Source organism: Mauremys reevesii, linkage group 7, assembly GCF_016161935.1.
Source record: "Mauremys reevesii isolate NIE-2019 linkage group 7, ASM1616193v1, whole genome shotgun sequence".
Taxonomy (NCBI): domain Eukaryota; kingdom Metazoa; phylum Chordata; order Testudines; family Geoemydidae; genus Mauremys; species Mauremys reevesii.
In genome coordinates, this window is record NC_052629.1 from 55,863,103 (window position 1) to 55,984,998 (window position 121,896).

Here is a 121,896-nt window from a genome sequence, read left to right on the forward strand (position 1 = left end):
TTTACCTAGGAAAGCTTCTGTTCTTTTTAATTTTTGTCTACTATGATGTCCTTTTGTTTTCTTTGAATTTTATCTTCAGTTAAGTTGCACTATATTTTATTTCCAATATTTCTGGTTATATATTGTAAAGTTTTACTCTGCAGTTCTCTATGAGTTGGCTAGATGTTCTTCATTATTTCTGTGGGGCTCTGGAAAAAAAGCAATTTCTTTATTTGAGAATCCTGACATTTATTAACATCATAAAACTCTCAAGATAAAATTGCGGTTTTCCAGACAGTAATTTCATTTGCAGGAGAACTTACAAGGAATTTATTTTAAAGCCAGGTAAAACCTAAAATATGAGACATGCATGGAATGCAGACCCAAAAAAGTAGGAAATATATCATGAATTGAAAACTGTGTGGTTGTCTCATACATGTTAATTAGGACAGAACAGGTAAGCTAAAGATCCAAACTTTCAAGTTTTCTTGTCCTGTATCCAAAAATGTAGTTCCTGGGAAATGTATCATTTAGAAAGGAATAATTATGTTATTGCCAACGTCTTATGAATATGAATTCTTTATACAGAACAAGGCTGCTTCAACTTTATGTACACAACCATTCCCATAATTGTAGATGCTGAATACTACAGGGAGGTAAACCTCAAAAGAATTGGAAAACAATGTGTCCTACTTTAAGCATACATAATAACCTTTTATCTGAGGATCTGAAAACAGTTTACAAAAGTGGGGGCATCCATATTATTATTCCCTTTTTCCAAGATGGTAAATCGAAGCTCAAAGACTGAGTGACTTGCAAGAGTTCCACTGTTGAGCCAATGGCCAAGTTCTGAAGACAACACAGATCTCTCGACTCCCAGTCACCCACTCAAACTACTAGGTCACATTGCTTCCCAAGATATCAGCCGCAGAAAAGACTATCCTAATTTTCCAAACATATTTGGTGAAGAAATCTTAGCTGCATTCACATCAGAGTACCCTATGATGAGAATGGCTAATCCAGAAAGTGAACAATACACTAGTGAGCCCTGATTACAATTTAGACTGAACCCTAACTTCTTAGACAACCTTTTGTTATGAGGCTTTACAGAAACCTGGGCCAATGTGGCCAATGCGTACCACACAGAAATTGTCCAACTAAATTTCCCTCTGTGGAAAGGTAATTGAAATTCTCCCTCACAGGTCACAAACACAGATGGATTTAATCTCACAAAAAGCTAACGTTAACAAAAGAAAAATATCCTATGTGATATTGCAAGACATGTCTGAATTTTCTGATTTCAACAAGGACTGGAAGAGGCAATAATGAGGAAAGCCACTGTCATTATGAAGAGCATTTATTATGTGTGTAACACCATAAGTGTACATGATGCTTAACAAACATGTAAGGACAAGGTCCCTTCCCCTGAAGATCAGCTTACAGTCTAATTCTGACAGATACAATACACAGGATACCCATTCAAGGGCACAAGCAAATGGAGTCACCCTCTGAGGAGGAAGGGGTTCAACAATAAGAAAAAGGTTTTAAGGAGATGTGGGAGAGTGGCACATATGAATTGTGAGACTGTTCCAAGCATGGGAATATCATGAAGTAAGGCACAAAGCTGAAAGTGAGAGAGAGGCACAAAGGTTGGAGTTGAGAGTACTGGGAAGAATTTCAAGGAGCAGGCAGAGGAAATGAGATGTGAGATGTAGCTGTGGGCAAAGTCTCTCATTATTCAAAATGGGTCTTAAGTATCTGAAAAGGATGGAGAAACTACCCACTTAAGGAGTCACATGCCCATTTCAGTTATGTCCCTCCACTGAGAATGACTCAGATCAAATACATTGTGCTACATATTGTAAACAAACCTTCAACGTGGCCAGACAATTCTGAAATGATGCCCTCCTGGGGAAGGGAGGAATAGGATCTGAGGAACTAAAAGGGGAAACAACTGTATACCCCAGCTGAATCCAACTGCCATCTCCTTGCAAAGGGACCTGGGAGCAAACCAGAAGGCTAGTGAGACTTCTTTAAAAATCTTCTAAATACTTCATAACTTGTCTAATGGAATGATCTCCAACTTATCAGCCAAGTAAGTCTAAGCAGCTAGCCTATGTTACTCACTTTGGTATACCTGTTTCTTTAGATATGTTCTGATGTTTAGTATGTGGCTGTAACAAATGCTTTAAGAACTCTCTGCCTCATATGTAAAGGTGAACAGGCACGATATCTAATAAATACGTCATGCCTTATACATGGATCTGTCTAACTCCTTTGCAAGCAGAACTGGTAAGGGAAAGTCTGGAACTATAAAAACGTGAAGCCAGGAAACTGCAAGATGTGGCTTGGGCATCATTGAAAGTAGAGAAATGTCAGGGATTGGCTAGAGTTTTGGGTGAGGATTCAGGTCACTTCATATTTTATCCAGAGTGATTTCCCCATCCTTAATTAATTCACTACTTCAAGTTTCAAAATTACATTCCCAACATAAAGTGATTTGTGACTTTTAAATCTTGTAGTTTTTTTTTCCTGTTGGAAACAGTGATTAGCTACATGGTGCAGAATAATTGACCATCTTCTACAGAACAGTTGAAAATCTTTCCAATGCTGCTGTACCCATAAAGTCTTTAATAGTGCACAGGGTCTTATGGGGACTGTCTACTCTGAGGGAAACTTCTCTTTATAGGCCTGAATTTGACAGTAAACAATAAGATATCACAAATTACACAAGTTTTTAAAGTCCATTTGCAAAACTGCAAGATTGACTGATGAGCTTGTCATTGGAAACTAGCAAATCTGATGTCAGAGGAAAGAACTTGATTCAACATACACCTCTACCCCGATATAACGCTGTCCTTGGGAGCCAAAAAATCTTACCGCATTATAGGTGAAACTGCACTATACTGAACTTGCTTTGACCCACCGGAGCGCACAGCCCTGCCCCCCCGGAGCGCTGCTTTTACCACGTTATATCCAAATTCATGTTATATTCGATCACATTATATCGGGGTAGAGGTGTATTAATATTTCATACAATGCCTTATGAATGTATACAGTAGTTCGCCTTCCTTCTTAAAGTCATGTCAGTTAGCATTTTCAACCCTGGACATCAGCTGAAAAATTAAAATGACCTTGAGTGCCAGTGCCAGTTGACCACATCTCTTAGAAGCACTACTGGGAATTGTCTTCATCTGTAGTCAGTCAGTATTCTCCCATCTTTAAACTCTTGGTGATATAAATAATTACCACAAATCAGGTATCAAATCAGGTATCAAATCAGGTTTCTAGGACCTGTTAGTGGTGGCAGTTTGTTGGCCAAACAGCTAGTGACTGAAGATTTGATAATTAACATACTATTTTAGGGTTTTCATTCTAGTCCTAAAGACAGAAAATAGTCATTCAAATAAGGAACTGTAGTCAGGTGGATTCTTCCTCTGTCCACATGGTTCCAGTAGTAACTCCCCACCTGAGGATGTGATAATTTCTTCCTGAAAAGATAAAAGGACATACACAGTATCATTCAAAGGTGCTTCCGCCTTCTCCTGTCCCCTCAAGAAACAAAACCATGGCAAAAAAGAAGATCCTCACTCAATTCCAGTAAGGATCAACCCTTTGGTGAGATGAGAAACTGGCTGCTATTGCCCAACTACACATCTTAAAAAATGATTATCTGCAATTCTAATAAGACACACAAATGTGCATCTGATAAAATGTACACTGGGATACCAGCAGCTCCTATTCTCTCTTCCAGAGGTGGAGCTGCCCATACAAAAACCAGCTCGTTCTTCACCTCTGCTTTGTACAGGGACTGATATTCCGTCTTCCACACAGTCAGTGGAAAGGATCATGCTAGTTCCACATCCTTCTTAGTGCTCTGCATAACCTATGCCACCCTCTGCACATGTACAGTTGATAACCGTATGCCAATATAAAAAGAATGGAATAAAAGACTAAACCATTTTCCATAGTTAGCATAGAAACTGTTATTCATTATTTAAACTGGCACTTTAGAATACAATAAAAATTGAGTGGGAAAATAAGAGTTACATAAATCAAGGGAATTCTGTTTTGTTATTCATTAAAAATGACTGAAACAATTTTAATGAGTCCATTAAAAATGACTTGGGGGTTAGATATGGGGCAAAACCATAGATCAGAACATCCCAAAGTTAGGAATGCAGCTGAATCCAAATTTAGATCTGAGTTATTGGATTTGGATTTTCAAAGGTGTTCATTTCTCAGTGAAACTCAATGGGAATTTGAGTGCCTAACTCCTTTAAGCCCCATTGAAAATCCCAGTCTTGGTCCATGCCCAATCACTATGTTGGGTTGAAAATAAGTCTGGAAATTTCCTATCCAAACAGAAACATTGTGGGAAAGTTATGAGCAAGCAGAGACAGGGGTTTAGTAGGGAAAGCCACTCTCAACTTAATTATAATGTTTGTTGCTTTCAACACTATATTTATATGCAAAAATAAACCCTAGTGGTTGTAAAAACTCATATAAACATTAGACTGGCTAGTGCCACATGGTCTTTTGTGGCTGTAAAGCTGGGTAGTAGTTACCTAACCTGACAATCTCCCAGCACCCACATTAACTGGTATCTCCAAATGAAGACCAGAATGAGGCAAAGAAGAGGAAAGAGGTTCAAGCTCTGTATTATTGTTATTTCCTAGCCCCTTTAGTTTTGGTGGCTGGGTCTGAATTCTTACAGCTTTTGCTGTGGTCTTTGGGACCCACAGTAAACTTTGGGCTATGAAGATAAATGGAATCCACCTACAGTTCATCTTAACCATGACAAAAGACCAGGAACCTTCCTGAAAGAGTTTCATCTAAAACAGAACTTGGGCAGGATCTGGAAGAGAGTATGTTAATTTCCATTGTGCTGCTTTCACATCCTCTGGCATTGTGTACCTGGCCATTAAAAGGCTGTGGAGGGCTTGAGAGCACACTTCAGAGGTAAGGAAAGACAGAAAAGTTTCAGAAACAATGATACGGAAGACAGGAACTGACACTCAGGAGCAAACTGACCAGTTTTACATATGTCCAGTAAGCCAGACAATTAAAAAAGAACTGGGTGGTCACTTTAGAAGAAGAGCAGCTTCTCTAATGACACTGTCATAACCACACCTGTCAATTTTACCATCCGTGAAGCTCTCTCCCCACACAGAAATAGTTTTTTCCTTTTTGTCTGGTCTTAATAGACACTTTGCTTCTGACAGGTACCCTTGTTCTCTTTGCAGATGGATGGGGTGTCTTGTGTGGTTATTGCCTATGATGGGCAAGGAGAAAACAAGGGAAATACAGGAAATTTTGTCAGACTTGATTGCCCCCCAAAAGAGGAGGAGACACATGGCTGCCAGAACACCTGCCTCAGGGACTGAGTTCCACCACAGTTTCAGCCTGCAGTGTTTAAGTGCCAGCTGTGCAACTGTAGATGCACTCTTCTGTTCCCGGCCAGGAGGATCCTGAGAGTCCCTCTTCCAATATACCGATCTAGGTGATGCTTGTTTCTGTAGGAGGCAGTACAAAGAGATGCACTGACTTTGAAAAAGACAGCCAAAATGAAGGCTGCTTCAAATATATAAAATAAAATGGAGGTGTCTAGGTTCAGCTTTCCCCCTGCTTATCATGTGGGGTTTGTGTTCTATGTATAACGGGATAGATCCATAGCATAGGCAGTACAGTGCCACCTTTATAATACCCCCTCCATCCCGTCCCCGTTTCCCCCTCCCCCGTGACACAAATTGAAGTTAGAGCCAGCTTAGGGCTGCTCTACCTTGTGCCAGGGGATAATGGTCTTGAGGAGTTGTTCCTCTAGCCAGGATCACTGTACCACATTGCACTCTGGCCCCACCCCTCCTTGGAGTGGGCAAATAGAGATTGTGTGCCAGGCTCACATCTCTCCTGTGCTAGTTAGATTCTCAGCTTCTGCATTAAGGTAGTTTTACGACCTCTTCTTGTGCCATTTCTTGAGAGAGGCCAGGAATCTGTCCCAACCTATTTATGTAGAATATTACACTCTGCTCTGACTGCATGGTCTGTTTCTTCTTGCAATGTAAATTCCTTGAGGCAGGGACTGTCATGTTTTGCGGTGACCTCACTCGTGAGCGCAACTTCTCGTCTCCATTAAACTGATATAAATCTAGTGAATAATTCCAGATTTACCACAGTGTCACAGAGCAGATTTTCCCTCTGTTGCTCAGTATTATAAGTACTAACAAGAGGTTCACTGGGGGAAGGAATAGAATGTGTGTAGATGTAGAGAAAGCATGCAGAGATGCTTCAAACTGAAGTTCATGGCACCTTAAGGAAGGCTTAGAGGAGAGGGAAGGGAAATTGGGAGCAGGAGAAGGGAAATTAGGGGAAGAAAAGGAAAGCTCCTTACATGTTGTCTAAGGAGAAATGGGATATGGAAATAGTCGTAGAGGAGAAAAAATCCACTGGAATGAGAGTGAAACAAAGAAAAGAAAAGAGGAGAAGGAGAAGGAACAATACAGGTGAGGAGAAAGAGAAAAACAGAAGAAAAATTGATGGAGAGACACACATGAGAAGAACAGGAGTACTTGTGTCACCTTAGAGACTAACAAATTTATTTCAGCATAAGCTTTCGTGGGCTTCAGCTCACTTCTTTGGATGCATAGAATGGAACACACAGACAGGAGATATTTATACATACAGAGAACATGAAAAGGTGGAAGGACGCATACCAACTGGAAGAGGCCAATCAATTGAGATGAAACATGTGAGAAGGTAAAAATAACCTGTTCCACCAGAAATCATGCTGCTTTTTAGTCACAGACTGGACCATAAGAAGCACAACTTCCCGGAGAGCCAATTCCTGGCGATGTAGAGTTATCAAAGGCTCATGGTAAACTATTCTGGGAAGAGGGATTTGGATAACATAAGAAATTAGCCTTAGTCCATTCCTAAAACTGAACCCAGACTATTCTTCAATTTGTTTGACTCACACTCTCCTAATTGTGTGTGCTTTTGCATTTTGTGGCTCCAGGATAGAGGCTACAGTGCTGAAATACCATCAAAAGCCCTTTTCTTGTAATATTTCCAATCCAATTTTGCAGACCAAAGAAGCTCAGAAAGTGTTAGCTCTGTCAGTCCCTATTAGTGAGTGCAATTTTTGGTCCTTCAAAGCAGGCACTGCATACAAAGCTGGTTAGAAAGGGACACGAATGAATACTGAAGTTTTGAAAGTGGAAAAAAAATCACTGGTTCACTTCAGCAGAGAAACAAAACTTCAGGTGTATGAAGTTTAATTTGTATATTCTGACTAGAGCCACTGTACAGTAGTTTAGCTTTTCACGATGGTTATTTCCATGGTCTAGGTTGGTTTCAAATTACATGGTTCCTCTTTAATTTATTAATCTGCTGAGTTCAGTGATTGATCTTTCCACAATAAGTGATACCTTGTGAAAATCAATAAGATCCGTGAGTGTCGCATGCCGGTTGGGATCCACGCCCAAGAAGCTGTAGAAATCCCCCGAAGCATCCACCAAAAAGTGTTTGAACCCACTCTGTTGGCGATAAGACAAGGCATAGCCCCAGATTTTCTCACTGACCCGCACCAGGAATGCTCCTTCAGACTTGTTCATTAGCAGCTCTTCTGCCTCCTGGCGGCTAATAATACCTGCCAAGAAGAAAGAGGCCACAGTCATCACATAATGGGCCCTGAAGAACGTAGTAATTAAAATGAAATAGACATGTATTAAAGGGTGGAGGTGAAGCTGAAATGTTCAAGGCCTCTCAAGTGTTCAAGCACTTACAGTGGAATGTGATTGTGGTAGGAGGTTACAGCTCTGGGGACTCAGTAATTATTACTTGTCTTTGATGGAATTCTGCACGCTTAATTTGTTACTTATGTGATTATTAATAATTATTTCCACTTGTTTTACCACATCCCCACTGTCTTCACAGTTCTCCTAAAGATGTGCACAAAATACAACTCAGAGAGAAATAAATTAAATAGAAAAGGTCATTTAGTCTCTGGATTCAGTATCTACACTCTAAGCCACTGAAAGAAAGGAGATATCAGAATAGATAGAGCACTGGAACGTCCAGGGGTTGCAGTTTCTGTATCATGGGTACTCAGGGGCTATTGGCAATTATAATTATACTTTTCATCAGGTAATATAGTACCTCAGATCTCATCATCTCAAAATGTTTTGCAGTTAATAATTAAGGCAATCTTCAATCTAGCAGAGAAAGGTATAATGCGATCCAGTGGCTGGAAGTTGAAGCTAGACTAATTCAGTCTGGAAATAAGGCATAAATTTTTAACAGTGAGAGTAATTAACCATTGGAACAATTTACCTAGGGTCATGGTGGATTGTCCACCACTGCCCATTTTTAAATCAAGGTGGGAGGTTCTTCTAAAAAATCTGCTTTAGAAATTATTTGGGGGAAGTTCCATGACCTGTGTTATATAGGAGGTCAGATTGGCTGATCACAATGGCCCCTTCTTGTCCTGGAATCTCTGACTGTACAAAACACCACTTCCAGACTCCTGAAGGGTTGCAGTGCCCTTCAGAAGACAGGGGAAAAGATTGTGTCCCAGGATATGCAATCTCCCTGGAGCTGCTTGGTATGCAGGAGGGTTACATGCTGCACCATTCAGTAGCATTATGCAGACTGCTCTCCTCTGTGGGCTGGCTCATTCCAAAGGCCAATATGCAGGGGAATGAGGTTATATCTTTGTCTTCTCCCCCTCCCTTATTGAGTAATTGGCTCACAGCTAGTAGAAGTCTCTTTGCTAGCTAATGACTGCTAACTTATTCAGAAGATTTAAGAAAGATCAAGGCCTAGATTTTCAAAGCCACTTGGGGGATCAGCTCTAAGTTAATGGAAAATAAGTGTCCAAATCTCCCTGGTAGCTTTCAAAATCTCACCCCCAACGGGGAAGTTCTGGAAATATTTAGTTTCTTTTAGTTTAGAAAGATCTTAAGTTTCTTTAGAGGACAAGGGCCATATGTTATCTCAATCAGGGACTCAAAACTGACATTGTTGAGAGTTCTGAATGTAGACAGAGAGTAATATAGGACCCTAACATACCCAATGACAGGTACAGTCAGAAATGTCCACATAACTGGGCTATGTCCTGTCGTAATAACTGGGCCTACAAATTTACTCTAATTGTGAGCTCAACTATGAAAAGTTGAATGAAGGCTCATAAAGTATCATAATAACCTATAATAAATGTTGATGGGAAAAGGTGCAAAAAGGAGACAGAAAGACTGAGTTAGTCCAATCAAAAGGAACTGCTGTTATAACTCAAGGACTGTGTTAAGATCATGCCTGGTAAACAAAACAAGTGTGGGATCAGAAATCAATGAACCAAAATTGATGTGTTGGCAATCAGGCCTACCTGGTGCACAAAATAATGAGGGGATGGGCTATTCCACCCATCACTCCCTTTGAGGTACCTCAAAGAGAGACTTTTTTTGGGAAAATCTAATGGAGTGTGATAATGACTAACTGAAAAGTGAGAGAAGGGGAAAAAGCAAGCTTCACCATCATGATTTCCAACCCTACCGCCTCCTGGGACTCTAGACCTTCTTCATCCTAATCCTGAAAGATTTTCTGACTAGAGAGAGAGGCAGACAAATGACATTGATGCCTCCACCAGCTTTGGCTAGATCCCAAATGCCACCTGGGATGTGAGACTTCGTACCCACACTTCACCCCAGGCATCCTTTTCCTTCCCTGCCTTATTTCTTGTCTTTCCTATCTCTCTTCTTTTTCCTTCTGTCTTACAAGTCTGTCTTAGCAGGTCAAGGCTGCATATTTTGCAACACTGCTTGAGCTTGGGATCAGAGAGAGCAACTAAATGAAATGCCCTAAACTGCCTGATGGTGGCATGAATTTGCCAGGTCTCAGAGTGGCTAATAAGACCAAGTGCCATGCCTGTGTGTTTTCCAGCAGTGAGGTTGCAAGTAAGAGTCAACACCAGAGAGAGAAGCTGCTTTTTTTATCTTTGCTGTTCTTTTCTTTCCTCTTTTGTGTACATATGTCTGTTTTTGTCTTCTAGGAAACAGAATAGGATTTTAACAACAGCTCCAGCCCATTTCTACTAACTTCTTCTCTTTTTTTTTTTACATCAATTCTGGATAAGCACATGACAAAATTAGTAAATTAATGTACGTGGATCATGCAACTCTCTTCTTTGCGTATAATATTCTAAACTTGCTCTAATCAATGTATGATAAGTCTATCAAATTATAGTCTATAGCTATGGCTACATTATGAGCTATGGGCATGATGCCCGCTCATGTAGACATACTTGTGCTAGTTTTCATCAACCTACTAATGTACTTGGGGTAGAACAGAGAATAGTAGCATAGGCCAGCCATGCCGAATACATGCCCATCGGATTCAGCCACGTGTTTACCTGGCAGAGCTAATCCATACTATCCCTTTTGGCACACTATTGTAAGGCAGTTAAGTCTAGTGGTCTAAGCCTGAGTCGGGATTCCAGCCAAGAGTTGAAGCCCAAGTCAGGAATCAAGTTTGAGTCAGGGGTAGGGTGGAGGAGCACAAGTGTCTCATGGTAGATTCCCTATATACACAGGCCCAGATTCGGCACTTAAAGAGAGGCAGTGCATATAGGACCCTGAACTAAAAAAAGGAGGTAAGAGGCAAAAAGGCATCCTTTAAAAATTGGAAGACAAATCCTACTGAGGAAAATAGAAAGGAGCATAAACTCTGGCAAGTTAAGTGTAAAAGTATAATTAGGCAGGCCAAAACAGAATGTGATGAGCAACTAGCAAGATACACAAAAACTAACAGCAAAAAAAATGTACGTACCTCAGAAGCAGGAAGTCTGCCAGACAGTTACTGGATGACTGAGGTGCTAAAGGAGCACTCGAGGAGGATAAGGCTTTTGCAGAGAAGCTAAATGAATTATTTGCATCCATCTTCACAGCAGAGGATCTGATGGAGATTCCCAAACCTGAGCCATTCTTTTTTGGTGAGAAATGTGAGGAACTGTCTCAGATTGAGATGTCATTAGAGAAGGTTTTGGAACAAATTGATAAACTAAACAGTAATACGTCACCAGGACCAGATGGTATTCACCCAAGAGTTCTGAAGGAACTCATATGTGAAATTGCAGAACTACTAACTATGCTAAGTAACCTATTTCTTAAATCAGCCTCTGTACCAAATGACTGGAGAATAATTAATGTAACACTGATTTTTAAAAAAGGCTCCAGAGGCAACCCTGGTAAATACAGGCTGGTAAGCCTAACTTCAGTACCAGGCAAACTGGTTGAAACTATAGTAAAGAACAGAATTATCAGACACCTTGATGAATACAATTTGTTTGGGAAGAGTCATTATAGCTTATGTAAAGGGAAAATCATGCCTCACCAATCATTTAAAATTCTTTGAGAAGGGGGTCCACAAAAATGTAGACAAGGGTGATCCAGTGGATATAGTGAACTTGGACTTTCAGGAAACCTTTGACAAGGTCCCTCACCAAAGGCTCTTAAGCAAAGTAAACAGTGATGTGATAAGAGGGCCTCTTCTCATGGATCAGTAACTGGTTAAAAGACAGGAAACAAAGGGTAGGAATAAATGGGCAGTTTTCACAGTGAAGAGTGGTGAATAGCAGCATCCCCTAAGGATCTGTATGGGCACCAGTGTGTTCAACATATTCAAAAATGATCTGGAAAAAGAGGTAAATAGTGAGGTGTCAAAGTTTGCAGATGTCCAAAGCAGACTGTGAAGAGTTACAAAGAGATCTCACTAAACTGGGTGACTGGGCAACAAAATGGCAGATGAAATTCAATGGTGATAAATGCGAAGTAATGCAAATTGGAAAACACAATACAAACTCTACATACAAAATGATGAGGTCTAAATTAGCTGTTACCACTCAAAAGATTTTGGTGTCATTCTGGACAGTTCTCTGAAAACATCCACTCAAAGTGCAGTGTCAGTCAAAAAAGCTAACAGAATGTTAGGAACCATTAGGAAGGGATAGATAATAAGACAGAAAATATCAAAATGCTACTATATAAATCCATGGTATGCCCATACCTTACATTCTGCATGTAGTTCTGGTTGCTCAATCTCAAAAAGATATATTAGAATTGGAAAATGTATAGAAAAAGGTATGGACCAGATGCTATATGAGAAAATATTTAAAAGATTGAGATTGTTCAGCTGGCAAAGCGACGACTAAGGGGGGACATGATAAAGGTGTATAAAATCATGAAGGGTGTGAAGAAAGTGAATAAGGAAGTGTCATTTATGCCTTTACATGACACAAGAACCAGGGGTCACCCAATTAAATTAATATGCATCAGGTTTAAAACAAATAAAAGGGAGTACTTCTTCACACAATGCACAGTCAACCTGTGGAACTCATCCAGGGGATGCTGTAAAGGCCAAAAGTATAACTGGGTTCAAAAAGGAATTAGATGAATTCATGGAGCATAGATCTATCAAGGGCTATTAGCCAAGATGGTCAGGGATGCAACCCCACACTCTGGGTGTCCCTAATGCTCTGACTGCCAGATGCTGGGACTGGATGACAAGGGGTGAATCACTTGGTAATTGTCCTTTTCGTTCATTCCCTCTGAAGCACCTGGCATCAACCACTGTCGGAAGACAAGATATGGGGCTAGACAGACCATTGGTCTGACCAGCATGGCCATTTTTATGTTCTTATGACTAAGACTCAGAAAACCTGGGCTCTATTCCCAGCTCTGCCACTGACCTGCTGTGTGACCTTAGACAAGCCATTTTAACCCCTTTTTTTCCTTCATCTTTTGCCTATTCAGATCGCATGCTCTTTGGGGCAGGGATAATCTCTTATTGTGTTGGTACTTTGCCTAACCCAATGGGGCCCCATTCTAAGTGGGCCTGGTAGATTTTACTCTAGTGTGTCGTAAAAGTAAGAACATGCTTAAGTGCTTGGCTAAATGAGGGCTAAAGTATGAGAGCACTGGCCTCCTTTCTGGAGAGCACTGTATTCTCTTATCACTAAACATGCAAACCAGGTAGACATATGCATCTGTTTAGAAATGACATGCAAATGATCAGCCTAACAAGTCAATTAATCCATTTCACAAAATCAAAAGAATGTTGTCCGGGAGGAAAAGAGACGTGTTCAGATCTGAATTGTTAATTATTACTCTTGTTGAACAGTTCAAAGAAAGAATAGTGCCACTGTGGAGCTATGTGACATATATTACGTGAAGCTACATCACTGGATCTTAATATAAGATGCTATGTGCCAAGAATGACACAAAAATTAGTTCTGAAATCAAACTATTTGTTGAGGCAAAGATCCAATCCTCGGTCATATTGCCCTAATTTGAATATAGAAACAAAAGGATTTAAAGGTGATTAGAGATTGTTTCTTATAAAGAACAGTTACCTCTACTAGAAAATACACAGATAAGGTACTCTTGTAACAATCTCATATTGTGTATGTTGCATCTCTTTCCAAAGGCTGGCCTACTGATGGACAAAAGCCTACTTCTGCTACCAGTTAATGGAGTTCCTCCATTAATTCAGGTGGTCAAGGTCTGTGCTGTGATGCTGCAATTGCCAGGTTTAAATCTTTCTGATGACACAAGTGTGTGGCAGGGCACATTGTGATTACACTCTTTCTTCTTACAGTAACAGAACTGTCCTGGGGCCTTGCTTGGGAGTGACAGGAAGTGTGCAATCCAACAGCTTTACAGCAGGGGAATAACAGAAGAGAGGGACATACATAATTTGGAGAACACTGAGCTGAGGATATTTCAGGGTTTGAATGACCATCACTATCAGGCATACACCACCAAACATGTTTAATCTCAGTTCATTTAATTCAAAATAATCTGTTCACCTGCTCCCAACTCCCACAGTTAAAACACTGCAGGCTTTCACACAACACTATCTTCCTTGCCAGAGATTGCTTTTGTTCTCAGGCATCAGTGCTGGTTGGTAGGTGAGAAATGCTACATTGCTTACAGACAAGTTTTTTTTGTTTTAATTCTCTTTTTTCCTAAAGACGGTGTAATAAATTATCAGCCAGCTACATTCTTCGCTTTCCCTCTCCTGATACTGTTAATGGCTCCTGGGAACATCATCTCTTTTTTTCCCTCTCCCCAATTTTATTTTATTTTTCTACAGTTCAGTTCTTCAGCGGGTGGTAATTAAAGCAATGAAAATTTCCCTCCACCCTTTCAAAATGTTATACTATTCTCATGGCAACAAGAAAAAGAGTGGCACCACTTGCTCTTGAGACGGCTGTTGAGAAATAAACAACATCTGTGAAAACCCTATATGAACATTTAAAATTCTTGCAACTAAAGTCAAGAAACTTTGGTTTCCCAAGGCTCTGGTAAGAGGTGTAGAATCACCAATGCTTTTATTTGTGCTGATTACAATATTAATTTGAAATATTATCTGGAAAAGAAAGCTCTAATGCTTTGAAAATTATTTTCTCTCTCCCTCTCTCTCTCTAATTACTGTTAATCTCTTTAAAAAAATAGGACCAGATCCTCAACAGCACAGCTCCATTGACAGCAAACTACTGCAAAGCTATGCTGATTTTGTGCCAGGGGTGGATGTAGCCTCTACTATCAAAATCAGTAATAATTTCAAATAAGATCAGCTTTTCCAATTAGATCATTTAAAATAACGACATTACTATTAAACTCAGGACTCGTTCATTCATTTTAACTGTTCAGGATATCGGCTCCTCACCAAACTGAGTCTAGAGCAAACTCACTTAGTCACCTCCATACATCTGCCACCTGCTATGTCAATTATGACAATAAGTGCCAGTGAATATATACTGCTGCTGTCTGATGTGGTTCAGGCTGCATCAGAACCATTGGCCATGACCTTCAATCCTCACTCCATCAGGAGTCCTACTAAAGGTTATTAATGTGTGTGTTGCTGAGAAAGGACTGCATGATTTTATGTAATAGTTCCGGAATATGTAAAAACCCTCTGAAGTGCAATATAGACAAATGGCTTGATTTTCACCCCCCAAGGTCAACTTGTTCATATACAATTTTACACACATATACATGCACCCATAATTTATAGGTGCAAATATCTGCATGGGCACTTTATACATTCTAGCACCTGAGTGCACAGAAGAGTTAAATATTTCTGTGTACCTGTCTATGGATGTAGGCTGAAAATTTGGATTGAAAACTCTAGTTATTTCTAATGGTAGAAAAGCTAGTGATACATCATCATTTGATCCATTACTGATTAAGGATTGGCTTTTATAATGCAGTGGTTTATGTTGATGTGATACTTCCAGTAATTTACAGATGACAGAAGTATCTTAAAGATTTTCATTGTAATTTTGTCATTTTGAATGTTGCACGTCATTTGAAAAGAGAATTGTAATAGTTAGCGTACAATGGAATCCTGTAACAACAGAAGGGCCCATTACATATTTAGTGGGTACGGCTCAAAATCTTGACACAGCCACTGAGTTTATAATGGCTCCCACTTGATGGTAATGAGAGGAATTCTTTGAAATACTATGGAGTAGGATTCCAATTGCATGCTGGGGGTTTTCCTTCCTTTTTTGGACAATTGTTTAAAATAGAGCATATGTAATACATAAAGACATGTTAATATAATAGTATAAAAGGTATTAATTTAAACTAGAAAAGCCTAGAAATTTAAGCGGTAAAGCAAGAGGATAAAGCAGTAAAGCAAGACTGGATGGTCTAAAACAACTGTTCTATCTTTAACTCTATGACTTCATCATCAAGTTGACTACATTGCTGTGAGCTGCAAATAGCGTGCATCTAATACACCACATGAACCACAATATAGGCACAATGGCAACACATAAAAGACAGAGTGAGACTTATGAATATATTGGCTGTCGTGTATTTGTAAACCTCAGAGTTATTGTAATTTTTTTTAATGTATAGCAAGAATTTAACTGGAATTAGAGGCACACTATTGCAAGGAGTTCACAAGCATTATTTTGCTTTTCAATGGTATAATTTACAAGGAAATATTAGACAGACTTGTGTGAGATCAGGCTGAACACAGCCAAAAAGTATTCAGGTGCATTCCTCAGAATAAAACTTACTTGCTTTGCTGATGTTTGCCACCCCTTTTCATTAGCTTTTCCACAAAGCTGTATTTGCTGAGAGTAAAAGTAAAAGTATCATGAATACTAGCATGAATAAATATTATTGAGAATATCCATGCTGGAAGTGCTCTCGTGGCCATTATGAAAAGCTTTCTATTACTTGCACAATTGATTGGTTGAACAATTATGAATGTTCACAGATAATGAACAGAAAAGAGACTTTGCATAGAATCATAGAACTGGAAGGGACCTCGAGAGGTCATCTATTCCAGGCCCCTGCACTCAAGGCAGGACTAAGTATTATCTAGACCATCCCTGACAGGTGTTTGTCCAACCTGATCTTAAAAATCCCCAATGATGGAGATTCCAGAACCTCCCTAAGCAATTTCTTCCAGTGCTTAACCACTCTGACAGTTAGGAAGTTTTTCCTAATGTCCAACCTAAACTCCCCTTGCTGCAATTTAAGCCCATTGTCTTTCCCTCCTCATTGAGTAACGAGCCTACTCTGTCCTTGGTCTTCCTCTTGCTTCTAATGTATTTGCAAAATCCTTTCTTGTTTCCTTTTATGTCCCTAGCTAGTTTGATCTTGTTTTGTGCCTTGGCTTTTCTAGTTTTGTCCTGTTTATAAAACTTAGACCATTTAACTAGGGCCAATAACTTGTGATGTGTGTAACCAATCAAACTTAGGGGCTAGATCCAAAACATGCAGAAATAAACAAGAGTCTTTCCTTGGACATAGGATCAGAACCTGGACAAATAAAATAATACTCCAGTCTAGCAACCATTATGTGAACAATTCACAGGCTAAAATGTGTTTATACAAATTATCCTGTGAATAATTGTGAATAATAGTAACACATGTACAGATCTTCAAATTTCTCATCATAATTCCAAAACAGTGTAAAGGACATATTTGTCAAATTAGCCCCCGTGAATAGGTTCTCCCAGCTCAAATTTCTAGTTTATTGAAAAATAGTGATAGGAGCAGCTCAGGTGTTTGCCTGATTCAGTTTGCTAAGCACCTAATGTCAATCCATACCTTTTGGAGGTTGGACAACTGAGCTGGATATTGTTTACCACAAGAACCTCAGAAGAGATTGGGAAATAATCAGGCAACTAAACTATATAATGATTAATACATGTTTTCAAACCTTTCCAAACCAGTAAAAGGGTTCTTATGGGGTTTCGTTTGTGTTTGGAACAAAGGTTTCCATCACTTCTTATTTTATCAGAACTGACACAACTTTAATTTAAAGGGCTATAAAAACCTAAAAACAAATGTAATGAACAGACATTCAAACATCCCTCATGAAGTCCTGAATTGAGAAGAAAGAGGAAGTTAGCTAATAGACAATTCTAGCAAGATCTTTTTATTATTATATATTATTTTACCAAATTGATGGTTGGATTACCCAGGAGAATAAACATAGGTAGAAGCAAGTATTTATGAAACAATTCAGGAGGAGAGTATGCAAAAATTCTGGGGAAGGATTAAGTCAGATACTGTAGCCAATAGTGTTTTAAATGGGAATATAAGGGTTAATTAGTTCTATTATTTTGGGGGAGAAGGAGAAAAACAGTAATGTACATAAAATATAAGTTTGAATGGGACAGATGCTTGAAGAACAAAACGGTCTCCTCGCTCCTGTAGTCTTATGTTCCTATTCAATGAAAAAAATGAAAAGTTTGTTAGTAAAATTATTGTACATGAATTTCAGATGATTTTCAATGCCCCTGAGGTCAAAGATTCTCTCTCATTGCTTTATTGTTATTGTGAAGGTGTTTGTGTTTAACACATTATATGATCATGATTTCACAATGAAAGACTCGCTTCAATGGTAGATCATCAGAACATTGTCTTGATCCAATTTTTGAACATTGTGACTGAAAGTTGATATTTAGCTAAAGATCAGTGTTTTCACATAACTCTAATTCCAAAGAAACACAGCATCAAACATATTTTACCAATATCTATAATAAGGCTGGGACTTGCAAAAGCAATTTAAGTAGCCAAATCCCCTTTACTTTTCTTTCATTACATTCAATATAAAATATACTTTATCTGAATCTAGGCCTCAATTTAGCCAGGCTTTTAAGCAGATTGTTTAGTTCTCACCGATATCTGTGTGCAATTAAAATGGAACATGTGGTCAAGTGCTTTGCTGAATCAAGGGCCTAATTTCAAAGTATAAATCACATGCCATGAAATTAATGGTCTTAATAAACAAAAGCTTGTCACTCTGATTTAAAAAGGACTCAAAAATGCAGCTCTTCTTTGAATTTGAGAGAAAACTGGAACTTTCAGTGTTGTTAAAAAAACTAAATTATTGTTATGAACAGGGTTGCCAGGCATCCGATTTTCAACTGGAACACCTGGTCGAAAAGGGACCTGACCGGGCCGTTAAAAGTCCAGTTGGCCACCTGCAGCAGGGCAGGCAGGGTACCTGCCCAACTCCACGCAGCTCCCGGGAAGTGGTTGGCATGTCTTTCCGGCTCCTAGGTTGAGGAATGGCCAGGGGGGACTCATGCACTGACCCTGCCCTGAGTGCCAGCTCCACAGCTCCCATTGGCCAGGAACCTCGGCCAATGGGAGCTGCCGGGGCAGCACATGCAGGCAGGGGCAGTGCGCAGAGCCACCTGGCTGTGCCTCCACCTAGGAGCCAGAGGGAGATTTTGCCACCTCTGGGAGCTGCCTGAGGTAAGCCCGCACCTCTCACCCCCTGTCCCAGCCCAGAGCCCCCTTCTGCACCTGAAACTCCCTCCCAGAGGCCACACCTCCTCCTACACCCCAACCCCCTGCCCCAGCCCAGAGCCCCCTCCTGCACCCCAACCCCCTCATCCCTAGCCTCAGCCAGAGCCCTCCATGCCTGCACCCCAACCCCCTGCCCCAGCCTGGAGCCCCCTCTCACACCCTGAACCCTTTATTTCTGGCCCATCCCGGAGCCTGCACCCATATCCCAGAGCCCATGCCCCCTCCCACACCCCAATCCCAGCCTGAAGCCTCCTCCCACACTCCGAACCCCTTGGCACCAACTCCCAGCCTGAAGTCCCTTCCTGCACCCCAAACCTCTCATCTACAGCCCCATCCAAGAGCCTGCACTCCCAAACAGAGCTCTCCCCCCTCCTTGCAACACCCTGCCTCAGCCCAGTGAAAATGAGAGTGAGAGAAGGTGGGGGAGAGCGAGCGACAGAGGGAGGGGTGATGAAGTGAGCAGGGGCGGAGCCTCAGAGAAGGGTTAGGGCAGGGGCATGGCCTCAGGGAAAGGGCGGGGTGGGGGTGTTCAGTTTTTTGCAAATAGAAAGTTGTCAACCTTAGTTATGAACCATGTTTATCACAGAAGTGCCCGCAGGAGTCCATTGTGCCAGGCACTGTACAAACACACAGTGGTAGACACAGAACTTAACTTACTCGGGTTGGGAAAGTACCTGCTTTCCCATGTATTCAAATGGTAGCTGCATGTTCTAAGGCCCATACTACACCCTCTGACTGGTAGAAAGCACCAATAAGATGGCAACTTCCATTGAGAAACCATTCGATGTTCAGGAGGTAGATATACACTGACAAATATTAAAAAAAAAAAAGTTCTGAAAATCTATTTTCCAAGCTACACATACTTTGGGCTACCCAAGGCAAATGAAGCCACTGGGGACTTGGCTGGAAGATAACAATAGCTCTGTCTCTGCCATTGCAAAGTGGAAGCAATACAGAATGAAAAGCAAAGCAAAAGTAAATCAAAGACAGGTGGTAATGGAAACAAAACTGCTGCAGCAATTAACCATCAGTGGCTGAACTCACATAGGACTAGATTTTCCACAGATCTCTGCATGCCTAATCAGGCACCAAAATAAGTGGGAAGATTTTCAAAAATGCTCAGTACCCAGCATGCTGAGCTCTTTTCAAAATCTGGCCATAAGTGTAAAAATGGAAGCTATGGGCAGCTGAGTTCCTTTGAAAAATCTGGTCCCCTCAGGTTGAGACTGCTGACCCCTTGAAAGCCTAGTCCCAAGGCCAGCTTTAGGCCGATTTGCCCGATTCCCCGGAATCGGGCCCCACGCCTGAGGCGCCTTTTTAATTTTTTTTACTCACCCCGGTGGCAGTCAGCTCCGCCGGGGTCTTCAGTGGCCCCGCTCTCCCGGCCGGAGCTCCAGCTGGAGCACAGCAGCCCCATGGCCCTGCTCTCCCGGCCAGAGCGTGGCAGCCCCGCGGACCCGCAACCCCGGCCAGAGCTTCGGCCGCAGCACGGCAGCCCTGTGGCCCCGCTCTTCCCGCTGGCAACCCAAAGTGCTGCCGAAGACTGGGAGCACCCCCCGGTGAGTACAAGCCCTGCCCCCCCCCCGAGGAATCAGGCCTGCACTTGCTAAAGCCGGCTCTGCCTAGTCCTGGGTGCTTTTGAAAATCTGTCCCAGAGTCACTAATAAGTAGCAGTGCCAGAGACTCTCCCATTGCTGGAACAAAGGAAGAACTTGTAGTTGGTAATAGGCTGCCAAAAGGAGTTACTGAAATGGAAATGGCACAGAGTCAAAACTCCCAGTTGTACTAAACAGTAATAAGAGAAACAAGTTTGGACATAGGTATCACTGGTGTACACCTATGGGAATAGCATGTGTCTATAGAACAATGACCCTTTCATATTCTGCCACTCTTGTCTGAATATGCAATGCTCATTAACAACAATTTTTCAGTTTACAGAGTTCATTTCGGGCAGCATTAGTACTGCCAAGTGGACTTACCCTAGCCAAACAGCCCCCTTGAGAACTCTCTCCTGCTCCAGTTCCATTACCCACTACTGCTGTCTTGTCTGCCAAAGATCAGCATCAAGGGAAGAAGGGGAGCAGGTGTGGTGGAGCAAAGCTTCATTTGTGCCCCATTCCAGGCTGAAGAAAGATAGAGCTGCCACCCTGTAAACTAGCCACCTGAAATTTTAACTTAAACCTTGGCTGGACAGCACAGAATCAGGGTTTCATTATCAGCTCCCTGGCAGTCCTCCCTCTGCACTGCACCTGGGCTCTGTACATCACTGTATGGAGAACTAAGCCCCAGAGGAACGGTTTATGTCCAACAGTAAGTATCCCCCAGGCCAAGGTGGTACAGCAACGGAAGCTTACATGGTGCATAGACCCTGTACTGGGCCTTTCTAGAGGGGAAAATATCACCCAAGATAAGCAAAAGGTATACAAATAGTATAAACCTGATTCTTATTTACGCTAGGGTTCCTTTAGACCATTCAGGCAGTGTGAAGGGACTTTATTGTGAGAGAGAATCAGGCTCTGAAAAGACGTTTTATTCTGAATGCCCAAAGACTGAAATTCCTTAAAAATTGTCCAAATCCCATTAAAATTCATTGGGCACCTAACTCCCTTAGGCATCTTTGGAAATCCCAGCCTAAATGAGTACTGCAGCTAAATAATATATTTTCTATCAGGTTTAATGAGAATTAGGTGTGCTATGCCCCATATTGCTAGCATGGCACATAGTTAATTCCCTAGGCACACTACTGGAAACATACCTCTTAACTGTCTCTTCAAAGTTCATTCTTTACCTCGACTACCAAATACTGTAAACCTCTTTATATTCACTGTCAAAATATTTAGACTGTATTCACTAACAAGCAGTGCAGCACATAAAGGCACTTGCATTACTTGTCTCAACACACTGCTGATATAATGGAGCTATACATTTGTCTGTTAAGGTCATCTCAAAGTATACTGCAGGTTCCCCCCACTACCTCCCCCTTCAGTTCGGCGTACAGACAGCATTATGCCACGACAGAAGGAAAGATCTTTAACTATTTCTACTTTATTACTCATTGCCTAAAACTGAAATACAGGCAGCACAGACAAGATCTTTTGCTTTTTATGTCTCTTGATTTATCCCACATACATATTTCTCAAGTCTTCCACTGGTGATGGGCCTCTTTGGTCTGAAATTTCTTCATTATGTCTTTGCTATTTCTCATTCATTTTTGTGTCTTTTCTCTTCTTATCTCAACAGCTTCTCAAAACTAGTTCCTTAAAGTAATTATTAAAGGAATTGTTAGCCTTCCCATTTTCAGTAATTTCTCAAATATTTCAGAAGTCACCCAGATTTAGTATTGCATGCCCATTCCTTTTATTTACAATCAGAGACATTACCAATGCTAAGCACACAAGAATGCATGTTTGAATATTGGGCTGGTCAAATGATTCGTAGAAAATAATGTACCCAATGAACTTTGGCCTTTTTTAGGTCTGTGGATCATTCAAGAACCAATCCCAATTTGTAAATAAATTAGTAAATAAGTAAATACGTAATTTAGTAAATTAGTAAATAAGTAAATATTCACTGAATAGTTTATGAACACAGATTCCAGCTTATGAGATGTTTGCAAACTGTATGTTTGCTATTTGAGGTGTGTGATTGGTCATCTATGATACATGGTTAGTTTGTTTTTTCTGCCCTCTGGGATGACTGAAACTTTATAAATGGGAGTAAAACAAATGATGAACAGTGAATACTCTTGTTTATGCATGCATACTCTTGATCCCATGCAAATATGGGCATCTGTATGAATAACCACCATTTGCAAAAATTTATGCAGATAGAAACACATTCACAGCCATGGCTACAAACGGCATTAGAAAAAGGAACAAACGTGCTTTGAAAAAAACAGCTGTTCCATAGTCCAATAAAGAGGCTGCAAACACTATTTTTTCAGGATCTGAACAGTTCTCAATGTATACATAAAGAGTGGATTTTTGTTTGTATTATGTGTGGACAAGGTATTCAAGTTATGGAATAACTGCATATCTAACAGCATGTGATATATACATAAACTAGATAGTAAATCCTTACTGTGTCTCCTGTGGCACTGAAATATGCATAAGGGATAAAGAATGCAACTATGAATAAAACATTAGATCTGGATCGTCAGGTGGTGTAAATCAGCATAGCCCAACTGAAATCAGCTGTGCTACACTAACTGAGGATCTGGTCCTTAATCTTTTTCCTCCATGGGCTTCATTAAAATGTAGCTAAAAATGACACAGAATTGTAGTTAGGAGGTGAGGGAAAGAAAAATGAGTATCAGAATAACAACAATTAGTAATCACTGTGCTCCAATACTCAGTCAGAGAGTTCCCTTTATGCCAGCCCAGATCCCTGACCACCAATCAACATGGGTAAAGTCAACTTTCATTGTCTCTTCAACAGCAAAGTCTAGCAATTTGTTCCTTCCACAGCTACCTTCCTGTGTTGATGTCTTCATGTATTATCTTCAGTAGACATCTGTGGGACATGACTGAATTTGTTTCTTCTGTTCTTCTCCTTGGGAAATGTATAGTGTCTCTCTAATGTAGCTTTAGGAGCAGTCATAGTAACACCTCTTTAACATGGAAACAGGACAGGAGCTGCTTGTGACAGGAAAAAAGCATGGGCCTCCAACACTTAAGTCATTACTGGGAGTGAGGAGTGACAATGGGGTGCAAAAATATTAATTTGCCTCCAAGTTTTGAGACATTTCTGATGTTTAAATAGTAAAATGTAATAAATAAAGGTTGAAAATGTGTTAACACATAAGGGGTCCAATCTTCAGAAGGGCTGAGTACCCATCCTTCCCGGTGCCTTCAACAGGAGTTTGGGATGGTCAGCACATCTACAAACCAGATGCTAAATGACACCCCAATGAATGTCCACTATTTTGCAACCTGAGATGGATAAGAACACACCAGAGGATAAATACAAATATTTGAAGAATCAGGAAGCTTTTCTAAGGATCAATCCTGGTCCACTAATTGGAAAGAAATATACCAGTTCTTGCATAGTGATTTTTGGATACTCCTTTCAGTCTGAAAATGGTCTTTCAAGTAAGAGTTTAGTGGCCAAACCTTGCCCATTTCTTTTTAAGTTTAGTGGTCAGTATCCTCAGTCCATTCTTCAAACTAAATCCTTTGTGTCCTTTACTGTGGGTTTTGCAGTCATCTCAGGAAAAGGGAAAAGATATTCTATCTTGTGAATGTCACTCCCAAGCTCTTTCTCTTAATCATCTCACTTATATCAATTTCTGAACTTATTATCTTGCATTTAAGTCCTCCTAATTTTGCTATTTTGGAAACTAGAGAGAAAAGCTGTCCGTATGTAAATGAAGTCTAAATTGAAGAGAAAGAGGAGAAATCTGATCTCTCTGAGAGAAGCAAGAATGAGAAAGCAAAATCCCTCCTGGGAATTGTTTACTTTCTCATAACTCCAGCCATCATAAATCCTTTTCAGTCCTCCTGCATATGTTAGGCATGGCATGTTCTGTGAGAAATCTCTTGGCAGGCTGAGTTTTCACTGAACCAATTTCAAAAAGCTTTTTTTTCCCCTCTCTGGTTTTGTATAAAAAGGTTCAGTAGGGCTCAGAATTAGTTAGACTTAATCTGTATGTAGCCCTCTCTACTAGCCCCTCAGCACTGCATCTCCTAATGCTTGGCAGAGGGGAATGCCTCTGAGTCCAAAAACAACAATGTACAGAGCAGCTCTAGGGCAGGCTAGTGTTGAGACCACTGAATCTGCAGATATGGGGCTCCAGTGGACCTGACAACAAATAGCACAAGGAGCCATGACTGCTAGACCAATCCCTAGGCTGAGATAGATGCTGAAGGCTTATGGAGAGAGACTGTTCTACAGCCACTCCCCACAGTCCCCTAGTCAAAGGGATACATTTTCTCCTTCACCTGTTGGGCATATCATTCACATAGGCTCTCGATCCAGCAAAGTTAAGCACATGCTTAACTTTAAGCATGTGAAGTCCTATTGATTTAAAATTAAGCATCTGCTTAAGTGCTTTGCAAGATTGGAACCATAGAACACAATGTTCAAAGTCTGAGGGGGTTCAGATAAACTGTTTCTGCTCTTCATACATCTACATTAGATAAAGTAGACAAACAGTTATTGCTCCGTCAAATACAGGTTCTGTAAGAGCATAGCATGGTGAACAGTCTGTGCATGACAGATTAATGCTACAACAGTAAATACTGAGGACTTATATTGTAGGATAAAAGATCTGTTAAGCACAGACAAACTAAGACACCAAAATCATAAAGGTCTCTTACATTTTATCTGTGAGCCACCTCTTTCCACCTTGAGTAAGAAAAGTGTCCCACAATGAGAGCTACCAACCACGGTGAAGATCACATTTAAAAATAAAAGTCAGATCAGGTTGGGATTCAGAATTAGAATTTATGGAAGGTACAGTCTCTGTCTAACCCATTAGGGTTCTCTGAAAATCTGAGAAGAAAAAATATTACTGTTATTTTAAAACCTATTTAGGCATCCAAGTGTAAACACAGAAAATTTAGAACACTTATTCTTCAATTAGGTGAATTCTTTTTTTGTATCTAATCTACCATTAATGTAAAGGTGTTTTCACTTTTTGAAATGATTAATGATTCTACACTTCCCACTGGAGAGATTTTGCATATATGAAGCCTTATTTTCAAAGGACTTTTTTCACTGCCCCAAACTGGGACAAAGAGTCAATCTCCAAATTTTTCATGAATTGATAATCCCCAAAATTTTTGGATTGGGTCAATTGAAACGTTTTGTTTCAGTCATTTCAGTAGTTTTAATAATGTTCATAGTTTCCATTTTGACATTTTAATCCTCATTTAGTATAAATTAACTAAAATTACTAAATGAATGTCAGTTTGATCCAGAAAATAAAACTTTTCAAACATTTCAAAATGGCAAAATATGAGTCTTTAACCATTTTAAAATCTGGTGTTGTTCAAACACTTTTTGATTTGGGAGCTTAGTCAAAATTGACCCTCTCCTGTGAAGTTTTAGTTTGGATTAAACAGCATTTTCCAATAAAATATTTCATTGGAAAACTCTTGATCACCTCGAATAATCAGCCAACAGGGAACAAAAACACATCATGGAACCTGTTAGTCCAGTTAAAATTAGCCAACATAGGTCATATTTTAAATAACTAGTATCTGCAATAAACTGCAATCAGAATTATTCACAGAAATCATTCAGGAAATAAATCTAAATAGGGTAAAATTATCTCCATGGAGAAGGCTAGCACAAGGCCCATGCATCAAAGTCCCCCTTAAGAACTTAAAATTGTACCCACAATGATGAACTTTACAAAATTATCTCGTCATGGATAATTCACAGTAGAAAAAATAGGGAATCTTGTCAAACTATTCATTATGAATTATTCGCTCAGTTCTGTCAATTAATGCTTATTCTAGTGATGAATTTTTGGTTTGTTCTTATTTTATTATTATTTATTATTATTCATTATTATTATTGCATAGCATTATCCAATAGGAAATCAACTAAGATCACTAAACAGCCATCAGATGCTGGCAACTTTTGATCTTAGATTAAAAGGGGAAAAAACAATAATAAAAATACATAGGACCAGATTCTCAACTAGTGCAACTTTGCATAGTTTTGTATATATACTAATGGGGTGATGCTGATTTACACCAGTTAAGGATCTGGCCTCTAGTAGTCACTTAATGCTCTTCCTCTTCAAAGCATTTTGCAAATATTGACTAGTAATTTGTATTCTATATTTTTTGATAATATAAACACATCAGGAGTTTATAGATCAGTGCATAAAATACAATAATCCTCCTGACAGTCCTATGAAGTATTATAACCCTCATTTTACAAGGTTCTGCAGAGAGACCCACACCATTTAGCAGTGACATGGGCTAAATCTTGCTTGCCTTATTCAAGCAAGTACTGTAATTTACCCCAATGGGACTGTGCGTGATTGTAAAGTAAGCAGGAATAGTGAAATAGCAAGTGTCAAAGCTGGGTTTCTGATTTATGAGTTCCTGGTTCTTAGTCCTCAGTTTAAATCACACCTCTCTATATCATAAGTAGATTGGTGTGAATGTCTGATATTTTGGTTCTCCATCCAATCTGAAAAACAATAACAATCATTTTGGATCGGTGTCAAATGATTTTTTTCTAATTTTTTGGTGACCCAAAATGTTAAAAGAAAAAATCTTTTGGGGTTGAACAAAACATTTAATGTGATCCAAAACAAAACATGTAATTTCATTTTTGATGTTTTAGATATATTTTAAAGCGAATTTTGAAACCAACAGTAATTTTGAATAAAAATGGAAATGTTTCTTTTTGAAAACATCAAAACAAAACATTTAGATTTTTCCGATTTTTTTCCCCAAACAAAACCATTTTGCAAACTCTACACAAATTAATAAAATGTTTCAGATGACCCAAATCTGCATTTTTCAGTGAAAAATAGTTTCATTTGAAAATTCTGGCCTAGCTCTAATTGTAAGCTGTGTCTGAAGGATAGGGGACTCTGTTTTATTGTGTGTTTATTTCACTCCCAGTATGGTGCACTCCCAAACCTGACTGAAGCCACTAGGCGTAATTAGGATTTTTAAAGCGTAAAAAAAACATTTAACGCCAAAACCGTCCACACTAGAGGCACTTTAATATAGATTTTTTTGGCTCTTTTAAACGGTTAATTCCTCCTCTCTAAATTAAGGAGTAAACACTCCTAACACTAGTATCGGTATCGGATTAGGGGATTAGGGTAGTGTGGATTAGATGCTGGCTAGGAGCTCGGAGCAGTGAGCCACAGTGCACCCCTGGACCTGACTGACTGCACGGATGGTGTGGTCAGGAGCAAAAAAAAGGGAAAAACTTTTTTGAAGCTTCCTTTTTTTGCCCAGCGCGTGATCAGCACGTGTGGCAGGTGGCGCAAAAAAAAAAAAAAAAAAAAAAAAAAAAAAACCAGAGCTCCCGCATGGATGCAAGGAGGCAGGCGGCCGTTATATCAGAAATATCCAGCAAAAGATGAAATCAGAAATCCTTTTTAAAAATCAGAGACAAAAAAAAAACAGCAGGGACTCAGCAGGCATCAGCGAGAAGCAGCGTCAGCAAAAAATCAAAATGGATGCTGGATGACTGGGGACTGAAGCTATCTGGAGGACTTCAGCTCAGCCTCCCTTGCATTTGCATGAAAAGTATTTGCATTCTTGGCTCAGCTAGGGTGTCACTTAGGGTCAAACACACAGTCAGCTGTCTGGCACCCCCACCCACCCACCCCACCCACCCCCCACCCCCCCCAAAACCTCCTCTTCTTTTATTGTCACCCTATTCTTACTGAATGTAGGTAGATAGCGATGCAGCAGGCAGCAACACCAACATCCTTGCTCCCCATGGGGGCGCATGGGGCGAAATGATGAATGGAAAATCATCATCATCCATCCTCATCTCAGCTGATGGTACAAAGGACTGGTAACCGTCATCTCATCAAGCCTTTTGGCTTTCTTTTTTGGTGGATGGATGGTTGGCAATATGTGTCATAATAGCATCCTCCCATCAGGCATCATAGCATCAGCCCCCCAGCCCCCCCCCCTTCATGTGTAAAGAAAAGATTCAGTTGCCCCCTGGACTGCTTGTCTGGGCTGCTTCTCTCCTACACACACCTGTAATGTCCTGCTGTCTGGACTATCAGGCTGGAGGCTCATTTCACACTCATTCTCACTAACAAGTCAGTGTGTTATATCTGCATATTAATTCAATTCATCACAGGGAAGTGGGGACAAGTAGCCAAGAAAGAAAGGGGGAGAAACGGAAGAAACAGGTCAACAGGGTTGTTGTTACCCCACCCCTAGCATACATCATACAGATCATAATTTCTGCAGGCTCTGACACAGAGCAGCTGTGCTCTCTCTATCTATGATGGGGGGGTCTCTATGTACTACTTATATAGCAGGCACTGATGATTTTTTTTTTTAGAAAAAAAGAGGGATTGACTCAGGTCATCATTCCTTTTTTTTTTGCCCCTGCTGATCTGCCAGGGGCACTTTGACAGCAGGCTAATGGTACAAACGATGGGAAGGTGCAATATAGCTAGTAACCAATCTTGGCTTTGCGCCCCTGGCTGATCGGCAGGGGCACAGCAGCAAAAATGTACAAAGGGACTGTAGCCCATGATCATCTCAGTTCCAATTTATGGAAGGGTTTGGATGGTGCAATATGGCTAGTAACCATCTCTGCTGTCATGCAAAAAAGCAAGTCTGTGCTGCTGTGCCGCTGCTGTCGCGCGTGTGCATGTGGCATACTACACATGGTGAGAGAGTCACAAACAAAAAAACAGCTCCATGATTGCCATGCTATGGCATGCCCAGGCAATCCAGGGAAAAAAAGGCGAAATGCTTGTCTGCCGTTGCTTTTCCCAGACGAAGGAGGACTGAACGACGACATTTACAGAACCACCCGCGACAAATTATTTTTGCCCCATCAGGCACTGATCTCTCAACGAAAAGTCGGGGGGGGGGAGGGGGGGGGGGGGGGAAGATAGGGATAGCTATAGCCACCACAGTGCGCAACGAAATCGAATCGCAGCCACGGACCATGGGATGCACACCACGATTTAATGTGCTTAGTTATGGTCGCGCCCCACGATTTTTTTTATAAATTTTTTTAAACCGGTTTATGCAAATTCGGAATAATCCCATAGTGTAGACGTACCCTCTGACAATTGAGACCCGCTGGAACATATCAAGGGAGACTATTCCAGGTTGTGGAAGACACTCAAGGAAATCGAGGCTCAGGTGATCTTCAGTGGGATTCTTCCTTGTCAAAGGTGTGATAAGATTATGATGATCAACAGATAACTCAGTCATTGGTGCTATAAGAAGGGCTTTGGGATGTATGGCCACTGGGAGGCATTCATGGACAGAGGACTGGTCTCTTGGGATGGACTTCACCTGAGTAGGGAGGGAAATAGCCTTCTAGGATGGAGCCTGGCACAACTGATTAAGATAGCTTTAAACTAGGAATTTGCGGGAGATGGTTGGGAGATGTTCAGGTAATCTCCACGCCGGATTTTAACATTGAGAGGGAAGAAAACAAAGCAAGAAAGGATACAGACGTGAGGAGGATGGGCATAAGGAGGAAGGGTAGTGTAGATACCAGTCTAATAGGTGATACTGGCGGTAGAACATCTGGGCCTAATCAGGTAAAGAATGTGAGCAAAACCAAACAGCAAAAATTAAGATGTTTGTACACCAATGCGAGGAGCCTAGGTAACAAACTGGAGGAACTAGAGTTACTGGTGTAGGAAGTGAAACCAGATATTATAGGGATAACAGAAACATGGTGGAATAGTAGTCAGGACTGGAGTACAAGTATTGAAGGGTATGTGCTGTTTAGGAAAGACAGAAATAAAGGTGAAGGTGGTGGAGTAGCATTGTATATCAATGATGAGGTAGACTGTAAAGAAATAAGAAGGGATGGAATGGATAAGATAGAGAGTCTGTCTGGACAAAAATCACATTGGGGAAGAAAGCTACTAGAGCCTCCCCTGGGATATTGCTTGGGGTGTGATATATAGACCACCGGGATCTGATTTGTATATAGAGACCTCTTTAATGTTTTTATTGAAGTAAATACTAATGGGAATTGTGTGATCATGGGAGACTTTAACTTTCCAGATATAGACTGGAGGACAAGTGCTAGTAATAATAATAGGGCTCAGATTTTCCTGGATGCAATAGCTGATGGATTCCTTCACCAAGTAGTTGCTGAACCAACAAGAGGGGATTCCACTTTAGATTTGGTTTTGGTGAGTAGTGAAGACCTCATAGAAGAAATAGTTGTAGGGGACAACCTTGCTTTGAGCAATCATGAGCTAGTTCAGTTCAAACTAAATGGAAGGATAAACAAAAATAGATCTGACACTAGGGTTTTTTATTTCAAAAGGGCTAACTTTAAAAAATTAAGAAAATTAATTAGGGAAGTGGATTGGACTGAAGAACTTGTGGATCTAAAGGTGGAGGAGGCCTGAAATTACTTTCAAGTCAAAGTTGCAGAAACTATCAGAAAGGGGGAAAAAATGGATGAGCAAGCATCTCAGAGAGGTGATTAAGAAAAAGCAGAAAGCCTACAAGGAATGGAAGATGGGAGGGCTCAGCAAGGAAAGCTAACTTATTGAGGTTAGAACATGTAGGGATAAAGTGAGAAAGGCCAAAAGCCATGTAGAGTTGACCTTGCAAAGAGAATTAAAACCAATAATAAAAGGTTCTATAGCCATATAAATAAGAAGAAAACAAAGAAAGAAGAAGTGGGACCGCTAAACACTGAGGATGGAGTGGAGGTTAAGGGTAATCTAGGCATGGCCCAATATCTAAACAAATACTTTGCCTCAGTCTTTAATGAGGCTAATGAGGAGCTTAGGGATAATGGCAGGATGATGTGATATGGCTGTGAAAAAAGCTAATGCGGTCTTGGGATGCATCAGGGGAGGTATTTCCAGTAGAGATAAGGAGGTGTTAGTACCGTTATACAAGGCACTGGTGAGATCTCATCTGGAATACTGTGTGCAGTTCTGGTCTCCCATGTTTAAAAAGGATGAATTCAAACTGGAACAGGTTCAGAGAAGGGCTACTAGGATGATCCGAGGAATGGAAAACCTGTCTAATAAAAGGAGACTCAAAGAGCTCGGCTTGTTTAGCTTAACCAAAAGAAGGCTGAGAGGAGATATGATTGCTCTCTATAAATATATCAGAGAGATAAATACCAGGGAGGGAGAGGAATTATTTAAGCTCAGTACCAATGTGGACACAAGAACAAATGGATATAAACTGGCCATCAGGAAGTTTAGACTTGGAATTAGACAAAAGTTTCTAACCGTCAGAGGAGCGAAGTTCTGGAACAGCCTTCTGTCTGTGACAGCTTTCCCCCTATTCCATTTTGTTTCTTACAGCTGTCCCCTTACTCCATTTTGTTTTTGTTCTCCTCCTGTGGCTGCCCCTCCCTGGCTGTTAAGTTGTTTACCAGGGCCACGGCCCTTCTCAAAGGGAGGGCCCCTTAAGTCGTTCACCAAGAGCCATTGCCCTTCTTAAAGGGATGGCCACTTGTGCTGCGTGCTAAGTGGGACCACTGCCCTGTTCAAAGGGTTGGTCCTGTTATCACCTTGTTAAACCTGGGCTCAGTGTAGGGGGCGCTGCCGAGAATGCAAGACCTGAAAAGGCCAAATAGCTGAGCATATGAGTCATACCTGTGGCTCAGAAACTTGCCCAGGCATGTCTGTGCTCATCTGAAGTCTCCTCTCCTCCCCTCTAACAAGGGGAACCAATCAAAGTTACTGGCGGGAAGCTGCCTGAGTTTGCCTTTATAACCAGACATTTTCTGATCAGACCTCAGAGAGATTCCTGCATTGCCACCTGGTCTGATCAGCTAGGGGTTTTGGGGGGGCCCTCTCCCCGCTCTCATTTGTTTTTGAGCGTACCCCCATTTTTAAACTCCCCTCCCATGAACAACTAATTTTGCCTGGAGATCTCCTGATTATTGTAAGCGAATTGAGTCCTCTCTGCGTCCTCTGATGCTGCTGCTGTTCCTGTCTCTGTGCTTGCTGCTGTCCTGGGGATTGGTAAGAACTCCCTCTTGCAAACTCCCCCTGTCCTAGCTGCTGGCCTTGTTTCCCCAGCCAGACAGACCCAAGTTAACTCTGTGGTCTGTGTATCTGTAACTGCTCTGCTTCTTGCTCTGCAGCGCCTTTGCTGCTAAAAAATAAGCCTGTGCTGCTGCTAAGCTGTGCCTTCCTGGGCTGCAGGCTTGCAGCCAACCCACTGCTGCAGCTACCACCTTAAACCCCCCCCTTGGAGCTGTATCCTGGGCACACACCATTCTGCCCTCTGAAACTATCCCTAGCATAAGGTGCACCCATTAGGTTAGGTTTAGCCTTTAGTCTAGATAAGTTGTAATTTCATTTTGCATAGCTGTGGTTAAGTTAGGTTTAGAGAATTGTTTGTATTGTGCTCTGTAAGTTAAGTTTAAGAAGTTGTTGCATTGTGTTCTGTTGCTTGCTAATTTGTGTAGTCTTGGTTAAGTTAGATCATAGATAAGATTTTGCTGTGTTCTGTATAATTGTGATTAAGTCTGTCTTCCCACTGTCAGCCCCCCCCCACCATGGGGCTTCGCCAGTCATAGAATCATATAATCTCAGGGTTGGAAGGGACCTCAGGAGGTCATCTAGTCCAACCCCCTGTTCAAAGCAGGACCAATCCCCAACAAAATCATCCCAGTCAGGGCTTTGTCAAGCCTGACCTTAAAAACCTCTAAGGAAGGAGATTCCACCACTTCCCTAGGTAACCCATTCCAGTTCTTCACCACCCTACTAGTGAAAAAGTTTTTCCTAATGTCCAACCTAAACCTCCTCCTCTGCAACTTGAGACCATTACTCCTTGTTCTGTCATCTTCTACCACTGAGAACAGTCTAGATCCATCCTCTTTGGAACCCCCTTTCAGGTAGTTGAAAGCAGCTATCAAATCCCCCCTCATTCTTCTCTTCTGCAGACTAAACAATCCCAGTTCCCTCAGCCTCTCCTCATAAGTCATGTGCTCCAGCCCCCTAATCATTTTTGTTGCCCTCCGCTGGACTCTCTCCAATTTATCCACATCCTTCTTGTAGTGTGGGGCCCAAAACTGGACACAGTACTCCAAATGAGGCCTCACCAGTGCTGAATAGAGGGGAATGATCACATCCCTCGATCTGCTGGAAATGCCCCTACTTATACAGTCCAAAATGCCATTAGCCTTCTTGGCAACAAGGGCACACTGTTGATTCATATTCAGCTTTTCGTCCACCGTAACCCCTAGGTCCTTTTCTGCAGAACTGCTGCCCAGTCATTCAGTCCCTAGTCTGTAGCAGTCACTTACAGCCTGTTTGTTCTCTGTGTCTCCCTGAATTGTTGCAGTCTCTCTGCTCTCTGTGTCTCTCTGAGTTTAAATCTCCCCCCGAAGCGCCTCTGCCTTTGCTCTCTGCTCCACCACGTGCTTCTCTTCCCCCATCCCAATCTAGCATAAAACCCCATTGGTTACCCTTTTTCTCTCTGATACACTTCACATTCTACATTTACACCACTGTGACACATTTTTACCTAAAATTGTTTGCTATTTAACATATTTTATCCATAACTGTTAGTTGGTTATATGCTGCTGTGACACACCCTTTACATAGAAATTGTTAGCTACCTGTTACATTTATATTTCTGTGTTAATTGGTTACCCACTGTATTGTATCCTACTGTATTGTACCCCACTATTGAAACCCCCTATACTGTTCACCAAAAGAAACCCCTCCCCAATTGTCTACCTTAATAAGCCCCATACCTCTCACTATTGAATTTTCCCTGTTTTTGCATTTTCTTAATAAAGTTTATTTTGCACCCCACCAGTGCAGTAATTGTCCCCCAAGATCCCCTACCTGTTGGCAGGGACACCTTCCAAGGGGAGTAGTGGGGGCAAAAGACATATCTGGCTTCAAGACTAAGCTTGATAAGTTTATGGAGTGGATGGTATGATGGAATAGCCTAATTTTGGCAATTAATTGATCTTTGACTATTAGCGGTAAATATGCCCAATGGCCTGTGATGGGATGTTAGATGGGGTGGGATCTGAGTTACTACAGATAATTCTTTCCTGGGTATCTGGCTGGTGAGTCTTGCCCACATGCTCAGGGTTTAGCTGATCACCATATTTGGGGTCAGGAAGGAATTTTCCTCCAGGGCAGATTAGCAGAGGCCCTGGGGGGTTTTCACCTTTTTCTGCAGCATGGGGCATGTGTCACTTGCTGGAGAATTCTCTGCACCTTGAAGTCTTTAAACCATGATTTGAGGACTTCAGTGGCTCAGACATAGGTTAGGGGTCTGTTACAGGAGTGGGTGGGTGAGATTCTGTGGCCTGCATTGTGCAGGAGGTCAAACTAAACGATCATAATGGTCCCTTCTGACCTTAAAGTCTATGACTTTATGACTCAGTCTAAATATAAAACAACTGCAGCTGTAGTGGCACCATTAAACTATGCTAAAGTCTTTCATATCTGATACTGAATACACATCTATGTGTACATATTAGAAAGAGAAAATATCCTGAAATCAAGAAAAAGGAAAATGGAGATCTTTGTAAAATTGTAACAAAAACAATTGGCTTTTACTCATTTCCGAGCTACCTGCTTTCAGAAAGTAATGGTGATAATTTCAGATGTTCTTTATTTATAGAAAATTGGCACATCGTGTGGGTCAATTTACATGGAATCTATTAGCATAATACAGCACAAGTGCAGAGCAGCATCTTATTGAGGTAAATATGGTTGTCACATTGGCTCCGAAGAAGTAGATGTATAAAAAAGCCTTTATGTGCTAAATGAAAAATAAACACGGGTTGTTAGGAACCAAAATACCACCACTTATATGTTTGTTTCAATGCTGTGTTTGCTGAACACTGTGTTTGTTCAGTGCTTATTGTTTCACCCACCGTGAAATGAAAACCGCAAGCAATAATCAACAATCATATGCTAGTTATAAGAAATATAGAATTGCAACTTAGATATGAATATAGGCAAGTCTAAAGGTTATAGCATGATCTATATAGTGAACCGCAGAAGGAAACCAGAGCAGGAAATATATACACTAATCTCGGTTTAATTCACTACCTAAGGGCAAATCCTATGCTGATACCAGGAAAGATCAAAATAACCTCTCTGACCCACTTCTCTTTATTGAAGCTTAGGCCTGGTCTACACTAGGAGTTTATGTCGAATTTAGCAGCGTTAATTCGACTTAACCATGCACCCATCCACACCAGGAAGCTAATTAGTTTGACCTAGAGGGCTCTTTAGTTTGAATTCTGTACTCCTCCTCGATGAGGGGAGTAGCGCTAAATTCGACATGGCTATGTCGAATTAGGCTATGTGTGGACGGAAATCGACCTTAGTAGCTCCGGGAGCTATCCCACAGTGCACCACTCTGTTGATGCTCTGGACAGCAGTCCGAGCTTGGATGTTCTGACCAGCCACACAGGAAATGCCCAGGGAAAATTTGACACGCTCCGGCGCCTTGTGGATGTTCTGCAGGACCGCAGGCAGGAGGACAGAGCCCCCCTGCACTGCATCTGCATCCGCCCTCCCCCACCACAAAGTCCCAAACCCCCCTCACCCAAAGTAACAAGAAGGAGGGGCCACAGGGGCCGTGAAAACTGTCACTGCACCCCTGCAAAGTGCACAAATACAAGAAGGCTCTCATTCCCTAAATGTTGAGAAGTCCTTCCCTTCCTGGCTCACCGAAGCCCCAATCCCAGTTTCATCCCCTAACTGTGTAGTTGATTATTAAAAGTAGTTTGCTGTTAATTACTATTTCCGTCAAGTTTTTCTACAGAAGACTGTCTGTGAAGGGGGGGCGGGAGAAGGGGGTTGTTAATTGCATAGGACAGTCATCTTTACAAGGGTACAGACACGGGGGCAGGATCAACAGCAGGTCACACACACAGTGCAGTCAGTAGGCACCCTGGTCAGTCTGGGAGGTGTTTTCCATGTTCTGTGTGGGTGGGGGGTACGTGACTTTGTGGCATGGGAGGACGGTTACAGAACTTATGCAGCGGTCCTCGTCCCGGACCACAGAGCCATGCAGCAGGGGAATCTGTAACCATCCTCCCCCTCCACAAGGTCACATAGTCCCCGCACACAGAGTCCCGAAAAGGAGGGATGGCAGGCTCCATTGAAACAACCAGTCCGGCACTGCAGACCGCTCTAGGAGCAGGAGCCTATCATTCCTCGAGTGTAGAAGCGGTGTTAACATCACTGCACACCCTACCCACCACAGTCTGCATCCCTGTTTCAACCCTTTAACGCGAATTCATTAATAAAGAAAACATTGTTAATTAACAATGTTCCATTAACTTTATTTTTAAACGTGTGTTGGAAGGGGGGAAACGTGGTGAACGGAGTATGTAACCACAGAAGAAAGTCAACAGTAACTGAAGCAGGGGCAGGTTCAGCTTCTCTGTAAAGAAACTGAACAGTCACAGGTTACCCTGCTCCCTGAGGAACCTAGCTTTCAAAGCCTCCCGGATGCACAGCGCTTCCCACTGGGCTCTTCTAATTGCACGGCTGTCTGGCTGAGCGTAATCAGCAGCCAGGCGATTTGCCTCAACCTCCCATCCCGCCATAAAGGTCTCCCCCTTGCTCTCACAGAGATTGTGGAGCACACAGCAAGCTGCAATAACAATGGGGATATTGGTTTCGCTGAGATCCGAGCGAGTCAGTAAGCTCCTCCATCTCCCCTTGAGACGAAAGCACTTTGAATGATGACAAAAAAACCAGGAGTACTTGTGGCACCTTAAAGACTAACAAATTTATTTAAGCATGAGCTTTCGTGAGCTACAGCTCACTTCTTCGGATGCATAGAATGGAACACACAGACGGGATATTTATACATACAGAGAACATGAAAAGGTGGAAGTATGCATACCAACAGGCAGAGTCTAATCAATTGAGATGAGCTATCTTTAGCAGGAGGAAAAAAACTTTTTGAAGTGATAATAATTTCCCTATGTTAAGTTCTCCTCACACCTTCTATGGGCCATCTTAATTATCACTTCAAAAAGTTTTTTTCCTCCTGCTAACGATAGCTCATCTCAATTGATTAGACTCTGCCTGTTGGTATGCATACTTCCACCTTTTCATGTTCTCTGTATGTATAAATATCCCCTGTCTGTGTGTTCCATTCTATGCATCCGAAGAAGTGAGCTGTAGCTCACGAAAGCTCATGCTTAAATAAATTTGTTAGTCTTTAAGGTGCCACAAGTACTCCTGGTTTTTTTGCGGATACAGACTAACACGGCTGCTACTCTGAAACCTGAATGATGACAGTTACCCAAGACCACCCTCGACACATTTTTCCCCCCAGCATGCATTGTGGGGAAATCCCAGAATTCAAATGGGCAGCGGGGACTGCGGGAACTGTGGGATAGCTTCCCACAGTGCACCGCTTCCAATGTCGATGCTTGCCCCGTTAGTGTGGACTCACAAAGTTGAATTAGTGTCCTTAGTGTGGACACACAAATTCGACTTTGTAAGGTCAATTCCACAAATTCGAATTAAGTTAAATCGAACTAATCTGGTAGTGTAGACATACCCTTAGACTCCATGTGAGGATACTGTTTCATAAACTCTATAGTTACATTGGAACCTTACTGGAATGATTCGCAACTTTTTACTAAGGCAACCCTCCAATTGCATTTTGTCTTTTGGAGGATGTGACCCAGGGTGCAAACTGGCAGAGGGCAGAAGGGATACATACAATTTTATAGGGAACTCCTAGGTCAGATATCTGCATAATAGTTCACCAAAGGGTGCTTTGTCAGGTCTCTACTGAGAGCCAAAAGCCGACCAGTCATCATCATCATTGCAAAAAATATATACAGACACAGGTGCCAACTTTCCCATTTGCCCGGAGGTACTCAACCCCTGTCTCTGCCCTCTGGCAGAGCTGTGCTGCTAGAGCAGTCTCTCTTCCCTGCTCTGGGTGCCTCCTAGCAGAGCTCAGAAGTGTTTGTGCCTTTCCCATGCACATCCCCCACATCCACACTCAGCCTGACTCCCACCCTTGCAGAAATCTAGGGTAGCCACGTAATCCTGCATGCCTCTTCCCCCCACACATTCCCCTTAGAAGGGGTCATAGCCAGCCTGGCTGTAAAACACTGCACGGATTTTGGTTGAGCAATACTTGGTTAGACATGAGAGTATCTTATTAATTAAGTCTAGTATCTAGAATGCATGCACTGATTTTATATGTAACCTTTTGTTTCCAGTTCTTCTTCTTGCTACAGCTTGAATCTCTATGTTCTAACTAAACACATAGTTGATTTAACTATACACAAATCTAAGCGCTGTGAGTTAAGCAGAGCAATTAGTTGAGGTGTAACTTGTAAGCAGCGGTGTACTGTTTCTTGGGAAGCAGTGAATACTGCAAATATCCAGTGGACCAAGGGGTGGGCACTTCAAGGAGATACTCAGACAGCTCACAGGTTGCTGTGTGCCTATTGCTAACCTGACAAGTCTGTGTGGAACTAGAGGGGAGTGCGTTTCCTGAGGCAAGTGGTGTTGGGGAGCTGACCCATGGCAGGCACAGACAAGGTTTTCTCACGCTAAGGGCAGATGTAACTAGGTGTCTTCCAGGCCTGGTACCCCTAGGAAGTATCCCAGGGGGACCAACCATTACCTCTATTCCACCTGCCCAATGTCCCTGATCCTTCCTCTCATCCCCTGCCCTCCAGCCCCTCTTCCCACATTACCAGTCCTCTGCTGCCCCCTTCCCCTTCCCAGCTTGGCCCAGCCCCTGAACCTCCTCCTTAGCTCCCTGCAGCCCTGCACCTTCCTGAAGCCCCCTCTTTCCCCAGGTCCAGGCCGTGATTGCTACCAGGCTGCTGACTGTCTGCTTGCTGGATCCTGACACTTGCTCCATACTGCTGCTGGCCAGATCCCACTCCCCATGCCAATTCCTGCTGCCACGGGGAGTGAGAACACCTTACTGCACACCTCTATGGCTTGAGTCATTGTGCAATGAACTGGTTATTTTAAGGGGAAAAAATTCAAAAGTGCCTAAGTGATTTAAGAGCCTAAGGTCTCTTAAAAAATGCCTTAGGAACTCCTGTCCCACTGACTATCAATGACACTTCTGTGCTATTGGAAGTGGGACTTGGGCTCCTTTGGCACTTATGAAATATGTACCCACATATCCTTACGTTTTGATGTTAGTGCTGCTCCACAGAATGCAATCTGACTGCCTGTGTGGGTGTTTAAAAGTACTAGTGCATTATGGGTGCTACTGTTGTTATAATAATAATTTTTAGTGGATTTCTCAAATATTTTCTCCACAGTCAATAGAAAGGGGAATTTTGTACAACTAATTCCACATAAGGTTGTCTAATTTCACTGAATTAACTGTATATACCTTTTGCTAAAATATTGTTTGTAATAGCTCACTTCTGAAAGCACTTTGCACTGAATCACAGCCAGTATGCCTATGCTTCCTAAAGCAATAACACCACAAAAGAAACTATCTTGCCTCTTTCCATAGCTATTAACATGCCACTGTCAAAGAGATGTGCTAAATCACAGTTCTGCCAGCACAGGATAACTTTAAGACACATCACACCGTGTCACAGTCACTGGAGCCCACTGTTTTCCTCAGAAAGAGAGGGGATGAGCAAATAATTAATAAAACATAATTAATTGAATTTAACTGTTTTTCCTGTTTGTGGAATATCTGTGAGCAGGCTGAAGTTCTTGAATGCATTCATTATGAAAATGATTCATGGATTTCTTCACAATATTTTATATACATATCACAGTGAACTATTTGTGAAACTAGTCACAGTTTTAAACTTGGATTGTTTTTAGTTTGTTACATAAGTCACTTGATATAAATTTGTTTCTCTGATTAGATGTCATATGTAACTAACCAATCAAGAAGTATCCATCAGTGTTCTGCCTTCACGTAATGCAAGTCCCATTGACTTGATTCCACTTAAATCAATGGTGTTACATAAATATAAAACCGGGAAAAAATTGGGCTCACTTAGCCTTTTACAATAAGTAAAAAATAATAATGTCAAAACAGAAAAAACCTATTGTAAAAACGTTTGCATACCCATATATATAATTAGGTGTCTAGGTATCTCAGAAGCAGAAGGTAAGTACTTTTGAAAGACTCTCTTTATATTTAGAGCTTACGATATTTTATCTTTCTGAAGTATTGAAGCAAACAGGTATTTAAAGTGTGAGGACGTTTTGTATGTAAGAACAGGTCTGAAATACTTCATAAGAATAAGAAAATCTCTGGAAAGGAGCCTGGCAGCCTCTTCAGCATATTCTGCTGGGGCAGAAACATGCTTGTGCTCACGATACATGGGAGTTGTATAACTGCAATCCATGCTCCAACTAAGTAACGTCAAGCACCCAGGGCTGCAGTGGAGGAGGAGATAAGCAAAGGTTGGAAACATTAAAGCATACAGAGCTGAGCATGAAATTTAGGGGATAGCCTAACCAAAACAAATTAAGGGAGGTGAATGATACACAACAGAAAGATTCGTTTGCTGACATATTTAGAGCAATATGTAAAACTAGCCACCAATGTCGTGTTTCATTTCAGAGCTCTTTCTTAAGTGTGAAAACAGCTATTGACATAAAACATCTGTGCCCTGTTGTGTACCCTGTGTTATTATGTATGCCAATAAAGATATCTCATTTGTGATGCTGCCTCATTACATTATGTGTTCAGATGTCGAAGGCCCTGTTCAAATTAATTAATCCATACAGTGGAATATCTGCCATTTTATTTCCAGATATTGTTATGCCTCAATCTTCCTGAAGAGATTTCTGTTAGTTTTGACACAAACTGATTTTTATCAGCTTGCTATTTTTCCCTTTAGTAATCTACATACATACATCTAAATATCAAACCTGCCTTTGAAAATCAGTCCCAAAAGAAATACTTGCAAAACAACGGGTGCTTCAGCTTGACAAGAAACACAAGTCAAACAAAAATTCTGACTATGAAGAGAAACTAAATAAAGCAATATATTCTACTAGCTCTAAAAATGCTGACAAGGCTTGACAAATACTTTAAAAATTACGTAATCCTTAAAGTGCACTGGTTTAAAAATAAAATACTGATGTCTGAAAATGTCCATGATACAATTGTTTAATTTAAGTGTCAGATTTTGCCACACAGTCACACTGATTCATTCATTGAATTCATTACACTTGAGGAGTAAGACACTACTCAAGCGTGAGTAAGAGTGGCAAAGCCTGCCCTTAAATCATTTTGATGTAATAAACATGGAATATGCAGAAACATGTGATGTATTGGTTCAATATTGGCCTGTAAAATATTAATCACTACATTTTTGGATACTTGTGTGAGCAGACAGGTAGTTAGATAACTAATCCATCTGTTTGGATGGCTGCAAACAATTGCAATACAAACTCAGTCCTTTATATAAACAATCTGCCCTGTAAAACTGGGAGGTACACCAGAGGCACTGTTGGAGGGTGCTGGTGCAAAAGCACCTAATTAGCCCCTGCTCAGCCAGCCCCAATCAGGAGAAATAGATTGGGGCTGGGGAGAAGTCTGGTGCCTGGACTTTAGAATTGGCTGCACCTGCGGGCCTGAGGGCTATAAAGGCTGGCTGGCAGCCAGAAGAATAGGGGAATGGCCAGGGGAAGGTCAGTCTCCAGGCTGAGGGCAGACTCTGTGTAGGAGAGGAGATTGTAAGGCCTGCAAGTTGTATATAGTATATCACTGGTGGTGGGAGAACCTGGTGTAAATAAAGCCACGGGTGCTGAAGAACTAGAAGCCACGGGTGCTGAAGAACTAGAAGCCTCTCTGAGCTTTATTGGGGCAGCCAGTGGGTCCCAGGAAGAAGGGCAGGCAGAGGACTTGTTACAGGCACCAACAATACAAGCTTACCTCATGCTACACCTTATCCCACCACCATTATACCTCAGCTCTGATATGAAGGAATCATTTCTAGAAATGAACATGGGTTTAATTTCCAAGGAAATCTTTGATCTCTGGGCTGAGATTGCAATCAGTGGTCTGAACTTCGGTAGAGGTAGCTTTTGTGATGCTGATAGTCAGGGCCTGATTCTCTGTTGCTCTGTGCCTTGTGTAGTCATTTATCCCAGTGCAAAATGGGCGTAACACACTGCTATTCGGATTGTGTATTATATGCATGTTGCACAATGGGCAGGGCAAGGGAGAATCAGGCCCATGGTTTATAAGACTGGATTGAGACCACCACCTCACACAGGATACTAAACAGCCTTCAGGTGGAAAGGATAACTTCTGAGATACTTGTGATGTGGTCTGGATCTAACCTAAAAATGAACAGCTAAGATGTTCCTTAGCTCAGTTTCCCCACCACCAATATAGCTTTAAATACTTATGAGACCCACCACCACCACCATCAGACTCATTAAATGAAGAGAAAATAATCACACTAATCTATATAATAGGAAGCCACTGGCAGATTTTGTCAAGCCAGAAGACAAGCAGCAAAATGAACGATAAAAAGAAACTTTAATGATCATTGGGCTGACTGATGCAGATCTTAACTATTAAAAAAAAATCAAGAAAAAACAAACTGGATTTACTTATACAATACATTTTATAATGAGCTCCTGCCTTTATCATGGAGCATCTCCAGGAACCATTCAATAAAGTCAGGAAGAAAAAACAGCCCACTCAGTCAGGCCTGTGGGAGAAGTAGCATTGCACCTTCCAATATTCATCCGTTGGGACAGAAAAGCATTATGATTCTGTGTTGTAAAGTCTATTTCTTCAAATTGACACTGCATTAAAACTTGATGGTGCTACATCCGCATTTAGTGACCCAAGATCACTGAGTATTGATACCACCTCATCGCATATCAATACAACCTTCATTCATAAAAAGGCCCTGTCAGGGGGTAGCTGGCCTTCTGATGGTGTCAGGGACCCACCCTACCTCTGACAGGCTCCATAAAGGGGAAATGAGGATGGAATTTATTGGATAACAGCATATCTAAGAACATTTGATTGGGATTAAATTGACCCTTGATAGAGATGTGACACACACCTTTTGGTCCTGCCAAAATTAGGTAGTGTTGGGATAGGTTAGGACATGTCATTGATAAAGTTTGGAATTTAAAATACCTTTCAGGCCCCAAATTCTTCATAATAAGCTCTGCAACAGACATAACACTGTATAAATTCCTGTAACTAATAAAAGTTCTTACCATAAAGGCAATAATAATAATTTGAAGTTCTATATGAAACTCCGAAAGCACTTCACAGACAGTAAGCCTCACTTCACTGTGAAACAGAGAAAGTAAGGTTTTGCTCAATTTAGGGCCCATAAGAGATATGAATCAAGGTCTGCTTATACATGAAACCAGAAATAAATTTCTAAGACATAACCTGTAATTAGTGACTAGCATACAGATATGTCAGAAACTTCTCTGAAGTACCATTTTGTACAAATTATACAGGATGGGTTTATCAAAAGGCAATATCATGCAGGAAAGGTTTTGCAGTTTTACTAACTGAACTGCAGTACGTTCAGTGTCTTTTGTTTTCTCTTCTCTTTCTGCCCCCCGGAATATTATTTAGAATTGCTTTGTTTTCACCTCAGTATTGATTTGCCAGTGAAAACAATGGAAATGCTTGAGAGAGATAAATTCATTAGTGCAATGATCTAAACAGTAATATTGTTGGTCCAATGTTGGACACTGAAATGTCTAAAGGTTAATTGGATAGTATGGTAGTAGGCAAAATATTTTATTACAGTCATTGACAAGTCACTAATTTACTAGAGCGGCTGATGTTATCCATTTTGTCTCCTTATTGCTTTGTGTTTATGTTGATTTGTACTGAATTGTACCCAAGTTGTTTTAAAAGAAAGTTACCATTACTTGAAAATAATGAAATATAGGTCCAAATATAGATCCAAAATTGGAGCTGGGCTCAGCAGCTAGGGGGAAGCCCCAAGGAACCAGTGGTGGCTTTCTGATTCTGTAATCATTGCTATGCCAGAGCTGGCTAAAATCAGAGCAGCCTGGGGGCTTACTTTAATCTATACCAGTTAGATAATAAGGGGAGTTCAATCACCAGGGGGCAACAGGAAGTTCTACCTGCTCCCTGCCATTCTCCTATGCACCCCATGCCCTAGCTTACCAGGGAGAACTGGCTGCTGCAGGCAGTCTAAAGGATATGTCTATAATGCGATAAAAAAACCTGTGGCACTGACACTGAGAGCCAGGGTCAGCTGGCTTCAGCTCATGGGGCTCAGGCGCAGGGATATAAAATTGCAGTGTAGACATATGGGCTAGGCTTGAGCCTGGGCTCTGGGATACTTGGGCTCCAGCCAAGCCTGAACATCTTATACTACAATTTTATAGCCCTGCGAGCCTGAGTGAGCTGACCCAGGCACTGAGACTTGGTGCTGTGGGGTTTTATCACAGTGCGGACATACCCAAAGTGGCTAGGTTGCAGCAGAGGATCCAGCCCATAATTTATAGCTAAACTGGCACATGAAACCAGTGGGAATCTGTTGAATAAGACACACAGCACAATGACAGCTGGATGACCAGCACAACTTGCACTGCAAACATCACAACTACTTGTGATTAAGTGGGAAGAAAACCCTATGTGTCAGCCATTAAAGGCAAAAAAAAATGTCTAGCCACATCCTAGCTTGTCAGAAAGTGATGGCTTCGCAATGGCTGATGCACATATTTCCAAATGTTAGAAATGAAATATCCTAACTGTGCTTTGCTGTAGTGAGTTATGATACAACGGATTGTTTTAAACAATCTAAAAGGTAAGCCATTTAGCAGTAAAGATCTTCAAAGAAAAAAAATGCACCCTCCCACCAAAAATATACACTTTATAAAGAAATGAATGTTTCCAGAAAGACGACAGACTTTACAATTACATAGACATATCCATGGTGGACTTCAAAAACTGCCCAGGCTAACAACTTACATTGAACATCATGTCTTATAGATCATCAAGAAACTGTCAGGATACCATCCCTTCTGCAAACTCAGTGATGATTGTCACTGTAAATCAGTGTCTGGAGAGCTCACTGAGTGTAAGGAGACAGATAAATGCCACAGTTAACCTGGACCCCAGAATTCTAATTGTATAACTGGACTCATAATAGTTAACTAAGAAGAAAACATACTGTGATTTTTGTTGTCCATATATTTCCACAGGTGAAAAATGTTTGTTTGCTTTGTCTGTACCGCCCACTTAAAATATGGATGCACACATTTACCATATACAATACTAGCCTGAACTAAAGCCCATGGGAGACTTTTCATTGTCTTTGCTGGCTTTGGATCAGACTTTATATGCATAGTATAATATATATATATAAATTTGTCATATTGTACATGGATTTTTTCCCCTCTATTCAAACTAACAGAAATTCCAAATAGATTTTTAAAAAACACTTTGAAGGTGGGGTTTTTGGTAAATACTTTAGAAACTATATAAGGAATTTGAGCTACTAATTTTTCTTCTAAAGCACTTGGCAAGACTGAGAAGTTTGTAATTAACAAAGATATTGTTTGTCTACTTGCATAAAACATACTTATGATTTTTGTTTACCAAGTCCTAGACCAAGGTTTGACTTTAAGCACTCATGAAAGTGACAATGGGATACTGTAACACTAGCATAAGACAAGCAAGAGTGCTGGTAGGCACTGTAAAAGCTGCTCAAACCTCTACGCAGCAGTACTGTAACTCTAAAGTACATTGCTTATGGTATTCCAGTGTTGGGGCTTGATCCAAAGCTCATGAAGTCAGTGGAATTCTGTGAAAAGTGAAAAGATTGTCTAAGTGTGCACTGTAATGGAACATCAAGAGTACATCACTAGAGATGAGAAACAATGAACTAGGAGCTAGAATGAAGCTCACTGCAGTATGATCTACAGCTATGGCTACACTGCCCCACAGTTCGGACTTCAGGGGTGTGAACAGCACAGCTCAGCAAAGTTCTCCACTGTCACTCCCCCGTGTGGACACTGCAGGCAGGGGCAGCTCTAGCTTTTTTGCTGCCCCAAGCACGGCAGTCAGGCTGCCTTCGGCGGCTTGCCTGCGGGAGGTCCGTCGGTCCCCCAGATTCGGCGGCTTGCCTGCGGGAGGTCCGCCGGTCCCACAGATTCGGCGTACCCGCCGCTGAATTGCCGCCGAATCCACGGGACTGGGGACCTCCCGCAGGCAAGCCGCTGAAGGCTGCTTGACTGCCGCCCTTGCAGCGACCGGCAGGGCGCCCCCCGTGGCTTGCTGCCCCAGGCATACGCTTGGAGTGCTGGTGCCTGGAGCCGCCACTGACTGCAGGCATGAATTAAAAGGTATCTAAATTTGTATTAATGTAATCTGTTAGCCCTTCAGTGTGTGCTATTATTCACACTGCTTTAATCCTAATTTAGGGGCCCTAAATCTAAAATGAACCCAGATTTCAATAGGTGGAAATTACTTCAATGGAGCTACTCCAGGTTACAGCCACTAAGGATCTGGCAAACTACAAATATCAGCCTAAACAAACAAGAATTCTTATAGGGCTGAGCTGCTAACACAGGTTCAAGAATTAAGGACCCCTGTGTCCAAAATTAAGTCAATGGATCTATGACAGATTACAGGAGATGAGGATCCAGGCCCTTGAATGTGAGAATGGAGATTCATTTGGCGACATAATCATGTATAGACTCTGCTGCAGATGCAATGCCCACTTTGCAAAAGAGTTCTTAGCATGGTTGTTGGGGAAACTGAGGCGAAAGCTGAACTCTCAGTCTCATGAGTTATTGCTACTTTTCAGTTTGAACTTAAATGCTCAGATGTGTCTACAGCATAATTTTAACCGTCAAGGAGGCAGATACACAACTGCATACTGCTCCATTTATAATCAAATATTCTGGGCCTGTTTTACAATAGTAGTGTATAGTCCCAGAAAGGTAATAATTGGAGATATACCAATCTCCTAGAACTGGAAAGGACCTTGAAAGGTCATTGAGTCCAGCCCCCTGCCTTCACTAGCAGGACCAATTTTTTTTTTTGCCCTAGATCCCTAAGTGGCCTCCTCAAGGATTGAACTCACAACTCTGGGTTTAGCAGGCCATTGCTCAAACCACTGAGCTATCCCTCCCCCAAGATGCATGTAAATTTTAGTGGGCAAAAGGGTGGTTAACCTCAGGGCCAGAATGTTCAGTAAAGTTACGGACTGATTCACAAAGATACATACTGATTCTGAAATAAGATATGGAGGGCACAGTGGGCCAGGTCCTCAGCTGCTGGATGGTAATCTGTATAGCCCTGTTGATTCAAATGAAGTTATGCTGATTTGTACCAGCTGTAGATCTGGCCCTCTATGTTTTTCTGAACTTATAAAAAATTATGAGCGCACTAGTCCTAGAAGAGGCAGGAGGAAGGGAACTGACCTCTCCCAAGGCTCCATCAGGGAGAGGAAGGGGAACACTCCCTTTGCTTTTAATAGAGGAGGGAATGGTGTGCTCCCCTCCACACACACACAAAACCCCCTTTCTCTAACTCCTGGCCATCAGAAACACACACACAGAAAGAAGCTGCATATCCAGGTTAGCAGTCAGCAAACTCACTGAAGTATCTTCCCTTTGTTTTCAAATAATCTCCCAGCATCTAGCTCTTGTGGTGACCACAGGTTAAGGGTCACAACCAACTGCTACCTGAGCGAACTACAGTTGGAAAGCCAAACCACTGTCCTATTTCTGCCCAGTCATGTGCCTTTCCTCTGGGTGTCACAGAGCACAAGTGATCCTACTTGGAGCCTGTTTGAGAGAGTAATTTTGGCTTAGCAAGATTCAAAAGCCATCATTCCACAGGAGCTGTCAGACGGATAACTGCACAGCTTTTGCTTGGAGGCTGGATCAATAGGGCTGTCGTCACAATGCTTTGTGGAGTAAGGGCCAGTCAGCAGATCACCTGCAAGAAAGCTGACTATAGTGTCTGGGCTTTGATTTTACTACAATGTTTGCTGTGCTTTAAATGGGAAATAAGCAAAGACGTGTAACTATTTGGGGGTTAAATACTGATTGTTCAGTCACATTTTATATTGAGTCAATTTGTAAATAGCTTATAAAGAATTAGTAAATGATTAGTGTGATACAGATGGAATAGATGGGTATATGCATATCAAGAGAAGGCATTCTAGATGTTTATAAGCAACTATTTTTGTATCAGTTTGTTTTAGTGTAAAAATGGCACCCTTGTCATACTACATGTCCAATGGTTGAAAGAAACTTCTATCAAGTTTTCTTCTCCTGGAGTATGTGTTAGAGCTTTGTCCTTGCTTTTTATCTTTTTTACTTTCTCAAAAATGAATGAATGATGTCCTTATATTTGATTTACTCTAAATAAATGACCCTCTTGTAATGTACTGATTAGTTTGCACACATTATTTCCAAACATGACAGCAGAACATATATAGTCAGTTTCAAATTACTTTTGTTCTTTCTTCTTTTTGCTTTGCTTCATATTTAAAAAAAAAAAAAGTCCAGAGCAGGATACCCACCATTACCAAGTGAAAAAAAAATAGTTTGATGTGTTATACCAATATAATAAAAACCAGCAGGATCTTATTAAGAGGGATAAGGCAAAGATGCCACATTTATTGTAAATACCATAACAAAACAAAAAGCAATGTTTTTCTACTTGTTTCTATTACTACTTATTCCTTATACATGCACACACACACACACACACACACACACACACACACACACACACACTCATTCATTCACACAATCATTCATTTAGGTTCTGTATAGATGTTATAGTTACCAGCCTAAAGATGTTGCTCATGCCAAGTTACTGGCCAGGTATCTTGGCCATGAGGATGGAGCCGAGTCTGTGTCAGATGCACCTGATGCTCCTGGAGGCTGGCAGCAGAACCATAGACTCAAAGTCCTCAGTCTTTAGAGTCCAGTTTTATAGGAATTTATTCCAATGCCAGTTCATGAGAGTTGCTTCATTTTGCTGTTGCTAAATCAATCAGCAGGTGGCTGGCTCCATGTTATTAGATGTTTTGTTTTTCCTTCCTTTGAGGTGTGGTGGGTGGATTCCAGTTTGCCCTCCGGGGGTCATCTGGTTGATCCCACTTGACACCTTCTTCAGCTGACACTGAATTCTTCAGGCTGGTGACTCCCTAACCATTCATTCACATACATTCTTTATCTTAATCACATCTATTTCACTGTCTCTTTACTTTTTGGGGTGTTACCAATTTATGTGAGACTCCCTGTCTTTTAACAAGCAAAGATAAAGTGAGATGAAAACTTACAGAGGGTGGGGGTCTCTATCTATACACTATAACAGCTACTGTTTTGGCTTACTTAGAGTTAATTAATGTTTAGCAAGTTTTATACAAAGTATTTCTTTGAGCTTAACAAGTTTTATACCAAGTATCTCTTTGAGCAGGCTTTACACAGACACAGCTGGTGGCTTGCAGATTAGAGGCTAAATGCTGGGAATCACAAATTTACTTTTAACATAAATCTTAAGTTATAAAGTATTAATTAACAATAAATCAATAAATCATTTCTCATATAAACCATGTTTAATATAAACCTTCTTTAATATTCCTACAGATGCCACCTAAACCTTGGAATGACACAGATTAGTTTAAAAAAAAATCCTTTCCTATACTAAGGCTTTGGCTACACTTACACTTCAAAGCGCTGCCGCAGCAGCGCTTTGAAGCACTAAGTGTAGTCAAAGCGCCAGCGCTGGGAGAAAGCTCTCCCAGCGCTGTCCGTACTCCACCTCCCTGTGGGGAATAACGTACAGCGCTGGGAGCCACGCTCCCAGCGCTGGGGCTTTGACCACACTGGTGCTTTGCAGCGCCACAATTTGCAGCGCTGGAGAGGGTGTGTTTTCACACCCTGCTGCAGCGCTGCAAATTTGTAAGTGTAGCCAAGCCCTAAGGCAGTTCCTACTTAGTGCACCTAACCTGTTTGTCTCCTAAACTTTGAACACGCCCCACCAGGCAAACATCTCTCTACATTTGTGTAATCACTTATTTTTAGCATCCAACATCTGTCCAGTAATCTCTTTCTAATCACCATCTACTTCTTTGGTAGATAGCACTGAGTCTCAGTGAAACAGAAAGCAAGGACGATTACCTATTGTTAAGGGACAGGGAAGCCTATTTTCACATTAGCAATTAGCCTATTCACATGAATTATTCAGTTACCTCACTCTCATTTCAGCAATAGCTCAGCTGCTCTTTTGTGTTTCCTCTCTTCCTGCTGCATGCCACAGCACCTGTTACCTCACTTTGAAACTCTGCTCTCCTGTAAGGGGGACCATGAGTCTAAAACATTTCTTCTGTTTGCCAAGAACTTCTCTATGCTGACACTTTTGAACCATAATGGCACTAGAAAAAACAATCTCAAAGCCTGCCCAAGGACTGATAGACTAAAACTATTATTGAGAGCTAAGTGGAGTGACGTACTGCCAGAAGTTCCCATTTCTGAGAGCCAATCAAAAACACCTCTGGTTTCCAGAGTGAAAAGTTGAGAACTGAATCAGAGTTGATGAAGTTGTCAGGTTTCCTTTCATATGTTACTGGAGATTAACCAGGCTTGAAACACCCATCATCAGCTACTGGTAGCCCTCAAGGAATCCAAAGATTTAGCACATATTCACCACACTCTGTGCTGTCCTTGAAAAATAGTCTGTATGAGCTAGTACCTCATATTTTAGTTAGACGGCTGGGATTGCTATGGTGATGCCAAAACTGTAGGCCATCTCCCAGTGAATACAGAGCTGGAATCACATCACTATCATTATATAGTGAATCCACTCATGGTCCACAAATACATAACTTTCCAGGGGCATAGTATCTCTTTTAAAGATACTCAACATAATAGTCTCATGCTTGGGGATTACCATGTCAAGGGTTTGATACAAAAATGTAGTGGTCCCCAGGAATTCCCCATCAATATCTCCACCAAACACTAGTCACATAAATTCTCCCAGCCTGACATGTCCCATTTCTGTGTACAGCAGTCCCTTTATAATACATGGGGGGGTTATTCACCCTGCCCTAGCATGGCAAAATGTACATTCATTCCTCTATTCTGGATTCAGCAATGATGAAAAGTGCTGAATTGTCAGTCCTGAAGTGCCCTGTTTATCTACGGAAAATGGACAATATAAGGCAACAGCAATACATTCTTCCCCATCCATCCATGACAATACACCTCAACCCTGTTCAAGAGGGAGCCCCTGGAGGGACAAGGGAGAGATTCAGTCTCCAGACTGATTCAATCTGTGGTCTGTGTGCTAAGATTGCCAGCAAGGGTGCCATTTTGTACTAATTGCAATAATGATTTTTGGGACACTTGGAACCGGATTTTGACACCAAACAACCACACTGAACAACCATCCTCCCAGGTAGAGTGTGTCCCATTCACAGAGACCTGACCCAACAAGTCCCTGGGAAAGATGCCTATTGACTTCAATAGGCTTTGGATAAGGGCCTATTCTCCCTTTTTTCATCACATGCTCCTTAACTTCATTTCTATGTAAACAAGCTGAGGATCCACCTGTGATGGGTTTGGCCACAGAGACCCCCTTGGGAGTGACACCTGATGTGCTGGAATTACCTCTGAGCCCGTTTTCCCTGCCATCTTGGGACTACCAGAACCTGCCTTGTTGAGCTAGACATACTAGCCTGCTGCAACACAGACCCAGGGTCCAGTCATGCCCCCAAAGCTGCAGGTTTTAAGTGAAAACAGCTCTGCAGGTTTCCTGGTTCCAGCACCCAGACACCAGCTCCCAATGGGATCTAAACCCCAAATAAATCCGTTTTATTCTGTATAAAGCTTATAGAGGGCAAACTCATAAATAATTCACCCTCTATAACACTGATAGAGAGATATGCACAGCTGTTTGCTCCCCCAGGTATTAATCACTTACTCTGGGTTTACTAATAAACAAAAGTGATTTTATTAAGTCTAAAAAGTAGGATTTAAGTGGTTCCAAGTAATAACAGATAGAACAAAGTAAGTTACCGAGCAAAATAAAGCAAAAACACACAAGTCTAAGTCTGATACATTAAGAAACTGGTTACAGGTAATATCTCACCCTCAGAGATGTTCCAATAAGTTTCTTTCACAGATTAGACTCCTTCCAAGTCTGGGTCCAATCCTTTCTCCTGGTATAGTCCTTGCTAGTTCCAGCAGACATCTCAGGTTGAACTAGGGGTTGTCTCATGACTGGCCCTCCTTGTCCTGCTCCACCCCCTTTTATCACTTTGGCACAAGGCAGGAATCTTTTGTCTCTCTGGGTCCCCACCCCTCCTTCTAAATGGAAAAGTACCAGATTTAAGATGGATTTCAGTATCATGTGACATGGTCACATGTCCTGTGAGACCCCAGCCTCCATTCTTCCTGGGCTGGCCCACACATACACAGGAAGGTTTACAAATAAACAGAGCCGTTTACAGTTCATTGATTCTGAAGCACCCTTAATGGCTTCCACTGAATATGTTTACATTAGTAATACAATGCAATCTTATTCTCCTAACTCCAGACATAGACACAATACATGCAAACAAATAGGATGAACACACTCAGTAGTTTACAAGCTTTGTAATAATACCTTACAAGAGACCTTTTGCATAAAGCATATTCCAGTTACATCATATTCACACTCATAAGCATATTTTCATAAAGCATATGGAGTGCAACGTCACACCATCCCTCTGTATTCTCAAAATAGCAAATCAAACAGGCAAAAAGCAGATGAAGTAACAATAGGAAAATAGATAATTCACATAAAAAAATGCCATATCTCCACTGGGGTTTACTTCATCTCATCCTAATATGTTCTGTTACTTAAGTTTCCCTCCCTTAGAGAACCAGAAAGTGTGTTTTATGAACAAATGAGCATACTGTATTTATTGATGCATAAGGTCTTGATCAAATCAAACAGCTAAAATACTTGTGTGTCTCAGAAAAAGCTCATTTCAATAGAAGCTACAAGAAATCTTGCTGTTGCATCCTATCCCTGTGGCAGTGTTATTCTCAAAAGAAAACACAAATGCTCAAAAATGTTAGACATCCCATACTGAAGAAATCCTGTCTGCAGAACCATCCTGTCTACTGACATCTGTCAGTGTTTCTTCCCACAAACAACATGGGAGATGAAAGCCATTACAGAAGGAATTCTTGATCTGAAATCAGAGGGAAGACCATACTTTTGGGTCTCTTCACCAACTCTCATGACCTAAGGAAGATTCCCTTTCAAACACCGATTGACTGGACAGCTCCTTCAGCTTAGCTCCTTTACTAATGGCATGTAATAGATATAAGATGATAATGTGTTGATAATAGTGATGACTAGGACATGTCCCTTCTACACTTGCGAAAGCGTCCATTGACATAAGGTAGGTAGATCTGAACAAACTGTCAAGGACTTCCAAATCTTAACTAAGGATGGGATCATTTTAGAGTCTGGTTCTTGTTTGCTAAGTGACACTTGAATGATTTGAGAAAATCTTCTATATTCAGGAGTCAAACTATGCATGAGCCAAATTGTAGGGTCTGAGAGTTTGCCACATCTTAACTTTCCCAGAAATAACAAGTGAAAAGCCAATTTTCATTGGAAAAGAGCTGAATGCCTAAATGGAGTTTAAACGGAAGGAAAAAACAAGACAACACTTCAGACAAAGGGCAAAGTATTAGTATATGTTTCAGCAATCAGCATCCCTCATTACAGCACAGGACAGTTAAGTGTTAGGAAGGTAGAGGCCCATGTTTTTGTTGCCAAAAAGAATTATATTCCTGGCCTATACCATATATTTGCAGCTAACTGACAACAAACGTAGATGTATGTGATAGAGTTTGGTAATACTTGGCAATAGATGGGAAAAGGCTGATAAACTTTTTCATTTTACTTTGGCATGGGTTGCACTGAGGTTTGAAAAACCCCAAATCAAAGCAAAACTCAGCCAAAACAGCCTAGTTTTACTTGTCTCCAGCTGTGACCCATATAAAACAGCTTTCCATCTGAAATCATAAATCCCATTCAAAGCTTCCCTAAAAACCAAGATTCACTGATATTGGCAAAGTTCAGCCTGAATTGCAAATTCATAACAAGTTTCTTGGATCTCTAGAATTGAGCCCAAGAAGGGATCATTATATTGTGTCCTCGGAGCCCACATTCACTGATTAGTTGGTATGATATCAATTGCTAATTATGAAAACCAGAACCTTTAATTTTCTGGGTTTAAGTATTCAAATAATTTAAGTAATTTTTACAGCTTTAAGACTATTGTACATGATGTTGTACAAATGAGAGTTAGCTCAGATTATCACTTGAACCAAGATATGGCCAGGATAGCCAAGAAGTTGGTTCTGGCTCCTTGATATTCAAGCAGCTCCAGCTAGCTGAGGGCCCTGAGGAATCATATGCCAGTTGATAGCTTCACTTCCATTGGGAAGTACTTGTTAAGTGGCTTTATATGCTGTCAGGAGGCAGGGAGGAGCAGGTGAATGGAGGCAATGACCATCTTTACTGAAGTCAGGCCATGGCTTCAGTCTATTGATAACAATGGGAGATGGCAGCCATTTTGAAAGAGGGCAGTTCTTATGATATTCTCTGGAGGACAATATTTTTCTGCCTCTCCTGAAAGAGAATAATAGTGTGGGGGGGGCCTGAATCCTAAACATTTCTTTACAACACAAACCTGCACAACACCAGATCTACTCAAGATTCATCTCCCTGCCAATTTCTGTAGTCAGATAATGTCTGAGCTGAGACTTTTTAAAGAGACTTTTTACCACTAATTTTAACTCACACTAAATAACAGATTTCTTTTTAAAATGTTCCAAAATTCATTCTGTCTTCAAGGAGGAAGTGCTGTAATTTTGGGAAAGGACAGAATGTATTCTACAGACAAAGAAAAGCTAAATCCCTGCTTTCAGTACAAAACACAACACAACCTGAACTATGGCACGTCCATGTTAAAAATAATTTTGCAAGAACTCACTGCAACTTCTTGAACACAAACTGGAAAGATTAATGTTACCATGATCAATGTTACCTTAAACAAATTTTCCATGTGTTGGGGGGATAAGATTAATGATATTTCTACTCTGTGGAAAAGGAAAGAGACTCTTGGAGCTGAAATTGATGTTTTCTCACAGTTACTTTTGGGAGTGAGGAAACAAACACTGGCTAGAGACCTTAGAAAAAGTTTTTCCCATTTACTCCAGATGTTGCCCTATGGTAAATTTAACTAATAACCCTTTGTATATTTATAGCGTTTTTTATCTGAAGATTGTACAGAACATGCACAGTGTTTACTGTATCTATTTTAGAGGAGGATGAAAAGTGAGATGGAGAGAAACATAGGATGACTTGCCTAAGGTCAGCCAGCTACTTAGTGGCTGATCTGGGAATTCAACATGTGACTGATTAGCCCTGAGCTCCATCCAGTAGACTATAGTTCCCCCTGCTGCAGTATTTTATCACCTTTATCTTCCTCCTTCAGTGCTGGAATGGCAAAAAGGTGACTTAGCCAGCACCAAGGATCTGGCCCAACTTCCAAATGAAACTGGTGGGGGAATTTTAAATAGACAGAATGCCCCATTGCGCTGCACTGCTTCACACCCCAAGAAAACCCACTGGAGGAATTAGAATTTCATGAGTACTCGGTTCAGCATAATTACAAAAGGTGGTATATGTGCAGGACTCCAGTGTGAAGACCGCTGATCTTTATTAGATTTGGGTTTGTGATTTTATTTTTAGTTTGAAGGAGCCTTCATTTTCTAGTTAGCACCAATAAAAAAATGTTACCTTTAAATTAAAATTTAAAGATATTGACTAGACTGAAGTTTTATCTTGGCTAAGCGACTAAGGGTCACTTCCTCAGCTGATGTAGATCAGGATAGCTCCATTTACTTGAGTGGAATTACATCATTTTACACTATCTGAGGATCTACTTTCAGCACTGATCTACCAGATGATCATACTCCATGACATTTTACCCTTCTTTAGCCCACTTCATCCAAGGATCTCAAAGCACTTCAGATCTTTTACTGAAGCTTCATATTATCCTTGCAAAGTATTATCCCATTTTACAGATAGGGAAAATGCGGAATGGGAAGTTCAGGGACTCACTCAAGGTTGTGAAGGATCTGATCCTACAAGTTCTAGGGACCCTCCGCTGTTATTATAGTCAGTGCTAGCACTCTCAAGAGCACTTGGCAGGTTCCAGCCCTGATTCAGTAATAGAACCCAAAATGCAATGCAAGAGTTATGCCTTCTAACCTCTGGCCTAAATACTTGACAACATTGCTTTCCATGCCCTCATCCATTTAAGCAGATGATGAACAAGTTGTTGCTCCTATGGCCAGAGCCATTAGACAAATTTCAGGGCCTTGCATGATTGTTTCCATTTAAATGAGAAATCAGTAATATGACTCAGGTACACGCTTTGGTGTACTCTCATTTACACATGAAAAATGTGCACAAAGTCCTGTATCCCAGAACACAATGGAAACAAACAGCAAAGAATTTCCTTGCTTCAGAATTGCAAAGTGTGTCTCCACAGTGGGCTCTGTGCCAAAGTAGCTAGCTCTCTCTGCTTCATTTCAGAGTCACACTCAAAACTCCTTTAGACCTTTTACCATAACATGTTGATGTTTAGCTTCCACCATTCCAAGATAATGCCATTGAACTCTTCACTCTGATGAGGTGTGTTGTGGGAGCCAGCTGGACCTGGACACAATGTTCACAACGTGACCCAGCAACAGAGTACTCGTTTGGTTCCCAAAGTTTGTTACAAAATTTGGAACTCAAACGAAGTTTGCTAAAAGATTCACAAAACATCTGAGCACGCCAGGCCCGATTTTAGCTTCTGCATCACAATCACATGAAATAGGGTGGGGATTTTCATGTGAAACTAGATGAAACTTGAGGATTTTGATTGAGTTTCACTTTGACAATATGAGCTTGTTCACATTCAAATGAAAAAGGTACCAAAACAATATCTGCATGAACCCCAGCAAATTATTGTTTATATTATTATAGCACCTAGGAGTCTCAATCATGGATCAGGACTCTATTGTGCTATAGAAACACAGAACAAAAAGACAATCACAAAATTGCTGTGCTTTGCACAGCTCTAAATAGAACTTCATTATCTTTGTTGGGTGGAGAAGCCGGAAGAAACTTATTCTCATGATGAGTTTTGTGAGCTTTCAGTGCATAAAGTCACACTCCCATTGATGGATTCTTTGTTGCTTTTTACAGATCCAGACTAACACAGCTACCCCTCTGATACTTGACTCCCATTGACTTCACTGGGCTTTGCATCAAGACCTAGATGACTTGCACAAATACATGTTTGCATCTGCACATGTATATTCATGTGAATGAGCTTCCCTCAAACACTGGGGGGAAAACCTTGCCCATCAGATTGTTTGCAAATAGCAAATAAGTGGGGGTCATGAATACAGTTGAACTGACCTCAAATAACTTTATTCCTATGAATGTTCACAGATGCTTTCTTGCAGAGTTCAACCAGCTCTACAAATCAGGAAATAAACCATTGAGTTGAATGTTTGCTCCTTTTCCATATACTGTTAACTACAAAAAATATTACATTAACTAACTCTTAGAGAGATCCCATGTCAAATATGTGTATATACAGGCCCATCTTTCATCTGCATCACTGCTAATAAAAAATGGAAATGTATAATATTTACAAGCTATCTACTTCTTTCCTTTTGTTTGACACACCAAGCCAGTAGCTAGTTGATGTGTTCTAAAATATTTAAGTAAAAACTTATGTATAGTGAGAAGGATTTGGAATCACAACCTGGAGAGAGACAAGAGCTGTCCATAATTGTATTTCTTCATTTCTTGCTTGTAACAGATGATTAGTTGAGATATGATTCTCCATATGCACATTTAACTTATTTATGCCTTGATAGGCAGGGAGTGAGGGAGGCTCACCTGTCAAAGAGCTCTCAAGGAAAGTGAGGGATTCTCTAAAAACACAACCCCATAATAAGGAATGACAGTTGGGGTCAGACAAAGGTCAGGCCCACCACACCTACTATAATGTTCTAATTCCTAACATTCAGAGGAAAAGAGTATTGTGACTTGGATCTAAAATACATTCAGGCTCATAAATAAAAGTCTTTGTGTCAGCTATGCTTTATACTAATGGCCAGAATGCTTGGTTCCCACCTATATAGTTACAGCAAGTATCAACTATGTTTGTAATGCAGGATAAAAATGAGATTTGCATGTGCACACGTGTAATCCACACACCTTCAGGGTGTGGTGTTCTGTCCCAGCTACCAGCACCAAGATCACTTAGAGAGAGTGAGATTAATGAGTTTGCTCTACAGCCTTCGCTAACAGCCAGTTGGCTTTTAGCTCATGCTGTAGAGGCTCATGTACTAAGCTCCAGAGATCCCAGGTTCAATCCCGCCCATCAATGACCGGGGTCTGTCGGCATTACACACACACACACACACACACCTCTCCCAAATGTTATTCCAGACATTCATTTGTGCAGTTCAGGCTCTGATAATACTAAGAAATAGGAGGACATCTGGTATGTGTCACAAATTGGACTACAAAACAGAGGAAAAGAAAATGGGGAAGAATAGTCTCTCTATGATAAAAATAATGGATAGACATTACTGGTCAGACAGCAACCCATTTTATACCAACCTTTGTGAGGAAAGTGAACAAGATTATTAGAGACGCGATTGAAAGTGCCTATTGTGTTCCTTGCAAAAAAACAAAGATATTTTGTAACCCACTGCTTCAACCCAGAACGTCCTTCAGGCTCAATTATATGAAAAAATAAAGATAACTGAATTACCATGAAACCAGGGCGCTATAGCACAGGTGTTCCTCTCAAACCCAGCACGTCGTGGAAGCTGCTCCTCCTTGAACCAGCGAATGAGGATTTCTCTGGAAATGGGTCTAGAAGGACGCTCCCAAGCTTTCCTACATTTAAAATACAAACAATGGGAGATAGATGTCATGCAGCTGTAGTACAAAAAATAACTTGCACCATGTTCATAGAGTAGGGGGAACAGGGGCTAATCACTATAGTCCACTGGGAATTTTTTTATTTCATTGAATAACCAGATTTCTTGTGGGTAGGGGAGGTGGGGATTTGTTTTCCCATAAAAATCCAAACATTTTTGACAAAAGAAATTCCATCACTAAAACGTCAGTTTTGTCCAATAGCCATTTTCTGACAATAAGATTTAATGGAAAATATTCAACCTGCTCTATTATTCACTCTGATTTCTTTTAATTTTTCATAAACAAAAGATGATTATTTGCAGGCAAAAAACTACTTCTTACCTTTTGTGTGAATCCCCTGCATGTTAAGCCAGATTCAGCCACTGTGGCCGGCATGCCTTGACCACAGGAAAACATGGAGAGAAAATATTTCTCTGGAGTGTCTCTCTGAGGTGCCTTGCCTTCTCCCTACTTCTACTATTGCGCCACAGGTCCTATGTCCCTACTTATACATCTTGTAAGTCCTCAGTTTCTGTTTGGCTCACTGCATTTTTCTAGCTCTCGCATCTTGTGCTCTGCCTACAACGGAGCTATCATTTAATGATCCATATTTGCAGGCATCCTGAGTAAGTGCTGAAACTAGTATTGTTTTGAATTACAACTCTTTCAAAATCAGGATATCAACTGGGCAGTCACAGAGAAGCACTACTATAACGTACCAGACAACCAAGAACAAACAAAGCAAACTAGATCCTATAATACTCAATAATGATGAGCTTGCCCTCTAGTGATTGGAGGCTGTGCAAGAGAATACTGGGTGCTCTTGACATCTGATGGATATCCTCCTCGGGGTCTGGGTCCTGCTTCCACTGAAGTCAATGGCAGTTTGGCTGCTGATTTCAACAGAAGCAGAATTAGGCCTTTAGCGTAAATGGCAGAACACCTAGGGTTGACCCCAAGGAGTCTCAGTTCAAGTGGCAAGACAGAGACCTAAGTCAGAATATCAGTCGGATATGCCCTAAGGCTTGGTCTACGCTACAAGGTTTTACCAGTAAAACTTGCTTTCTGTTGGCACATTCTTGCACGCATCCATTCTCAGTTTTGAGTCCTGCCAACAAAACCCATTCAAGCTAAACCACCTCCCCAAATGGCATAAATCCTGTACCAGCACCGTTCCACCAGTACAATACCCGTGAGGATGCTGCATAACTTGTACCAGTACAAACTGTCCTCCAACAAAAGAATCACAAGGCCCCTGGCCCCACAGCAGTGACGGCTTTTGTCAAATTTTTGAACTCTGCTGCTTAGGGGAAGCTTCCTCACCCCTTAAAATACCCAATATGTTTGGAAATTCCTCTCGTCCTGCTAGCCCACCTTTGGTATACTAGAATATAGGTATTCTTCCAGGTAAAGCTGTAGCTAAAAAAAGCTCAGGTAAACCTCATGATTATGCCTGGTCCAGGAAAGAATTCCTGGATTTCATCAGCCTGTGAGAGTAGAGGAGTAGTGCAAGCCCAGATGTGGAACTGCGGCAGAAATAAAGATGTTTATCTGGATATTGCAAAGGCCAGAGGTACAACAGGGACAATTAGCACTGTCTGGCAAAGAGAGAGGAACTGCATCAGTCCTACCAAAAGACAGGAGGGGACAAAAAATCTGGTGCTGTCCTCAAGAACTGCCACTAATATGTAGAGCTAGATACCGTACTGAGTGGTGACCCCATCACCACCCCACAAATGACAGTGGACACCTCACAACATCTGGAGAAAGGCACCACAGAACTGCAACATGACAGTCAGCTTGTTTAGGAGGGGGATGTGGATGTTGCAGAGCCCACAGAGGGTTAAGAGCTCTTCCACACCCAACTGAGCCTGACCCACCTGAACCAAAAGATGGAACACAGTGAGGAAGGTGAAGGGTACCTGCTGACCTTAAAGTCTATGATTCTATGAAAGGGAACTCCGGTAGATGAAATATACTGATGCCCATTTATGCATGCTTTCTTCTCAGGGCCCCAAAACTTCCCCCTTCTGGATCCCTCTTCCTTGCTCTGAGAGTGGCCTCTAAACATCTTTTGTAACATCTGGTTTGTTTTAAGAGCATGCAACTTGCACAACTAGATAAATCTTTGCTAAAAGAACACAATAAGCAACCAAAAATTATTCCCAAATACCTATTTTTGTAGGCAGAAAAAAAGTAAAATAAAAACAGTGCAAACACAGAAATATACGCAAACCAATACCAGAGTGCTCAAATTAAGTACATGGAAAAGCTGCTCTGACATTATGATAACAGAGAGAATGCATGCTATCCACACAGAGAAGAAAGCAAACTACACATGGAGGCACAGTTAATTCCCCCAGATATTTCTGCTTTTAAAGATTTTATAAGGGTGGCCTAGACAGCTTACCCACTCCTGGATCCTAAAGTCCAGAGCGCACATCTCTCTGATTCTGTTTAAGAGTGGAAGATAAACAGGACTCCAAACAGCCTCGTGGGAACTGTTTGAGCATGAATTAAAAGGGCTGGTTTTATAGCAATTTTCTGCCTAGGGCCAAATCATGAAATTGCTCCCAGTTGATTTCTATACAACCACAGTAGACAAAGTGAGCATGGTAGGGGCAGGAAGAAAAAAAATTAAACACAACCACACAGATAGAGACAAACGATGATGCGTAAAAGGAACAAAACGCTTCAACACACAGAGAAAATCAGCAGGGAAAAAGAGACAGGAAAGAAGGACGAAGGGAGGAAATAAAAACCCAGACAAGCTTTCCAAAGAACATAGTAGGTGAAATAAATAGGAATCTTACACAGAAATAACATCATTTTACTGCAACTTTAGACAGCCCTGAACTGAAGAGGCAGTGCACAAATTTGCACCCACCCAGGATTACCCTCAGGAAGCACTGTGACCCACACACACCCCTCTAGAGATATTGTGCTAACTCCCTTTCCATTGCTCCAGGGGGCAGTAATCTGCTGATGTCCACACCAGTAACAAATTACAACACACCCCATACCTGCTTAGCTGCCCTAGCCACCTCACTTTGACTTTGCCCCTTCTCTCTCTCTGTTCACCCACCTGCTCTGCCCCCATATGGGGAGTACACACATACAAAGTAGTTGTTATTCCCATGCATGCAGATCCAAGATCTGGGTAGCCTGTACATGGGTTTAAAGAGAGTTCTTACTCCCCTGATTCCCTTCAGCAGGTATGTAGTCTGAGTCACAATCTAGTCAGACACAATGACAAAAAGATGCCTTAAGAGATAAGAAAAACAAACAATATCAAATTTTAAACACAGATGTGACTTGGAGATGGATAAACAGCTTTGGACAAGGACTGGATAAGGATCCAAACTTTTTCTCAGCCCTACTTGTAAGTAATTCACACCAAACAATGCCCAATTCTGTAATAAATAACTCCATTTAGAAAGCGGAGAACTACAGGCTGAATTATAGCCATTAGTTTTCTAAATTTACTATCTTTATTAGTGTGTTTATTACTTTATTTCAGGGAAGACTCTTTGATGTAGTGGTTTGGGAAAATAAAAATAATGAGAAGATTGTTTTGACAAGTGGCTTGATGGCGAGTGTAGAGATCCCACCGCATTTCAGATAGAGCAATTTTGATTCCTCAAACTGGGAATTTAAACAACCCATCTGCAGTGAGTTTCCATATCTCATATAAGGTAAAGAGATTGCTTGTCAAAACAGAACACAAACCCCAAGCAGGAAGGGACTGAAGTGCTGCCAGGCTGCCAGACATCACAAGCACATTGACTGGTAATCGCAAGACTTGGCAATAAAAGGGAAAATAAAAGTTGAATTTCTCTTTTTTCCCTGAATATGCATTTTTTTAACTTTACCACCTTGCCCAGTTCACATTATCTTGTTCATCTTATCAAGCCTAATTAATAATGTCAGATGGCAACATATAAACCCACAAGGAGCGACTGATAAATTTCACAGCAGATGGGGTGCTGTGTTGGATTGTTTTTCACTTCTGGAATCCATGTGGTTTATGAAAGAGACAGATGATGGATCAATAGGTTTAAAAAAAAAAAAACTCAGAAGACCCTTGATTTTGCCATCAGAAAACTCAACTGAAACTTAGGAGGTTGCCGCCTCTGTAAAATGTGTCAAAGAGCACTTGAGCAGCAGTTATTTCTAGGCTGCGGGGCTAAGGTTTGCTTGAGAATTTGTCTGATTCTCTCTCTAGCCCAGCCTTGCATTCTTATCAAATCACTGACTTTTTTAAAGACCCTTCTTTTTGTAGATGCTAAAAGGTCCTTTTAAAAACAAACACCATTTAATTGACATTATGCACTCAGTGCATTTTGATCTTTTTAAAACATCCCCTTTCTATTCAGGGTCAAGAGCAACACTGTGGAGAATCTCAAATAAAACAAAATTAAATTAAAAATAAAAAATAAAATAAAAGAAGCACTTGTTAAAATGGGGTAAAAGCCCATGAATGGAGGATCAATTTTTTGAGTCACCTACAATACGAACGAACCTGACTGATGTAGTGAGCGTCATTAGTGGGCTAGGATTGTTGCTGTTCAGCTTTATCTCTGGCTCATTATTCAGGCTGGTCCCCTTGAACAGGTTACTCAAGCCAGCCACTTTTCCTTTCTGGATGGCTCGTAAGGATTGCCGTCGATATTCATCCCGGGCCCTGCGTGCTTTGTGGCTCCTTTCCTCATCTGCAGCCTTTGAGCGGCGCACTGGGTGGGGAAGAAAGTCATTTGTGTTTTAGAAATATAGACATGGCTCTTTACCCTTTTCTTTATAGAATAATTATCTATATTCATTCCTCTCTATTACCTGATTTTAAAAATATTCAGATTCCAACACACAAAATACCACCAAAGAATTGAATAATGGTTTGGCTAATGTCAAATAAAGGAAATCTAAACTCTTATTTCAGGTCATAAATTCACCATGGCCAGGGCAAAGTAGGAATTAATGCTCTAAATTCCAACACTGCATAGTATATTAGGCAGGTGTCATGGAGTCACTGGGCCAACGCTCTGGAACTACTCCATACAAAGCCAGTCAGGACTCTGGTGTAGCATGCCTCCTCTCTCTGAGCATACTGACTCCAGAGCAATAACCTTACACAGCTTTGACCTCCCTGGGTCTGACCTCAGAGCATTCAGCATCCCCTTCCACACCGTGTGCTTCCCGCAGGGAGTCTGCCCGGGTGGGGCTCCTGGAGAAGCCAGATGGCCCTGCACCCCAACTCCTCAGTCAGCAGTGACTCCCAGCCAGTGTGTAGAAGAGAAGGGTTTATTAGTTGACAGGAACACAGCGTAGAACAGAGCTTGCTATCACAGAAATCAGTACGTTCATCCAAGTCCATCTTGGGGACTCCTGGGCCAGACAGCCTGGACTCCCCCTTTTCCAGTCCCCCAAAGCAGACTGCCAAGCTACCAGTGATCCAACCTCCGACACCCCACCTGTGGCACCTCCTCAGGGCCAGCTCCAGGCACCAGCCCAGCCAGCAGGTGCTTGGGGCGGCATGTTGGGCTCTTTGGTGGCAATTCGGCGGCTTGTCCCACGGGCCCTCTCAGAGGGAAGGACCTGCAGCCAAATTGCCACGGAAGAAGAAAGTGGCGTGGTGGAGCTGCTGCCGATCGTGGCTTTTTTTTTCTTTTTTGCTTTTTTTTCCCCACCACTTGGGGCGGCAAAAATCCTGGAGACAGCCCTGCTCCTCCTCCTCCTCTTTGTCCTGCTTCCCGGGCAAAAGGTGTCACCTGGTCACACCTCCATCCTGGATCTCAGGTTACATATGTGCAGCCAGCTGGGCAGCCTCACCTGCCCTGAGGGCCTCAGCAAAAATCACACACCCAATTCCCACCACAAAAATATTGGTGCAGTACACAGGGAAATGGAGGTACACACAGTATTAGTATAGGACAGTAAGACTCACATGCAACATAACAAGATGAATAAAACCCCACTTTGTCACAGCATGTCATAGGGATGCATGCCTTTGAGGCATCAGGTGTGGACCCACATTTGGGGAAAGCATACCAGGCTTGGACACAGAGACACCAGTGGTCCAATCTCAATGGTCAATCTTTTGAGAATGGGTCAAGTAAAGGTTAATAGCAATAAACCATTACAAGGTATGCCTTTGATGCCTGCTTGGGCTGCATTATGAGAAACTCACTCTTTGGCTTCATTACTTCAGCCACCAATGCCCTGTTCAAGCAAAACACTGAAGCACATTCTTAATTTCAGCACATGAGTAGCTGGATTAATGGGATTATTCACCTGGTTAAACACATGATTAAGTGCTTCGTTGGATCAGAGCACAACAGCATACCACGCTGAGACTTAATGCTCTTAGATTACGGCTCCTTAAATTGAAATATTCTTTAGAATAATATAAAAATAATTTGTGGAATACATGCAGGGTATCTTTCCACTATGGAAAGTAGTTCCTAGGAGAAGGATCACAGAGAATACTAGGCTAAAGTTTATGAACACTCTTTCCCTACTGTTTTGAGTATATTAATGTTTTTCTTTTTAAAAAATAAGTTCCCTGGGCTACTTTGATTCCTTCTCCAGTCCCAAGTGCTATGCTGCCCTTTCACCATCTGTGTGAGTCCCAGCTGCCAGTCACTTTCAACACACTTGGGGATAACTAAATTTGGCATAAAGAACACTTCCAATTCTGGGGGTTTTGTTTGGCTGTTTTTCCTCTTTCTCACTCCCCCCGCCGCCACCACCACTTTTTAAAAATAGAAAATGGGTTAAAAGTGACAGAAGGGACAAAGGACACTTTCTGCTTTGGTAAGGCAGTATAAAATTTGAGTCTCAACAACTCGAGAACCAAGCTCTGTAGTAGGGGTTGTAAGGGTATGTCTACACTGCATTGTACAACCGGATTTGTGGCACCTGGGCTTGCAGACTTGGTATTTCCAAGCCCACGCCTGAGCATCCACCCAGCATTGTAAAACTTTATTTACAATTGCTGGACCCAGGTCTCAGCCATGCTATTGCATCCATACTGCACTATGCAGACCTTCTGACCTGGGCCTAGCAGCTTGATCTGCACCCACACTGCAAAATGACAGGGCTGCTATCTTTGACTGAGGCCACCAGAGGCAAGACATCCATGACTGAGGCCTCCTGAGCACTCTTCATTTTGAACTTATGTGTTCAAAAGGTCAGAGTTAAGAATTTCACAGCTGTTTCATCACCGTTTTACAACTGATAGTCCCATAAAGCAGAAGCTATTACCACCATCACTAGTGTGAGTTACCTGCCCAAAATGAGAATGTTTCCTAACATTATGAAAGCCTAGAAACAAAAGGCCATAATGAAAATGGTTTTGTTACCTTAACAATAGAGGATATTAACTGTGTCCACTATAAGTCTAAATATTTTTATTCTTATCACACCTTTCTCTCATAGTACTTTCCAATGGCTGCTAGCCCTATTGTCCGCAATACGTTGTTCACTTGCTCCTCTATTCGTTGATGGGGGAACACTTTTTCTTAAGAGTAATACCCTTTCAGCCACTGCAATGCACAGTATACGCATATTTGTTCTAACTCCAAGAGCCCTCTTCTAAGCCAGGATACTCATGGCAGGATTGATAATTGCTACTGGAGGCAATAGCTTGATTCTTTAATATTTGCTTCGCTGGATGTTAAGGGTTTGTTCTGTACTGGAATAATTTGCCTGCCTAAAGATATTTATGTCTCAAAAACCAGCAAAATGGGGCTCGAGGCACTAGAAAAAAAAGGGAGTTGATAAATGAATACCCACTGTGCAGTTCTTAGTGCATACAAGATTTTTGAAAAGCAAGGAAGGCTCTGCATGTGTAGTACATAGTTGTATATGCAGCACATACACTACCTCTCTCCTTCCGCAGTGATACCTGTGACGGGCAATGCATGCATGCAGGTATTCTGCTAGACAGCCACATTTCATGAGGCTGCTTGCCTGCTTCTGGTTTTCACTCTTGAGGTGAAATAAGCATAAGTATATATTGATTTATGTGAATTATGGAAACACTCAATGGAGCCAGGAAATTATAAAAGAAAGAGCAGACCTTACAAGAAAATCTATAAGCAAACAAGGGACCAACGAATGTCCACAAACTTTGGAGGTTTAGTAACATCAAAAGCTAAGGGGTGAGCTGTAGTGGAAGCAAATAAAGAGATTGGATTTAATAAGTGATCCAAGAAAAATTATCCAGGTTCAGTCTGGTGCTTTCATCTATACACTTGGTAGAGTTACAGTTTGGGTAAATACTTTGGGTCTATCTAAAAATTCACCCTGAATTTTCAGCTGGGTGGAGTACTGAACTACTGCATACTATGGAAAACAGAGAAACAGTTTTCACTGTTCACCCTACAAATTCCTATATGTAATTTGAGTGGGGCAACAGTATTACTTGGAAAGCTTTTCTGTTTTATCTTTAAGAATATGAGGCACAAAACACTGGTTGCTTTAAATATGGTCATTGTCTTTGTAATAATGCCACCAGTAGCAATGAAGATAAGTCTTAAGTGCAATGCTGCATGGTAAGTAAATAATGGCAGAGAGCAGTCATCATTTGTCACAGCTGTATCACAGCTAGAACCAGAGTTCTGAATACAGTAAAGAATCTTGAGTTCTCTAGGGTCCACTGGTACAGATATATTGGACTTCCCTGGATAGCCTGCCTATATCTAAGAAGGGGGGAGAATGGCAAGAAAAAAAGCAAAAGCATCTACAGGCTCCATTTCACTCAGCCATAGACAAGTACTTCAACAGAGACATGGCCAGGTGTCTACAATCCTTACTTTGGCTAATGCTTGTATATCGGTAGGGGCCAGTAACCTATATTACAATTTCCTGTTCATATAAAGATATTGTGACACTTTTACCATCCAGGGAGTTGCCCTTTGTATGAAGAGTGGCATTCTTAGGCAGAGTGGCATTGTTTGGAACGGTTTAACGTTAACATTCACAAGTCTTTTCCAGAGAAACTTTGGTCTCCTACTGACAGCCCTTCCTCCCTCTTATATTTTATCACATATATTCATAGTGACACCTGGGCTGAATTCTGTCTTTTTGTGTTTTACAATTGTCCTCACTACAGATTTCTTAACAGAAGTAACAGAAAAACTATACAACAATACACATGGACTTGCAGGGCCTCCTACTAAACATTCTGTCAGTAAGAAAAAGGCACAGTTTTCCCTGTCTCACCTTAAAAAATATATATATATAATTGGAGATATACCAATCTCCTAGAACTGGAAGGGACCTTGAAAGGTCATCAAGTCCAGCCCCCTGCCTTCACTAGCAAGACCAATTTTTGCCCTGTATCCCTAAGTGGCCCCCTCAAGGATTGAATTCACAACCCCTGGGTTTAGCAGGCTAATGCTCAAACCACTGAGCTATTCCTCCCCCCTTCTCAGAGCAAGACAGGATTTAAGCCTCCCAACACCCACAGCTCCCTGAAAAAGCTGACAGAAGCTCTATGTCTTTATAATTGTTCCAGGAGCTGTGCTGTCATGTTGTCCACAGCTTCCAATGACCTCCCTCTAGGGAATCCACCGAGGGGGAGAGGGAACAGGAGCTAATGATCGAAGGTCAGTGGCATTAAATTTATTCCTGGAATACCCAGGGCCGGTAAGGGGAAATGAAAGGGTGGGGAGAGGCCATCTGTGGTCCCACCCTCCCCATAGCTAGCATACTCAAGGCAGTCAGCAGGACCATGCAAGTCATGGGGTTGGTCCTCACCTTGCTGTGCTTTTCTGTGCACTCAGAATGCCACTCGTGGAAGCATAAGGGTGCATTTGGCCCTGTATCTCTAATACTTCTTGTTTCCTCGTCCTTTGTATACAGCTGGGTAACTAAATCCTTATTCTCAGTGCCCTACCTGACTCTGTCTCTTCTCCAGCTCTTTATGCTAGGGTCAAGACCAGTGCAGATATTGTCATGCTGAATGCCTATACATGCAGCAGCTACAATCTCTGCACCACTTGTTATCTTTCAGAACACATTGTAGCCTTCCATCTCCCACCCTGTCAATAGGAAGGCAAAAGGAGTTTGGACATCTGGTATTATTCATTGTATGAATGAATTATTTTTCCTGTTTGACTGCCCAAAGATACTCTGTGCTACACGTTGTGTATTGCTAACACCACTCTGCCACTGAGCATAAAATCATCCAAGGTCAGACTAAAGAGTCTAATAGTCTCTTCTGGTCTTAAAGTCTCTGAATCATCAGCATAGGTTGGCCTCTCTCTAAGTACACCCCTGGCCCCGTGAAGATGCGCACACATCATCACTGCACCCCCTTGTGTTACGGTGCAATTGTGCAGGGCTTTTCTCCTCCAGTACCCCTGCAGGTAATCTGTCTTCATACATCACTCAGCCTTCCAGCTGAGAAGCAGGTAGCACAAATCCCTTCCTGGGTAACAAAATGCCCAACTGTACATCCAAATAAATATCTAAACCAAAAATTCTTCTACCCCTCTTGGACTGCATGAAGCCTTCTGCTTCTTAGCCCCTACTCCTGAGCCCTACAGAGCTTCTCTGATGCAGCTTTCTCCCAGCAGGTTTTCCCTACTATCTCCCCTCCTGGGGGACTCTGGTGGCTTCCCTTAGGGATCTTCCTGCTACTTACAGGCCCTCTCTCAGCCACCCTGCCATAGCCAGCTGGCTCCCTCTGGGTCTCTTCCAGCCTACTTTCCACAGACCCTTCCCAGAGAGAGAACTCCCCTTGCTTGTCTCTCCTGGGTCTCCTCCTAGCCTGAGCTCTGTTTAAATAATCCTCTGTCTGATCTCCTGCAGCTGGGGTCAGACATTATAATTATATCTCCAACACACACAGCTGGAGGATAGCTGTCTGGCTACAGGCAAGGCTGAGCATGGCTTGCTTTAAAGGGCCAGCCAGCCTGTGACAGAACCTCATCACCATAGTACCTAGCCCCACTCCATTATTAAGGGATGCTAGCCTCATATCTTCCCTATTTTACAAACTGGGAACTGAGGCAACAGGGTAGATTTTCTAAGGTCATACATGAACCTGTGGCTGAGCCAAGAATCAAACCCTGGTCTCAAAAGTCTGAGTCCAAGTTCACCACCCTATCCTTGGCCTTCCTATTAGGTTATAGTATTGCCAGAAGCAAGGGAGGGCACATTCTCCTTCAACTCAGGTGTGATAGACAAGAGAGAAGAATCTGCTCTACGGTTACCATATTTCAAGTTACCAAATAGAGGACATTGCCGGGGGATGGTGGGGAAGGAGTTGGGGAGTTGGAGGAGAGTGTGTGTACTGGGAAGAGGTATTTGGAGGGGGTATAGTTGGGAGGTGCTGGAGGGGGTATTTGGAAGGTGCTGGGGGGGGTCTACTGGGTGCAGATTTGGGGGGGATTAGAGGGGGTACCTCACACTCAAGGTGGGGAGCAGTATCATGCTCCCTGTCACAGTGGCAGGGAAGATGGCACAATCCAGGGACACAGTGCCAGCCCATCAGTCAGTCCTTCCTGCAGGCCTCTCCCCCACCACAGGGTGGGGAGCTGGGACTTGGCCCTGTCACCCCTCCTAGCCAGCCTGTGGCGGGACAGGCAGCCTGGCCGAGAGGTGCTTACCTGGCAGGCCAAGCCAGGGTGGGTGGGATCTGGCAGTCAGGGGCATCCCTGAGGGGGGGCAGGATATAGGCTCCGAGGTTCTATTCTGCTGGGGGTGCTCCCCCTGGCTTCACCTAGGACCTGCCCCCACTCCTCCCTTTCCCCCAAGGCCCCACCGCCACCCTGCCTCTTCACACCCCTGCCCCACCTCTTCCCCGCCCAGTTCTGCAACTCCCTCCAAGCACGTTTCGCCCTCGCTCCTCTCCCCTCCCCCCCAGCATCTCCTGGCACCACAAACCATCTGATCTGTGACAGGTACTGCATGGGGCGGGGAGGGCACTGATCGGTGGGACCCGCCACAGGGCGGGAGGTGCTAGTGGGAGGTTCTGGTAGGGGAGCTCCTCCTTGCCCCCCATCCACCTGCTGCTTGTCTCTTCATTCAGCTCCTCACCCCACTCGCCCACCCACCTCCCACTTCACCTCCCTGCCTGTGGGACCCCCCAAAGCGGGTGGCCCGGGCGGTCGCGCAATTTGCCATTCCCAAGGGACGGCTCTGCCGGCAGTTGTGGATACAGGGGAAGGACCAATCGAGATGTGGAGATGGCTCTTTCTGAACTGCACCATCTGCTCCGCAAAAATCCCCAACATTTCCTCTTATTTGAAAAATCCACCCGGATGGAGGGCGGAGGATCAGAAAAAAAGAGGTCATGTCCAGGAAAACCCAGGTGTATGGTAACCCTAATCTGCACAGTTTGTAAGAGTGAGACCAACTGGCTTGGAACCTTGGAACAGTGGAGCTTTTGAATCTGGGCTGAGATTTGATTTGGCCTTAGTTATTCCAGATCACTTTACAATTTTCCCTACAATTTTCTAAACATGCCAAAGTTATCTTTTTACTGAAAATAGAGCACTGACTTTTATATTTCCATGTAGACTCGGGAAAACCTCTTTTTACAGTTCTGACAGGATTCTAACACTAGATTTTTTAATACAGATGTGAATTAATTCATGCAGTGCTGGGACTGATCTCGAGTGAGTCACATCATTTGCGAAAGATTAGGAGCTCTCCATTTTTACGGTCTATTTTGTGCTTTTGAAGCACTATGAGTCACAGCTGGAGCAGAGTGAGTTCTGCAAAAAAATGTGCCATGAATATGCATCCCAATTTTAAAAGCTTTTGCTTCAGCTGTGCCCTTGTTAATAATTCTTTGTCTGTAGCTTGTTTATGAGTAGTTCATAATGACTATTTAATATTCAAATTCAAAATTCAACATTTTGAGTATACGTATATGTCACGTGGTATGTTTCTCTTCCCCCGTTGGAAATTGACTTCCTATAAATATTCTGCAGTATGGCTCCTGGTCAACAATCTGCTTATGTTAAAGCTGTAAAGCTATTCAACAAAACGCTCTGAGGCCCATTGAAAGCAATGAGCCTCAAGCACATACTTAAAATTAAGCATGTGCTTAAATGCATTGCTGAATAGGAGCCTATTTGCTTAAAAATCATTCTTTTAGCAAACATTCCTGCCAGTAAACATGTTCACTTGAATTTGTATGGAAAGCAAACACAAAGAAGTTGTGTTCACACAATCTAAGCGAATTCCCTTAAAAATTCAAACAAAAATGTACAGACTTTTTTGCAGTAGTCACTCTGCTCTCATTAATAATACTGTAATACTGTTCACATTGGAGATTAATAGAACTGGTCAAACAGTGTTTGATTAACATAGTGCTCAGTAAATTTTGCTGTTTTCCATCAAATAATTTATTCCACAAATAGTATTTTTCTAAGGGCTAGTCTACACTTACCAGCCGGGTCGACGCGGTGAGTTCGACTTCTCCGAGTTCGAACTATCGCGTCTAATCTGGACGCGATAGTTCGAACTCCGGAAGCGCCGCGGTCAACTCCGGTACTCCACCACTGCAAAAAGCGGTGGCGGAGTCGACCTTGGAGCCGCGGACTTCGATTCCGCGGTGTCTGGACGGGTGAGTAGTTCGAACTAGGGTACTTCGAATTCAGCTACACTATTCACGTAGCTGAACTTGCGTACCCTAGTTCGACCCCCGCCCTTAGTGTAGACCTGCCCTAAGTATTAAACAATTTTCCAGTGATATTTTACAAGTCCTTTGTTTGCAACTGTGCAATAAGCACAGATCACTACAGAGACTGGAACATAATACTACTCATGAACGCCTTGAGAATCCATGACATGGATTTTATTATGGTTAAGAACAAAGTTGAACAGTATCTATACATTGCCTATCTCCCAAACTAACTCCATTTCTTCTTAGTCTCATGCTATTATTAGTCATTACAAGCACACTGAAATATGGACTTCTTGGTTCGCTCTTTTTCACTAATCTTATTCACATTATTCCATTAATACACTATTCTGCTAATACAAGTATAGAAGGGTACAAGTGTATCAACTCACAATTGCTCTCCAAGACATTCCTATCATATGTCCAGCATGTGAAATCTAAATGTATAATTACATTTATAACATCAATTGTTTTTTATAGTGGCAATTACTCAAGATATTCCACACTAGACATTTAGTCTATTAAAAAGCACTAAAAATATGTATTTCAATTACTATAGCAAAGTGACACTACAGCAGTTCTAAGGGCTTTTATTGTTATTTGGCACAATCAAGTGAACTGAAGTGAACAACAGAAACTAAAATTAGCAACACTTTGTCTATGCCTATTGCTTTGGCAATAAACAGCTGAGAAATAATCTGATGATGAGCGATGAATCCTCATTCCTTTCTAAATTCCATCTACTAAATAAATTAGTAGTGTCATCAATATCATTGCTACACTTGCCCTCCACAACAGATGCACTAGCACTGCTGCTCCTCTTCAGCTGTGACCCCTGCTGCTGCTGAGTGCAGGGGGCTGACTTCAAGAAGAACCTGGCCCAGCTCCTAATGGGTAATGTGCCTTCAACAGCAGGTGCAGAATGGCAAAGATGCTAATGCTGCATCTGACAGTGCCTCCTTTGCATAGGCATGTGCTTACTTATTTATTTATTTAGTATTTAGGACAAAGCCAAACACAGTTACTGCAAGCCTAACAGTACTGTAAACTTTTGCCACAATGTTGCAATGGGAGCCTAAAACCTGAACAGAAAGAACCACCTCAAACGTGGAGAGAGGCATTCAGGAACAAATTTTGAATTTGAATGCACGGTGGCATTACACTCCTTTAGAATTCCTTAGACCTACTTTCACATATGCATTCTAAATGCTCCTATTAGTTACTTTTCTTGCTACGCTCCCCTCTTCCAGCCCTCCCCACGTGAGTTCCACTAACTTAGACCTGTTTCAATTCAGTGGACCTGATTTTCCTATCAACAACACCAGTGTAAAGAAGGAGTAACCTCATTGACATTAATGGACTTCTACCAACATGAAACTGGTGTGTGAGATAAATCAAGCCCAGAGAGACAAACTTAGAACTTAAATGACAGGTATGGGTGTAAGTTACTCATTAGCATGTGGCTGTGATGCTAAGTAAATTGAAGAGAGTCTGTGGAGGAGTAGAGGGCATCCAAGTTTGTGAGCATACAGTTTCAGGATAAGAGAAGACAATGCAAGTTACACTAATTTAGACTCCCTCCAAAGACTCGCCTGTGCTACAAAAATAAACTCTTGCAGACAATGTGCATCAGAAAATGATGCAATCAAAGCAGTGTTGATTGGCCACAATCTAAGTGCAGACTAGGAAAACCTGTGTTCAGAACCATTTTGGAAACCCTGGCTGAAAACTGCTTCCTTTTTTCCCCATTTTCCCTCTTCCCCTACCACAGTCCCTATGCTGCAGCATTCATTCCAAAAAACTATCCAGTTTTTTGTTTTTTATTATTTTAAAAACAGAAAAAATTAAACACAGTAAAATTTGTAGTATTTTATTATGTTGCCAATTTCCATATGCAATATTTTTCTTTTGACACCAGTCTTACAAATTTCCTCTGTTTCTTGTATCCACCATCTGAGTGGGCTGCTGAAATACCATCCCCTAGGCCAGACTGTCATGGGGTTGCCAGGCATCTGGTTTTCGACCAGAACCCCCAGTCGAAAAGGGACCCTGGTGACTCCAGTCAGCCCCATTGACAGGCCACTAAAAATGTCATTGGCCACAGCACCAACAGGGCAGGCAGGCTCCAAGCCTAGCTAGCTCCATGCAGCTCCCAGGAAGCGGAGGGCGTGTCCCGCTGGCTACTAGGGGGAGGGGCGTCTGGGGTGGCTCCGCAGCACCCATTGGCTGGGAATCAGCCAATTGGAGCTGCAGGGGTGGCGGCGCCTGCAGGCAGGGGTGGGGCTTGTGGAGTTCCCTGGCCAACCTTCCACATAGGAGCCAGAGGGACATGTTGCCGCTTCCTGGGAGCTGCCTGAAGTCAGTGTCGCCCGGAGCCCGCGCCCTCTTCCGTGTCCCAACCCTCTGCCCCAACTCAGAACCCCCTCCCACACTCCGAACCCCTTGGCCCCAGCCCAAAGCCCCCCTCCTGCACCCAAAACCCCTTATCCCTGGCCCCACCCCAGAGCCCACACACCCCCAGCCAGAGCCCTCCCCCCTCCCACACTCCACACTCCTGCCCCAGCCCAGAGCCCCCTCCCACACTCTGAACCTCTGGGCCCCAGTCTGGAGCCTCCTCCTGCACCCCCACCTCCCTGCCCCAGCCCAGTGAAAACGAGTAAGTGGGCGAGGGTGGGGGACAGCGAGGGAGGGAGTGGGGGCGGGACCTTGGAGAAGGGGCAGGGCAAGGGTGTTCGGTTTTTTGAAGTTAGAAAGTTGGCAACGCTAGACTGTCAGCTGGTGTAACCTGGAATAGTCCTGTTCATTTCAGAAGTGAAACGCTCTCTCCCCACTCCTCACCAAATCCCTTAGAGGCCTGGAGTACAAAAGTACAACTTTTACCTTTTCAAATGAACAGAATCCTGGATTTAAATAATTTCACAGGGAATTATTTTTTCATGGAAAATTTAATCTATAGAGTATTTATTCTGTCAAAATAGATGGCAGCCAGCTACCATATTGGATAGTGCCGGAAGTGTATCTTAAATATAAAATTAATTTTGTACTTAATGGCTTCGTCTCATATGAATAGCAGGATACAGGACTTTGGTAATCAGTCTCCAAGAACTCCTGCAATGAATGAATAAAACTACAAAACAAAAACAAACAAAAAAACCAAAAACATTCTTCACATATTTTGAGGTATTTCTTTTACTGTTGTTGGTTTTCCTTTACTCTTAACATATATAAATTAGCAATACTACAGCACACTACCTCTGTAGCTTTGCTTTCCCTACTTCATGAGTTACCGAATTATCTCATACAACACACGCTTATCTTTGACCCAGATAAATGTCACTTTAAGTGCTTACTTTATTAATCTTTGTGTTAAACACAATTAGCTCAATGTCGCTGTTCAAGTTAAAACCTTCTAAATATTTCTTCCTCTTTTTCTGTTAAGTAATCAAATCAATGTAGGTGAACGGGTATAAAGTACATTCTTCGCTCAATACAAATGTGTAATTTTTCTCATTAACAGGAAGGTCGCACATTTAAAGGGGAACATACAGTATATCTCAGAGTTATTACTATATAAAAGAGACAGCTAACCATATTTTATTCCCTGAAACCTGTTAAGACCACACTTATACAAAACTACTGGGAACTTTATATACAGTCTGTACAGTCACATATGGGATGTGCCCTCTACGTGGCTATAGCTGAACACAAGCTACTCTTGTGTTTCTAAATTTTTGTCAGTCACACTGATAATATTTATAAAAGACTTCAGTGTGGCTAGGAACCACAATGAAAAATGCTGCTATGATAGCAACGTCATAAAGATCTATTCTAGATCATGCTCAGAACTGTGATTTAAAACAATCCTTTGAAGTCAATGGAAATTTGCCAGAGTAAGGACATCAGCGTTTTGCCCACCAGCTTGTAAGGAATTCTTAAAATAGCCATATTAGAATCAACATGAGACAACAACTTTTGTCTATTCAAAGCTGAATCCTCTAGTATAAGATGTTCAAATACAGATGGCCAGAATTTTTTTTCATCAGACTTTACAAAAAAAATGAAATTGCTTTCTATGGTGCTGTCTGCACGAGGTAGCTTCCACTGCAGAAAATGAATGATGATGCAACTTTATGCAGAAAGAAATATGAAATTGGCAAAGTGACTGAAATTTGCAACATAAGGACAAATTGGCTGCTTGCAGCAAAATTGTGTGAAATCTTGTACTGCGCAAGGTAAAAAAATCACGAATGCATTTTTTTACTTGGGGCATTTTGGAAAGCTGGATGTAGAATCTACCTCACAAAAGACAAATTTGTCTAGAAAGAAATGCTTCTTTCCATGGTTGTTTAAAGAGCAGCTTCCCCACTCGTATGACTGGTTCTATGGTTCCACATGGTACTTTGCACGTGCTTAGGTAAGATTTGTGCATATTTCATATTCATTCATCGATTAAGTTTACTCACACTGTTCTTTCCACTCCTGGTCCTCATGTTCACTGTGTTGGCTGTGCTGTTGAGCTTGCTTGAGGCTCAAGTACAACTCTTTTGCTCTAAGTTCCTCTTGCTGTCGTATCTGTTCTTCACCTCTCTGCCTCTCTTCTTCCTCTCTTTTCTTAAAAAAAAAAGAAACAGGAAAAGGAATAAAAATCATTAGAGAGTAAGTATAGTCCAGTCATTAGGATATTGGTTCAATTTCTTCTTCCTTCACAAACTTCCTGTGTGACCTTTGGCAAGTCATTTAGTCTCTTTGTGACTCACTTCCCCATCTATATAATGGGGATAACAGCACTTTCTTACCTACCAGGGGTTATCGAGAAGATAAATACATGAAAAATTGTGAGTGCTCTGATACTACAGTAATGGGGAATACAGAAGCACCTACAATAGCTAGATCTTGATGTTTATACTGAACACTTGCTGTGTCATGTGACACCTCTATCAATGGTATGCTACAAGTTGTATATCTGCAAATTGTGCTATTGTTTCCATACCCCCATGTGCATCCCCACTGGTGGCACAGCTTTAATCCCAAAGATAAGTCATTTGTTCTATTGTAGGATCAGCAGAATGCATTAAACCTGCTCTAATCACTTCACTGCTTTTATTGGTTTTGCATCCTGAACAAAATATAGTACTAGTATGGCATGACTGACAAAGAGACCATGTTTTCTAGTCTTCAGTTTCCTGATGGCATTCCCCTCTCCATTGTGCAGAGCAAGCTTTGATGCAGAAGAGAATTGAGCCCACAGACGTCAATACAATTGCTCACTCATACAATAGGAGACCATTCCAATAGGAAAAGCGGACAAGGGACATCCCAGCAATCAGGGGCGGCTCTATGTATTTTGCCGCCCCAAGCACGGCAGTCAGGCGGCTTTCGGCAGCATGCTTATGGGAGGTCTGCCGGTCCCGCACCTTCAGCGTACCAGCCACCGAATTGCCACCGAAACCGTGGCACCGGCGGACCTCCCGCAGGTGCGCCGCTGAAGGCAGCCTGACTGCCGCCCCCATGGTGACCAGCAGGCCGCCCCCCATGGCTTGCCACCTCAGGCACGCGCTTGCTGCGCTGGTGCCTGGAGCTGCCCCTGACAGTAATTTGTGTTGTAATGAAACAAGTGATATTTCCTTTCAGGGGCAATATAAACGTTTCAACGAGCACTTTGTCACAATTCATTCAGCAGTTCATCCTACATCACTAAAATGGACCCATACCAAGTATGGGTTATTCTAGAATTTTAATACTAGCAAATGTGCATGGATAATAGCATATCAGGGTGAGTAAAATCCAGTGATTTCTTTTTAAGTGTTTATATTGTATTTTTCCATTTAAATCAGGCTTTTCATAATTTCCTTTAATGGACTGTGCTTGTCCAAGACTTAAGGATGGAATTTTCAAAAGGGTCCGTGTTGACCTAACTCTGCTCCTTCTAGATGGGATTTTTACAATTAATTTCAATGGGAGCAGAACTAGGCCAACATGGAGTCCTTTTGAAAAATCACAGCCTAAAATGAATGCTAAACTCACTAACATTTGCGATAGCCATTTAAATAGATGGAACACAATCTGTTACATCTGATCAACATGTTCTGACATAGCACGTGAGGAGAAATACTTGGGGGATACTCTTTAACTTTTCCACTGTTCTGTTTTTATTCTGTTTGGAGTGGGGTGGAGTGGAGAAGGGAAGTGATATTTTGATAAGATTGTGTGGTTTTAGGATATATTCGTATACTCTGAACTTTGTAGAAAGATATAGCTTATAAATCTGAAAATAAAAGCAATTCATTGTATATCTAGGCAATTTTAATCACAACAGGACACATGACATAACCAGAACAATCCACAGCCTAGTAATTAAAAACTATACACATATACAAGTGAATGGAGAGATGTTAGAGTTGGGACGATACACAGAGCAATGGTGTTCTCTAAAACTCAGAGCTTCCATGTCCATACTCTGCCCATCCCCACTGCAGATGCAGAGTTCCCATGCTGAGATATTAGTTTAGCAACTTGGAGGTCTCTCATCCAACCCAACTTGGGCTTACCGTAGTTTGTGTGAGAAATCAAACAGGATCCCAGAACAAGTCAGACTGACTGCCCTCATGCTAAGTATTTGTTACTAGTCATGATCATCTTCTGATGCCTGTGGATTATTCTTAGTAATAAGTTTTAAAACCTTTCCTGCCAGCAAATTTCAGTGTTTGCAGTTTGCTATTGTCCGTTCATGTGCTAAAACCTGAAGGAGATGACTAAGGGAGAAAACACTGCAAGGTTCCCTTTGTGGGGTTATGTGCAAATTTTTTCACCGGGTGAGTGGAAGGGAGAGGTTGCCTAAGAGAATGAGCCATACCTATTGTCAGAAAACGTGCTGAGAAATCTTGAGAAGACAGTGCTGCTACGCTTCTGTATCTCAGAGCTATCTTGAGTAGGCCAGTCGGCACCACAAAAAGGGGACCATTTTCATCATTTATTTGTATTTTGGCAGTGCAATGGAGTTTTAGTATTAATTTGCTCCACTAATTTCTTCAAAGCATTGCATTGAAAATAACCACTTTTCAATTCAATGGAAATTCAGATACTGTCCACTGAGTCACAAATGATGCAGTAATAAATTGCTTTAGATCACAGGGCTCATTACATGTTAAGCCTTTGCTGCTTTGAGCACACTATATTAGATGAAGGAAAAGGTGGCGTTATTTGTTTTGCACAGGAGTGTCAGAAACCAAAGCCATCCTCCAGCCCAGCCTCATAGTGCTGGAGTCCTAGAGACTAAGTCTGTGCTGCATGTTTGGCCCCAGTTCAAACCAACAGTAAAATACAGTGCATTGCCTGATATTATACTGCCATAAGAAGAAAAAAATCTGATGATTTGTTTAAATGGATTTAGCTAGATAAACTAAAAGAGCTCAATATGCGATGTGAAATGCCCTTCAGATTATCCTATTATGGTATCAGCTGGAGGCCTCAGTCAGGTTTAGAGCTCCATTGGGCCACACACTGTACTACCATACAGATAGCGGTGGTCCCTGCCATGAAAAGTTTATTGTGCTGAGAGTAGGGAACATGTAGAAAGGCAGAAAAGCCAGATTCTGATCTTAGTAACACTGGTGAAATTTGATAGTAACTCCATCTAAATAAATGGATTTACTCAATGTATATCAATTTAACTGTGATTCCTGGTTAGAATGTGGGATTGGGATACTGGACTTCCTGCTTCAGCTCCTGAGTTTAGCTCTGATTTGCTGTGTGGGCTTTGATAAGCGTCCAAACCTACAAACACAAACATGCTTAATTTTATACCTGAGAGCAGGCCCGGTCAATGCTCAGTGGTACTACTCACATGGATAAAAGGTAAGCAGAAATGTCTGCAAGATCTGGACTGAAGTTGTCTTAGTCATAGTTTTGTCACTTCTGTCATAATTTAACCATCTGATCCTTGGTTGAAAGGTGATATACAAGTAGCAGGTGTTATTTATTCATTCATCCACCATTCCATAAATACAACTTTTGTTATGGTAATATCCTGAAAAAAAGAATAGCTATTCACACATCTAATCTGATTCCTTTCAGGCAGGAGAGAGTCAGGCAAACAGCTACTGCAGCCATTCTATAAGTGTTGGTCTCACAGTGACAGGTCATTGCATGTCTTGCCACCCATAAGAGGAGTAGTAGCTGACTGAAGGGGGCTTCCTTTGGGACATGTAAAACAACCTTGTTTCCAGGGATTACATTGCTTTCCCACCTCAGAGCAACTTTTCTTACTCCCTTCCTTTGCCACCTTATAAATTGTTTGTGACTAGGGGAGTATTTTTGCCACTAAGATCTGAGGAACTGATTTTTTTTTTCCCCGAAGGAGACTCTTCAAAGCAAGCAGTATTAGTGTGTCATTTGTGACCTTTCAGATCTCAGTGAGGGTCAGAAGAAGTCACAGAGAGCAGGCTGCTTGTTGTTCCGAGCTATGGAACACACTAAAAAGGTATACTTAAGGAAAAATGACGCTTTTATTAGAAAGGATGGAGAAACAAGAGTATTAGTTTGCCAAGTGTGAATAAACAAGGCCAGGTGTCTTGGGTTTCTCAGGAATGGTTTGTTTAGTGGTAGAGCTCTGTCAGCTGGCTGAATAAGGGTTTATGTCCATTGACATTTCAAAGTGATTGAAAAAAGTAAGCAATTTACTAATTGAAAGCAATTATCATCCTCAGGGGATGGAAAAGTGGAGCAGATACAAGTTTCTACCTTCTGCAACAACTCAGGCACTTTTGCAGGTGGTCTGAAAACTTTTAATGTGTCAGATTCTCAGGTGGTGTAAGTCAAGGCATCCCCATTGCTGTCTGTAGTAGAAAGAGAGCCTGAAACATAAGGCCTTGTATCAGGCCTGTTGTGAGATGTAAGGCCTGAACTAAAGTAGTGATCAAGCTTTGCTGATATAAAGCAAAGAAGCAAAGTGAGCTGAAGTCAGACTCTGCCAGTTTGCAAGCTCACAGAGTCTGGCAAGAACAGGACTGATATTGCAGAATCACACATTCCTAAGAGGTGCTAGGCACAGAGCACTCTCGCAAACACACTCCAGAAGGGAGGCACCAGAACACCTTAATACCAACACATTCCCTAAAGATAACAGGAACACACTGACCCATCCTAAAAATAAGGTCAGAATGACAGTGTGATGGATAGAGATGTACAAGGTGATGGTGGTAACTGGCTACGTCAGAGGATGTCAAATAACTACATCAGAGGAGCAGTACATAACTTGTTTCCATCGATGTATAAAATGGAGTCTCAGAGGGAGTGTCCTTGGCTAACCTGGGGTGGGGAGAGAATGGAAAGTCCCGCCATTCACTGAGCTGTGTCCATTGTAAGGGCATACAGGTGTTAGTGGTCCTGTAGAGTCTGTGGGATACTAGGACCGTGCCTCATTGACAATAAACCTAGCTGGGTGCCTTTGTACCTTAACGGATCTTGTGGTCATTGGGCAGTTTGCTAGAGGTCTGCTGTGCCAACTGTCTGCGCAGAGCTGGGACAGCACACAGGGAGAACAGAGACACGCAGCAGAACATCTAGCAACATCTGACAACACTGTCAGTGGAGCCATATGGAGGATCTAGCCCTTTATTTTTAAATGCTTGTTGTTCATAATGAACCAAAACTGAAGTCCTCCCCACTGAAATAATGGATGTTAATAATGATGTGCCTGTGAAGAACATAACAGCACCAAAACCACCACATATAGGAACAACAAATAGACCACTCCTAGAACTCCTTAAAAAAGGAAAGTTCTATACTACAGTTGACACTATTAAGCTTACCATAGGTATTAATCTTACTTATAATATCTTTATCCCATGTTATAAGATAGAGCCTCAAATACTGTCTACACTACAAATTACATCGGTATAACTTATGTCACTCAGAGGTGTGAATAATCCACACTCCTGAGCAACATAAATTATATTTACCTAAGTGCTTGTGTAGACAGCAACACAGCTACTGCCTCTCATGGAGGCAGTAGATATTAAACAGATGGGCAAGCTCTCTCTTGTAGGCTTAGAGCATCTTCACCAGAAGCATAAATGATGTACGGTACACATAGCCTAAGTGTTTTCTCTGTAACTATAAAAGTGTTTGCTAAAACTGTAAAACCGCACAATGAGGAGAGAAGCATTACCAAGTATGAAATACTACTTTACCACAAGAGGAATCAACTTATCCCCAACAAAAGAAGACCCATACACACCAGACAATCCATTATGGAACATCAGTGAACAAAAGACTTAGCTGATTGCTTCCCTCATGCCCACAAAGAGGGGACATGCACAAGCACTCATCCCATCACAGCTTGAAGGCAATAAAAATCCCCATTGAGAAGACATTGTTATCACTATGCTGCTTGGAATTTGGAGAGGGTAATATTTGCGAGCGTAAGCAAGGTATCCCCAATCTGCTTAGCTCTAAAGGACACAGAAATATTGCATATCGCAGCAACTTTTATTACATTTTGGAACCTAAGACTGTAACTCATTTTTCTGGGTATGTTTACCAGTTTTAACCTGATAAATAATTCATTTCTAATTTTAGTTAATAAATCTTTAGTTAGTTTATTACAGGATTGGCTACAAACTTTGTCTTTGGTGTGGGATATTAGGTGTAATTGACCGGGACTAAGTGACTGGTCCTTTGGGACAGGGAGTAACTTGAATATGGCTGTGATTCTTGAGGTACAGGACCATCTATCACAAAGGCAAATTTGCCTGGGTGAAAAGATAGATGGGAGTACCCAAGAGGACTGTCTATGAGTCCATGGTTAGGCTGCTATAGTGCTTGAGAAGTTCACACTCATTATTTGGTTGGTGAATTCTAACTGCCAATTTGGGGTTTATGTCCTGCTTCTTGACAAGCTGCCCTGAGGTTGGCACTCACACTCATGAGCTACTGCAGCCAACTTGGCACTACACTTTTATAATACATTTACTATGTTAATAATAGAGTATCTATTCATTTCTAACCCCACCCCTCTCACTGCAGTCTCTGCAATGAACTGTCTTTCCCTCCCATCTACTCTGTCAGACACAATGCTCTTGGGTTTTCCTTGAGTGGGTCCACCCCTCACCCCAGGCCTTCCGGACCTTTTCACTGGGCCCCTGTTCTATGAGCCCCCCAGACCCTTCCCTTCCATAACCTGAGCCGGCTGTGTCTCCTGCAGTCAGTTCGCTTTCAAACCGCGCCAAGGGAACAACTTTACAAGCTCATGCTCCATACGCTTCACTTCCTCATCCTTGTGTCCTGCCCTGCTAACAAGTGGTAGGACTATCTACCATCTGTAGAGGGTGAGGAACCCCAGTGGGCCAGCCTCTACTCCACCTTGGTCCTACAGCCCGCTGGGATATCGGTTAGCGGCTCCTTCGTGGAGCCATGTGCACAGGCATGTACGTGACTTGGTTCACTCCTATCCCCGATGCCTGCTCCTTTTGTGGGGTGAGAGAGACACTGGTGCATGCCTATCTCAAATGCACCAGGTTTCGGCCCTTTTTTCTGCTCCTCCAGAACCTCCTGCTGAAGTTCTGGCTGCACCTTTCCCCGCACCTCTTCATATATTCACACCCTGTCTGTGGCCCCACAAAGTCATGAGAACTCCTCGACAACCTCCTCCTGGCCCTGGCCAAAGTGGCCATTTACAATACCAGGAGGAGGATGCTGGATGGTGGGGGGGGGCTCTGTGACTGTGGGGCCTATTTCTGTTCCTCCCTGGTCTCACGCATCCGGGCAGAGTTCCTCTGGTCAGTATCCGCTGGCTCCCTAGACGGTTTTGAGGAGTAGTGGGTGCTGTCCGGGGTTCTCTGCTTGGTGTCCCCCTCTGGATCCCTAGTTCTGAACCTGTGACCTCCATTCCTTGCCCTGTTATTTTTTAGTTGTACCCCATGTTTAGTTGGAACTGGGTCCAGTGGTCCCTCCTGCAAGGCTAGGGGAGGGGCCTTTAGCCATGAGCAGACTTGTGCCCACCTGGCTCCCGGACATTCAATAAGGCCAATAAATGCACTGCCAGCCTTCTACTGAGCAAGGTAACCATGTAAGTATTATCCTCATTTAACACCCCAAACAGCTCCATGTGCAAAGGACAAACAGATCCCCCCAACAGCCCTCTTGTATCACCCAGGGATTTTTCGGGAGAGGATTTGCTTGCTGTTGATGCTGTTTGGAAAGAGATCAAAGTAGCTAAGAAAACAGTAGAATCCAGGGCAGAACTCTGAGTGCTGGGGAAAATCTTGCCTGGTGATAAAGTTACTTTAAAAAACAAATCAACAAACAAAAAACACCCTTTTCAAGCATGGAAGAAGCTTTGTTTTGTTTGTCAGAGATGGAAGTTACAAGCAGCTGTAATAATGCACACTACCTATATGTCACTGGCTGGTGGATGGTAAAAACAGCACCTTTTGCAGTGATCCCTCGATAACTTAAAAGCTAACCAGGAAGGTGATGAGTCAATATTTGAGTAGTACTTGATTGCAAATAGCCAAGAAACACTCATGTGCTGCAACAAATTATGCTGGTAATTCAGTAGGTAGCTATATTTGCTCTGGCCTCCTCTCTACTGGAAAATGTGTGTACTAAATAATGCTAGCAGCCCAAGAGGCAAACTTGCTATACTGTAAAACTGTTTTGCAATGATGATGTTAGCCCTGCTGCAACCAAGTCTAACTAATATTCATTCTTAGCTCAGGTCAGTTTCTAATGTTATAGTGCTAGCGCAGATGAGAAGCACTTGCAAAATAGCTCAAGTTACCACTGCTCCTCCCACCATGGTCACAAAGGGAGCAGTGTGCTTTCATTATTGTATTATCCTGTGGTGTGTATATGAGGGGATTAAAAGCAAGTGAAACGGGATTGCTTATGCAGATGTGCCAGAGTGTGCCAGTTACGCATGGCCTATTGTTTTAATTACACGTGGTATAAATTCTCTAGTGCAGACAGTCTCTGTGTCAACAAAGTTGGTGCTCCAGCATGGTGTTATGGTGCACTGAAGTCCTGCCCTACGCTAAAGAGGATGTCAGGTTTCACTGGAGACAGTAGTTTGCTTCATGTTCTAAAGGGTGGGGTAATGTTCCTATGAACAGTTTACAGTTGCTAGAATCACAGGGTTAGAATGGACCACAAAGGCCAAGATGCAGGATTTGTTGTGCATAAACTATCCAAGACAGATGGCTGTCCAACTTCCTTTTGAAAACCTCCAGTGAAGGGGCTTCTACAACCTCCCGAGGCAGTCTGTTCCATATTGTAAGGCCAAATCATGAGCTTTAAATCCTCAGATTTACAGCAGCTGAGAAGCTAGTCTGCTGTGTTTCATCCAAGAAGTGGCTGCATATCACTTGTATACTGGGATTCCTTCAGCATGTAAGGAGCTATATGAAATGCAAGTTATTCTTTTCTTTAGTGGCTCAAATGTGTCCTGTGAAAATCTACTTGCCTGTGGAAAATATCAGACCTAGATGCTACTTCTTGGCAAATATCCTAAATAAAGATAACCAGTTAGCACAACCATTACTGGGCTAAATGAGGAAAATATTACTTTTCTAATGATGAAATATCAAAAACTTTCCCAAATACAGGATGGGGATACCCTCAGTGTTGCCCAGCAGAAACTAGACAGCTCACTAACTTTTGTCACAGCTAAAAAGGCAGTTGGATGAAAAAGGTCTTCCTTAAAGAACAAAAAAAGCACTAAGATTTTCCTCTCTTTGTGCTCAGAGTTATTGATCAGAACTATTAGGTAGGTATTATTACATTACTGTGATTAAGAGATAGCACACCAAACTCATCCCTGGTGAACCCACTGAGTTTAACAGAGTTACATCATGGATAAATTTGATCCATGGGCCCAGCAACAAGTTACTTGTCATACGCCAGAATCCTACTGTCACACTGTCTGGAGTAGCTCATGACTCAGAGTGCCAACCTCAGGGCAGACAGTCAAAAAATAGAAAGACACCCCAAACTGGCTGTATGTTTCACCAACCCAGTAACAAATGTAGTACTTTGAAAGTCACAATTTAGTCTTATAATGGAGTCATAAATCATCCCCTTAGATGGTTAAACTCCAGTTTATCTTGCTGCCCAGGCAAACTAGACTTAGTGATAAATGGTCACGTACTCCAAAAATCACAAAATATTCAGATTGCTCCCAGTCCCAAGAGACCAGGCACTTACCGCAGATCAATTTGTACCTTAGATCTCACACCAAAGACAACCTGGTAGCCAATCCTGTAATAAAACTAACTAAAGATTTATTAGTTAGGAAAAAGGAATGAGAGTTATTTACAGATTAAAGCAGGCAACATAACAAGTGAGTTCAGTCTGTGAACATAACATAAGAATGGTCATAGTGGGTCAGACCAAAGGTCCATCAAGCCTAGTATCCTGTCCTCTGACAGTGGCCAATGGCAGGTGCCCCAAAGGGAATGAACATACAGGTTATCATCAAGTAATCTATGCTCTGTCACCCAATCCCAGTGTCTAGCAAACAGAGACTAGGGACACCATTCCTGCCCATCCTGGCTAATAGCCATTGATGGACCTATCTTCCATGAATCTATCTAGCTCCCATTTGAACCCCGTTATATTCTTGGCCTTCACAACACCCTCTGGCAACGAGTTCCAGAGGCTGACAGTGAGTTGCGTGAAAAAATACTTTCTTGTGTTTGTTTTAAACCTGCTACCTATTAATTTCATTTGGTGGCCCCTTGTTCTTATATTATGAGAAGGAGTAAATAACACTTCCTTTTTTACTTTCTCTATACCACTCATGATTTTATAGACCTGTATCATATCCTCCTGTAGTCGCCTCTTTTCCAAGCTGAAAAGTCCCAGTCTTATTAATCGCTCTCATACGGAAGCCATTATATACCCCTAATCATTTTTGTTGCCCTTTTCTGAACCTTTTCCAATTCCAATATCTCTTTTTTGAGATGGGGTGACCACATATGCACGCAGTATTCAAGGTGTGGGCATACCATGGATTTATATAGAGGCAATATATTTTCTGTCTTATTATTTATCCCTTTCTTGATGATTCCCAACATTCTGTTCGGTTTTTTAACTTGCACTGCACATTGAGCAGATGATTTCAGACAACTATCCACAATGAATCCAAGATCTCTTTCTTGAGTGATAACAGCTAATTTAGACCCCATCACTGTATATGTATAGGTAGGATTATGTTTTCCAATGTGCATTACTTTGCATTTATCAACATTAAATTTCATCTGCCATTTTGTTGCCCAGTCACCCAGTTTTGAGAGATCCTTTTGTAGCTCTTCGCAGTCTGCCTGGGACTTAACTATCTTGAGTAGTTTTGTATCATCTGCAAATTTTGCCACATCACTGTTTATGCCTTTTTCCAGATGGTTTCAAAAGGTAACAGATGTATAATCTGTCAGCATGGAATGTCTTTCAGGGCTAACCCATGCCAAACAACCTGGGGATCTCTATGTGTATGTTTAGGAACCCTTGCCCCTCAGAGTTCAGGCAGCATGAAAGAGATTGTGTTTCTCCTTGTCAGGGATTTTTATCCCCTCCACTCTGGAGTCCAAAACTAATGGGATGAATTCATGTGCAGGTCTCTCCTTCCTGGAGGGATTTAGGAATCCAATCAACAAAGTCTCTGTCCTTTGGTGCTGCACAAATACGTCATTTGCCTTCAGTGGGTTATTTTGGGTGCTGGACAAGCATTACACCTCAATCAATGCTTCTTTTCCTGTTTGATGAGTTACACAATTATAGAGGTTTATAATGCAAACACTCAATATAACTTTATACCGTTGGCTACAGAGATAATAACCGAGATCAATACATGCAGCATCCTACAAACATTTTATAAAGTCTAAACCCTAAACCTACTCTGATCAACTTAACATCTAATGTCTATTTTGATGATGCTAACACACAGGTAAACAAGACCGGTTTCCAACTGTGCCTTTGTAAGTGTTCAGTGAGGCCTGGAGCCTTGGCATGAGCTAGCACCTAGTCTGCCAGCATCACACCTACATATGATAATTACTGGGTATAGAGCTTAATGCTGCAGGCACCAAGCACTCTGGTCTGACCCAGCAAAGCCCCTGAGCATGTGCTTAACTTTAAAAAAGTGAGTAGTCCACATTTGATCAGTGGGACCCCTTCTCATGCTTCAAAATAAGAGTGAGTTTAAGTTCTTCACTGGATCAGGTCAGAGAGTGCTTAACCCCTTACAGTATTGCACCCATAGTGATTGTACCATGAATAGTGACATACAATTCAATGGGACTACGCATTGCTAAACTTTGCGGCTGGTAGACAGTATCTGCAGAATCATGCCCATAGTGTGTCAGGTCCTGATTCAGGAAAGAACTTAGGCACATGCTTCACATCCCACTGATTTAAATGTTATTTAAGCACATGCCTTACTCTAAATGCTGTCCTGAGTAAAGATGCTTTCCTGAATGGAGGTCTTAATTAACTAACTTTCTCTTCTTCCCTGAATAGTTTTGGTTCAAATCACGAGTTAGGGCTTGTCTATACAAACAGTTAGTGAGCAGTGAACTGGGGTGTAAGTCTACCTTGTACTAGCATGCCACATACTAACTGGCTCTGCGGACTCTGCTGCTACACACTAGAAACTCTCTAGTGTGCTCTGATCTACTCCTGTTTCAAAGCAGAGTAAATCAAAGCGCATTAGGGAACTTTTAGCACCCAGCCCCAGACTTGTATGGACTTATACAGACAAGCCCCTGAGTTGTTCAGCAGATCCAAGTATGACAATCTCACAGAATACCTAGCTCTTCAGCATCAAACTCATCCCATAAATTTTAAAGTCCCACCACCCACCTGTTTTTAAATGCTTTTTAAAAAACATTGACATTTTTGGTTAATATGCATTTCATTTTGCAAACATTTCATAACAAAAAAACCAATCTAGCTTTGCAGTCAGCTGTGTTGATATTCTTCCTGGCAGGCACCTCAATGGGAATGAACTGGCTGCATGACAACTTAAGATTTCCTTGTGGAAAGGGGAGCAGATGACATCATTAAAAGAATCATATCTCTGTTATTTCTAAAGTGTAGCTGAAGAATTCTGCTCTCACCTGGATGGCCGAAACTCACATCTTTCATTTGGGCCAATGGGCTTGTTATGCAACATTCTTCAAAAACAAAAAAACAGCAGCAGCAACTGATCACAGTAAAAAAAAAATGGTGTCCATGCTCTCATAGCTTTGTGAATTAGCATAAGATTAATGCCAGTAATTGGCCCGCTTATTTGTCCATTGCAAAAGGTGCATAAAAGAGTAGCTGTTGTTAAGTTGCAAAAATAAAGAAGTCAACACTTAGACTCTGGCATCATAAATTAAATGCATCTCTGCTTAAGCAGCACCAAGAAAGGCAAGATTAGTATCGGCAAAAGGAAAACAGGGATCATCATTCACTGTGATAAGTGAAAATCTAATTTATCTAGTCCAGCCAACTTTAGAGTCCCATGATATGCCAAGAGGAATAAAAGCTAACTGAACAGGGGCAATTGTGATGCAAGATGGTTTGAAATTAAACACATCAGCAAAACGGACTGCAAGCTTTAATTTCCCAAATCAAAATGCTTCACAATGATGGAACTTTAATGGCATTCAAGTTTTTATTCCCCTTTTCAGAGACTGTTTTAAATATGGTCTGGTCATCATCACAGAAGGATGATTAATGAGGTGTTAAATATTTTAAACTTGTTAAAGTGGGCTTGTTAACCAATCTGCATCTCATTCCATCCCCTGAATCATTCATGAAAGGCACATTTCTTCAGGATTTCACTGATTACAGTCAAACATGAATAGATTTATTAATGATCTGGATGATGGGATGAATTGCACCCTCAGCAAGTTCACAGATGACACTAAACTGGGTGGGGGGGGGGAGAGGTAGATACGCTGGGGTGTAGGGATAGGGTCCAGAGTGACCTAGACAAATTGGAGGATTAGGCCAAAAGAAATCTGATGAGGTTCAACAAGGACAAGTACAGAGTCCTGCACTTAGGAAGGAAGAATCCCATGCACTGCTACAGGCTGGGGATCGACTGGCTAAGCAGCAGTTCTGCCGAAAAGGACCTGGGGATTACAGTGAATGAGAAGCTGGATATGAGTCAGAAATGTGCCCTTGTTGCCAAGAAGGCCAATATTGGGCTGTATTAGTAGGAGCAGTGCCAGCAGATCGAGGGAAGTGATTATTCCCCTCTATTTGGCATTGGTGAAGCCACACCTGGAGTACTGCATCCAGTTTTGGTCCCCCCGCTACCAGGGGCGGCTCTAGGCATTTTGCCACCCCAAGCACAGCAGGCAGGCTGCCTTCGGCGGCTTGCCTGCAGAGGGTCCACTGGTCCCGCGGCTTCGGCGGACCTCCCGCAGGCGTGCCGAAGCCATGGGACCAGTGGACCCTCCACAGGCATGCTGCCAAAGGCAGCCTACCTGCCACCCTCGCGGCGACCGGCAGAGCGCCCCCAGTGGCTTGCCACCCCAAGCATGCACTTGGCGTGCTGGTGCCTGGAGCCGCCCTGGTGCCTGGAGCTGCCCCTGCCCACTACAGAAGGGATATGGACAAATTGGAGAGAGTCCAGCAGAGGGCAACAAAAATGATTAGGGGGCTGGGGCACATGACTTATGAGGAGAGGCTGAGGGAACTGGGGTTATTTGGTCTGTAGAAGACATGAGTGAGGGGGGATTTGATAGCAGCCTTCAACTACCGGAAGGAGGGTTCCAAAGAGGATGGAACTCAGCTGTTCTCAGTGGTGGAAGATGACAGAACAAGAAGCAATGGTCTCAAGTTGCAGTGAGGGAGATCTAGGTTGGATATTAGAAACACTATTTCACTAGGAGGGTGGTGAAGCACTGGAATGGGTTACCTAGGGAGGTGGTGGACTCTCCATCCTTAGAAGTTTTTAAGGCCTGGCTGAGATCATTTAGTTGGGTTTGGTCCTGCTTTGAGCAGGGGATTGGACTAGATGACCTCCTGAGGTCTCTTCCAACCCTAATCTTCTATGATTATTAACCAATTCACCTTTTTCTCTGCAGCCTGTTTTTTTTAATTTGCTTCATTTAGTTAGAGGTAAGTAAAGCAATATTTTTTTAATGCTAAGTGCCACTTTCCTACTTTTCAGTTTTATTATTGCTAAATGGACTTCATGTAAATATTGAATTTGGTGGTTGCAAAACGAATAAATGGAGTGGAAGTTAAGATCTGGACATGCCAGAGAATATAAAGCTTAACAACTGACCAGGATTGCCATCTGGTGAGGCAGTAGAGTCATTTAAGTGTCTTTATTGTTTTTAATCAAACCTACAAAACTAGACATAAGTGTTACTCTTAAAAGAAAATCAGATTAGGGATTGATGAGATGCTTTATAAATGTCTAGGGAGCAACAATTTGTTATATTACAGGTTGCCAATCCTGCAATCAGATCCATGCAGGCCGAACACTGTGCCAATGCAGAGCCCACCGAAGTTAATTCACCTGCCATTGTTAGCAAGGTACACATCTGACTGCAAGATTGGGACCTCAAGTTAATAGAACAGTAGCTAGTGCTAGTAGCACCTCCCATAAGCTACTATTGCAAAAGCGTTTTCATCCATAACCTCATGTCTTCACAAACTGAAGTATTCACCTTTGGGGCTGAACATTTTCTTTTGAAGTACGTTTCCGGTTTAAAGTAATTTTGCTTTGTTTAATTTTCAGATGCTTTTGAGTTATGGGACAGTAAATAAAAGCAAAAACACTTTCCCCACTGTAAGTTAAAGGCAACAGGGGCAAGTTCTGGCCCTAGTTACTCCAGTGTAAGTCTTGCAGTGCTTCCAGCCTCATAGCATGCTGCACTATTGTTGTTACGGAGTGTGGGATACCCCGCAGCTCCCAGAAGAATTGTGGGAGCAAGGGCCAATCACCTCACTGCCTTCAGATTTACATCAATTTAAGTGAGGGCAGAATCTAGCACTATTACTTTAAAATTGTACCAAAAGCTTCTAATAGAATAATTAATTTCCCCTAAATGCATGTAGCTATGCTGGCTGACCAGTGAAGCTATCATGAGGCTACTTGCTACCCTGCTTTGCAATGGGCCTCTTTGATATATAAGAGCAGCACTAAGTTTGAAGAGCTTCATTCAAATATATTTGAGCAAAGTGCAATACTATTCTAGAAGCTGCCAGTGTAGCTTGAGTGGCAACTTGTGACGTGGGCAAGGCCACATGGGTCTTAGTTCAATAGGGCTTTGCTTTCTGAGACGCAGAGGTGGAGCTGCACAAAGAGTTATTCTGCTTACAGTACATGCTTTAATAAAGCCACCTGAAAGTTATAGTTTCATTATTAAACATTGACATAAGATCCAAGGGCCCAAGTCTCTCCTCTTTCAAGGTAAGTACAGGTGTAAATTCAAGATAATTGCACCAAAATTATCAGTGACCTTGTGCAAAAGAGGCTACAGGATACACTCCACATACCCACTAGTGGCTCCCCCACCCAACACTACACAAGCTGACCGGCTGAAATTAGTGATCTGGCCTGGCAATGAGTAGAGGAGTCTTGGTACCATCAATTTACATCACACGTTCCTCTATGGAAAGGACCATAACTGATGAGGAAAATCGCTGCATGAGTTAAAGCTGAATGTTTCGGCCCTAGGACCGGCATTGAGTAGCATAGTGAGGAGCACTAACTCTCTCAGTGGTTTCTACACACTAGAGGAGATGGGGACTTGTGGACAGTCCCATAGAGGGGGAGAGCATAACCAAGGTGTCAATGCTAACAGGAGATGAGAGCCATGTGTCAGGCAGCTGCTGTACGCAGATCTCCTGAGATCCAAAGGGTTTCCTTGTGGATCCTCAAGCAGACCATATTACCTGCCACTTCTGCACTCCCACAATACACACATCAGCCCTATCTCCTTTTCTTTTGAAGTAGGTTTCCGGTTTAAAGTAATTTTGCCTTGTTTAATTTTCAACAAAATCCCTTCAGATGGAATGAATGTGCTGAATTTATCTGCAGGCAAAAGCCAGGTATATTTTCAACCAAGTCCTTATCTACCATGTTTACCTATGAATGAGTGAGGATGTAACTCTTTTTTGTGAGAAATGGGATCAAAGAAAAAAACTACATTAAATAAATACAAAATAGGAGATAAAGACTAAAACCTCATGTATGCTTAAAAATTAGATCAACCTAGCTATGTTGCTCAGGGCTATGAAAAATTTCATGTCCCAAGCACTGTAGTTAGGATAATCCAGTGGTTCCCAAACTTTAACAACCTGTGAACCCCTTTCACTAAAATGTCAAGTCTCGCAAACCCCCTCCTAAAAATGAATATTTCCAGGGATTTTCTCATTTACCTGAGTATATATTATAAAAGCAGTGATCTTGGAAATATAAAATTTGTTTTTATGACATGGTTATTACACACTGATTATTATTAAGTGTCCCTGGCTTCTGTTTGCCAGAAGCTGGGAATCAGCGAAAGGGGATGGATCACTGGATGATTACCTGTTCTGTTCATTCCCTCTGGGGCACCTGGCACTGGCCACTGTCAGAAGACAGGATACTGGGCTAGATGGACCCTTGGTCTGACCCAGTAGGTCCATTCTTATGTTCTTATTTATCATTACAGTATTTTTATTACATTATGAAAATGGCAACAGTCTTCCAAGATCTAAATTTTGTAGGTTGTATCACTTTGAATAAGCCTGTTATAAGACAATGCTCCTATGTTTCATCAAAGAGTATCAGATGTGAAACAGCATGAAGGTATTTAAGAAGCCAACTCAAAGAGTTCCTCCTACACAAGCATTCAGGTCTTGAGCAGTCCACACAAACAATGCATGTTACAACAAAGTTTAAACTTGTTCATCATAATAATTTTAAAAGCAATACTAGCTGCCTATTTAATTTTAAAAACTGCAAAAAATATCCACCTCCCTTTCCATCTCTTATAAGGAGTCTTGAAGTTTAAATCTCCTCAGTGTGATAGATATGCTTGCTTTGATCCTCTTAGCTCTTGGAAGTCCAGGGGCTCTAGGCTGCTGGGCCCGTGCTGCCCAGGGTTCCTAGGGACAGCTCTGTCCGCCATTAGGGAACTTTTTTCCAAGAACCCCCTGTAACATTTTGTGAACCCCAGGGGTTCTCGAACCCCAATTTGGGAACCACTGGGATAATCTAATTCTCAGTGCAGACACAGCTACATCAATGGAAGAATTCTTCTCTTGACCTGACTACCATCTCTCAGAGAGATGAATTAACTTGATCAACAGAACCCCCCCTGCACTGATGAGTCTATACTATAGCATTGTAGTAGCATAGCTGCAGCACAGATGTTCCCTAAGAGTTAAACGACCATTAAGAACTGACCACGTGGAAGATGTTATAGAAAAAATACAACAACTAAAATTAGTCAAACAGCCTTCTCTAATCAGAATCAATTGCAGTTTTCCCCATTAATTTAATTGGAGCAGGATCAGCTCCTCATAATATTAAAGAAAAAAATAGTGAAAGCATTTTTAGATTAAATACATACATCAATTACTTATCAAATATTCACGGAATGTTTTTTAACAAATTTTAACATCTTCAAAAAAAGTTATGTAAGTATGTTTTTCCCCTCCTATTATTATTATTCATCCAGCATTTATAACCAATTCCGTAAATGTGTTAGTTGAATACGCTATGCAATCACTGTTGTGACATTTGTGAATGTGATATGTAACACATTTAAAGTTATTCACTCAGCTGTTCTAATGAATACAATGGTTCTATTTATACATTCCAGTAGAAAAGATTGTAATGCTTACAGGTGATAGGAGTTGTGAATCTATATGGGAAAAGTGAATATGAAGGCTAAAGATGATTGCATGCAAACCTTTAATTCCTCCTGAATTTTGTCCTCCATCAGTTTGGCTGCTTTTCGATCTTCTGTTTCTAATTTCCATTTTTCTGCCACTATTTTGGCTTTCTCCTTAGCCATAGCATCCCGGAACTTCTTTGTAATTTCAGCCTCTTTTTGCTTCCTTCAGAAAAGAATTTGAAAAAAAAAACAAAAAAGTTAGAGACTGGTCTCTAGGAAGTGAGAAAAAATGATTACTGAGTAAACAAGCCTAGATTCTTATTACTATCAGTGAGAATAACTGGTTCATGTAAGGGTCTAGGAAAATACACATGGAAAAATAATTTAAAATGTATTTAACAAGTAAAGTACAATAAGCCTAATTCCAAGCATACACCCAAGGGACAGACATTTTCAGTCTTGGAAAGTGACTAAAAATAGCACCTTCTAAAATCTGAAATTTGTTCATTGGCTGTCTTTGGTTCAGACCATAGCTATTTCCTTTTCTGATGAAAACCAGATATTTCTTGTCAGCAATGCAAAGCCAAAGCAGCAATGGGATAGTGATCTGAAATCTATTCTGCCTCACACATCAACAAAGCTATCTGCTAAATTCCAGTGGCAAAATCTTTATTACTGGTGACAATGTAACAGGCCGAGCACAGATTGATGTTTGAATCCCAAGTTAAATATGCAGCATCCACATTCAGAAGCAGCATATTTTGACTTTAACTAAGAAAATCTAATAAAAAGAATAAATATGAAACAACACCACATTGTTCCAATCCCTGTTCAGAGCATTACCATAGAGCAAGATCTGCATGGAGCCTCATCTCTCAATGCCATTGGGCATCAACACACCTTCTGACCAATTCCAAAGCTGTCATAGGCTCCATTGGAAATACAGTTAATGGCACTTTCCTGAGTCAATTATACTAACATGCAAATAAGCCACTCAGTAATAGGCTTTATGTGCCAAACTTCAGTCAGAAATTTGTATCCCTGACTACAGCTGCTATTTCTGATTTGTCATCCAAAAGCAGATTGCAAACGAAAAAAACAAGCCAACTGAGCAGGTAAATAGTTTAGATCATGATTAGACCCAGCCTAATCTCAACATCACTCCTACCACCAGAAGTAGTTGACATTGATTTGAAAGGGGCATTTTTCACTAAAGAATTCTAAATGAATGAAAAAAATATGGATTTTTTTTATTCCAGTTTTTCCAATAGTTGTGTCATTGTGTCAAATGGGCCATCAATTCAGAGTCATAAAATCTCACCATAGTTCTTCTGCCTCCTTCTGTGCTTGTTGCCTGGCTCGTTCTGCCATTAGTTCCTCAGAAATCTGTTCATATGGCTTGTCACCTGGGGAGTCTCCCATAATCCAGACCCAGATCTCACCATCACTCCCATGCAGCCACTGCACACGTCTGTCATTACCTGTAATAGCCACCAAAACAAACATGGAAAGGGCTTATTAAGCAACTTGTTCAGGTTCAGAAACAAATATAGATGAAATGCTAGAAAGTTAAATCCACAAAGTAAAGTCGAGCTAAAAGGTAGGCCTGAGACCTCATACTTGGCATGCTCTACTTAGACTGTAAGTATTATGCAGCAGGGATAGCATTTTCTATAGAGCTCAGTTTGTGCCTCTAGATGCTAATGTCACAGAAATAATCACAAAATCACCGTGCGGTTTGTTGTAGCATGTTGCAGAGCATGATGTAGGCTTTCCTGACAGAGCTGTGATGATAAATAGGGGTGGGCTGAGCGCATTATACCTGGCTTTCCACAGTGCTATCAATCTCATACATCTGTGAGAGCAAATAAAAGGTAACCCCATTTAAAAAATGTTGTAAAGAGACACCATCCTGATTAGTATCCTAGCACCTAATTAGTGTGGTAGCTGGGAGAAGTCAAATCTCACTGCTGTTCTGAGATTCCTGCTGCTTATTTGTGAATTTAGCAGGTTCCCAGCACAAAATAGACCCCTTTGGAGTGTGCATACTCTTTTTGTGTTACTTTAGGTTTCCTGCGTCTCTGGCCTATTGATATATTTCTCATAGGCACAACTTTAATACACAGCCATATGAATCAAAATCTTCATCTCTAGAGGATGTCTTTAGAAATTGCTCTCTTTTTTTCAAAGCTGTAGGTCTCTTCCAGCCCCACAGGCACCAGATATTTAAACTCTCTCAAACAGATCAGTATAATTTATCAGTTGGCGCAGCACTAATAATGATACACACATCCATCTATCAGGCTGAAAGACTATAGCATAATCTACCAATTTCACAATTTTATACATCAGCAATAGCTGGACAGCCCCTCCACAGCATGTCCAATTTTAAGCCAATTCAGCTTGAACACCATATGCCTTTAGTTTATTTTTTCTTTAGAACAAGCAAAACAGCTTTTTCACTTCTAGAGGTAAAATTTAGACTGTAGGCAGAAGTGCCTCCCCTGCAAATCTGCCCCCAAACCAACATCAGTAATACTCTTCATAAAGCTGGAGATGGGTTTCACCGTGCAATCTGATCAGAAAGCTTTGTAGTTTCTCCAAGAGCAGCATCCAAAAAGACAATGTGATGAGTGGGCAGCAACAGAAATAAGTAACTCAAAGTCTGACACTATGAAAATGGAATTCTTGCCTCAAAGTACTTGCAGGCTACAAGTCAAGTTAAGAGAAGGCTCTAGTCTTTTAGACCCAAAAATAAGATCACAGAGAGGAAAGCTTGGCCAATGGTGAGGCTCTCAGTTAGGACTGGGTTCAATTCCTTGGTCCACTCTCCTGTGTGACCCTGGCCAAGTCACTTTACCCCCTATTTAACAGATGGGGAACAGAGTCAGATAAATTAAGTTCTTCCTAATTTCACAACACTCTTGTGAGGTAAACTACATTAGAGACTGTGAGGAGGTGCTCAGCTACTACAGAGGGGCCATGTAAGTACTTAAGAGCTGAACAGGGATTCTAGAAGTGAAATTTCCTTCACTACTTTACCTGCACAGGCTGAGTTTGCCTGCTTTGGCAATCAAGAAATAGTTGCCTGTAAGGTCTGGTTATAGTTAAAAAAAATGATTTTTTTTTAATTTTTGTTTTGAGATTTCCCATCAGTTAGGACACTTTTCCTGCCCCCCAAAAAAATTGTTTTCAACAAACCCCCTTTTTTTCACACGAGACTTTTTCAGTTGAAAATTTTCAACCAGCAAAAGAGAGAGTCCCTATCTAAAAGAGCTTAAAATCTAAATCGACACAATAGAGAATGACTGAAAGGGGGAGTATTACTATTCTTATTTTACAGCTGTGGATCTAAGGCACAGAGAGATTAAAGGACTAGCCCAAATTCATATAGGAATTCTGGGGAAGAATCAGGAATTCAACTCAAGTCCGAGTCCCAGTCTGCTACCTTAACCACAAAGTAAACCCACTCTTCATCCGCCACAGGAGGAGGTGGGGGAACCCTATTGCTTAATGCATATAAATTAGACTTGACAGAACACTTGAAACAAATGTACTATTAGAAACAAACCTGCATGAGAAGGGAAGAGGACTGGATAACTTATTGGTTTATTCCATCTCTGGCTTTTAGACGCTATGATTTAAACAAAGTTAGTCTTCTACTGGTTGTTCATTTAAGGCAACTGTTCTTATCATAGCACCCCAAAAAACAGCTGTAAAGCAAAATTGTCTCTACTGATGTACAGTTCTCTACTTGCAGCAGATCTGTGAAGGAGTATCATTCATGGAGTTCAGCCCTCCACCTACTGCAAGATCTAAACTGCTTACAGGGCAGTGAAATTTTTTCCTAGCAGCTCTTGGCATAGCACACCAGCATCCAAAATTTGCAACACCACTGTAACTTTCCAGGAGATACAAGACTACACTTAATATGCATGGAAAATATATATATACAGTGATCACAAACATACACAACCATGTCATTTTGAATGATAGTGTTTGCTTGTGCTTATACAGTAGTTTGTGTGATAGATTAACAGACTCTGTTTCTGGATTGAGTTCACAGCAAGGAAAACACAAAACAAGGCCCTAGAGAACAAGGCTCTTGTGTATAAAAGTCAATCTCCACTGACCATGCTGCCAGTCTAATATATATATATATATATATATATATATATACACACACACACACACACAGCGTTAGCAGACAGCCATTGTGTGCTTTTTCGGCTACTGTAGGCTGCATTTGGCCTTCAAACTGTTATTTGGGTATCCCTATGGTAGATGAGGGACAATATTATGGCTGAGTAGTGATAGAAGTTTCCATATTTCCTATCAGCTTCCTTACAAGAAAAGCATAAGCACCATTTGAAAAGGGTTGGGAGGGAGGCAACCTGATTTGCAAAGAAAGAGATATCTGTCTTAAATTTTAAGACAGCTATAACATTCACACTGCAAATAAGATTTAGCATGCACTGAAATATATGAAAAATAATAGTCTTACACTGTCTCTAGTAAGTAGGGCAGGTGGGCAGAAGCTTAGTTTTCTTTTTATAGGAGTTCTGGTTTATAATCTGGATTCATTTGCATGCGTGCTGCTAATTAAAAGCAGTTTAAAACAGAGGCAGCAGTTGATGGAATATTGCTGGAGTCAGCTTCCTTTATGCAGGCTCATTTATCATTGTTCTAACAATTATGGCATCCCTGACAATTCCCATTTGTTATCTATCTCCAGTTTTTGTGAAGGACCTAAGCCAAAGTCCATTCAAAGCCCGCTTTGGTGTCAAGTCTCCCAGTTATGCTGTTACTCATGAGCCACAAGCCACGTGCTTCGCCTAGCAAAGAAAGCAGGAGCGTGCAGGTAACCCTGCTGCCATTGTATTACATGGAGTGCAACAGACTAATTAAAATTATAGTTTTAAAACGTTAGAGCACCGCTGATTTAGAATCCCAGACACATGAAATGAAATTTAAACTCTGCTTAATAATCTTTTAAAACAAAGCCCTGTGTTTCCACTGATAAAGTCTAACTTCTTTGTGGTTTGGCTTCCTACCACCATTCCTACCCTGGATGGCTGCAGATGTCACACAACAGCAAAATAACTCCCCCTCTTTTGCCATTGGGAAGCCTTGTGTTCATAAAATCACTCTATGGCCCTCATCTCTGCATAAAGTATTTCTTTTCTTTCCCCCCCTCTCTTGTCTATAGTTACTGTGAGGAAGTTAAATTCTCCTGAAACCTATTCAGCATTTGAAACAGACTGTAGCAGCATTCAGCTCTCTAGCATAGGGCCAATCAGCCTGATTTCCCTTTGTAGTTTCAAGACATACTGTAGCTTCTGGGGGGTTGTTTTTGTTCCTTCTGAATTTAGATACCTGATATATTTTAAAGCACAGTCTGCGTTTTGCATAAGATTTAATCACCAGCTTTCACACTCTGTTCAGAACTAATGACTTTTACATCTTCTTCAAAGGTTTCTGCTTGGATTTCAAAAATCTGCTGGGTAAATGATATTCCATTCCGAATTTCACTGGTTGCAGTCCTGCCCAGCACACACCTGGAATAAGGTTTTAGGACAGAAATAAAGATGCAGGGAATTGTGGGTTGGACTCAATCCCTTATATACCCACCCCTCCAAGTTCATTGCACAAGCTATTAACTGAAGTGTACTTGGGCAGGACAATAAAGATCCTCTAAGGTAGTTTATTTACATGGTGAGAAGGTGGTGGGATGGCACTAATAAAGCTTGGGTGTTCCAGCCTTGAAGACTTCTTAGTCTCTGGGGCCAGGAAGGCAGCACTACTATACTATACTATACTATACTATACTATACTCCTTCGCTTTCTTGGCTTCCCCCTTTTACTTCCTCCCTCTGGGCCTGTGTATAGCCCCAAGCTAATCAGGCTGGCAACTGTTTCTTCTTTGCCAATCAGCCACAGGATCCCCAAACCAGCCACAATTTATCTCCTTTAATTGGAGCTGGAGCGACAGAGGGCTGGCTCAGCTGTTCCTGCTGAGCACCCTGTCACACCCATTCTTACTTCTATTTTTAGCAAGCTAGGTAGAGTACAGCTAGCACTGTTACACCTACATGAGCTGCCACGCACACCCCAGGATAAATGCTTCTTTTGGCGGCATGTACATACATGCATAGCCCCCCCTTGCATGAGTATAAATAGCAATGTAGATGGCAGGCCATGGCTTAGGTGAGTAAAGTCACCCCTGAAGGGTGTGTACACCAGATTACATACCCTATGTAGGCACCCTTTGCTAGAGGGAACTCTGAACTTTATTGGGAGGGTTCCAGTTGGGAAGATCCTGTATGAAGCAATCTAGCCTTAGGGACTACAACTCCCATGATGCCTTGGGGAAGAGTGAGAGACTTGCTTTCCAGGCAATGCAGGGAGAGCAGGCAGTGGACTCCATTTTGGGAAAAGAAGTGAGATGGCTGGTGTGGAGCTCTGCCCATACCAGGAGCTGCTGCTAGGAAGCCGGAAGCTGCTGCTGAGAGCCACTGGAACCAGGGCAGAGACTGGGCCTGCAGTGAAGGAACTGCGAGTAACCCCCCACTGTTGTTTGGGAAAGTACTTGCAAGGGAAGGGGCAGCAGAGAGTCTGAGGAATGTGTACACTACAAAATTAAGTTGACTTTAATTTGACCTTGAGCCCCCAAATTAACAAAGTTGATTGTGCATGGCTACACCATGCTCATTGTCTCGATGGAGTGCGTCCTCACTAGCAGCGCCTGCTTCGATGCACAAAGTAGTGCATCATGGGTAGTTATCCCAAAGTGCAACTTGCTGCAGTGTGTTTTGGGAAGTTTGTGCAATGCCTCATAGGACCAAAACATTGTCGCAGGAGAGAATGGGAACATTGTCTCGGCATCCCATGATGCACTGTGCTCCCTCCTCACATCAGTGGCAAACAACCTAGTGGTTTTCGCACCTTAAAACCGCCATGTGTATGACCTAACCCCAGAAGCATGGAGCCTGCTCAGCTGTGCACTCTTGCTGTGAGCATCTCAAACACCTCACGCCTTCTCCTGCAGTATTTCCAGAGCCAAAGTAGGGACTGCCACATGGAACAGAGAGATGTCCTGCAAGCAGCCCTGCTGCAAGCCATTGGGGAGTGGAGGGAATTTCACAGTTACTGATGGCAGTCATAGAGCAGCTGCACTCTGTTGAGCACCATTTCTGGTCCCATGAAACAAGGACTGACTGGTGGGACTGCATTGGTTTGTAGGTATGGGATGACGAGAAGTGGCTGCAGAACTTTTTAATGCAGAAGGCCACCTTCCAGGAACTTTGTGCAGAGCTCTCCCCTCCCCTGCAGTTCAGCAACACAAAAATGAGAGCTGCTCTGACAATGGAGAAGCGAGTGGCAATCACTGTTTGGAAGCTTGCAACACTAGACAGTTACCGGTCAGTGGGGAATCAATTTAGAGTAGGTAAATCAACTGTGGGAGCTGCTGTGCTCCAAGTGTTCAGGGCCATTAATCAACTTCTGCTCCGAAGGGTAGTGAGTCTGGGAAATGTGCAGGACATACTGGATGGCTTTGCTGCGATGTGGTTCCCTAATTGCAGTGGGGCGATAAATAGCACACATATCCCCATCTTGGCACCAGATCACCTTGCCAAAGAGTATATAAACTAAAATGGATACTTTTCAATAGTGTTGCAAGCACTGGTGGATCACAGGGGACGTTTCACTGACATCAACGTAGGATGGTTGGAAAAAGTTCGTGACACGCATCTTTAGGAACTTGGGTCTGTTCAAACTGCTGCAATCTGGGACTTCCTTTCCAGATCACAAAATTAACATTGACGATGTTTAGATGCCTATATTTATCCTGGGAGACCCAGCCTAACCCTTGCTCTCATGGCTCATGAAGCCATACACCGGCCATCTGGACAGCAGTTAGGAACCGTTCAACTATAGGCTCATCAAGTGTAGAATGGTGGTTGAATGTGCTTTTGGTTATTTGAAAGGGTACTGGAGAAGTCTACTAAGAAGATTGGACCTTAGTGAGGAGAACATCCCCATGGTTATAGCTGCCTGTTGTGTGCTCCATAATATCTGTGGAAAAAAGGGGGGAAATTTTCTGCAGGGGTGGGCAGTTGAGACAGATCGCCTGGCAGCCATTTTTGAGTAGCCAGACACCAGGGCAATAAGAAGTGCACAGCAAGGGGCACTGCGTATCCACGAGGCTTTGAAAAGCCATTTCAATAATGAGTCACAGTAATGTGAGCTGCTTGTCTGCATTGTGCTTTCCCAAACCTTCACCTGGCTTGTACCGCTGTCCCCGTAAAGCCAACCCCCCGCCCAAGTCCACCACTTCTACTCAGAGAACATTTCTCGAATCCATTTACTTTATTTAAAAAACATAAGTAAAGAGGGAGAACAGAAAAAAGGTAACCTTGAGGAAAAGGGGTTATACAGTTGGAACGGGAGAAACATTTTCAGCTATGTAACATAACACCGCATTCCAGACCATTAAAGGTCTGGGAACGGGTGCCTTCTGTTCCTTGTACCCTCCCCCTCGAGTTAAGTGAAAGGGATAATTGACTTTTCACCCACACCTCATGGAACACTTTGGGGAGGATGATTCTGCATGGCTGTCTGTCCACCAGGGTCTGCAGAGAGACTCTACCTTCCTGCTTCTGTTCCTGCAATTCAACCAGCCTCAATATGTCTGCTTGGTCCTTCATAATCCAAAGTATCTCATCCTGCACCGTACGCTCTCGCTCATTGGAAGTTTTCCTGCTGTCCATGTCCATGTCTAACTTCTTGGACAGTGGAAATCCTCCATGCTCTCAGCTCTGTGTCAGCTGTCCCAGAGGCATTCATTATCTCAGTGAACATGTCCTCTCATGTTCTCTCTTTCTCCTGCTCCTAATCACCGAAAGTCTGCTTTCAGGTATTGATGACCCGCCACAGGACACATTTCCAGCTGTCAGGGAAAAAATAAAGGAGCCACTGTACATGAATAAAATGTTTCCATAAAAAAAATACCCTTATTACACTAGGTGCAAGCCATAACATAATCAGAATCCATAACCATTTACAGTGTTGTTTTGCTGCTCCAGCTATGGTGAGTAGGCCCCCCCAGGGTCATGGTTGATCGCACCTTTAATAAAGCTTATGGCAGGCTTATGTCAGGAGCACAGGTAGCTAGTTGAACAATGGCCATTCCATAGCTGTTTATGAACGGGGCCGGGGGGGGAGGGAGAAACGTTTTCACTCCCAAATTGTGGACTCTCTCATGTGGGGTTCCAGTCCCCTATCAGCCACTTTAAAACTACTTGCCAACCCATGCTGAGCACCGTAAAGGCACCTTAGCGGCTGCGTGATTTGGCAATCTGGAATGTGAGGGGCTGGGGGAGGGGGTCTACATGCCCTCCCCCCGCATCTTTTAATGAGAACTTCCCCTGTTTTCCCTAGGTGGCCCTATCTGATATCAGTCTCCTAAGAGTAATAGAGGTGGAAAGGAAGGAGATGCTGAAAGGGTCTGGGTATAGGCCTTGTCCTTATGCTGCTATGCTGTGTACCGCAATGATGAATTAATTCTGAATTAATTCAGGAGTTGTATGGGAAAGTGTCCTGCCATGGTGGAAGAAATAAGACTGCCCTGCCCAGAAACCTTCTGCAAAGAATTGCAGAGTACCTCCATGAAAGTTTCCTAGTGATATCCATGGAGGATTCCCAGGCTATCCCAGTTCACATAAACAGTTTTTCCACGGGCCACCCTCTGCATAGCTGGAGTAGCCTCTTGTAAGCAGAGAGCCACAGCACCTCGCTTTTTCTCACAGTAAACGTGCAATATCATCAAACGTGTGTGCCCGCTAAAGTTTAACTGGACTTTCATTTTAACTGTATACTCACCAGAGGTGCCTTCCCCAGCATCACAGTTGGCCACCGTGATGTCCTGTGATCCACAGGGCTCCAGGGTTAAAAATATTTCCTGGTTCTTGGGGAGAATGGATCCACTATTCACCTGTTTCCCATTATCCTCCTCCTCATCCACCATATAATCCTCCTTGTTGTCCCTAGACTCACACACCTGTGAGGTGTCCACATTGCTTCTGGGGGTGCTGGTAGGGTCACATGCAGCTCGTTGTCATACTGGCACATGTGGGGTTCAGCACCAGAATGACTATTCACCTCCCTTGCCTTTTGGTATGCTTTGCGAAATTCTTTTATTTTTATATGGCACTGCTGTGTGTCCCTCATGTAGCCCTTCTCCCGCATTCCATGAGCGATCTTTGCACAGATGTTACAGCTTCTTCTGCTGGATCAGAACTCTGCCTGCACAGACGTTTCTCCCCACACAACGAGATCCACCACTTCCAGGCTGGAGCGCATTTGGAGCGTGTAGTCTCTATGATCAGCTGTGCTCAAGCTGGCACGCTCCCAATGCTGATCAAACAGAAAATGGGAATTCAAAAGTTCCCAGGGCTTTAGCAGGGAAGGGGCTGTTTCCTGTGTACCTGGATGCAGTGCAGCAGAGTTGAGAATGATCTCCAGAGTGGTCACAGATGAGCATTGTGGGACACCACCTGGAGGCCAATTAAGTCGAATTACACAAAGCTGCATCTGTACTACCTCGCAGTCAGCCCATGAAAATCAAACTAAGCACTATGCCTCTCGCAGAGGTGGATTACAGAAGTCGACATCGGAGGCAGCTTAGGTCAACATAAAGGATCCGGTAGTGTAGACATATACATTAACAGGTTGACTTAAGGCAGCTTCCATCGATCTAGACCAGGCCTTGTCTGAGGAGAGGCAGGGTGATCTTCCCATTGAACTAGGACCCAGAGTTGCTGACATTTGGTGGGGCCAGCTCCAATCGCCAGGGGTTGTGCAGCTTGTTGCCTTGGCTGAACTGATACACAGAACCAACAGAGTACTCTCTCCAGCTTCACATCTTCAAGCGCACCCACGCAAGCAAGTACCTAGGACTATGAAATCCAGAGAAGTGTACCCCCTAGGCTGGAGTAAATGGTGGCAGTATAAATGCCAGTTAGATACGTTTCATTTATTACTGTATACTATGTTTGTTAATTGATTTTATTCAGCTGCCCCTGTGGAATTAAATTAGTAGTGACAATTAATCTTAGTCTGTTATACCCTGTTTCTTTAAATTGTTAAGTAAAGGTATGTTAACTAATTTAATTTAAGCATATTGGATGTATATTATCTATAACTGGTATTTTTTAGTTAGACCCCCTGCCACAGATTATTATTAGAATAGGTGTATTCCTGGAGGTTCCCAAGGCATGCCATTGAGTGTGTACAGGGGCCAGCTAGGTGGAGGCACCACCAATTTTAAATTCCTTTAGGAGTAAAGGGACTGCATCAGAGGGGTATTCCCACCTATCCAACATCATCACTGGGATCCCCAGGATCCCCTTTCATGTCAACAACATCAGGTGCCCACACACACAGGTGAGTGTTGCCTGCTCCCAAGTAACCCAGGAAGGAAAGGGGGTTACACCTACATGGCTCTCTACTCACCCAAGGCATGCCTCCCCATCTACACTGCTATTTTTAGCAGTGTAGTGTCCTGCTACTGGAGTCCTTCCCCCACGGCAGAGAAAGGCTCCTGCTACAGGAAAAGTCTCTGCCAGCTCCCTGCTGTTGAAGCCTTTCCCCACTACCAGAGCCTGTCACAGACACGTATAGCTACATGCCACAACATGGCTGCAGCCTGCTCTTCACTTAGCCATGTAGCTACACGTACTCTACCTGCCGCCATTGGTGGTGTGTAGCACAGATGTAGCCTAAAGTGCTCTAATTTATTGGCACCATGTAATGTTTTGTTTAATAGCATGGGTTTAATTTATAGGCCACAACTCAAAGTAATTATTCCAGTTGGGGGGGAGGGGAAAGAAAGAAAGAAAGAAAGAAAGAAAGAAAGAAAGAAAGAAAGAAAGAAAGAAAGAAAGAAAGAAGCTCAGCTTCCACAAAGAACTGCAACACAGCTGATTATAAGCATTTTTCTTAACTGCTTATACATTCAGATTAACAGACAACTTCCAATAACACTATAAACACAAGCAAATAGGCATGGTTTGTCCACAAAGGTTGAGAGGATGTAAGTGGAACACAAAGAAGGAGTAAAGAGAATTTTCTCACTTTTCATTTCCTCACTTATTTTAATCAAGTAGATATAGGGCTCCTATATTTTTACAAATCTGTCCAAGAGTGAAAATACTTTTGCTAGCCAGGTTGTTTTGCATTCTCTTAGTCCCGTGCCATACTAGGGCTTATAACTAGACCTGAGCAGGTTTACATTATTAGACTTTGGGTTTTTGGTTATGAAAAAGGGACTTCCGTGAATTTTATTCACCCACCTCTACCTATAAGTGTCTCAAAGTGTTTTTAATATGGTTATAGCCTATCATGTTTCTAATATGGAGTGGGGGGGAAATAGCATGTGCATCTCAAGTAAAGCAACAAAATATGTGATCTATAATTGAAGGCTTTATTACAATGCCTGTGCACAAGGGGGTAGAATTGAAGTTGTACATGCAACTGAATTAAATTCAGTGTGAACCAATTTGGCCATTTACCACTGGAAGGCATCATGCACCTTAGTGACTCCAGAGCTCTTTTTATAGCCAATAAATATCAGTACTTTTTGAAGGACAAAACTAAGTTTGCCCCTGAGACACATGCAACATCTTAATATAACATAACGGCCATACTGCATCAGACCAACAGTTCATCTAGCCCAGTGGCCAATGCCAGACACTCCAAAGGGAATGAAAATAACAGGGCAACTATCAAGTGATCCAACCCCCTCACATATGTTGGGTCCTGGGTTGTGACGCCCGGTGCCTCCACCTAAGGTGACTCTTCCCTGTGCCTGGGACACAACGGGTGCCGTCCCTTGTTAAAATTAGTGGTATTAGCTATTTTCCCCGAGGAGTATAACCCAATACTCATGAAATGGAATACAATAATAAAGCCCAGCAAATGAAATGCCACACCCAAAAACAATAGTATACAAAGGAGGACTTTACTGGGGACAGGAGAAGGAAAAGGCTCCAGAGACGGAAAGGGTGAAGTGTAACTAAAAAGCTAACACATCAACAATATAACAAATTCCCCATCTCCCAATAGTCACAAGTATACCCCGGCACCCAACTTGTTCCCCGGCACCTTCCCAGGAAGATGGATTGCCTAGGATGAGTCTGGAGAATGGTATAGCAACACTGCAAACATTCATTGGCTTGGAAAAAAAACATAAGGGGACTCCCTTAGAGTGTTTGCATCCATGGGTGGGACAGGGTCCTTTACCGTCCCCGTGGTCCAGGCTGTGGAGGTACTGGCTGGCTTTAGGTAGCTAGCACCAGATTGGTTTTCTGCCTTTCCAACCACTGGTGTTTGCAGAGCTGGAGCTACCTGACCCAGGTATTAGATCCCACAGCAGTTCTAAAAGTCTCTTTTTGGGGAAATTGGGAGCTAAGCAGAGACTCCCTGGGCTGTTCACCTATGCTCTCGCCTCCCAAACTCAGAAGCTGCAAAAGTGAAACTAAACCTAGCCCCTTTGTAAATGGATCAGGTTGTCCCCTCCCACTAGTGTTTGTGTGTGTAAATGAGAAAGCACGTGAACAGTTCTGGTTCATCACTGGGCCAGCAAACTGTCTGTATAAATCACCCCATCAGAAGCCTCCCTATTGGCTTTTGCAGGAGTTTCCTTCTAGTCTGTCCCAGCCCAGGCTCTAAGCAGGCTGGGAAATGATATCCAGAGGCTCTGGCGCCATTACTGTTTTAGCTCTTGTAGGCTCAGACCAGCCTCTCAGGAGCTGGCGAACTCTAAAGGGGGAAATACACCTAGAAAACATTGTCAGCAACATTCACTTTTAGACAGACAGTTCTGAGTGACTGGGGGAGTGATATGGAAACGCTGTTACAACATGAATTCCAGCGGTTGCTTCTGTTAAAATGTACAGCCCAATTATCTGATTGCAATATTCTTGTGAAAAAACATAGCCATGCAATAAATTATGGAGCCACTGGGATAAATTCCATTTGTCTTCCACACCTGCACGCTGACCATTAATCCGTCTCTGCCAAGATTACACTCCAAAGCTTGGAGCAGCTTCAAACACATGCTTTTTAAAAATCAACTTAACAGAGGAAAAAAATTCTAACTCCCATTCAGTGCTGTGCAGTTTTGCTTCCTTTTTGAAAAAGGAGGAAATTTAAATGTGTCATAATAATAATTTAGTGGAATTATTGTCTCTCAGCACTTCTGAGCATCAGATCTTTATAGCTCAGATTCTTCTGCTGTGTCCTGATCATGTAATGAACTCATAATCCTTTATTTATGGAATTACTGCCTGTTACCATGGAAATAATTATGCTGTGGTATATCCCTGCAGGATCAAATAAGATGAGTTAGAGTGTTTGCTTCTTTACTGTAAAGTAGGTATATAATGCACACAAAAAGGCAAAAAGGGGGTGGGGAAGGTTGATACATGATACATTTTCATGTTTTCTACATTACAAATATACTCCCTTAAGGAAACACAGAAAGTGCATAGTATTTTTAATTTGGTCTCCAACGTGACTCAGACATCTTACTTGCCCTCTGGCTATGGTTCATTGTAATATCATTTTCACATTAGATACACATATACTTTCAACTGTGAGATTATATCCAGAACTTAATGCCTGTGCTTTAGAAAGAAATTAGTTGCCCATCCACTATACTTGGACCTGTCAGTACAAGTCATTTAAGAATATTTGAAAGTACAAAGTGGATTGTTGTGAATTCATCCATAACAAGTATTATCCAGTTGATCCTTCACTTTCATCGTCTTAAAAATAAATAAATACCAATGTGGTTTCTGGTCCCAATTCCACCCCTCTTTGAAGGTGAGCAGAAGTTGTCCCTATGGAAAATGAATGACAGAATGAGGCGGTTTGTGACTTGGAGCCATCAGAAGGTATCAAAGATCTTACCTATCTGATTTGATGCTGGATAATTTACACTAATGAACACAGCTTCTCCATACCTACCAACCCCTAGAATCCTTTTGTAACTAAATGCAGTCCCTTTCAGGCCATAAATAGTCATTTATATAAGAAAAGGAAAAAATCAGGGAGAAATACCAAATTTGCTTTGGTAAATTCTGTGCTTGGCAGCAGTATTGTTCTCTTTCCACATCAAGTATTCATGAGCTCAGACAGTTGCAGTCTCATCTTGTTTCCAGAGGGTTAATAGACAGATTGTTCACATTTATAAGAAAGCCTGCCTGAACATTGCAGTGTCCAGTTAGTCCTAGCAACAGACCACAGCAAACAGAGACACGGGTACATACCAATTTCCATAAACATAACCATGGTTCATCTAGTGCAAAATCCTGTTTCTGACAGCAGCCAATTGCAGATGCTTCAGAGAAAGGGACAACTAAGGATTCCCCAGATGTAGGAGAATCCTCTGGTGGAATAAAGGCAGTGCAGCTGGCACTAGGTCACTCCCACTCTGCGCTGTGGACACGTTGGGAAGGAAGGGTTGAGACCGAGGAGCACAGCATTTTGGCTGATCCTTGGCTGCCAGAGCAGTCCCTGTGGAACTGCTCCAGCTGACACATATCTAGGTTCTATTGTAGGCTATTATAGATCCTGGTGACCACAGGATCAGAGAAGCCAAAAGATGTTTTTAAAAGCCTCTGTTTAATCCCTCCCCAACTCACAGCTGCACTAAGATTATGTCTCCAAAGTACAAAAATCCATAATATCACATGCTGGTAAATATCCGAGGATACATTTATTCCATGAATGGCAGCCAACCTTTTGGGGTTAAAGGCTAAATTAAAACCCAACTCTAGAAATGCCTTATGTTAAATGCATGACAAATACCCAGCAATCACTGAACATCAATTAGCAACCCAATAATTCAGTAGTACTGTGAAATCGGGTGGGCTTATTTCTTATTAAAGCAAGCCTGACCTCAGCAAGTTCTTTGTTTTTGACATTGCTGAAGAGATCTGAATTTAATTTCTTATGTATTTAATGAGTTGTGTGTTTTGCAACAAGTTAGTATCTATGGCATGCATGTATTAAATACATGCTAAGACATAACGGTTCAGTTCAGGATAGGAGTTAGGTTCAGAAAAGGGTTTGAATTCAAGGGTGAATAAGTGTTCAGGTTAAAATCTGCATCAAAATCTCAAACTAGTCTCATGAGATTTCAACCCCTTATGATGGAAATCTAAGGGCTGATCCAACTTCCATTGAAGCCAAAGGAAATCTTGCCATTGTCTTCAACGTGTGTTGGATCTGGTTCCTATGAGAAATGTGGTGAAATTTCTGTTGTATCTCAACTGGAAATTGAAATCATTCTCTGTTGATTTTGATTCTGAATGCTGCTAAAAAATTTAAAGGGGCTCAAGTCTGATCTTTAATTCAAAGCAGTTGCCTTACTGGTAGATCAGATCTTAGATCATTACATGTATGACACTTTCAAGCCCCTTTACACTTCCAAAGTAGCCTAAGTAGTTTATACAAAGCAGCCTTAGTAAAATGAAAATCAGGCTCTTCAGCTAGGATCCTCAAAGATGGGAGTTAGGTGCATACAGATAAATGAGAGTTCAGTGCATAATGTAGTGTCCAAGGTATTTTCTATAGCAACCATTGGGAAGTAGAAGGGAGTACTGCTAACACTCTCTCTCTTACACACACACACCACAGTTACGATGTTGTATCCTCCAACTACCAGCTTGCAATACTAGGGATTTTTGTTTACCATGAAGTGCTTTCATCCATCATCCAATGACTTTCTAACATTAATAGCTTTTAGATAAAGGAGTTATTTTCCAGCCATACTGTAATAAGCCCAGCTAATCTATTCCCAGCTATACTGGTTGAGGATAGGAGAATAGCAATGCAGCTGTTACAAACCGTTCTTGACTGAGCCTCATGAATTGCAGCTCACAACAAATAAATGTCAGAATAAAGTAGCAGCAAACCAATATTCTCTCCTCTCCCACAAGCCTGTCCTTCAGCTGCTTAATTCAAGAGTTTTTGAAATCTCATTGCTGGTATTCAGACAGCTCCAAGCCACCTTGACTCTGGATACTGCAGAGAAGTCTACATCAAAAGTGGCAGGGTCCTTCACTTAGTCCCAATTCAGACAAGATGGCTAAAGGACTGCTGCCTAATCAAATAAATATGTTTCTGTGCAAATGGCACAGCTGTCAGTCGACCTGAGCAAATCCCAAAGGGATCTTGAAGTTTCAAGGTGACTTCCTTTAGTGCTATTAGCACTCAGCAAAAAGGAAACCTGGCACTGTATGCTTTGTATATTGCAATGTAGGGAAATATGCCCCTGCAGGAACCACCCAAGGAGTAGTTTGTAAATAAATTGGATCCAGAACATTAACCTCTCAGAAATTGGCTACATTCTTATTAGAAGACCTCTCACTAGAAGTCCGTGCCATCCATCACTCACCTAATAAAATACATATTATACAGAATTATACTTAAAATAAATATGAACTAGTTCATGAATGTATGCCCATGAAAAAGGAAAGTGCCTGATGCTGGCCTGCATCAGGCACAGTTGTGACTGGCATAGTGCAAGCTTCAGTCACACAGCTAGAACATTGCAATCCTACACTGTAACGTGTACCCTGCTATTGCAGTCTGCTAATAGGGAAGCCATCAGAGTATTAGAGTAGTCCCATTACAGCTACTAAAGATGACTAATATAATCTCCTCCAGACCTACAGAAAATCCTATAACATTCATTAGAAAGCACATAAGACTATTAAGCCAGTCGGTCAGTTTGCTTGGCGGCCTGAGCATTGTAACCCCCTTTTTTACCTTTAAAAACGTCATTTAACAGACCATCTAGTTGACTTTGTCCATTGTACAAAGTGAAGATCAGCTGGTCCAAACTGCATTCAACACTATGCTAAAACTTTGAGAAAAAGCCACACTGATTCTCTAACAAATTCAACATTTTTTGTTGTGTAAAAGCTGTAACTCAGCCATTTTCCATACACCAGTGGATGTTTTTAGAGAAAAATCATTTCCTATTCCTTGATATATGAATGTATTTTTCTTTTGTAATTCTGTAATTATGGCTCCTAGAAGTGGACACAGTTTCTTTCAGGCTTTGAGGGAGCTGCATAAAACCTGGGTTTCTTAATTGGTGATTTGATATCACACAAGAAAATCTGAACAACCTTGAGAAGTAGGAGAAGTAGACCAACAGAAATGGGATGAAATCTAAAATAGTGAAAAGTCATGAACTTCAGGACTAACCACAAGAATATTTGCTAGAAGCTGGGGACATATCAGTTGGAAGCGACAGAAGAGGAGAAAGACCTGAGTGTATTGGTCAATCACAGGATGATGATGAGTTGCCAATGTGATGCAACCATGAAAAAGTCTAATGCAATCCTAGGATGCATCAGGTATTTCCAGTACAGGTAGTGAAGCATTATTACCATTATTCAAGGCACTGGCGAGACCTTATCAGGAATACTGCATGCAATTCTGATCTCCCATGGTTAAGAAAGATGAATTCAAACTGGAACAGGTGCAGAGAAGAGCTACTGGGATGATCAGAGGAATAGAGAACCTACCTTATGAGAGGTGACTGAAAGAGCTTGGCTTGTTTCACCTAATCAAATTAAGGCTGCAGGGAGATAGGATTGTGCTCTGTAAATAGGTCAGAAGGATAAACATCAGAGAGGGAGTGGAGTTATTTAAGTTAAGTGCCAATGTTGGCACAAGAACAAATGGCTATAAACTTCAATAAGTTTAGATTTGAAATTACACGAAAATTTTTAACCACATGGGAGCGAAGCTCTGGAACAGCTTTCCAGAGGAGCAGTGGGGGGGGGAGGGAAACCCACACAACCCATCACCTTATCTTATTTTAAGGCCTGGTCTACACTATACGTTTAAACTGAATTTAGCAGTGTTATACCGATTTAACCCTGCACCCGTCCACACAATGAGGCCTTTTATATCGATATAAAGGGCTCTTTAAACCGGTTTCTGTACTCCTCCCCAAAGAGAGGAGTAGCGCTGAAATCGGTATTGCCATATCAGATTAGGGTTAGTGTGGCCGCAGATCGATGGTATTGGCCTCCGGGAGCTATCCCACAGTGCACCATTGTGACCGCTCTGGAAAGCCATCTGAACTCGGATGCACTGGCCAGGTAGACAGGAAAAGCCCCACGAACTTTTGAATTTCATTTCCTGTTTGCCCAGCGTGGAGCTCTGATCAGCACAGGTGGCAATGCAGTCCCAAATCCAAAAAGAGCTCCAGCATGGACTGTACGGGAGATACTGGATCTGATCGCTGTATGGGGAGACAAATCTGTTCTATCAGAGCTCCGTTACAGAAGATGGAATGACAAAGCATTTGAAAAAATCTCCAGGCTATGATAGACAGAGGCCACAGCAGGGACTCAGAACAGTGCTGCGTGAGAAGTGTAATGGAAAGCCAAAGAATCAAATGGACGCTCATGGAGGAAGGGAGGGGGGACTGAGGACTCCAGCTATCCCACAGTCCCTGCAGTGGGATTTGCATTCTTGGCTGGGCTCCAAGTGCCTGAAGGGTCAAAAACATTTTCCCGGGTGTTTCAGGGTGTATGTCATCAATTTACACCCTTCCACCCCTCCCCCCCCCGAAAGAAAAGGGAAAAAAATCGTTTCTCGCCTATTTTTAATGTCACCCTATGTCTACTGCATGCTGCTGGTAGATGGGGTGCTGGAGCGCTAAACAGCAGCATCCTCTCCCCTCCCCTCCCCTCCCCTCCCTGGTGGCAGATGGTACAGTACAGAAGGACTGGTAGGCGTTCTCGTCATCAGCCCGTGAGTGCTCCTGGCTGGCCTCGGTGAGGTCGGCTGGGGGCGCCTGGGTAAAAATAGGAATAACTCCTGGTCATTCCCAGCAGATGGTACAGAATGGCTGGTAATCGTCCTCATCATAGCAACTGGGGGCTGAGCTCCATCAGCACCACCACCCCCCGTCATGTCTAAAGAAAAGATTCTGTACTGCCTGGACTATCATAGCAGCGGAAGGCTGGTCTCCTCTCCCCCACTACCCTTTAATGTCCTGCCTGGACTATTATAGCAGCTGGAGGCTTCCTCCCCCTCATTTTATCTCACTAAAAAGTCTGTGTTTCTTACTCCTGCATTCTTTATTACTTCATCACACAAATGGGGGGACACTGCCACAGTAGCCCAGGAGGGTTGTGGGAGGAGGGAAGCAACGGGTGGGGTTGTTGCAAGGGCACCCCCCTAGAATGGCATGCAGCTCATCATTTCTGCAGGATCTCTGGGGCTCTGACATGGAGCGGCTGTGCTCTCTGGTTCTCTAGTACACTTGCCCCATATTCTAGGCTGGACTGACTCTATTTTTAGACAAAACATAGGAAGGGAATGACCCAGGGAGTCATTCCCATTTTTGCTTATGCGCCCCCGGCCGACCTCAGCGAGGCCAGCCAGGAGTACCCATGATAGCAGCAGACGGTACAGAACGACTGATAACCGTCATCTCATCGCCAATTTACAATGGCATGGCAGACGGTGCAATATGACTGGTAACTGTCTCTGCTACCTTGCAAAGGCAAATGAATGCTGCTGTGTAGCAGTACAGTACCATGTCTGTCAGCAGCATCCAGTACACATATGGTGACAGTGACAAAAGGCTAAATGGGCTCCATGATTGCCATGCTATGGCATCTGCCAGGGCAATCCAGGGAAAAGGGCGCGAAATGATTGTCTGCCGTTGCTTTTCTGGAGGAAGGATTGAGTGATGACATTTACCCAGAATCACCCGCGACACTGTTTTTGCATTGGGATCTCAACCCAGAATTCCAATGGGCAGGGGAGACTGCGGGAACTATGGGATAGCTACCCACAGTGCAACGCTCCGGAAATTGACACTAGCCTCGGTACATGGACGCACACCGCCAAATTAATGTGCTTAGTGTGGCCGCGTGCACTTGACTTTATACAATCTGTTTTACAAAACCGGTTTATGTAAAATCGGAATAATCCCATAGTGGAGACATACCCTAAGACTGCACTTGATAAGTTTAGGGAGGGGATGGTATGAAGAGGTTGCCTACAATGGCATATGGCCCATCTGCAACTGCTATTAGCAAATATCTCCAATGGCCAGAGAATGGACACTAGATGGGGAGGGCTCTGAATTACTACAGTGAACTATTTCCCAAGTGTCTAGTTGGCTAAGCTTAGAAGGTACAAGCCCACAAGTCACCAAGAGCACCTCCTGGAGCACTGCTTTCAGTACAGGCACTGATTAATAGACCCAAGCTTGTTTGTCCTACAATCTCTTACAACATTCCAGCCCAAAGAGGTAAGGCCACTAGCTAAGGCTAGCTTGTGTTTATATATTTCATCTTTCCCTCCCTTCCCCCACCATTAGACAGTTATCAAGAAACTGAGTTCCTAAATAACAATCCAGATTGTAAAAAAATGCCAGGATTAGCTTCTGTATTGGTAATACAGCTAAAAATACTTACAGAAAGCATAGACATGTAGGCATGGAAAGGATCTTGATAAGTCATCTAGGCCAGTTCTCCGCACTGAGGTGAATCTAAATATTATCTACACCATCTCTGACAGGAGTTTGTCTAGCTTACTGTTCTTAAAAATCTTGAATAATGGAGATTCCACACTTCCTGGGGTATTTATTTCAGACCATTTCTCCAGTTGGTCAAGATCATTTTGAATTCTAATTCAAAGAAGGATGTTAGGTTGGTTTGACATGATTTATTCTTGACAAATCAGTGTCGATTTACTAACACCTTGTTATCCTCTATGTGCTTTCAAATTGATTGTTTGATTATATGCTCCATTATCTTTTTAGGTGCCAAAATTAAATTGACTAGTCTATAATTCCCTGGGTTGTCCTTATTCCCCCTTTTATAGGCAGGTACCATATTTGCCCTTTTCCAGTCCTCTGTGATCTCTTCTGTGTTTTACGAGATCTCAAAGAGAATCACTAATGGCTCACAGATCTCTTCAGCCAGCTCCTTAAGTATTCTAGGCTGTATTTAGGTCAGGCCCTGCCAACTTGAAAACATCTAACTTGTCTAAATAATTATTAACTTGTTCTTTCCCTATTTTTGCCTCTGTTCCTACCTCATTTACACTGATGTTCACTAGGTTCGTCCTCCAATCACTGCTAACCTTTTCGGTGAAAACAAATAAAAAACTGAAACAAAAACACTTCATCTGTTTCTATATTTTCTGTTACTGTCTTTCCCTCCTCATTGAGCTATGGACCGACCTTGTTGGTCTTCCTCTTGCTTCTAATGTATCTAAAATGTTTTCCTATTACCCTTTAGGTCCCTAGCTAGTTTAATCTTGTTTGTGCCTTGGCCTTTCTAATTTTGTCCCTACATGCTTTTAATGTGTGTACAGTGTAAACCTTTGTAATCCTGACTCATGTCAGGCCAAAAGGCCAGGGAATTCAAGACCCATTTCTCACAGCTCTTCTAGGTGTCAAACTAACTACATGGCATCTGAGAAAAGCTAGGGCTTGATTCTCAACTCTGTTACACTGGCTTTATACCAGTATAGTGCCACTGACTTCAACAGATTAACACCAGCATAAAACCAGTGTCATGGGATAGAGAATCAGACTTTTGGCAAAGGAAGCAGATGAAGCCACCCAGGAGGTGGTTGTGGCACTTCCAAGTTTCCTAGAAGCTATTCAAAGAGGGAGAAATCCCTCATACTACTATATGGAGCAGGTCCCAAGCATAGGAAACCTCCTTTACATTCCATCGGGAGCATGAAGAGGACTTCAAATTGCTACACAATGTGATCCAAAGAGTTCAATATGTTCCATAATGCGTGTTGGGAAAGATTCATACACTCATAGATTTTAAGGCCAGAAAGGACCACTAGATCATCTAGTCTGAGCTTCTGCATAAACACAGACTATAGAATTCCACCCAGTAATTCCTGCATCAGGCCCATAGTTTCTGGCTGAACTGCAACACATTTTCCTTGCAAGAAGCCACCTTCTAGGGGAGACCATTGACATTATATTACAGATCTGCATACTACTACTACTTAGCACTTTTTAATCCAAAGACCTCCATGCAGGTCTGTATTATTATCCCCATTTTACAGATGGGGAAAATGAGGCTCAGAGAAAATGACCTGCCCAAGGTCAACCAGCAGCAGAGCCAGGAATAAAACCTAGGTCTCCAGAGCCCTAGACTGTAGTTTGCACTGCCTCCTAATAAACCCCATTCATGTGAGGGTGAACAGTTAACAGAGGGACTAGCATATTCAAGGACTACAAACCTTTTGTAACCCTTACCTATGTCAGCTGACTGAGGCAAAAAAAACCAAAAACAACCCCCCCACACACATTTTCAGAGGAATTTAAGGGAGTTAGGCACCTACCTCCCATTCAGTCCCATTCCCCTTCCTTCCTTCCTTCCTTCCTTCCTTCCTTTTGAAAGTCCAGCACTCCTGCATGCCAGACATTTATTACAATACTCAAGGAACTAGCAAAACTGGTTGCCCAGTGGAATAAGAGTTGAACGAAAGAAAGAACATTTTCTGGAAAACCGTCAGGATATCTTATAGGGGTAAATTGGGACAAGGAGTGTAAAATGGAACTGGGTCATTGTGTTGCTTTACTCTGCATGTGCATGTGCACACCTATGCACAGACATGATCTATAGGTTCCTTTGTTGCTTTTCTTCCTTTTATTTTGTAAATAAGAAAATTAGTAACATAGAAAATAGCCTCCTGCACTGCAATGCTGAATAGGATTAATATATAATTTATATATGAAAATTTAGATGTCAGCATGACAAATTGTCATATAAATAGTTTTGCCGTTAGATTTTTCTGCATCTGTCTTCCTCAGAGAATGAATGTAATGCAGATTATCTTGACACTATAATATTGTTTTGGTCTGTGGGTCTGAATTGCATTTCTAATTTTTTCCTCAGCTACAAATCAAAGTAAACAAGCTTTGTGTACTATATGAAAGAAGCAGTATAGAGGTGATCTTTTGTAGGAGAAGACCCTTTACAGTGTGTTTAAGAACGTGTTCAGGAGGCAAATAGAAAATTAAGTAAAATAGGATCCTCCAGGCCCTCATGTTGATAACAGTGTAGGGACAATTTTAACCCATTTGCTGCTAATCCATAGGATATTCATGTAACTGCACTCACCACTGAATTTTGCTTTAAGAATACCTTTGTACATTAACATTCTGTCATTTTTAGAGGGCCTGATCCTGCAATTGTTCCAATGAATCTACAGGATCAGTTACGAGTAAAGCATACAATCAGGGTAAAGACCCAGCCTGAAAGGTGTAAAGCATCCATAGGGATGGCCTCAGCACCATGCAAGAACATGCCATACATCACTTAAAGCACAAACATGCTCAGTTAAGCCCTGAAACCTACACTTATATCTAGTACCCAGAACCAAGACTTGTACCCCAGTTGCGTCTTAATGTAAGCAGCACATATATGCTCATCTTGGAATTCTGCAATAGCAAAGCACAGAGCTGGCTAATTAGTGACTGAAGAAAAGACTTATTCTGAGCTTCAGCTTTGTCCAATTAATTGTGAGCCTTAACATATTTTCTGAATCACTGCAATGATGGATAAAACTGCCATACTAGCAAGGGGTTGTGGAGAAAAAGATTGAGCTCAGCAGATGATCATTGTTCATGCACACTGAAAAAATTATATGTCACCCACGATCACACCTTTGCACAGAAATGACAACGCTGTACCCTTTGTCTCCACACACAAGAACTTTTGGGGGTAAGTCCAGGATTCTGCAATCCTATAGCATTTTCCATCTAAGGTTACAAACATGAATTCTCTCAACACCCATCAGTTTCTGGAAACCAGACACCCAATCATCATTAGGAACTTTTGAAAATTTTGGGCTGACATTAAAGGCTAGGTTATGACCATAGGCACCCCACTGAGCAGCGGGTAGTGCTTAAACTGCCCTGCCATGGCAATAGCACTGGGAGGCATTGTGCTTCAGGGCAGCATCTAAATGGAAATTTCCTCCATTGGTTCTGCCTTTTTGGATTAGTAAATTACTGTTGGTTTATAGCAGCAATAGGACTACCCACCTTAGGGTAGTGCTGGTTCTCTGGTCAGTGAATGGAGGGCAGAGCATTGGAGCCAAGCTTCCACCCAGTCCCCTGCTCTAGCCACTTGGCAACACTACCCCAAGTGGTCTCATCCATCTACACAGTGCCTTACAGCCCATCTTGTTCCTCTATATCACATAGGCCCGTCTCAGCCCACATCCACAAAAGCTTACTTTGCTTGAATCTCGCTGTCCTTTTCAGCGCAGCTTCCTCTCTTTGTTCTTTTTCCTCCCTTTCCCTCCAACGCCTCAGCTGCTCTTCCCTCATTTTGTAGAACAGGATGTGCTTCTGCTCGTCATTCAGTTCTGCCAGGAGCTCAGGGTCAATGTACATATCATGCAAAATTTGTTGCAGCATGGCGATTCACAAAACCTCCCACAGCACTCGCGACAGCCCCCAGAAATCACACCTGCAGCACTCCACAAAGCAACCCAAACCAAGAGAACTCTCCCAACGGCTGCCTGCCCGGGGGAGATTCGTATTCTTCTTCTGTCCCTCTTTCATACACATGCTCTGCTCCCCTTTCCTGACTGATGACAGAATTCCCTGGGCATCTCACCCACTGAAGACAGTAACAGGTGTCAAGTGAAGAAAGGGGGAGGGAAATGAAAAGGCCAGGTGAACAATGAGAGGCCACTTGTGTGAACTTTACTGCAAGAAGATAAAAAAACAAAACACAACAGCAAATTCCAGAATGGGCATGAATAAGCAGAGAAACCTCAGTGCAAAGGGAGGCACGGGTTACAGCACTATTTCTGCTGAACCGGTTCCCATTCTGCAGCAGTGCACTCCCAGTGGTGTAGTGTTGTTGGGTTCA

At 42.1% G+C, this 121,896-nt stretch overlaps 1 protein-coding gene across 4 annotated transcripts; it reads right to left on the minus strand.

Moving 5' to 3' along the window:
* Window positions 1-3,364: 3,364 nt before the first annotated feature.
* Window positions 3,365-121,436, minus strand: SH2D4B (SH2 domain containing 4B). 4 transcript variants are annotated; one of them, XM_039481835.1, is made up of 8 exons: window positions 121,253-121,436; window positions 97,248-97,407; window positions 96,002-96,149; window positions 77,561-77,708; window positions 63,981-64,191; window positions 59,307-59,434; window positions 7,407-7,627; window positions 3,365-3,470 (listed from the first exon to the last, which is right to left on the minus strand). In XM_039481835.1, the coding sequence occupies exons 1-8, from the start codon at window positions 121,434-121,436 to the stop codon at window positions 3,378-3,380; spliced, it is 1,293 nt and encodes a 430-aa protein (XP_039337769.1). In that variant the 3' UTR covers window positions 3,365-3,377. The 4 variants fall into 4 exon arrangements, with proteins under 4 accessions (XP_039337769.1, XP_039337770.1, XP_039337771.1 ...); XM_039481836.1 differs by lacking the exon at window positions 121,253-121,436 and adding an exon at window positions 109,977-110,169; XM_039481837.1 differs by lacking the exon at window positions 121,253-121,436 and adding an exon at window positions 101,303-101,428.
* Window positions 121,437-121,896: the final 460 nt, after the last annotated feature.

Coding starts and splice junctions, on each gene's coding strand:
- SH2D4B (XM_039481835.1), bottom strand. CDS start 121,436: ATGCTGCAACAAATTTTGCATGATATGTACATTGACCCTGAGCTCCTG. Junction 97,408..121,252: donor GACAGCGAGATTCAAGCAAA/GTAAGCTTTTGT, acceptor TGGCTATTACAG/GTAATGACAGACGTGTGCAG. Junction 96,150..97,247: donor AAGGAGGCAGAAGAACTATG/GTGAGATTTTAT, acceptor TCTTTTCTGAAG/GAAGCAAAAAGAGGCTGAAA.